General features: G+C 40.4%; 5 protein-coding genes across 7 annotated transcripts; 2 read left to right on the top strand and 3 right to left on the bottom strand.

Annotated features, from left to right (window-relative positions):
- Positions 1-28,306: 28,306 nt before the first annotated feature.
- LOC137261265 (tectonic-3-like) lies at positions 28,307-41,624 on the bottom strand. The gene is made up of 14 exons (XM_067798987.1): positions 41,366-41,624; positions 38,031-38,151; positions 37,128-37,234; positions 36,282-36,421; positions 35,811-35,913; positions 35,516-35,634; positions 35,240-35,321; positions 34,580-34,758; positions 34,009-34,134; positions 33,678-33,790; positions 33,263-33,406; positions 31,864-32,074; positions 30,870-31,010; positions 28,307-29,609 (listed from the first exon to the last, which is right to left on the bottom strand). The coding sequence occupies exons 1-14, from the start codon at positions 41,613-41,615 to the stop codon at positions 29,355-29,357; spliced, it is 2,091 nt and encodes a 696-aa protein (XP_067655088.1). The 5' UTR covers positions 41,616-41,624; the 3' UTR covers positions 28,307-29,354.
- A 170-nt stretch (positions 41,625-41,794) lies between these two features.
- On the top strand, positions 41,795-66,433 carry LOC137261710 (mediator of RNA polymerase II transcription subunit 25-like). Of its 3 annotated transcripts, none has more exons than XM_067799492.1 (6): positions 41,795-41,964; positions 44,015-44,149; positions 44,855-44,968; positions 49,591-49,791; positions 57,499-57,653; positions 60,043-66,433. In XM_067799492.1, the coding sequence occupies exons 2-6, from the start codon at positions 44,045-44,047 to the stop codon at positions 60,143-60,145; spliced, it is 678 nt and encodes a 225-aa protein (XP_067655593.1). In that variant the 5' UTR covers positions 41,795-41,964; positions 44,015-44,044; the 3' UTR covers positions 60,146-66,433. The 3 variants fall into 3 exon arrangements, with proteins under 3 accessions (XP_067655593.1, XP_067655592.1, XP_067655594.1); XM_067799491.1 differs by having other exon boundaries at positions 57,499-57,680; XM_067799493.1 differs by having other exon boundaries at positions 57,499-57,688; positions 60,043-60,117.
- Positions 66,434-67,523: 1,090 nt separating this feature from the next.
- Positions 67,524-80,688, bottom strand: LOC137261728 (2-hydroxyacyl-CoA lyase 2-like). The gene is made up of 16 exons (XM_067799512.1): positions 80,530-80,688; positions 79,123-79,176; positions 77,977-78,081; positions 77,541-77,619; positions 76,902-76,993; positions 75,589-75,727; positions 74,763-74,874; positions 73,916-74,016; positions 73,320-73,429; positions 72,902-73,025; positions 72,597-72,691; positions 71,964-72,118; positions 71,308-71,445; positions 70,478-70,652; positions 69,871-69,969; positions 67,524-69,680 (listed from the first exon to the last, which is right to left on the bottom strand). Exons 1-16 carry the CDS (start codon positions 80,668-80,670, stop codon positions 69,495-69,497), a joined length of 1,905 nt encoding a protein of 634 aa, XP_067655613.1. The 5' UTR covers positions 80,671-80,688; the 3' UTR covers positions 67,524-69,494.
- Positions 80,689-80,887: 199 nt separating this feature from the next.
- Positions 80,888-95,938, top strand: LOC137261691 (sodium-dependent glucose transporter 1A-like). The gene is made up of 4 exons (XM_067799471.1): positions 80,888-80,945; positions 86,515-86,664; positions 88,420-88,705; positions 89,366-95,938. Exons 2-4 carry the CDS (start codon positions 86,521-86,523, stop codon positions 91,327-91,329), a joined length of 2,394 nt encoding a protein of 797 aa, XP_067655572.1. The 5' UTR covers positions 80,888-80,945; positions 86,515-86,520; the 3' UTR covers positions 91,330-95,938.
- A 6,269-nt stretch (positions 95,939-102,207) lies between these two features.
- LOC137261587 (kinesin-like protein KIF3B) lies at positions 102,208-139,756 on the bottom strand. Its single transcript, XM_067799361.1, has 23 exons — positions 139,673-139,756; positions 137,403-137,476; positions 137,205-137,290; positions 136,296-136,403; positions 134,785-134,909; positions 132,750-132,874; positions 131,606-131,689; positions 115,383-115,462; positions 114,595-114,664; positions 114,016-114,108; positions 113,505-113,637; positions 112,751-112,838; positions 112,223-112,318; positions 111,671-111,887; positions 111,157-111,249; positions 110,648-110,752; positions 110,206-110,325; positions 107,522-107,640; positions 107,131-107,244; positions 106,577-106,682; positions 105,729-105,868; positions 105,514-105,573; positions 102,208-105,272 (listed from the first exon to the last, which is right to left on the bottom strand). The coding sequence occupies exons 2-23, from the start codon at positions 137,403-137,405 to the stop codon at positions 105,200-105,202; spliced, it is 2,238 nt and encodes a 745-aa protein (XP_067655462.1). The 5' UTR covers positions 137,406-137,476; positions 139,673-139,756; the 3' UTR covers positions 102,208-105,199.
- Between the last annotated feature and the right edge of the window lie 4,423 nt (positions 139,757-144,179).

Raw genomic sequence — 144,179 nt, 5'->3', positions numbered from 1 at the left:
ATCAACCGTGTATTGACAGGTTAAATACACTTGAATAACCCTGTGTATTCATAGATGGATTATACACTTCATGATCTATGTATTCACAGGAGAATTACACTTGAATGATGATGTATATCCACAGGCATGTACCCTTGATATACAGAATATTCACAGTTGACATGGAAACCTGTGATGTATTGAGGATGAAATGTTCTGTTTTGACAGGCATACTACAAGAAGTAGCCAATTTGTAGATTTTATATTCAAGATCAGTCATTTGCATCTGAAGAGGTTGAGGAGTACCTGTATTGAAATGTGATATGTTCTATAGCCATGAGCGTCTCAGTCGCTTTCTGATTAATAAATGGGAGTCCAAGATACCAAAAACTGTTTGAAGGATGGTCATTTTTTACATGCCGTGTTAGAACTAGGGCTGGCTATTGATACATGTTTAGGAGATTGATTATCATTAACTTAATATGAACTGACTATTGGTAAATATCAGAGACGTAAATTTGAGGGGGAAAAGGCTAAATGAAAGTGGGGAGTGGTGACACAAAAAAGGCCTTTATGAACATGTTTTAAAACTAAAATTTAACTTTATGTATTGTGGTTGGATTAAAAGTTTTATTCCTTTACAATATTTAATAGAAGGCATAAGTGATGATTTTTGTATCAATATCACTGACAATATTTACCATTCATGATATTTAGGATTATCAATCTCTTTAGCCAGCCTTAGTGAGAACTTGTATCAGCTGTTTGGTTAAAAGGTGTCCGACAATGTGTTTGTACCAATGTTTTCATCTTTGTATTCATGTCATCATTCAGGAACTACCGAGTTGTGTGCTTTTATTCAACGTAGTATTTACTCATATATTCTAACCCGGGTCCTTTGTTTCGGTGAAGAAAGGTTCTCTGATTATCAAGGCATTGTGGCATCACTGTGTAATGAATGATCTTTGACCTATTTGCAGCTGTGTCCATTTCATATCAACAGTATTTTCACAATTAAAATAAGAATTAGATTCACATGTCATTATCATGACATTTTCATGTCAGTTCATCAGGAATGTCTTAAACATCATGACTTAGATGATCTCTTCAGTATCCATAGCCTTGTGGTTTGAATGTCTGTACGGACAGTGGAATGTGCATGGTCCCCTTACAAGCGGGAAATCTGTACAACATATGCAAGAAAAGACATGAAGCAGGTGCTCATTTCCTCCATGAAGTTATGGTGCCCAGTACGTCTACTTCATATGTTTAATACTGTAGGTCACCACATGTGTGGAAGCTCTTGCTATCCTTCTTGACCAAAATGTCGGCCCAGTACATACACCCGTGCTAGAGTCTCAGAAAAACTTTGATACAGCAAGATAATACATGTACTATGGCACAATGCCCTCTGATGTGGGAGGTTTTCAAGCTGGAAGATATAGACTTGCTTCATTTAGAGCTATACTATTACAATAAGCCCAGCATGACATTGGAAATAATATAGCTCTGGGACTGAGACATGTTCAGTTCATTGTGAAAATGTTAGTTGTTCCAAGTGAGTGAGTGAATTTTGTTTTACGCCACACTCAGCAATATTCCTGGCGATTAACAGGATCAGGTGGTCAGGCTCACTGACTTGGTTGACACATGTCATCAGTTCCCAATTGTGCAGATCGATGCTCATGTTGTTGATCAGTGGATTGTCTGGTCCATACTTGATAATTGACAGACCACTGCCATATAGCTGTGGCGTAAAACTAAACTCACTCACTCGCTCAAAAGAATTTTAGGAAGACATTTATTGTTGCCTATGTGGATTCCATGTTAGTATAGGTCCTATTTGTTTTGTGAAGATTTATGTATAAGGTGTACAGCTCCATGATTTGGTTGAGTGAATGTGATTGTAACAAGATGGAGTCATTTATTGCTCATGATATCAATCATTTTGTCCAGACTGGTTATCTTGTCCATATTACTGGAATATTGCTGTTAAAGAAGAAATGCATTCTTTCATAAGGTAGAAATACATTTATTGTTGAGTGTACAAGTAGGTAAATTGAAAAAACATGTGGCATGGTTTCATATGTTTTTTGTTTGCTGTTACTACTAACATTCTGTTTAAAGAGTTAATGTAAATGCAGAAATTGAGATAATTCTCTCAGTATAACTACATTTAATTAGTCTCATTTCTCTTTCCGTCCGATTAACTGAGTTATGGCAATAATCCGAGTGTTCTTGTGTGTGTAATCATCATTATCATCATGGTTTGGGAGCTTCTTTCCGTAGTATCTGTAGATAGATTACACAACGCCTTTTCTTAGCTACTACTTACTTTGCTCATTTTGTCCAGAAATTAAGTTTATTTTGGCCTTTTGTATCCATTGATATTTTTGAAAGTTTGTCTATCTCCATTTCAGCCTGCGGGTTGTCTCAATTCAGTTTCAGTCCATGGTTGGGAATTTCTCAGATGGTGGATTTAATTAAACTTAGATTTAGTCTTTGCAATTGCAAGCTTTTTAATTATAAGTGTTTTAATATGTTGTATGATTGACCAGTTTGGAGTATTCAGGCATATCTGTTGAGAGTCTGTATGAGAGATTCAAACAAGTCAAGATAATTGCCTTAAGGAACCAAAGGACAGAACATCTGCTTTGTACTGTTTATAATTTTGTACTTTAATCTTGTGTGTTTGTGTTCCAGTTGTCATAGTTCCTGAGGAAGTCGTGATATTCTTGTGATTTGGGTACTAAATAACATGATCATTTAGGTGATTTGTGATAGGTATGAAAGGTTAATCAGTCACCCTAGTGTTTAATATTTTTATATATTCTTAAAAGTGTTGTTATGCTTTTTGGAACCGACAGTTGAAGATTCTTGGGGGACTGGGAATCAAGGTTTTAATGATGTCTTTATCTCAGGGTTTTGCCTTTGGGGATCACCATTTGACCAAGGGACATCTTTGGGGATGATTAAAGGTCACATCATAGGACATGTAACAATTTTCCAAGAGAATCCATCGAACCCTTGGTCGTTCAGACTGATAGCTTAACACGTGTCCCAGACCATAATTTTCAGGAAAGACAATCAAGTTGTTTATCTCTTCCTTTCACAGAAAACATTTGTAAGTTTTGAAACTGTAACCCCAACATTTCCGTCTTTTACAACATCCCCATACCCCCAGAATTTTTAATGTCAGTCCCTACTGAATAATTGCACTGCTGTGTGTTATGGGTTGACATCAGTATTTTCATTTGTCTCAGTGCTTTTACTTGTTGGGAGTTCATTATGTTGGGTCCTACGGTCTGATATGCACCAACTGCAGCTTCCTGTATATTTAACTGAAGCTATCTGAAGATTGCATGACCTTGAAAAATGGTTTGCAGTGTGAAATTGGAAAACAGTTTTGTGATAATGCGGTACAATGTGCTGTGAACGTGTTAGTGACATCTCATGGGTGATCTGGATTTATATGATAGAGGGTTAGTAACATTATTTATTAATCTCCCGTGGAAGATACTGCAGTGTAATATTTTTACAGCAATATTACACTAGTGTAATGCCGCTAGACGTATGACGTCATCATGATTCACAGTTATGATGTCACAATACTAATGCCGCTGTCATAATGGTCCTAGACCTTGTTAGACACGGGAAAGCTGAGTCCTCATACTATAGGCAGTGAAGTCACAGTTTCTAGTAATTTATGTTGGAGAATAATAAACAGAATACAAAACTCACTTCCATGAAATACCATTTTTGTTAAACTCATGAAAGATTTAGTATCAACCTCGCTTTCGTTCGTTTGATACCAAATCATCAACTCATGTAATAAAAATTGGTATTACATGGAAGGTTGAATAGTATCCTCTGTATAAATGTGGAACACAAGCCTACTGACATCAGGTATTCAAGAAAAAATGCCTCCCTCTGCAAACCTTCAGCCAAGTGGGTGAACGGGTTTTCTGATGGTTAAGGGTCATCATGCTGAAGACCCGGGTTCGATTCCCCACATGGGCACATGGGGGAGCTCATTTCTGGTGTCCCGTGCAGTGATATTGCTAAAAGTAGTGTAAAACTCAAGTCAGTTAGTCAGTCATCCCTTCTGGATCCTCATCCCATCCCTGACACTGCAGATACAGGGGAGAAGGGTAATAATGGATACATGTGATAGGTGAATATGTATACTGGTGCAACATATTTTATATTTGGGATAGCACTTTCTTTGTGAAGTACAGTATTGGTGGAATAGATTGAAGAATGTGCATGCTGGCGATTAGGTATCTCAGTCTGATAGTGTGTTTTTGAATCTTGGATGGGATTCAACCCAAATAGTACTTTACTGAGAAAGTCTAATCCCATATTTAAAATACATTTCATTTTACCGCCATCTAAAAGGCATTGTGTATTCCCATATATTGGTGAACGTGTGTAGATTAGATCTCCCAGACAAATTGTTGATTTGTATTTGGTTTTGAAACAGTCATGCTGTTGTCAATATGGGGACCAATGAAATACCTGCAGTAAGGATACATATTGACTTTCTTGAGTTGCAGAGATAAGTTTTGCAGTTATGAAGATTGGAATTAATGTTGGGCAGTTTTATGCTGTCAGATTCAGCACTTTGGTTCATGATAGATAGATACTGTTAATTAACTATCATTATAGAATCTTACTGGATAAGGGATACAGGATTGGAATACATAGGTTTTGGTGTTGTGTAATTAATTAGGTTTGAAATAGGAAGGCACATACCTACCAGCAGATTTGAATCATCTATCATCCTGATAATGTTTCAAGGCTTGTGATTGCCATGTGGTTTGGGGTTTTACGGATGTGGTAGAATAGCTGAGACATGCATTACGACCCATATCAAACTGACTTGCTGTAACATATCTGAAATACTGTTCAAAATGGCATGAAACTAAACTCAGTGACTCAGCCCTTTTAGTAAGCATTTAGTGAAAATATGGACAAATTCTGCTCCAAAGTACCACACTAAACAACTCAGTAACAGTTTAACTATATATACTGGACAAAATAAGTTAGGGATATTGGTATTTTTATTATTTATATTTTATCAGTGTGCCAATGAGTAGATGGATCATTATTCAGAATTTACGTATATCCTGAACAATTTTTTCTCCAGTATAATGTGTTCAGACAAGAGTATAAAAACAGGAAGAATCATTTTAGTGCAAAAGGTGACTATATGGCATGACTGACAAACAATATAAGCATCAGAATTCATGGCAAATGAATTTTAATCTTATTAAAAAAATGAACAAGTCTGTCAGACAAGGATATCATTCATATTTATTCAGGTTATTTTATCAGTTATTTTATATGTTAAAGTACTTTGTTAAAACAGTTGCCTCCATTAACTTTACTTGAGAGCATGTGTCATGATCAGAGCACAGCTGAAGGCCCGGGAACTCCTTCCAGGAAGCAACCTGTACTAAGGTTAACTTTAACTCCCATTCTTTCACATTGCACTTGGGTTGCATCAGTGACTTACAATCACCTTAGTGCTTTCTGAAAGCAGGTCAGGTCAGGTTGGTCACTCATGTCATGTGTGGATCAGTCCTTTTCTGATGTTGCTCTCCTTCCAGTCCTCTTTGTCCAAGACTTTTGCTCAACCTGCATGTATGTCAATATTTGCACAGATGACTTCTCTTTAACAGAAAATACATGACAGTATTATACTGAAAAGAAACAGTTGCCGTAGCAACTGCAGTCACCAACTCTTGCAACTCAGCTTTTATATCCAAAGATTAAACTACCACTAGTCCTTTATGATTTTCAAGGTTAATACAATTGACGACAATTGAAAAGTTGTACTTAAGCTGCCAACTGTTTAAAATTAAGGATGAATACTTGATTATAGAAAATATTAGAAAATTGGCTTTGGTTTTGAGAAATAAAAAATTCAAAACTGAACTATATGGGACTATTAGCACAGATGTAGAGGTTGACAATGTGGCGCTGTGGAACTCTGTAGCATTACCTGAAACAACAGGATACCTGTGTGGAGCTGTGGTAGTTGATCCACCAAGATTGACTTCCATTCAACTTTTACTGTTTCTTTGTTCTTCAACATGTATATTTTGCTGCTGGGTTAAGTTATGGTTTATATTTATTGATGTACATTTGATTATTTTCAGGCATTGGTTCTTGAGCAATTTCAATGAATAAACCCATCCTTCACAGACTATGTTGTGTCATAAATTTGTTTGTTTATTGCCTGGGGCCATTCTCAGCAATATTCCTGCAATATTGTAGTGATCTGAAAATAATCAAGTCTGGGTCAGACAATCCAGTGATCATCATAAGCATTGATATACACAATAGCGACATAATGACATGCATCAACCAGGTCACCAAGTCAGATTACCCAATCACATTAAGTCACCGCTTATGACAAGCATGGATCTTCAGAGGTCTTGCAGTGCGTGAGGGAGCTGCATATTTATTGCATCTGAATTCTTTCATGAGTGATGACATCACAAACAATTCACACTTCAAGATATCTCATGGTAAGTAACAGGCCTTAGCCGTGGAAACATGTTCTATGTTCAAAATGGAAATGGATCATGGGGAATATTATTGTGTCCACTGAGCTCTTTGCTTACCTGTCAGTTGTTACTGACCATGCTTGTCTATTCAGTCAATGAACTTTGCAGAAAGAGACAGAAGCTTACTATACCTCTCTCAACACTTCAACTTTTGAGGTCTATGTCAATATGTAGCGTTAAAAAGACAAGAAGAGGCCGCCGACGTGGAAGAAAAATTTTAAAAGATCATGTAAACATTTCCCCGACCTTAAAGACTACAAGAACGAGGTTTGGAGTGCTAAACGCCAGATCCGTGAACACTAACTCAGCTTCAAATGATAAGGCCAGTTGATATAAACTTGATATCCTCATTTTAACAGAAACATGGTTGAGGGGTGACTCCCCCGACCAAGTAACGGTAGATAGCATAACAACACATGGATTCAAACTCCTACTGCTAGGGCCCTAAGGAGTGGTGACGGTGTTGCTGTTCTTTACAAGGACTCTTTGAAATTCTCTAAACAAGATCCTCCACAAGCATTCCTATCTTTTGAAAGTCGTATCGTTTGACTTGAGAACCACAGGCACTCCTGGTTTGTGCAATATATAGGCCTCCCGGTAGAACGTGTCATGATGGTAAAGACTTCCTTATTGATTTTGCTTGTTTGTTGGAATTCCTTAATAGTGTCCCTGGTAAACTGCTGATGTTAGGTGACTTCAACACACATGTTGATAATGTTCATCTCCCAGATACAGAAATGTTTTTGTGGATGGACTCGTTCAGCATGTCTCTGTTCCAACACATGTTCGAGGACATACTCTGGATCTCATCATCACAAGAGACGAGGAAATCAAGTTAATGATCACCGGCATTGATCAGACAGTTCAATCCGACCACGTTGCTATCCTGGCTAGAGCAAGCTTTTCTGTACCCACAAGATCAAGACAGGGACTGTCATTCCGGAATTGGGACTGTATCAGCCTTTCTGTTTTGAGGTCAACTCTTCCCACAACACTTGAAGGATATTCTGAACTAAGTGCTGAAGCATGTGCCTTTCGTTATGACAGTCAAGTCCAGTCATTGTTGACCTTCCTCCAATGTCCAATATCCAAACCTTGGTACAATGACAAAATCAGGGCTGGAAACCAGTATTGACGACAGTTGGAGAGGCTGGTGAGATCTGATCTACTTAGTTTTCAAAGATGGCAGGCATCATGCCCAGCGCAATGCTGTCAATGCCCTTGTAGACAAGGCGAAGAAAACCTTCTACAGTGATGCAGTCGATAAATCCAATGGCCAAAGGGATCTTTATCGACTGTGTGACAGACTTTTGTTTAAAAAGCGTTCAAAGCCTCTACCAAACTTTGACTCTAAACCTGAAATGGTGAATTCATTCTCCTGGTATTTCACTGAAAAGATTGAAATTCTCCGTTTTAATCTGGAAAGTGGAACTGTGAGACCTGTTGCTACCATCCCCACTAGTGGCATTCCTGATAATCATCCATCATTGTCCTCATTTTCATAGATTCAAGAGAATGGAATCAGGAAACTTATCTCACTGTGTCCAAACAAATCTTGCTGTCTAGACCTGTTACCGACATGGCTCATCAAGGATTGTTTGGATGAGGTTGTTGCTGTGATGACTCACATTGTAAATCAATCCTTTCTTGAGTCTTCAGTTCCTGCAGATGCAGATTTTAAGAAAGCTTTTGTGTCACCTGTGCTTAAGAAACCACAACTGGCGGCAGAGGTTATGAAAAACTATAGACCTGCATTCAATCTGTCATTTGCATCCACGTTACTTGAACGAGTTGTTGCTTCACAGCTAAACAGCCATCTGAAGACTACCGGTCAATTGGGAGTGCTACAGTCCGCTTAGAGAAAAGGACATAGCACTGAGACTGCTCTCGTTCGTTTTCAGAACGATCTTCTACCGGCTGTTGACAAAGATGGTGCAGCAGTACTCATACTCCTTGATCTTTCCTCTGCCTTTGATACCATTGATCAGAGAACACTGCTTCTGGAGAAGAGATTTGGAGTTACTGGGGATGAGCTACTCTGGCTAAATTCGTGTCTGTCAAAGCGATTCCAGGCTGTGTATGTGGATGGGTGTAGCTCTGAAATGACAGAGCTCAAGTATGGTGTTCCGCAAGGTTCGGTACTGGGACCTATACAACATAAAATTATGTCATATTTGGGATTTCACTTTCTCAGTAAGTGGGACCTATACTTTTCATTATGTACACTTCTCCACTTGGAGACATTGCTAGAGCACAAATTTTTGCTTTCATCTATACGGAGATGATACACAGCTGTATCTATCATTCAAACCAAGGGATAAAACCTCAACAAATACTACTTTCTCCAGGACTGAAGAGAGCACAGGAGACATCAAGACTTTGATGACCATCAATTTCGTAAAGTCGAATGAAGAAAAGACTGAGATGCTTGTGATTACATCAAAAGCCACAAGACCAAAGTTGACATTTCCCATTCTTAAGTTGTCATTTTGTGCCATTCGAACCTAGCCAGCAGGCAAGAAATCTTGGTGTCATATTTGACTCCACACTCAGTGTTGAATGTCATGTAAACCAGGTCGTCAAGAAGGCTTATATGAACATCCGAAACATCAATCAGATACGAAGATTTATCAACAACAAACAACAGCTTTGCTCATTCAAGCCTGTGTAATCTCTCATCTGGATTATTGCAACTCCCTTCTTCTCGGGCTGCCAAGACCTCTTATCTTCAGAAAGTACAGAATTCTGCCGGAAAACTGATCAAAAGAACCAAATGATCAGAACATAATCCTGAAAGATCTCCACTGGCTCAAAGTAGAGGGCAGAATCAAGTTTAAAGTTCTGACTCTGACATTCCTTGCCATCCGCCACGATGCTCCCCCTTATATTTCTGAACTTATTCAAGAATACAAACCCGAGAGAACTCTACGTTCCCGTAACCAGTGTCTTTTGAAGCTTCCATCAGCTCGTACATCATTTGGCGAGAGAAGTTTTGAAATCTCAGCCCCCAGTTATGGCACTCCCTCCCACTTGAAATAAGAAGTGCCTCTGACTTTGAATCATTCAAAGCGCTACTGAAAACTCACTTGTTTAAAGTCTGCTGCTGCAGACTATGAACTGCTGTAAGAGTTTGAAGATATGAAGAGGCGATCTTGTAGGCTGATTGGTAGGCAAGACACAAGACTCTGAATTGTTTTCTTTCCTGATTTTATGTGTTCTCTAAGCGGATTCTTAGCAACTACCTTTGCAGCTGTTTCCTGCACTCTCTGCAATCTGTGCAGCTGTTCAATGCTTAGAAATGGCATAGAGGCTTCTGCTGCAATAGTCCGGAGAGGACATCAGTGATGAGTGTGTGTGGTATTTCTAGTTAGAACAGTCGTAAAGTGGAAATGCCACCTTCTGCATACTGACGAGTCAATGTAGATTTCAAGATCTTTGGAATTCTTACGAACTGCAACAGTTGATGCAGCATGTATGTAGTGTCTCGGGGGAGTAGAAATTACAGTTACCTCAGTTTTGTTTGCACTATGTTTTTGCACGCTTTTTGTCATCCATGATTTGAGACAAGCAATATCCGTTATCCCATTATTCCGATCCACTTTTAAAAATGCATGGTCAAACAACAACAACAACAACAACAAAACAAAACACAAACTAACTAAAACACTTAGACTGTTCAGGTCATAATTGTTGATGAAATCTGCACTTAGAAGTTGCAAGGTTTCAAGAAAGCTGGTATAAATCCTAAAATATTCGAGCCATTTTGCTCGTTGCTAAGACAATTCTACTAAGGCCACCTTTCCAATGCGTGAGAAAATGAATATTTTAGAATGTTTTGGAGAAAACAAACTTTTGCAGTTAGAATTTGGGTTTCGACATTAAGAAGAAATAATCTGACTGGAAAATGTAGTTTTGTAAACGGGCGTGCTCTAAAAAACACGAAGATCTGTAGAGACTTCGATCGTAGAGGAACAGAGGACGACCACACACCTCTAACACAGATTCAAGACTTCAGTGACCACTTCTCAGCCATTCCAGGACGTCGGTCATAAAATCAAATGAGTCGACGAAACAATGATGGTTATGGTGCAGGACGTCTTTTACAGATTTTACATTTGTCGTACCTCAATGTGTCTACCGACGTCTTGAGAAACAACACTACTCAATTCAGTTCAATTCTTTATTGTATGAATGGCAATAGGCCCATATACAATAAAGGAGACATCTTAACAATGGTATATATGATCAACTGTCTAACTAATCAATTCTTTTCTTAACAAAAAGAACATTTCTTAACATTGTAAATAAACAGGGTTATATTGTGTTGTTTTGCCGGTTCTTTGCAGGAAAGTAGGGAAGACAGTAGCTGAGCATTCATTTGAGACAGTTGTGGCAGATACTTGTTTCGTTGAATTTCATACACATGACAAATTAACATAAAAGGAATTCGTCTTCAACAAAATGGACATAATCTTTGGGTTTTGTCCACAGACACATATCTTCCACGGCTAATTAATAAATCAATAAGACCTAATATAAAAAGCATTGATGCATTGAGAACATTTCTGTAGCGAAGGTGAGCAAGACAACGCTCTGACTCAAGCAACGACTTAAATTGACGATATGAATCATATCTTGAACTTTCATTCATAGCTGAATGTCATACCTGCTTAAACATATCAATAGCAAATTATCTTTAATGAGCAAATACAACCAAAACCATATGTAAATAGTAAGGTGCGAATATGAGATATCCAGTTATTCTTGCCAAGACAATCAAGGTGAAGAAGTAGATTGAACGATTTTTAGGTAAACGATATTCAGGCATATCATTATTTTACACCAATATTTTAAACATCGACAATAAGATGTTATGTACAATGGGAACCTCCCACATTCAACACAGACCATAGCATTTGACGTTGACAAGCCAACATTCAGAAATTTTTTACAGACAAGCAAATGAATGTTTTCGATGGTATAATACTCTTTCAAACCCCATATTTCAGATACATACAGTAACATCGGTTGTTTCTGAGCGTCCAATTGTTTGAAGTAAATAGTCGGTGCAATAACACCGAGCAGAGGAACAACAGAGTGAAGTTGTAAAAGAGCAGGTTGAGTACAGACGTATTCAGTTTCAGCGTATGGGTAAACAATATGCCAAGGTATTTATGATCATTCACATAAAGAAAACAACATTTTTCTCTGTGTGACGCAGGACCACTACTGGATACAGCAATGTTTTATCTAGATTCACACTCAACTGCCATTTATCTGCATATTTAACTCAACTGCCATTTATCTGCATACGCTGAAAGTACACACATGAATAATTATTTAAGCAGCACCAAAAATAATTGTCGCTTGTAACAAAAAGGGATCAAAACAGAGAAGTCAACCAGTGACATCTAAATACACATGCAGTTAGCATGACTCCAATGCATGCTTTTCATGCTAAAGTTCTGTCATGGTACAAGCGACTGAGGGATATAAAAAGGTGAAATGAAGCATTCTCATTGCTTTCTTATCGACGCATCAATAAGTGAACAGTGCTGAAATTGAACTTTTTTGGACATACCGGGGCGTAGGCTTTCTAAAAATACCATATGGCAGATTATTGGTACGCATGAAGCTGGTTTATCCTCTCGCAGCATTGGGTCCAAACTGAATGTCAATCACACTGTCATTAGTCGCCTTGTAAGGAAACATGCGGCTACAGGTTACGTCAAGGATGGTGATGACCGTGCCCTAGTTCGCCTAATGAGACGCAGGCCCATGACCAATGCAAAGATCTCAGAGAACAATGGAGAGTGGGTGTTCCTCTTTCAACCAGTACCATCCGAAGGAGGCTCAGGTCCGTTGGACTCCGTGGACGTCGTCCCCTCCAATCAGACGTCTCTTACTCACTGATAGACACAAGGCTGAACGTTTGGCGTGGTGTTGCAAAACCACAATCTGAGGACATGGCGCAGGATCCATTGGTCCGATGAAAGCCGTTTTCTTCTTCGTGTTACTGATGGCCGCTGGCCAGTTTGGAGTAGGAGTAATGAGGCTTATCAACAGAAGAAGATCCATGTAGCTGAACCCTTTGGCGGTGGCTCTGTAATTGTGTGGGGGTGTATCTCCTATGACTGTAAACTGAATCTTATCACCATTCAAGGGACACTCAGTGGTCAGACATACCAACAGGAAGTACTGGAAACTGCTGTTGGGCCGCATTTTGATAACCACCTCCTCGCCAGTCGGACAGTATTTATGGACGATAATGCTGGGCCCAGAGCTGTTATCGCATATTTGCAGAACAATACAATTGACAGCTTACTTTGGCCTGTGAGAAACCCTGATCTCAACCCACTTGAGCATTCATGAGACCATTTAGGGCGTCAAGTTCAAGTAAGGGATCCAGCTGTTCAAAATCTTCAGGAATCTTACTTGTCAGATCGTACACAGTCAGTCAGGTTTGGTGAGACACTATCAGAGACGCACAACGTTGAGTATGGGGTCCCACAGGGATCTGCTCTGGGCCCACTGCTATTCAGTTTATATATCCTCCCTGTTGGTCAGATCATCAGGACCTGTTCACTGTATTACCATCTTTACGCTGACGACAATTAACTGTTCCCCTCAACTGCCCCTGCCGCTGTAGGAAATGCCATCAAAACAGTTGAATCCTGCCTTGCAGATATCCGGTAGTGGACGAGTTCTAACTTCCTGAAACTCAACGTTGAAAAAACAGAGTTCCTAATACTGGGCACTCGTCATCAGCTTGCAAAACTGAATCCAAAGCCTACTATCAATGTTGGAGCATGTTCTGTCAGTGACACCCCTAAAGGCCAGAAACCTAGGACTTATTTTCCAGTCAACCATGACGATGGAAGACAATGTCAGCTCTGTCTGCAGAAGCTGCTATTTTCATATACACAATATTGGAAAAAATCAGATACCTTATGACTTTGGCCACCATCAAACTTATCATTAGCCGCCTTGACTACTGTAACTCTCCTCTTGTCAACCTCCCTAAAAAGATTCTATCACGTCTACAAAGAGTACTTCTTACAAAGAAAACTTCTGCCGCAAGATTGATTACACGTAAACGACGCACTGACGACATCACTCCAGGCCTGGAATCCCTCCATTAGTTGCCTGTCCAACAGCGTATCTGCTATAAATTCCTGTTTCTGACTCACCGAGCCCTCTACAGGGATAACAGCCGTCAATACCTCAAAGAGTTCATCAACATTTACAAGCCACCTAGACGTCTACGGTCCCTCTGAACAGTTCCTCCTGTCACAGCCAGCATCCACGAGCAAAACGGGTGGTAGAGCATTCTCCACTGTTGCACCTCAGTAATGGAACACTTTGCTATCAGAACTCAAAGCCATTAAATGTGAATCCACTTTTTTTAAGAATGGTCAAAACCCTTCTGTTCAGAACTGCTTACAATATTTAATCATTTTCCCATTCACTCTATTGTCGCCCACATAACATAGTGAGCAACTAGACAGATGGATACCTGGCGCTATTCAAGTGCATTATTATTATTATATTATTATTATTTACAGATAAGAAATGAAATGCAGCAGAGAGGTTTCGGGTGATCCTGGCACAGTCAGGCTGGTCAAGCTCATCATCAGCTCAGGGCCCTCGCCCCCTCTACACGCAGCCCAGACAGCGAATGGAACTTCTCCCAGGAAACACTGCCTAGTCGAACCCACCAAGAACTTTTCGGAGAATATGGAGGCTCCCCAACACTGCAGCCTTCTGCATTACCCAGATTGTCAGAAGGGCTGTGCTCCCGGTGGAGAACACGGGCACTCTCCTCATCTGCGCCAAGAGATCAGGAGGTACCAAACCAAGGGCACCGAGAACAATGGGGAGCCTGACGACAGTGTACTTAGGATTCAAGCGAGACATTTCAAAGGTGAGGTCCGCATATTTATCATGCTTTTCCTGAATCTTGCCAATCACATTGCTGTCAAAAGGGACAGAAAATTCAATGACATAAATAATTTCATTAGTTTTATCAAAAAAGACAAGATCAGGTTTGTTGGCTGGAATTCGTCTCAGGCTGGCGATTGGCCTATTCCAGAGAAGTTTGAAAGCATCATTTTCCAGGACGCCCTGGATATGTTCAGGGTCGTACCATGGATGGACCTCGGGGTCAAAGCCACAGGCATGGCGGAGACGATAGTAAAAGCAGCGAGCCATGCCATCATGTCTTTTAAGATATGCTGTTTGTGCCAAGGAAGGGCATCCACTGACAAGGTGTTGGACAGTCTCTGTAAATTCATTGCAAAGATGACATTTCATATTGATATTTTCTTTAAGAATAACATTCTGGCGATTGCGAGTGGGAAGTGACTGGTCCTGAGCAGCAAAAAGGAAGCCCTCAGTTTCACATTTGAGACCAGCCGACTTCATCCAGGCGAAGGAGTCGGTTGGATTGCTGTTCTGTTCCACACACTGCATGTACACTCGGTGCAATGGCTTCTCAGACAGCTTCTCCACAAAGGACCGACTCTGAGCAGACTTGGTGAAGGACTTCACCTGGTTTACTCCCATCGCTGTACCGTCCAGCAGTACATCGTCATGAGCAAAATCAACTTCAAATTTCAGATTGTGTCCAACAACCTTGGCACGCTTAAAATAGTTGTGGAATTCCTTGCTTTCATCATGAGTCTTCACGTGCATCACCAGAGGATCATCCGATAAATAAATATGTGCAAAAGTGCACAATAGAATTCTATCATGAAGAGTCTCCACATTAATCAAACCCCGACCTCCAGAATTGATTGGCATGTATAAACGATTAAGAGAGGAACGAGGGTGGTGTGCTCTGTTATCAGACATGATCCTTCTGGTCAGGCGGTCAAGACCCTGGATGTCTTGTTTTGTCCAATCAACTACTCCAAAGGAATAGGAGAGGACTGGCACAGCAAAAGTATTGGTGGCTTTGACCTTGTGTCGAGCATTTAGCTCAGAGCTCCAGATTTTCTTTAAACGAGATTTATACTCGGCCCGAAGTTTATCTTGATTCTGGGCATTCTGGAGTTTGTCTCGAACTTGCATTCCAAGATAGGTGTAGGCCTGATCTTCCACGAGATGCTCAATAACTCCTACCCCTTGTAACTTGACCGGTCCATCATTAGTTACCTTGCCACGTTTCAAGTGAAGAGTATATATTACATTTGTCGAGCCCAAACGTCATGCCAATATCATTAGAGAAGGACTCGACAAGGAGAGCCTGTTCTTTCAAATTGGTCTCTCCTTTGGCAAGGAGCTCGATGTCATCCATGTAGAGAAGATGAGTAAGAGGTGTTGGGGAGGTCCGGGATGGTACCCTTCCTCCCTGTTGAGCAGAAAACTCAATGGATTTAGAGACAGACAAAGAAGCAAAGGACTGAAAGAGTCCCCCTGAAATATTCCCCTTCTGATTGGAATAGATTCCGAAGTCTGCACCTGCCCTTGCGAGTACATCTCAAGTTGAGTCGACCAGCAACTCATTAAAGACTTGAGTAAATCAAGCAGTCGTTCAGGGAGGTCAATACACTGAAGAGATTTCAGAATCCATTCGTGAGGGACAGAGTCATATGCCTTTTTGTAGTCTATCCAGCACATGGAGAGGTTGCGGTGGTATGTTTTAGCCTCTTCCAAAATCATTTTCTGTACAAGAAGTTGATCCTTGCACCCCCAACATCCCTTTCTCGCCCCCTTCTGCTCTCTGTAAATTATCTCATTGGAAGAGCAGTAAGATGACACGAGGTTTGTCAAACACCCTGTGAACAATTTGTATTGAGTATTTAGGCATGTGATAGGGCGGAAGGTTTTGGGATCGGTCAAGTCTCCTTTTTTGGGAAGGAGTATTGTGCGACCTTTGCAGAACCACGGAGGAACATCACCTGTATCCACAAGAGAATTGAAACAGTGAAGGAGTGGTGCTTGGACACAGGGAAACAGTTTCTAATACCGGTTTCGAATGCCATCAGGCCCTGGAGCTGTATTAGATTTGGACATCTTTATAACAGTCTTCAGGCAATCTTGTGAGATGTAACAGACAAACGACCTAGTTACTTTCTCATGCAGTGCATGGCCATAATCACTGACCCATGGTGCCTCCAGGTTACAGTCGCCGGGTACAGACCACAACTGTTTCCAGAACCTTTCATTGGCAGACATGGGAGGCCTTTTATCATGCTCATCAACACCACTTGTCTCGAGTTGCCTGTAAAATTGCTTTTCATTATTTCTAAAGAGTTTATTTTGTTTGATAAATTTGTTTCTCTTTTCCCATTTTTTCTTTCTTTCAGTCCAAATTTTTATTTTTGCCTTAAGGGAATCGACAATTTGGAGAAGTACCTTTTCTTTTGTTGTCTTGTACTGTAATTTTATTTTTCTCCAAATTGCCTTTTGTCGTTTAGACATGGGATTCCCTGATGATCTTAATTTCAGGCACAGCTCTATCCAGGAAATATATTTCCTAGTTTCTGTTAATTTGACTTGAAACCGGTTTTTTCTTGGTTTATTGTTTTTAGTATCAGAGGACCTTTCTTTGGAAACTGTGTGAAGTTCCTCCAAGGTTCGAGCGGCAGCATAGACACAAGAATTTACTTCATGTAATGAACAGTCCGCAGGAAGTTTTGAAGAGATAATTTCATAAAGTAAATCAATTTCATTTTGGGGAAAAGACACGTTTACTTGTTTAATTGGCCTCCCTTTCTCTAAAGGTAAATCACAAATTTCCTCATAAATATAAGTAAACAAAATGTACACAGGAGTTTCGGTAAGGTCTGCAACTGAAGAAGAGGAAGAGTAAGGGTCCAAAATTTCGGGGCCAATTGGCTCTTTCTCGGAAGAGTTTCCACAAAGAAGAGGAAAGAGGTTGACGCGGACGTCCATGAGAAGTTTGGGGTCTGCTGCCACTTGAGCATTTTGCTCTTGCAAAGGTTCCTGACGGGCACCAGTTGTGGGTTGAACTGGCTCACGGGGCATAAGATGTTTTAGCCGCCGGAGTTGATCTCGGAGATTTTGCTCCGTCAGGTAAGCATACATGGGCATGGCATTGTCCCAATGCAGCTTCCGCGACTTGCCATTGATGCGTGGATTATCAGGCCATCCTGTCGCTGTCGCACACTCTAGTAGTGTGGATTTGAGATGGTTTGACCAAGATATTCTTGGTCGGGTTCTGTGCCTTCCCCTGGGGCAAGTCCCATCTCCAGTATGGTTTGTGTCATTACCGGAGGAAGGCTGATTGGGCTGCGGAAGTGAAAGATTGAATTCTTCTTGTCTTGCTGTAACCCAGTAAGAAAACCAGCTTCGGGGGGGTCAGCCCTAACTGGATGATGTACGTTCAGTTCAGGGAATAAAATTCCCCTATCTAGGCCCACCACGGAGAGGCGTACATTATTATTATTATTAAATAATAAAATGAAAAAGTTCGATTACCTCGGGAGAAAGTTGGATGGCATGTTTACCAGACTTCATGATATCTAAATATAACTACTTAATGATAAAAGAGAAAAGTAGAGGACTTAAAACACATCCTTGACGCAAAAAACACTGCCACAACGGACACATGATTTTACATTGGAGTACATCGATCTTATGATACCATACACTTTACCCCTCAAACCCCTATTTCTTAAACATTTCCACATTCTACCGCTTTCCACATTCAACTTCCGCTTGCTAAATATCTTTCAATAATAGCATACAATGTAAACATATGGTCAAATGTTGAGTAGTCCTTTCTAAATCTTTTGAGATTCCGGTACTAAATCTCTCATATTCGATCATTGTGTTAACCTACTGTTGATTATAGATGTAAACGTTTTACCAAGAATGCTTGGTATACTCAAGCCTCTGTCATGGGGAGGAATCGCTTTGGGTTTGTTCTGTGATAAGTTGGAGTGGAATACGTGCACGTCAGAGAACCACTTCAGTTCTTGTTCGGGCAGTCTGACAGGTATGGTCTACAGAGAACATATTCTCGGACCAGTCGCAGGTCTGTTTCACTCAACGGCATGGACCAGATTGACATTCCTCCTTTCACGGCTAGATCTGCTGTGGATTTTCACCAACACCACAGTGTTAAAGGACTGTCTTGGCCGGCAAAATCATCTGATCTTCCCCAACACATCATGTGTGGGATGAAATGAGCGACGCCACCACGACTTCCACCACTTTGACTTTGTGTGCTGGCGATTAGATGCCTGACTGAGGGTGTGTTTTCGAATCCCGGATGGGACTCGACTCAAAACGTACTAGAATTTCTACTTTATTAAGAAAGTGTAATTCAAAATGTGACATATGTTACATTTGACCACTTTCTAAATGACATTGTGTAATCATGCCTTCTCACTTTATAAATATCTGTGACATAGCTGGGGTATTGTTGAATGCTGCGTAAAGTAACATCTTACTAATTTTACTGTAAAACATTATCAAATACTTTTCATGATGACATGTCACTGGAGGTGACTAACGGAATCGTGTGGTCATAGCATAGCTGAAACGTCATCGAATCCCAATCACATGATCAATGCTTATGTTACCAATCACTGGATTGTCGGTCTAGTCCAGACTCGATTATATACAAACCACAACCATATAGGGTGTAAACTGATGAATGCGGGACTAAACAAACGAACAAACAAGAATCAGCTAGTTACTGAAAAGTAAGAACATACATGTATATTCCTGAATTAAATTATTAGAACTTTGTTTTGACATGTTCTTTCTTAACAGTGTTTAAAGGGAAATAATCACGTAATGGTGAGCTGGAACGAAATTACATTGGCGTGTTCTTAATAAGACCAATGTATAAGCTGACCTTGTTATTAGGAGGTGTTATAAGTAACAACGAAACAAATTTATGTACACGCCTGGTGCTTTACAATAAACCCTAAATGTTAAATATCTGGAAAGTCGTGTACTTTTTTGTCAGTTTACATAAATTTCCGTTAACCCTTACAGATCTGTTCTTTATCATATGCGTCTATGCTGAGCTGGTGCTAAAAACGGCTTAAAACAATTTGCAAAGAATAGACTGAATCACGAACCCCGGATATAACAGAGAAACAGCGACAACCAGTCGACCTGACACCTGATGTGTTCAATGTCGCCAACGCTCGTATTTACCAGTCCCCAAACTGTTTAACTTCTGTGCGGGACTGGCTAATGTATTTACATTTGGAGAAAGACATTTATTCCACTGAACAGGGCAGTTCCACAAATCTATGCCCTCTCTGTGTAATGGGGAAAGAATGTGTTTGTATGCTCCATCTGTTGGCGCTGTTAAAGAACAGGGATGCCTCTGGAGAAACAATGAAGTGTTTGTTGATGAAAGTTTAATGCAGAATGTATGATTTACTGTTTTGAGAGCGGATGTGATGTTTGTTTCTTGTTTCCTTTTAAATTTGAGGCTGTGCAGAACTGCTTCATTGAGATCTTACAGAACTGCTTCATTGAGGTCTTACACCTTTGAAAGTCACAATGAGCTTAATTTACTGATATACAGCAAAACACTTATGAGACTGACATACTCCAGCGAAGAGTCGACAACAGACAGGGACACCTAATATTGTGGGGTTTTTTCAACACTGAGATCAGCGATATTCCGGCTATATTACAGCGTAATGTAAATAATCGAGTCTGGAGCCAATCCACTGATTGACATCATGAGCATCTATGGAATTGCGATACGATGTCATGTATCAACCAAGTAAACAACGCTTGTTATGATATGCATGGGTTGCTGAAAACCCACTCAATCCCGAAACAGACGCCGGGTTAATGAGTGAATGAGCGAGTATGTTTAGCACCTTTTAAACAATTAGGGCAGGTGGCCAAAGTGAGTTAGTTTGATTTCAAGCGGTTCGGCGGCAGATCAGCAATGCTACAGTAGGACACGCCATTTGGTTTTCAGCCGAGGTGATAAACATCGTATTCAAAAATATGAATTAGTCAATTTATTCCATAAACTGTGATGGCAGAACAGAGGTAGTAATGAGTGGGTCACTATGGCGATGTTCTTATGTCGTTTTTGTAAACAGTATGGCATAAAATACCAGAGTGAGTTAGTGAGTGAGTGAGTGAGAGAGGGGATCTTTGTGCCGTTTTAGCAGACTTGGGAGCTTTTACTCGCAGTGGAAAGAGTTTTGAAGGTACTTGCGATCAATTTTTCTCTGTATCATATTACTTCAATATACAACAATCAGATTCACTTTATGATGAAAGGAGGCCCGAAGGCAAAGGCATTATGACCTCTTGAATTGTAAGGAACCGAATGGGGTCCTTGGTGTGACTAGTGAATGATACAGTATGATCAGAAATTATTGAGAATTTTAGGAATATAATTAATTGAATATCTAGTATACCCTTGACTGGCTATGAAGAACTTGGTTTCATTCACGACAGTCAACTCCGTTAATCATTTTTATAAAGAGTTATCCCCTCTGTTTACTTGCTTGCAGATGACATTTTCAGTGATCCTCAGTATGGATAATTCAGAGAAGAGGAGGTTGATTTTAGAGTATTAGAACAAGGACATCAGATCAGGTAAAGTGATTTCTAGTAGAACAGGAATCCCTTTGTCCACTGCCATTGCAAATGATGTGGCAGTGATCATGGAGGTGCAGGTAGGCCCAGAAAATTGACTGTTGGTGACAGGAGACGGCTTGGTGTTCTTGTTTGTAAAAACAAGGAGTTTCGAGAACTTAAGGCTGAGCTGATACGTCGAGGAATGTCATTACCGATCATGAAACCTGAACAAAAGGAGCGGAAACTAAACTGCTGCTTACAACATAGAAACTTTTACTGGGACAAAGTTATTTTGTCAGATGAAAGTTCTGTGTGGCTGTTTCACACTGGAATTCTGGACCAAACGATCTGGAAAACCTTAGTATCAGTGCTGTGCTGCACAGCACTGTACTGTACTGTACTCTGTTGTGCTGTATTGTGCTGTATTATGTGTGTTGTAGTGCGCTGTACACACTTTACTGAGCCGTGCTGTAGTGCAGCATGCTGTACTGTACCGTACTTTACTGTGTGACCAGTGAAGGTCCTGGGGTAGAATAGGTCTTCAGCAACCCATGCTTGCCATAAAAGGTGACTATGCTTGTCGTAAGAGGCTACTAACGGGACCGAGTTCCCAATTGCGCAGATCGATGCTCATGTTGTTGATCACTGGGTTGTCTGGTTGAGACTCGATTATTTACAGACCGCCGCTATATAGCTGAAATATTGCTGAGTGTGGCGTAAAACTAAACTCACTCACTCACTCACTTTACTGTGTTGTGCTATACTGTACTGTGTTGTAGAGTATTCTACTGCACTATATCGCGCTGAGTGTGTTCTGTGCTGTGCTGTCTCTGCTGTGCTGTACTGTACTTTGCTGTGCTGTGTAACGCTGAGTGAAGTACGTCATCCATGCCATGTCTTACCCTTTGGATGAAAGAGCGGGTTTGATGGTCATGATCAGTGCCGTGCCATGGAGCGTTGGTCATTATATCTGTCAGTAGTATGTCTGCTTCGTTACATCTAGGCAGCCTTGATACCGCTGGTATGTTGCCTGGAGCAGTCTTCAACAAAACTAACAAAATGTAATTAGTGGAGATTGTTCTCGACATCTTCACCTCGGTGATATATATGCTAGTCGCTATTCCAGGTTGATAAATCTTAAATTCGGTACGTACCATATGTACTTTACACATACGATAGATGAAAGATAGTACTTCTCAAGTACAACGGACAAACGCTGAAATGTTTCGCGGTATCAGACACAGTTCAATGACAAACACTCACATCTGAGGGATTCCTGGCGTACGAGCACCTCACCACATACAGAAACAGGGGTGGCAAAAAGAACGTTCTGGTGAGACAGACTAATTCCTGAAAAGCTTTCGATCATTTGTAGAGAGTCTAGCTTGTTTTGTACTGCAGGTAAATAGACTGTAGATCTGTTATGCGTATTTCGGTTTGGATTGTCGACCTAAGTTAAATGCCCTTTCGTATCTTCAGACAGAGCGACTGGCTTACTTAATGCATGTGCAACCATCCTTAATCTCTATGTAAATTTGCATGTGTGACAGTAAGTCCAAGTCACCCTGTGGGATAAACTCGGTGATTGGGACGCTATGATTACTTAATATCATGCCATTGCAATATATGAAGACAAGTCCACCTTTCCTAGTCGTTGGAAGTGCGTGGGCAAATTTGAACTGTTGTTGCTTGGATGTATAATATTATCAAAATGTGCCATCAAGTACCAGAGACGATCTATCGCTATTACCATTAGAATCCATTGTTGCGGTCTGGGGACCCAGTCGTGCGCCGTTATTGGATGTACACATTTGCATCGCATGACTGACATCTATAATCAGGAGTTCGAATCCCTTATTGGGTCTGACAATGATGATACACGTACAGTTCCAAGTGACATTAACCAAATACACTCGATCTGCTGTAATTATCTGCGTTCATTGTAATAATTAATTTTCTAATGCTTGGCAGAAGAAAGTATGCATTTGAAAATTAAATGTGGCGAAAAAAATATAAACTCGGTATACCGATATATGATCACTGACGTAATCATTGAACACATTTACAGGCTGAACAGTCAGTGAAACACTGCGCACTCACCGTCTACACATAGCTATGAAACACATATTAAACACATACCTACAGTACAGAAAAACACCTTTGTTTATTTCTAGCGTTGGTTCATAGGTCAGAATTGGTCGGCCCCAACAGATGGATCGGTAGGTGTTAATTTATTAGTCAGAGATACATGCACATACATGTATATGTGTTTTCAATACTGTATGCGGCAAATCAGTGATGAGTGTACGCTCAAAAGGTGGAACTGAATATGGCCTACATGTTTCAAATATGAGTGTTCTGGGATCTGCAACGGAAAATATGTTAATAAAGTTGATCAGTTCGTTGATGGGTCACATGTCGTCAGGTCCGTTTGCTGTACGATGAAGAACTGATTAAACAAAGTGAGACCAACTCCACCTACACACTCAGATGCCGGTGTTAAAGCCAGGAAGAGGTTCACCTCAAACTGTGTTCAAAGAGTTTGTGCCTGTATCTGATAAATATGCTGGTCCTTTTAAAGACAGAGGAAGAGGAATAAGCTAAGAACATGTGATTAAACAATGAGGATTGAGTAATCGGCAGGATGACCTGAGTTATCTACTATCCCATCACACCAGACTCGTTCTCAGTACGTTCCTGAAAAATGTTCGGATCCGGCTAGAAATGTGTGGCACCTGTTTACAGTCTGTTATAAAACTTTATGGACCGGCTTCGTCGGACATGGGTGCGCCAGAAGGTTGATCATAGTCCGTAATTCCTTGTGCGTAATAGCAATCGCGTCCTGTGCCCAGATTTTCGAAGCTCTCTTAGCGCCAAGATAGTCGGAAGCTAATGCTAGTGTAATGCACTTAAGACTATCTTCACAGTTAGGAGAGATTCGAACATCTAGGAACATGACGCGATTGCTTTTAGGTAATAAGTACACTAACGTGAGAGCATCTGTCAGAATTAGTAAATTTCAGATGAGTGACGTATGTGATACGTATGCCGGAGTCAGGCAAGGTTACATTCTATCACCGGTTCTTTTCTTGTTCTACGTCGAAGAACGTGTTAAGAAAGTGTTATCAAATGATACGAGGGGTGTATTTATTAACGAACATATCAGAGATCTTGCAGTGTTGCTATTTGCAGATGATGTGGTGATCCTCGCTGATTCTGTTGTCCAGGTACAATGTAAGATAGATACTTTAAATGAATATTGTCTGAAATGGGCCTTGAGATGAATATGAGCAAAACTAAAGTAATGGTTTTTAAAAATGGAGGTAAAATTTCCAACAGTGAAAAGTGGTTCCTTAAAGGCCAAATATTGGTGGTGTTATCATATTAAAAATATCTAGGCATCTTATTTTCTTGTAGAAATATATTTTCCAGAGCCTGTGAAACATTATCTATGCAAGCTGAACAAGCCCTACATGTCATAAGGAAATTCATATGTAAATACGAAGAACTAACGATCCACACACGTTTTATACTGTTTAGTGGGAAAATGCAACCAATTCTGCTGTACCGTTCAGAAATATGGGGCACTAGGATAAATAAGAATATTGAAAAGGTACATTCAAAGTTCTGTAAGATTTTGGTACGTGTTGGTTGCAGAACCGCGAACAAGGTTATTTTAGCTGAATGTGGACGTTTGCCACTATTTATCAATGCACGCTGTTGAGTTATATCATACTGCCTAAGATTGATGAGACAACCAATTTCACGATATTCACTATGTAGTTATGAAATGCTTGAAACATTAGATGATACAGGAGACACTAACTGGGTTTCCTTCGTCAGAACTATTCTGTTTAGTCATGGTTCGCTCAAAATGTAAGGAATGCAGAATATTTCATCGAAGTATTCAAGCAGAGATGCATAGACATTTATCAACAAGGTACAATGAAACAACTTCATCAACATCTGCCAACTTTTATACACAATATAAATATTGTATTAATACAGAAATTTACTTTTCAAAGATTAAATCACCACAACTTATGCGTGCGCTCACTAAATTTAGATGAAATGCCTACAATTTTAAAGTCCAAGCGGTACGATTTGCCCAAACTGTAAATGCAATAGATATCCAGTGTCCATTCTGTAATCATTCGCAAGAGGATGAACACCATGTACTACGTATATGCCCGCAATACTCAGAAGTTAGTGAAAAATATCTGCCTAATTTTTTCTATAATCAGCCATCGAGACAAACAAAATTTTGCATGCTCCGCACAGAAGATAATGACGTATTATTTAAAGTAGCGCTTGTGTTGTAAGTTAAGAGAATACAAATGAGTGTCTATGGATTTATCATGTCACTATAACATACGTACTTACAGGCAGCGCATAAATGCATTGTTAGGATCTTTACAGTTGTACTATTGGCTTTAGGGCCACATACACAAATAAATACTAGTAATCTGTCTGTCTGATTCGAAAATCTATGTCCAAGACCGAATTCTGTAAGTATCCAGCACGTTCTCAGGTGTTCGCCTGCCAGGTTCCTTACCCAACAACTGCTTGCTTTTTTCCTCCTTTTTCTCTCTACCAGCTTGCTCTGCTTCCAATAACAATGGCAGGAAACAAGCATTCAGCATGTTGACAACTGCAAACTTGTTCATGTTTCACAGGTAGAAACTCGTCTCAAATGCCGAACGTGTTACACACGTATGTATACGAGGCACATAAAGAAACTGTGCATACAAAAAGTTAAAATCTGAATTTATCAAACCTGTGTAGACCCATAAGGACTGAGATATTAGTGACATCAATCCAACATGCATGCACGTGCCACGTTCAGTGACGTCAGTGATTTCGTCCTTGAGACGTGCCAAACGTTGTTGCATGTGCATTCTGAGAAAGAGAAACAGACCAAATGAATGCCTTTCCAATACTGTCACTTTGGAAGCCTCAATCCCTGCCCTTGCGATCGTTCAAAAGATCGTTCAAAAGACTATTGAAACGCATAGCATGACAAGGTTAACGTCTGCACAACGTCATGAGGCCATTGGGGTGGTCCGTGGGAGAACGTCTCAACGACAAGTGGCTGCACATTTCCACTGCCACCTGAGCACAATTTCTGGTGAGACGCTACCAGTACACAAATGACGTCATCGATCGGCCACGTTCTAGACGTCCACATGTATCAACGCCAAGATAGGACAGATGGATAAGGGTGACCCATCTTCGCCACAGGTTTCCGACTGCAGTGATGACTGCACGGACCAGCCTAGGGCTTCGCCATAATCACACTAACACAGTTCCAAAACGTTTACGTTGTCACGGGATGAGACCACGACGTCCCGCCATACGCCCTATCCTGACACAACGTCATCGACATGCTCCCCGAATGTGGAGTCGATATCATGCCCGCAGACTCTTGTTTCTGTTGAGAAATGTTTTTACAGATGGGTCCATTGCCCATAGTGATGGACGTCCAAGTCAATATACGCGTGGGAGAACGTTATGCACAGGCCTAGCTGTATATGTGTCTTGGAGAGGAATCGCTTTGGTGGTGTTTCCGTGATGATTTGGGGTAGAATAACAGCACGCCAAATAACTCCTTTGGTTATTGTTCAGGGCAACTTGACTGGTGTGGGCCACGGGGATCCGATTCTTCGACCTGTGGCAATTCCTTTTCTGTAACGTCATGACCCTGGGTTAACATTCCAACAGGACAATGCCCGCCCTCATACGGCAACGGTTGCTATGGATTTCCTGCAACACCACAACATTGACTTACTGCCTTGGTCTGCAAATTCACCGGGTTTCTCCCCGATAGAGCATGTTTGGGACGTGATGGATCGACATCTACGTCGTTTTCGGCATCCGCCAGACAACGTCCTTGACCTTGCAACAGAACTTGAGAGAATCTGACGTGGCATCCCACAAGCCTTCCTTTCATGGTCGTTTGACCCCTGTCCCGCTTGCAGATTTGTGATGTCATTGTGACTGCGTTTTCAATTGAAATTCTCCCGACTTGTTATGGTCCCATGATCCCTCCATTAAAGTTTATATGTACCTTTGAAATAGTTATGTTACTTATCAACTGGGCTAATACGTTGACAATGCACAGTTTATGCACACGATAAAGCACGCGGTGTTGATGTAGTAAGAACTGCGTGAGTACTACAAGAACGTACTTACAATGAGTAGAACATGAGAACCCACTGCAAACTGACCGAACTGTGTATAAACGTACTATGAACGTCTTCAGAATAATTCACGTTTTGAAAAACGTTTTTGCACAGAATAGCATCTTACTAAAGACTGTATTCCGGGTCTGTCTGTAAACGGGATGGACGTGGTGGAAACTCACAAAGATCACACGGCTGGTTAGATGTATGACGTGCCAGCCCTCACCAAAACCTACCTGCCCCACAAAATATCCTCATGTACATGTCTAAATTTTTAACCTGACCATTGGGCAGGTGAATTTGAGAATCTGGAGACGTTCAAACAACCTGCCCTAACAGTCAGACAGGCAGGTATTTCCAACGCTGGTGGCAACAGTATTAACGTGCTGCAAATGATGCCCGACTGCAATACGTCCGTCCCCAGTAAGCCTGCAGTACGACAATTCCATTCGTTGTCTGGTATTACATACTTTGTCACTCTGTCCCATTTTATAAGGGGTAGAAAAGGCGACTATGCTTGTCGTAAGAGGCGACTAACGGGATCGGGTGGTCAGGCTCGCTGACTTGGTTGAAACATGTCATCGGTTCCCAAATACGCAGACCGATGCTCATGTTGATGTTCACTGGATTGTCTGGTTGAAACTCGATTATTTACAGACCACCGCCATATAGCTGGGAATGTTGCTGAGTGTGCCGTAAAACTAAACTCACTGATAATAAGGGGTAGAAGGTTGGATGTCTTCAGCGTTCTGCAACAACTTTCCATCCCTAGCCAGTCCATAACATTCTTGAACAGACTGTAAACAGGGGCCACTACATCCCCACACTGTCGCAAAACGGTACGAGCCTGATCCCCAGGTACTGAGAACCAGTTTGGTGTGATGGGGGTATTACAACTCCTGTTCTCAATCACTGCTCCGTCGGTTGAGATGATTTCTTTCTGTCTCCTGTGATACCAGAGGAACACCACAGACTGGAGGACGCCACTACATGGAGTGTAGGTACAAAATAACGAGAAAATACAACACATTAAAAGTAATAACATGATTTATTCAGTGATTACTTACATGTAAACATTTGGAGTTTGACACAATGCTGCTACAGACACTTGTCAAACAAAAGACAAGATACAGCCCCAGAAGCGTATTAGTTTAAAAGTTTCTAAATATCTCTGAACATATTACTCCAAAGAGTAGCATAACTCCTTTCTGTGTACAATCTCCATTACTATGTATGATCTCTTGAAATACCCAGGAAACCCATTTTTTACTGAGATCATTCATAATTTATATGAATCATTTTCTGTTTCAGATAAATGGATTGTGTACGTAAGGCTGCAATATCTAAATTAGACCTACGCAAAACTTGTTTAAGGCAGACTAAAGATGACAGTACTGGTAGTTTTTAACAAACATTCCAGCATACCCTAACATCTTAAAGATCCTCTATAGTTCTCAAACCCACACAGTTTCTGTGTAAGTCCGCTCATTGTAATTCTCAGAGCAAAATGAATGGACGGAATTATGGCATGAAAAAGTGAAAAATATATACAACTTTTCTATGAAACAAATGATAGTATATAACATTCATACGTTATATAATAAAATACATATACAAGTAAAAATATATATTTTACAACTGGAATGGAAGGATTTCTGATATCTATGATTATGCTTGAAAGTGATGACTCACAAATGCAAAACAATATATTACACAGGCAGTGATATCATCACAATTTCATTTGTAATTAAGTAAGAATGACTAAACTGTCGTTCTACAATCATTAAATACTACTCAACTCCCAATAAGGACACTGTTCTTGCTCACACAGACACAAAAGTAGGGAGATAAAAACGTATATAATTGTTTACTTTCTCTACTCATAGAATCTTTACTATAAATGTTTTTAACTTTTCATTTCTTCATTCTAAGAGAGCGACCCATGCTAATAAACATTAACATATCATGGATTTCCTTTGGTTTTTTCTTTAAACATTACATGCTAAATATGAAATCATGAGAGCATTAAACAATATTACCAGTGTTCAATTTCATACATCCTTAAGATTCACAAATGTTACAATTCTATGTATAACCACCCAACTAATACACTAACAAAACAGTAGGCTAGCAATGTAACATCCCCTCCATGGTTTGCTGATGAGCTGTCCAGGAACGGGTAGAAGAAGTCGTACGGCACTTTGGCCAGGAAGACAGGTCTCTCCGCCTCATAGGGGATGGCAGGCTGAGAGACATCAATGAACGAGACGGAACTAGAGATCTCAATCTTCTGGGTGAGTGTGGACCCTGGTTGACAGTAAGGTCCTTCACACTGAAAGGCAAATACAAGTCAGACTACAGAGACAGATATGTTATGTTTTGTGCACCACTACTCACACAGTGGAATGTTAGACAGCCCAGAACAATAATAAAAAACAGCCTCTGTGCCTCATTTGAACTGATGAGACTGTTTCCGATTTCCCAAGATCACTGTATTCTGTCCATTTTTATGTGTCCATATTGGAGTATATGTTTGCATCTGCATTTTTTAATATGAATGGACAATTATCACTAACCTCAAGTTTCAAGTCAGTAAGTGTTACCATGACTTGTTTTGACAATGCCAGTTACACTGTGATAGAAATGAGCAAGTTAAGAAATAGCAACACATCAGCATTATTCTTACGCTAACCATAATTTGATTTGAACATATTTAATAGACTGTCACAGATTTACTGTGAAAAAATCAGCCAACAATACAAAAAGAAAATTCAGGTTACTGGAGGACCACAAATACCAGCTAGGCCACCCTACTAGAGACCATTAGGACTTATCCCTCTGGACTTGAGCTGATGGTCACTGTCAGCACTTTTAACCTAATTTGAAAACACATTATTCAATGACTTAAAGAATAGTAGGACTAGGGTTGTGACGATACGCCCATGCCACGATACGATATGTATCACGATACTGGTAGTCGGATACATACGATACGATACGTATCACGATATTTTGTCCTCGTATACAGAAAAATAAAGTACTGGAAATAATGTGCCGTTATGTTATCATTTCAGGGAAGGTATTCTTCTCCCAAGAAAAATAAAACATGTCATCATGCAAGACATTTTATTAAAAATGTCAGTAAAGTAGTGTTTTCCCAAAAAAAATGGAACAGCAGGGATCAACATTGGCACAACTGGCATTTTTGCACAGACAAAATAAATTTGTGAAAATTATCTCAGTCGGAGCATGTCCATGGCAATATTTTCCACGAAAATCTAAATAGAAGAGGAGACGGTGTTTTTGTAGATTGCTAAGTATGTAAGTATCGTGTTGAATCGATACACGACAATCGTATCGATGTATCGTATCGTGCAGCTCTTGAATCGCGATAACTTGCATATCGATTGATCGTCACAACTCTAAGTAGGACCATTAAGAATTTCTAATGAAAGTATTTTTGAACACTGCATAAAGCAAAGGAAGCTAAATGATGGCTTTTCATCCACTACCCCTCATTACAAACAAATGCCCCTTGCATTATGTCATTGTCAGTAGTGTGTGCAGATGACAAAGGAAACTCAGGACTCACCCTAAAGAAGACACTCTGAGGGGCGTCGTACAGGAAGGAGATGCCGATGATTTTAGGTTGTGGGTTGACGAGGGAGCCGACATAGGCATACAACACCTGAATGTGCATCCCTAGAGAGAGGAAGCAGCTGGAGCCAGTAGCCTGAGTAGAATCAGTCACACATCAGTAGAAGAAACAAACTAGCTTCTTTACTCATGAAGATCCATATAGAATTGGTCTTCAACAATCCATGCCTGTCATAAGAGGCAGCTAACATGATTGGCTCATTTGGTTGACACCTGCCATTTTAATCCAATAAGAACATTTTTTAAGATGTTGATCACTTGATTTTCTTGTCCAGAATCAATTATTTACAGATGGCTGGGATTGGACCTCAACAGAAACTGTGTTACAGGAATATTTTTGTTGTTTTTAGTAAAGGCCCCAGTAAGCAATATATCAGCTACAGGATGCTAGTTTACTGGCAAACAAGGATAAGTTGAGCACCGACCTGACAATTGACCCATATCAGCATGTACGAGTGACGCCCACTGGCGCCTGCAATTGTGTGAGTCCTGGCTGTCTATGATCAAGTGCAGTGCAGTTGGTGAAGTGTATGGCCTGTCTCAGCAACGGTGTGTGGAGCTGCGCGCTGAATCAGTTTCATTGTCATGCACTGCACATGCACTAGCCTACACTTGCTGTCCCTTTCACAAACCAAATGGGTTTGCTCACTGTTGTACACCGCCTACTTCTTGTAAACGCATTTTCTCTGCCTGTCCAACTTATCCTTGTTTGCCAGTAGAAATAATAACAGGAGGAACCAACAATACACACATTGATATTATAAGCCATGCATCAACCAAGTGACAATGCCACATTTATTTAGTTTCCTCCAATGATCAACATAGGTTGGGAAATATTCTTAATTCACATCACTGAATCTCTACAGGATTCCAAGAATACATAAAAATCCCTAGACGTCTGAGGAGTCCCTGAGATGAAAGCAACTTACAGCACTGAGAGTAGGTCGGTTCTGAACCAATATGGGGGTCCAGTCACCCACTTTCTTGACATCTGAGTTGCCAAAGATGGCCACGTAACGATCAGTAGCTGGGTAGGCGTCTGTACCAGGGTTGTACACTGGTGCCATGCTGCCCTCCAGGGCGTTGATGATGGCTTGCTGTATCATCTCACAGTTGTTAGTCACATTCTCCATGGAAATCCTGGAACAAAGCACAGGTCAGAGGCTGCAAACAGAACACAAGACAAACTAATAGGCTTGTATCTTACATTTCTTCTTAACGAAATGGCCTTGTTTGATGTCAGGACATTACTACAGCTGCAACATATGTCATATTTGGGATTTTACTTTCTTAGTAAAGTACAAATTCTAGTACTTTTTTCAGTTGAGTCCCATCCGGGATTCGAACCCGCACCCTCAGAGTCAGATATGACATATGTTGCATTTGACCACTTTCTAAATGGCATCGTGTAACCATAGCTTTCGGCCGTGGGAGCCGTGCCAATTTACACTCATCAGAGGGGTACACAAAGTACGCAGTCTAGACTACCAGTTGTCCGACTTTCATTTTTGTGGAAGTCGCGGTGGCTGAGCGGGCTAGGCGGCTGACTTTGTGTGCTGGAGATTAGGTGCCTGACTCTGAGGGTGCGGGTTCGAATCCCGGATGGGACTCAACCGAAAAAAGTACTAGAATTTGTACTTTACTAAGAAAGTAAAATCCCAAATATGACATATGTTGCATTTGACCACTTTCTAAATGGCATCATGTAACCATAGCTTTCGGCCGTGGGAGCCGTGCCAATTTACACTCATCAGAGGGGTACACAAAGTACGCAGTCTAGACTACCAGTTGTCCGACTTTCATTTTTGTGGAAGTCGCGGTGGCTGAGCGGGCTAGGCGGCTGACTTTGTGTGCTGGAGATTAGGTGCCTGACTCTGAGGGTGCGGGTTCGAATCCCGGATGGGACTCAACCGAAAAAAGTACTAGAATTTGTACTTTACTAAGAAAGTAAAATCCCAAATATGACATATGTTGCATTTGACCACTTTCTAAATGGCATCGTGTAATCATTACTACAGCTGTTTATTGGTCACAATATGTTGAAGTTTTCACTGAAATTCTCAGGGAAAACCCAAAACTTGGAAAAGGTTAATGGTTTATCAAACCAAAATCAAATGCAAGAACTATCCCCAATACTGATGATTCATACATTTGTTGCATACTTGAAAAGAAATAAAGTGCAAAGGTTGCTGAGATTTAGGCAATGGTAATCAATGTTCCACAATATTTAACAAAACCGACAACTTATAAGGGAAGCTTTGTCTCTACTCCTTAACTGAATCCATGAATTTCTGAATTAAAGATGTGTATTCATGAAGAATGACTGACTGTATGAAGCATCCTGAACGTGCATCATCCTTGAACCGCACGGAGACCCTGTCCCGACTGTTGTCTGTGATACAGTTGCCGTTTGCTGATGCTCGCACCAAGGTCAGCCACTCGTCACGATTCGAGTTCAGAAGAATCTCCTGTCTAGATCGGTCAAGGTAGGTAACTGCAATGTGATTGACTGAAGGTGCATCTTCCTCATTAAAATCAGATCACATACTCACATACAATATGTCTGAAGATATGAGGCACAAAGAATATATTGTACAGTTCCAAATGCAAATAAAGAGGCAAAAAACATCTACAGCTGTTGTTAAAATCTGTATTTCTACCCTTAAGGAACTGCAAGCATATTCTAACTTCACGTTACAATATATAAAGATACACAATGCATTTCAGAACCAGACAAGGATACACCACATTTCCCTCTGTGTCAAGAGTCTCATTCAGCACTCCAGCCATGAGTGGCGCCCCCTGGACATAGCCTGGATTTCCACTCCGAACAAAGGGGGGATCTGCTTCACTCAGCTGACAAGAAAAGGAAGACGCATATCAACAATCCCAGTCGGAGATATGAAGTTATGAAATCATCATCATCATCATCATCATCATCATCATCATCATCATCAAAGCCTATTCAAAACAGGAGTTTCCACTAGTACTTTGATGGAGCAAGCAAGCATTCTTGGTCATACTATTGGTACACCCTCTGTTCTGCCTCACAAATCATGGCACTGTTTACCTACCCCTCTGAAGGAGCTTGAGAAGCGCTGCGTGAAGTACTGGTTTGCAGCAGGAATACTGGCCAAAGTCAGCTGAGCGAAGACAGAAACAATGCCCGATGTTCCGTTATGGATGATCCGATAACTGACCTGGAAAAAGCAATATACTGTTAATCCAAAACTGCAGGAATCACTGTAGTCTGTCGTACAGACCCTGAAGTGTATATATATCCAAGAAAGCCCACACCAGTCTAGAAAATGTGGCAAGTCTAGATTTCCTTAGCTTCTGAAAATGAAGAACGTCTCAGGGCTCCATTTCATTATATTATTTTTTTCACTATGAACGTTTTTTCAGTAAAATATGTTCATTTCAGAGACTAGCTGTTAGTCTAGGATCACTGCAAACTCTTTGGGCACAAGGTGTGAAAAGGAAAAGGAACATTTTTGCCTACAGAAATATGAGAATCTCAGTTACACTACAGTGTAGGTCATGAAAGCCTTTTCAGCACATTAAAATACTTTCATACTTGCTACTCCATGTTTAAACAACTATTTGGTGATAAGATATCACTGTATAAGGTATGTAAGAACAAACCCCAGCTACAGCATTGTTACACTGCAATCCTACTGCATCCCAGGCAGGAACAGGCGGAGTGGTGACCCCACAAGGGGAGATGACTCCATCAGGCCCCTCACACAGGACAGGGTCCAGCTCGACTGCCACAGTGTGGGTGTTGTTGTACACATCAGTCACTCCAGTCAGGTCCACAGCAGCTGGAAGCAGAACCATCTGTGAGGCGAGGTGAGGTGTAGCATGGTGTGGTGAGGTAAAGTGTTGACAGGCATGGAGGGGTAAGGTGGGGTTAGGTGAGGTGAAGAAAAGTGTTGACAGGCATGGTGAGGTGAGGTAAATTGTTGAGCAGCAGGGTGAGGTGAGGGGAGGTGAGGTGAGGTGAGGATGTTAAAGATGTGTGTGTGTGTGAGTGCGTGCATGCGAGTGTGTCTGCTTGTGTGTGTCTGTACTGTGCTTTTCAGAGTATGATGACAAGCAGTCAACCCGGAGTTGGCCACCGGGTCTGACCACTGTCTTGATAATTATACAGCAGACACAAAGCACATCTTGAAGAAAATCAGGTTTAAATAAACATCTGATTGGCTAACTAAGCAATTTATTTGGTGCATTTGTTTTCATAAAGCAAAAAATGCATGGGCCATGACAACATTAACCAAGACATTTGTCAAGAAACTCACATACCCGTGTTAAGAGATTGCAGATATATTGTGTCATTCCGGAGGGAATCATTCACTGGGGTGTACCGCTGGAACAAAGCTGGTGTCTGAAAGGCAAGACATTAGGATGCTAAAGTTGGTCGGTCATCAAGAAGGCATGATGCCCAGTGTTCAGCAAGTTCACAAAACCTGAAGAGTATTCACACCAGTGATAGAGGGTTGTAGTGTTTAGGAAAACCTCTGCAGTATTGATGATGCTACAGTTACCATGATAACTGATATAATAAATACAGTTACGTACTGTGACCACCCTGAATCCCTCATAGTAGGTGTTAGCATTCAGTGCCAAGACACTTGTGCATTCTGTCACCAGGTTGGAAAGGAGACGCACACAGTCATGAGTTTCATCTAGCAGGTAGGCTGAAACACAACACAGTCATTTGACTTCTAAACAGTATCTCCACACACAAATGAATACAATACTCAATCACAAAACAACTACCTTCATTGGTTAATGACAAATTAATGTCAAAATACTGTACCTATATAACTGAAGTCCTACAAACACATGGAGTTATCTCCCCTGTGGAACTCACCCATCGGGTTACCATCAGCACAGAATGTTGATGACAGTGACTTTGGTAGTCCTAGCTTCCCTTGCGCCTGGGTTGGGAACACTGTGTATATTGAATCCCCAGACTGGAACAAAAAGATGTCATTCAAATTTGATTTTTTGGCTTTAAATATGGGGTCAAAGTGTTCTTCAAATCCTAAAAGGAAGCATTAAATGCTTGCATGTAGGGGATAGGGGTTCTGAAGCATCCTTCCCTTCATCATGTGTTCATCCTCGGACATCAAGGATGTTAAACATTCCCATTGAAAACACCCTTGATTTTTGTTTACATAACTGCTCTTGATCTGTGGGCTTATATCTAGTACAATGTTATTTTGGAAAAATTACTGTCGATGATTTCTCTTCCGGTTAAACAAGCCAGGCGTTCATGTAATAAGGTCTTTCATGATTTTTCACTATGGTATTCAAGTTTCTGGGAGTGTCCCAGTGTTACCTGGTAGTAGTCTGGGTAAGATGTTGGAACAGCTGATGCCTCAGGCTGGAATGTGAAACTTCCGTAGTCAGCCACATACTTGTTGAAGGTGGCATCAGTGCTGACCAGGGAGGGGTTATTGTAGAAGTTTCTCTGTGCCCCTACAAACACCAATAACATCTTGCACTCCAGTGTAACACATATCTGGGATTATGCTTTAGGAGTAAACTTCAGATTTCAGCACTTTGGGGGACTGAGTCCCATTCGGAATTTGAAACCACACTCTTAGAGTTAGTAAATCACCAGGGCCCGTATTTTTTAAACGTTCTTCATCCTAAAATTTCTTAACTTTGATAGTAGCAAATGTGTAGGAATGGGTTTAAGGAGTTTGTAGGTGACGGACATTTTGAGAATAGAGAGCCTGCATACAAGGTTAGAGATCTAACCCACTAAGCCACCGTTTCTTAAACAAAATGCTACAACAAAAATAATATTGCTACAACAGCGAACTGCAATCCTTTGTGCACTTATGTTGATTCAGAGGTTTGGGTTAAGGCAACAATGCACATTTTCGCGTAACAGATTAGAGAGGGAGGAAAACATGACGTTAACGTGTAAAAACATATTTGGGAAGAAAATCATGAGACTGATGATGATACTGAGAAATGAGAATGAGAGTGAATCTTTAGTTCAAACCACAATCAGAGGTTCCAGGCACGACATAGGCAAGAAGTTGTCGTTGACAGTGAGAAAGAGGTCCTCCTATGTTTCATCAACTTCTATTAACATTAATAGGATGGCAATCAGGCAGTACAAACAAACCTTATGGAAATTGACTGAACTAAACTAAAATGAACTGATACTTACGATTATCAATATAAATGCAGAAGAGGTTGTCCGAGGTCACATTTGAGAAATAAGGAGAGTTTTCAAGAAGTATCACTTGTTCTTGAAGACACAATCGGTCGTCGACACTTGAAGGATAGTAATTGATTTTAATAAGCAATGCTCATCATATGACTGTACAAATGCATAGACTAATGCTTGCTTCAGAAAATGTTCAAAATGTTTGATGGTTTATAAACAGGAGGGTTAAACACATATTGCAAGGATAAACAACAGTGAGAATGGGAGTGACTGAGTTTAGTCTCACGCTGCACTCAGCAGAATTTGGGATATGACAGAATTTTTTAAATCTCTGTAATACAATTTCAATGATAATTTCTTTGCTCAGTTCATATAAAATGGATATTGACCAAAACTAATGAGATTATAAAGAAAATATAAATATTATCAAGGAGAGTTAAAGATGAACAAATGAGCAAGCAAGTGTAAGCTCTGGTAAGTGAACATGGTGAATTCAAGGCAACTTCACAAAAAGGCAGATCTCTACCTGTTTACATTCAAATAAAACTGTAATATGTTCATCATGATTTTCTATGAAACAAGATAGGCAATTATGATAAATAAGACACTGATCATCATCTGTCACTTTAAGTGCGAAATTAACACAGACAATTATGAAGATCAGTGTATGAAATAGTGTCTGCCCGGCGGCCCGCTGCTTGCTAGTTACATGGCAGGCTCACAACTTTATTTTAAAGCCAGCCCTGTGGACCAATATATTTTCCAAGAGTATAAGTTTGACCATTATGATGACTACGGGAAAGATCATCATCACATATCACAGTCCTGTCTAGACGATGAAAAATTTCACTGCTTTCCTTGGAACACTCTCAGATAACATAATGAGTAAAGTGATTCTATTACCTGTATGAAAATGGTAGACATTGGCTGAAAGAAAGCCTATCATCGGCCGAGCAGTCTGTGTCACAACAGCAGTTCACATCACAGGCATTGCCGGTAAGGTCACAAGGACATGTCCCAATATCTGAAAGATCAAGAACTGATGATAACATGGCCCCATCTATTGGATGACTTGGGCTAGCGACCAGTTATCACTGTGTACCAGTTATCGCCAACACCTGGCTGTAGTGTTTGCAAAGACAGTTTGATTTTAACTATCTCTTTAGTGATGAGTCATTGTGTGAAAGACTAGGAAATTACAAATCAAGGTGTCTTCTCAAGCGCTACAACCAGGTGTTGGCAATAACTGGTACGCAGCGATAACTGATCGCTAGCCAGTAGTATTTCACACATTGACACATCACAAAAGTGAGAAGCTATGAGAATTAATATCACTGTAAGTATTTTACAATGTAGACACTGCAAATGTGAATCCCCTAGGAAGACCAGACACAAACATATCATAGGGATGTCACGTGACCATTCATGTGTTGACATGTTATTTCATAAATAATGAGAATTGAATGAAAATCATCCTGGCTATGTTGTGAATCAGTGACATTACAGTTAAGTCCATAAAAAGTGTAAATTATATTTTGTCTAAATATGGCCATAATGTCAACACTCAATTACTAAACTTTTAATTGACCTAATTTTCCATCTCTGTTTTAAGGACACTACAGATACCATGCAGACGATACTCACAAAATATAACCAGCAAGCGACATGTCAGTTTTCACCTTTTAATATAATTTATTCCCTAAGAAAAGAAGCATTACTAGAATTGCAAACAATTATTCAAAAAGTCAATTTTGATAAGTTCAAATGCATGGCAACATCTCCATATTCCCATCAGCTTATATCAGCGTCCATCAACATTCTCAGTGAGAGTGAGTTTTGTTCTTTTAAGTTTCATTTTTTTCAAAAAACAAATTCCATATATGAAATTTCTTCAGTTTGTCAAGGTATGAAACACACTAATTTTATTAACAAATGTGAATGACATGAAAAAGTCAGAAATGTCAATAACCGGTCTTGTTTGTTGTTCAACTTGTTGGCAAGACATACTTATACACTACCACTCTTCCTGTTGTCAGTATTTCAGAGAAACAGCAAACAAGTAGGAAACATCCTTGAATAGCTATCATCAAGATAAGATAGGATTCATTATGTTAAGAAACAATGGAACAAATCATCTAAAAAAATGCTAAAAGTGACAAGTGGTCGCTTGCCAGTACAGTCTGTGCTCAATGTTAAACATTTTGATCTGGGGGATGAGACATCTGTGGTTTGAATCCTCAATGCGTTATTGTTAAATCATTTGCAGTAAAATTACTTCTGATTATTCCATCATGTACACACGCACACTTGTCTATTCCGTAATATATAGGGCTGTCTCCTATTCTCGCGGGTTTCCTATTCTCGCGGTAAACATATTTTCTGCCAAGGTCGCTGATGCATGATACTTAGCGGTTGTTTACATCATTGACCAGGAACTAGGAAGTGGCCCAAGTCTGTGAATTATCAAAATTTTGCAGTGTAACGAATATTCGTAAGTTTTAACCAACCTGGAAAAATTGTAACTTTACCCCGCCCTTCCCGATAAGATTCCCCTTCCTTACACCTAATAACGTTACTTTCTCGTACCGCGAGGCTAAAACGTCACCACAGCAAAACGGCACCTGGCGAAAACGTCACCCTTTGGACAGAACGGAACCTTCCCTTGGCGAAAACGGCTACAAATGTTATGGCGAAAACGTCACCATATACAATTTTAAAAAGGATGAACATTGATATGATGACTTTATTGTATTGTGAACTTTGGATAAACATTTAGTGTTTCGTAAATAGACTTTGTGAAATAAAAACAGATATATTAGGTAAGTAGACGTTATTGGATTGTGAACTTTGGATTGATATAAATATAAATAAATAATATATTAGGAATATATCAGGTAAGTATGCCCATCAATATATATCACTAACACTCACCAAGCTGCTTGCATGATGTTTAGATAATAGATGCGTCTACTCTGCCGACAATGATTGGAAAGTGCTTCTCGTACCCAAGCTGCGTGTAGTATGTTTAGATAATAAATGCGTCTACTCTGCCGACAATGTTTGGAAAGTGCTTCTCATACCCAAGCTGCGTGTAGTATGTTTAGATAATAAATGCGTCTACTCTGCCGACAATGATTGGAAATTAAAAACATCGCACCCTTCAAACTGTATTTAAAGCACAGACATGTACCCGATACACATCATTCATCACAATGTCTCACCACTGTGTTGTATGCGATAAGACTGTCCGAAGAAATCAACATGCTGTGTCTTGCGACCAGTGTGAGTTATGGACTCACAGAGTTTGTGGCACCGGTATATCAGTATCACGCTACCGTGAGATATGCGCAAATGAAGAAGATTTCCCCTTTGTATGTGTTCGGTGTGAAGGGAATTCCTTTGACAACATGCTGGACACCGCCAACTTCCATCTAAGTCTGGAATCAACTGCCGAGTCAAATCCCCCAGAAGAAGAAGCTATCCAGGCTCATCCAGGAGGGACGTCTAAAGGCCTATGTAAGAAAGACGTCATCGGCAAGGCAAGATGAGATTTTCTCCCTGTGGAACCATTTCAAGGATGGCGATCTTTCCTTGTCCCAACTCCTGACGAGATGTGCGGCCATTCATGGGCCCATCCATTGAGTTTAAATAACTCTTATCTCAACGGTCCTTTTCAGGACCACCAAACAACCCAAAAGAATGCTTGATAACTTGATAAATAAACATCTAAACATTACAAACAATTAAACAATAAAGTCAAAATAATAATAAAGTCAATACAACGATGTTTGATATATGGTGACGTTTTAGCCCTTTAATCAGTAGCCGTTTTCGCCAATTTGGTGCCGTTTTCACCAAGCGATTTTGGTGCCGTTCTGCTGTGGTGCCGTTTTAGCTATAACCCACCGCGAGAATAGGAGACTCCTCGAAAAGTCAGCGGCGGACGACCATGTTTTTAATCGAGCTCAAGTGAGATAATACACTTGATGGATCAAGCAGTTGATAAATGCAGATGTTAGAGGGGGGATCCCTTCATTTAAAAACAACAAGCATACATACGAAAAGAACTGTTTATATTATTTTTTCAGCTGATGTTCGTAAGTACCGCGAGAATAGGAGACGCACGTAAGGGACACCGGCAAATTGACATTGAGCCAGTGGGAGGTATGGGAAAAACACCAATCTAACAATAGGATAAGTATCAAAGGGGGGTTAAAATAAAACACATAGTGAACAACCTGTGTTTGCCGGTATTGGCGATGGTGGTTGTGTTGGCGCGGGTGTAGTGGTAGTTGTTGGGGCCTGCGTTGTTCCTGGTGGAGAGGTCGTCGGCGTTTCTGATGTACTTGAATCATTAGACGTTGTTGCACTGGTAGGTGTGCTCGACTGCGATGTAACAAATGATACAAAACAAATCCAAGAAATATAAACTACGACAAAACAATTCAACAGCAACGAGCACCTGCTCGCATTCGTGTGAGCCGCCATGATGTAAACAACAACGGGGAGAATCATGGGAAATACCTGCACAAATAATTTTTTCAATAAATTATACATTTTCTTTCACTATTAGAAGAATATGCAAAAACATTAACATGATGTGTATATAAGCATATTTTGTTCCAAAAATCCTCACCGGGCATGTTCGTTTCGCACATAACTTTGACGGAATTACTCGAATCTAACAAAACCGGAAAGCGGCAAACAAAGCCACCGGCGTGCGAAGTTTGAGCGTCTTGGTGTTTGGTGTGATATGTTCCGCATTGCATTTACTAGTTAAAAAGAAAATAAACTGGCTGGGACATTGAAGGACATACTTTTTACTTACTGTTGCTGGGTAGGTAACTGCGAAATTTAAGTGACTTGACATGCTTACATTGACGTCTGCTTTGATTTTCAAATATTAGACAAGGGTCAGCACAAAAACATTGCCCACAAAGCAGTAAATTTCTAAGTCAGCACATTTGACATTGACATTGACAATATGTTTGGTTAAGTTCACTTACTCCGACTGAATGATCAGATCTCGAATGGTTTCTTTGTTGTCGATAGGGTTTGGGATGGTACATATAGGCAAAATCATGGTTTGTGTTGAGTTAATTATTATTCATTACATGTTTTCCAGGAGATTCATGTCTAGAATGGATAAGCTTCTGAGTCCAAGTCCACAAGTAATAGTTTGAATGGAAAAAACGTTTTTAGAGGAAAGGTTTTTGTTAAGTTCATGTTATTCGTAAACAGCAGTGAGCATGCTGAAGATGATTTATTCTTGGTATTATAATACAAACAGTTCTCATCGTATGAATGCCTGTTGCTTTTAAATGAAGAGACTCCTCTAACATCTGCATGTATCAACTGCTTGATCCATTAGGTGCATTACCACTCTTGAGCTGAAAAAAAAACAAGGTAGTCCCCTACTGACTTAATGAGGTATCTCCTATTCTCGCAGCGTAATGAGGAAGAAACGTTAAAAAGTGTAAGGAAGAAGAATTCTGTCGTAAAGGGCGGGAAAAACCTGCAAATATTTGTTACATCGTAAAATTTTGATCATTCACAGACTTCGGCCACTTCAATTGATTTGATGTGAACAACTGCTTAGTATCGCGCATCAGCAATCTCATCAGAAAACATGTTTACCACGAGAATATAGGGATGACCTTTAAATGTAATTTTGTGAAAGGCTAGAGTGCAGTTTACCGGGCGCGTTACCTGGGGACTGCTGAGTGCTTGCTAATGACCGCGCTGCTGTATCCTTAGCCCTTGGGCACCCCCTTCTAGATCGTGAGGGTTAGTGAATAAAGGTTAGGGTTGGCTTACCTCTGGTGCAAGTATGTCCATCTGAAAAAAAATCGGAAAAATTGCGCTCGGTAAAGTGCACTACTCCCTTGTGAAATATCATGATTCAATGCAGAGAAAATAAGTTTGTCCATATTTTCTATTCTTGCACTATTGGGTAAATGGCTAGTGCTTATCAAAGTGTTTTACCATGTCCATATTCTGGCACTACTTTCTGGTCCAAACAAGCAATTTTAACTGATATTAACATTGTCCAAACTGGCATGGATATGAGCAGTGCAATCAAAGATCCATAATCCAATACACTATTTAATCCTCTTGTCAATGTCATGATACTTAATCAGGAAGTAGTGATTCTGCAATGATTCAAACGCTCGTAGGATTATTCTTGACAAGTGTAAATGGCAGCCATGTTGGAAAATGATTGTCACTGTCAAATCTGTCATTCTGTCTAAACCGGCATTTTATTTCGGTCCTATGGGGTGCTGGTTTAGACAGATTCCACTATATTTTGCTCAGATTTGAAATTTCGGTAGTTAGGAGCTGTAGTGTATTGCCATTATAAGTATAGACAACTAGCTTCTGCCATGACATACAAAATAACTTTGAGCTATGACATGCTGAATGATGCATGATCTGATAAAATGCATAGCAGCAATGCTTTAGAATAAGAGCTTCTGAGTCAACCGGTGAAGGTCCGGGGTAGAATTGGCCTTCAGCAACCCATGCTTGCCAAAAAAGGTGCCTATGCTTGTTGTAAGAGGCGACTAATGGATCGGGTGGTCAGACTTGCTGACTGGGTTGACACATGTCACAGGTGCTCGTGCTGTTGATCACTGGATCATCTGGTCCAGACTTGATTATTTACAGACCTATACAGACCTTCCACATTGCTGGAATATTCTTCTGTGTGTGGTAACACTGCCTGTGGTGTTGTCTGGTTTCTGTTTTGTGTTTATTTCTTTCGATCGTTAGTTTTAATAGGGTAATCGAGGTGGGGCAGGAATATTGAAGGTGTCTTGTATGAATGGTGTTTCAATTTGTGTTTAATGTGTGAAGTATATCCTGTGAAATGTTTGTTTCATTTTCAGAATTGATTACTGATTGCTAATCCCAGAACAATGCCAGCATCAGACTTTGGCTGGTCCAATCGTGCTCAGGTGTTTCAAGTTTTTGGCAATAAACGCAAACATGAGTGGACTGAAGCAGGTGATGGAGAAATGCAGGTAATGTTTAAGAAATCTTGGGCTTATTTTTTATTCTTAACAAAATGAAGAAAGCAGCCAGTTTTGAGTACTGCTAATTTGTTCAGTTTTATGATATGTTGATGGATTTGAACAAAATTCTTTTTTATAGCATCCATTTAAATAATGCCAAATTTAATTGTAAATATTTAGGTTTCCTGTTTTTCAGTCCTGTTACCAGTGAAGTACAAGTTAGTCATGTCTTAAGACCTGTGAAGATATGTGTTAGAATTGGTCATCCGTAATCCATGCTTGTGGTATTGGTAAGAAGCGACTGATGTGATCGGGTGGTCAGGCTCGCTTGACACATGTCATCGTGTTGATGTCGGCACGACAATCCAATATGGCAGCCGCTGCTCCTTTACTCTATTGATATATACGACGTGCGTGTAGATCTATGGTCTATGTTTAACCTACAGTGCGATGTGGGTTTCCTGTGTTTGAACTGTCAATTTCAGCCAATGAGAATCACAGGCTGTTATAACAGCACATGTATTTCTAGGAAGATGGCTGTCTCCTTTACCATGTTTACATCTTTACGCTTAGTTGAAACATTTATTATGTACCAGTATGTCATGTTAATCTGCCATAGAAACAAATATCATCAGTTTGGCAAGAGTCGATGGAATTTAAATGAATCAAGCCAAGGTAACTCAAACACCAAAAAATGTGTATCTACTGCTTCAGATGGAGGCATCTTCTAAGCGACAATGTCCTGAACCAACAGAATGTGGAGATGCCATGAATGAAATGTTGGAGATCAATCATAACTCAATCCTACCCACAGACGCTCCTCAACAGGTAATATACAGGTTTTCTCACTTAACTGTAAGAAGTGACAATCTGACCTTATGAATTGTTTCTTTGTACCTACTGCAGTTCATGAACAGCTGACAGACCTTTTGAAATGACTTCTATATATTGTCTTCCTTTGACAGCAAAGAGAGGATGCAGGGACTTGCAGGGACTTGCTGTCACATGAAGACAAAACATTGTTACGTAGTAATGGGACTTAAAACAGGCAAAGATATTAATACCCATGTTTTACTGATAAACAAATTAATTTTGAATGAGCAAAGACAGAATGATTTCCCTGTACTTCTCTTCTGCTAATTGCAGGAGCTTGCAGTGTTTTAACTCTTCTTACAAACATATGAGTCCTGTGGCCACCGAGTTAGAAAGGTTCAACATTTTTTGTAGAAACTACTTGCCACAAGGCAATTGACTATAAAAAAGTAACTTTTCTTGACTAATTTTCCACTACTTTGATTTTTATGACGTAATCATGATGATGTAATTGTGAAAGAATAAATCAACATGGCATTTAATTTTAATGTTTAGTGAACTATTTGTTGAGAAGTGAAAAATAGCAAAGAAAGATAGCTCTGCTTTATTATCATTGTCAAATTTTATACCTGCATTTTTAGCAGGTATGAATTGAAATCCAAGCACATTTGCCATTTGAAACTGTAAGCAGAAACTTTCGAGCAGCCCGCTGACAAGTAAGATACGATCATTTGATTGCTCAAAATGTCTTGTCAGGGTCAGGGGTGCTGGGATTTTTTAACCCTTGAATTATTAGTTTTAGTGGTCACCACAGTCAATCTGAGGGTCCTCTGAAGTAACAGTACATTATGATAATGTCTTTAGAGCCTTTAATGACTTATGGGCTAATGTGTGAAATGATGCACCTGCTCTGAAAGGAAGAGGCAGACATCTTTCAAAATAGTGAGGATGTATGTTTTGGCTACAATAGTCACATAATGTAGCACCAAGCACCTTTCGAGAGAGCCATGGCCATTCTTTCAACCATTTTTTCTGAAAAACACTCTATTCGTTGTTTTTTTGGTTTTTTTTGGTTTTTTTTGAGGCAGGGGGACTGGGGTCAGTCTCGGGGTTTCGCTCGCCTTTCGATTCACATGTCTCCTTTACAGACGTATCGGTCTGGGGAGACATGGCTGACACTGTTGCTTTCTCAGTGTTATTTTGTGCGAAAAAAAGATTTTGTCTTGGGTCTTTCAGAACTTCTCCTGTTGACAGTCTCTACATCGAGGCAGATGAACCATCTCTTGCACAACGCTGAACAAAGTTAGCATTACAATATCTTAAAAAACTATACTTGTACGAATCTAACCCTGCACATAACTGTGTCTTCAATCCTCTCTATGAGGATCTGTACAACAAAAAGTGTTCTCTTATTCCGCCTCTAGGGCTCAGAATTAGCCATTTATATCTGCTGCTGGCATTGACCTGGAAAATATAGCTCCTTCACGACTTCTTTCTTCTCCTCCTTTGCAATTGGGGGCGGTGGGGTAGCCTAATGGTTAAAGCGTTCGCTCGTCACGCCGAAGACCCGGGTTCGATTCCCCATATGGGTGCAATGTGTGAAGCCCATTTTCTGGTGTCCCCCGCCGTGATATTGCTGGAATATTGCTAAAAAGCGGCGTAAAACTAAACTCACTCACTCACTCACTCCTTTGCAATTGGTTAGGCCACAAGTTGACCTAACATTAACTACTTTTTTTAAAAAAAAAAACAGAAATGAATGAATTACAATATAAACAAGAATGTAATCAATTAAAGAATAAATATAGCAATTACAAATCCTTATTTACAGATGGGTCCAAGGACGGCGGTGCAGTGGCATGTGCCACTGTCATTGGATCCAGAACAATATCTTCAAGATTAACTCGTAACAGCTCTATTTTCACAGCTGAAGCAACCGCATATTAACAACTCTTAAATATATTGAAAAACAACATAAACAGTATATAATCTTTTCAGACTCTCTTTCTTGCCTTCAGGCTATTAAAAATATTTCTTGTAAGCATCCACTTTTAATTGAAATTATTGAATTGTATAATGATTTTGCCACTGGCCAATACGACATCGTCTTTTGTTGGTTACCCAGCCATGTTGGGTGTAAATAAATTACATGCAATAAAACCCTACATTGGTTACACCTACTTGGGTTGTCAGTCCAGATTTGAAGAGGTCATTATGCGGCGATGTCGTATTGGCCACACCAGATATACACATGAATACCTGTTGAAATGTGAGGATCCTCCATTCTGCATCCCTTGTGATGAAAGAATCAAAGTCAAGCACATTTTGCTTGACTGTGTTGAATATTCCATCACAAGGGATAACTATTTTCAATCACGAGCTATGAAGGATCTTTTTAGTAATGTAAGTTCTCGTTTAATCATTGCATTTTTAAAAGAATTAGATTTGTTGAATGACTTGTAAATAATTAAATATTTTATTATTGGTAGTCTAGATTAGTAACTAAGATTCTTAGTGGCTGTACCCTCAAAGGGGGTTGAAGTATTGTAAAATTATTGTCCTCCTGAGAGGGTACGTAAGTCCCAAAACATTCTATGTAAATTTAGTATGGCCAAACTTTTAGTCGTAGTATCTTTGTTGTTTTAATAATGGCTAATTTTCAGTATACCCACCAATGGCTGAAGGGATGGTGTTAATCCAGCTAGGGTCCATGCAGGTAGCAAAGGTACTGTAAGTCCCCATGGACCCTATTATGGTGATCTACCTTTGGTTGTTGGCGGTCTCTAGCCCGTGTTTTATATCGTATTGTCCTCTTTAATTACAATATTTTAGCTTTCAATGCTTGTTTTATGTTCATATCTGTGATAGCCTAGTATTTTTAATGTCCTTCGATGACAGGTTTTTACGTTTTCAATTTATTGATTTTAAAACTGACATGAACTAAATTAAATTGTTCTCTTCACGATATGGCTGTAATATTGCCGATGTGACGATAAATTCTAACTCACTCACTCACTCATTGTGCAAAAAAGTCAGTTATTTTCATTGTTTGCGTGACATTATTCACGCCAAATTACCACAAACTGTTGTAAATAAGAATTTCATATTCATTTGTCGTATGCTACTTCAAGTGATAATATTGTCTGATTTTGAAAACGAAGCTAAACGTGTCTTAAAAAAAGATTGACGAAACTGTGTTTTGCAAGTGCTGTACACATGTATGCAGTATGTTTAGAGTTCATAGTCTAACGTTAATAGTTAATTAAGCAAATGATAACTTTGATAACTTAGTGATCAATTTTCATACTGATGTGAATGGAATATCGTTTCCCCATTGCCGATAGTGGTTTTAACCAAGGGAGGTTACTCTGTTACGTTTACATGTTGTCAGTCGAACTTGACTCTGTGGCGGATTCCGATTCAAAAAGTCATTCTTTCTCAATATAAAGCATTTTTTCGTATGTTTTTTGAAAGGTAGGAAGGTAGCAAATTACTGTGAGCCACAGTTTGTGCTGTGTTGTTTTTATGAGGGGCGATTTGATCATTATTAGCATGAATTGCGCAATCACACATCCTAGAATAGACACTGAGTCCGTGGTTTTAGATATACCTCAGGCAAAATCCAACTAGGAGATGAACATGTTATCTTTTTAATCTAAAACAGGACTCCATATAATGGCTGTATCAGCGTATGTACGAATAAAAAATATGCACGATATGGTTGGAAAAAAATCAGACAACATTGCAGATACGCACCACAGCAATGGTATACAGTCTTAGAATGATTTATGGACATATTTATCTGAAAAAAGTATTGCTTTATTGTTCATTGACCTGTTTACACAACGAAATGAAACACTAGACTACTTACACGAAACCAAATTCCATTCAGTACTCTTAACTTTTCCCAGTACTCTTATATTGAAAAAATAAAGCGTACATACTCCTCACATTGAAAAATTATCTGGAGCCTGGTAGAGCTGCGTTGTATGTTGATTAAATGATTCTAAACTGAATTCAGAAACAAAAGTGCAGTGCAATGCTCTGCTAGAGTTGGACACTCACTGAGGGTTTTAATCAGGACTAAACTCCAGGGGTTAAAGTCTCCCATTGCCTGATGACCAGGACAAGTCAGTTTTCATTTCAGGCAATCAAATAATGGTATCTTACTTGTCTGCATGGACTATTAGATAATTTCCACTTATGGGTTCAAACTGCAGATAAACTTGGATTTCGTTTTATATCTGCTCAGAATGTAACTATTACATTTCACAATGATAATAATTTGATTCTTTGAAATTTATAAGTCCTCGATAAATAGTCCAGTAAACGTTAATGTCAAACATTGTGTCATTAAATCAGGGCAAGTGGAAAATTAGCCAGGACAAGTTACTTTCTTGAAGTCACTTGCCCTGTGGCAAGTGGCTTTTAAAAAAACAAATTTCAACCCGTGAAATCAAGTATTTCCCAAATTCAAGTTGTAATCTGCTTTTTGAATACTGACTATTTAGCTCTTTTTTAATGTTTAAAGCACTGTTGGAAGCTCCTATCACCTCTGAAGTTTCAGGAAATAACTATTGTTATCAATTGTTGTGTTAGAGTTGGTAGTACATACGTGACGTCCTGTTGATCTTCAGGATGCAGTACTTACAGAATGTGCAACCTTGAGTCAGGAGCAAATACATCAGTTACAGCAGGCCCAACTTCAACAGATTCAGGAGCAACAACAACAACAAAATATGCAGCAACAACAGGAACATCTTCAGTCACAGCAGATGCAGGAGCAACATCTTCAGGCACAGCAGATGCAGCCAATGATCAACCCAGAAATACAGCAGGTAATTCTTTTTCAGAAGAAGTCCTCCTTGGGGTACATATATAGCATTAAAATGTCCATTTAAAAATGCCTACGACAGTTGTAACAATATTGAATAAATATTTTACAAAACAAAAACTCGTTTTTGTCTTGTGAGACCACCCCTACAGGGCCCCCACCCGGGCCCCTTAACAGCCAAGAGCAGGTAACTCTCGCCGTGTACCTCATACCTCACTTTTCATGCTGTCGTCTTTGAGGACAGTCGTCCATCAGCAAGCTCTCATACTTAGAGAACCTACGAATTGAAGAGAAATGAGTGAGAAAGCTACGAAAACCGTATGTATGGTTCCTTTTTAACGCACGGGCGGTATTAGGAATGCATATTTCACTCTTTTTCATTCATGAAATGTTGTAACTTTCCGTGGCTACCGTGGTCTTCAGTCATGTGGCTGACAAGATGGCGGGCGGCACGTACCTGGTGGTTATTTCTTCTGCCTATTCTTTTAGGTGGTTTTAAATACAAACCGGATATTTGTATGGTTTTTTACCTTTCTTTTCCATGGTAAAGAAATCCTTATATGCTATTGTATGTTTTCATAAATAGCTTTCTTATTATTTAACGGTTAAATATCGCCAGTGCGTATTATTGTTTCTGTTAAATACTCATGTGTTTGTTGGATTAACGGGCCTTGCTATTAATCATAGCACGGTTCGGTTTTTTCCAGTTCAAGGTGTGTGCTACTTGTAACGCAAAACTCCCCCCGAGGGATAAGCATATTCTGTGCCTGCATTGCTTGGCGGAGGAAGCTCACGACGAGCAAGGATGCGCCGTATGTCAGGACTTTTCCCCCAGGGCTCAAAAATCCCGTCATGCAGACTTGATCTTTTATAGATCTTTGATCCAGGCGGGGGGGGGATATTTGGGCTCAGGAGCCGCCTTCAAAAAAAGCTAAAAAAGATATTAAGAAGGCGTCTTCGGCGTCAGTCTCGGGGGGGGATACGGCAAAACCAGCGAAGGGTACTTCGGTTCCACCTCCAGCGGTGGCTTCTACCTCCGCAGCACCTCCCACTGAACCCTCGCAACCGTTAACATTTGATTTACTTTCGTCTTTGTTACAGCAGCAAATGGCGTCGGTGCATACCCTGATTTCGGATGCGATGTCCGGTCTCCGTCAGGAGATCGGCGTTCGTCCGGAGTCGGGTGTGTATCCGGCTTCGGCTTCCATGGGACTCCCCAGCCACGCCTCTGGCGCCGGTGTGGGGACTTCCATTAGGGGTGCGCAGGAACCGACTTTAGAGTCGGTTGCCAGCCACTCCGAGGTTGCCAGTGTTGGTCATGGGACCATGCCTATGTTGGGAGCGTTGCCGGCGATCCGCCACCCATACTCAGTCTCGGGCGTCGGGTCTATGGCGTCGGGCCGCTCGGCTCTGCTCGGGCCTCTCTCTCTTTCGGATGTTCCCTCGACCGATCCCCCGGAGCTATCCTTAGATGACAGATCTGAGGTGTCACTCATGGGGGATCGCGCCGAGGAGATAATGGAGGAGGGGGAGGACCGGGGTGGGCCGAGTGAGTTTTCGTTTTCGCTCGGCGCCTCGCTGAGGCAGGTACGGGAGCGTATTGCTTCTGTCCTGCCGCAGGTCGTGGTTGCTTCGGCGACACCTGACCCCGAGGAATTCCGACTGCCGGGTGAGGCTTTTGCCCCAGCCAAGGTGGTGGATTCTCGGTTGCGCATCCTCCCTTCTATTTTGTCAGAAGTGATTAACCCTCTTTTAACGGGAGCGCGGTCACGCTTCGATTTGCCGGAGCTAGACCGACGTTACCTGATGGGTGATCTTGACTTGTATAACCCTCCAGTGGTCGACGACTGTATCTATGCATCGGTCGCCCTGGGGGGTTCCTCTGGCAGCTCCTTAGCTTCGGCTAAGCAAGGACGCCGCCTGCCTCCGTTCACCTCTAACGTTACTGCCCTCAAATCGGCTTATAGGTCGTTTGAGGAGCAGTACCGAAATGCAGCTCAATGCCTTAAGGTCACAATACACGCCGCATATACTTCGGTATTGCAGCGTCGGCTTGTTGACAGCGGCGGTGTTGAGGAGGAGTGTGTTTCCCCTACGCTCGCTCAACAGCTTACGGAGGTGCAGTCACATCTGGCGCGGGACTCGATCAGGTCCTCGGCGTGTCAGATGATGTCTGCAGTTATGGGCCTCCGTAGACTGTGGCTGTCCGTGGCACGGTATTCGCCGGCCACTCAACAAGCGCTACTTTCACTGCCATTCCGGATGGGATCTACTCTCTTCCCGGGAGCGGCATCAGTAGTCCGGGAGGCCGCGGAGGCTGTGTCTACATTCAAGGAGTCTAAACCCTTGTTAGAACAGCCTCACACTTCTCGTGCGCGTCCCCCGGTGCTTTCCTCCGCTTATCCTTCGGCTCCGGCCAAGGACTCTGCTAAGTGGGCACAGCCCTTGCAGGCGCGGAAGGGTAAGGGTAAGGGTAGGGGCAAGGGCAAGGCTGCGGCGCCCCAGCATCCTTTTCCGAGGAAAGGGAAGTCGGCCCCGGCTTCCCAGTAAGTCATCCTCCGGAGCCCTTGCAAGTGATCCCGAATCAAGCAGTCGGAGCACTGCCGACGTCGGGCATTCATTGCCTTCTGCCAAACCTTCCTGTGGGTGGCCGCCTTTCCCACTTCCTGTCGGATTGGGAAAAGGTAACCTCCAACCCCTGGGTCCTATCCACACTCAGGGACGGCCACTTACCACTATGGAAGAGAGACCCGCCTCCCTTTTCCGGAATTCGGCGCACTCCTGTGCCGGTAGTTCCGGAGAAAGCCGAGGTTCTCCGCGCCGAGGTTCAGTCTTTACTGGACAAGGCGGCCATCGAGGTGGTTCCAGGGGGCCAGGAACAAGAGGGATTTTACTCCACTTATTTCCTGGTCACCAAAAAGGACGGAGGGTTCAGACCGATTCTCAATCTCAAACGGCTGAACACTATGCTGCAGGTACCGTCATTCAAGATGGAGACACTACGGTCAGTGATCTCATCTGTAGAAAGAGGCGACTGGCTTACGTCCATCGACCTCAAGGATGCGTACCTGCATGTTCCGATGCATCCCGAGTTCAGGAAGTACCTGAGGTTCTCCTTCGACGGGGTATGCTATCAGTTTCGGGTGCTTCCCTTCGGCATCGCTACGGCTCCGAGGGTATTCACCAAGCTTATGTTAATCCCAGCGCAAGTGGCCAGGTCACAGGGCAGGTGTTGTCACCCGTACCTGGACGATTGGCTTATACGAGCACTTGCCGCTCACTTGAGTCGAGACGCAACATTCGCCATAATGTGTATTCTCACCAGGTTGGGCTGGATTATCAATCTCAAGAAGTCAGACCTAGTTCCTACACAGGATCTGATCTTCTTAGGCGCACGGTTCGACACAGCGAGAGGCATAGTCTCCCTGTCGCCGGATCGGATCTCCAAAGTTCAGAGAGTTGTTATGCAATTCCTCGAGTCCCCCTCGGCTTCGGCTCGGGTTTGGCTCCAGTTGCTAGGCAACATGGCAGCGACGGTGGACGTTGTTTGGAGGGCGCGGTTGAGGATGCGACCCATTCAGTACGCCTTGGCGCGAATGTGGTCCCACGGCAGGAGTTACGAGATGATTCTCCTCACTCCGGAGTGGCTCCTTCCTCATTTACGGTGGTGGACAGTGGTAGGGAATCTATCCAGGGGTTACCCCTGGACGCTCCCTCACCAACCCTTTCAATTCAGACGGACGCTTCCCTCACAGGGTGGGGTGGCGTGCTGGGCGCCCATTCAGTTTCGGGCCTATGGTTACGGCACGAAACGCGCCTGCACATCAATGTGCTCGAATTGAGAGCTGTCCAACACTTTCGGGAGACGGTTCGAGGCTGTGTGGTACGTCTAGAGATGGACAACCAGACGGCAATGACCTATATCCTGAAACAGGGCGGTACGGTTTCTCCGTCCCTCCTAGAGGAGGCGTGGCACTTTCTACAGTGGTGCGACCGGTTCAATGTTCGGGTGTGTCCCGTGTATCTCCCCGGGGTGGACAATGTTCGAGCAGACGCGCTCTCTCGACGTGTCCTAGCTCCTCACGAGTGGATGTTGCATCGGGAGATATTCGGGATTATCTCCCGGTTGTTCGGATCGTTCCAGGTGGATCTGTTTGCCTCTGGGGGGACGAACCAGATTCCGGTGTTTTGTTCTCGGATACCGGATCCGAGAGCCATCGCTCAGGACGCTTTCCAGCTCGATTGGACGGACAGGGTATTGTGGGCGTTCCCACCTCTGCCGCTGATTCCCAGGGTCCTCTCGCAGCTTGCCACCCAACCAGCTCGACTGTTAGTGCTTCTTGCTCCTCTTTGGTCGTCTCAAAGCTGGTTTCCGGTAATGATGAGGTTTCTGGCATTGCCTCCTGTCCTTTTACCCTTTCGACCGGACTTACTATCCCAGAACGGAGCGCCGCACCCGAATCCCAGGATTCAGTGGGTGGCCTGGCCACTGTCAGGAATCGCCTCCAAGCGAGCGGAATTTCTGCACCAGTTGCAGACACAATTCTGGCTTCGCGGAGGGATTCGACAAACGTTCAATATGAGGATAGATGGGCCTGTTATGCGCGCTGGTGTGTCAACAGGGGGATTCTTGATCCCTTTTCTTCAACTCTAGTTGAAGTACTGGAATTTTTGCAGTCCCGGTTAGAGTCAGGCCTAGCCGCCTCTACTATCCGGGGCTATTCCACGGCCATTTCGGCATTCCATATTCCTGTTGACGGTGCTCTCTTGTGGCAGCACCCTCTTGTTCAGCGTTTTTTAGCGGGTGTGGATAGGATCCGTCCGACTGTCCGGCGGATTAGTCCCCCGTGGGACTTGTCAGTCGTTCTTGACTGGTTGTCCGGTCCTCTTTTTCACAAGCTATCGTCTCTTTCTCTCCAGCTGTTAACGTGGAGGGCTGCCTTTCTTGTGGCGGTAACGTCTGGCAGGCGGGTAGGTGACATTCATGCAATGTCAGCGGATCCTGCTTTGACCGTCTTTCACAAAGACAGGGTCAGTATTAGACTGCCGGATTCTTACCGTCCTAAGATCGCAGGCGCTTTTCATGTTACAGCGCCTATCGAGCTCCCTAAGCTCATGCAGCCTCCCTCGCCCGGTACCTCTCTTCGACGTGCTCACGTCTTAGATGTCCGTAAGACCCTTAGGGCTTATATCAAACGAACTGCTGATATCCGAAAAGATAACCAGTTGTTTTGTTGTTATGGCGGGGGAAGAGCTGGTCTGCCGGCGAACAAGCAAACCATATCTAGGTGGCTTGTCTCTGCCATTTGTATGGCATATACTCATAAAGGGTTACCTATCCCTAATGGGTTAAAGGCTCATTCTGTTAGGGCAGTGGCTACGTCACAGGCTTATGCCGCGGCTCTGCCCATTGAGGAGATCTGCTCTGTGGCTATTTGGAGCCGACCGAGCACGTTTATCCGTCACTACCAACTGGACAAACATTCACGGGAACGTGCTCGGTTTGGCCATACAGTTCTCACCAGTGGGCAGAGTCGTGATTCCCCTAGCTGAATGAGCGTCTGAGATCTCGACTTTGTTTATCATGAAATGTTCCTGGTGGTGGGTTTTCACGAAACATTTCTTGTTATATTGGTGACGGATATCCCCTGGTGGTGGTGTTTTTATATATATATATATATATAAAAACAACAAAAACACAAAGAGAAACTACCTCTAGACGGTTTTTTCACTATTAGCGTCGACATACGCTCATATTTACCCTTGCACTGTTATTCCCGGCACTACTTCGCTGGTTTGGGGGAATATTTACAGTGAATGGCATGAGGTGTGGTCATATGTCCATCACCTTTGCTGGGTTATTGTCGATTGGCTCTTTCGGCCCTATGTTGCCACGCCCCCGCCTGATTGACATCAGCGGCTTGGTGATTGGGTAAGTGTATTCTATCTCTCGCAGCTTCGGCAGTGTATGAGAGTGTGTGTAGGGTACACATCAGCAGACAGAATGCCGCTCCCGACTCACGTTCGTTGGGAGTCTGTCTTATGCTATATATGTACCCCAAGGAGGACTTCTTCTGAAAAAGAATTATACAAACCTGTAGAGGTTATGAATTCTTTGAAGAATGTCCTCCTTGGGGTACGGCCACCCGCCTCCCCACATTCTGTCTGACAATCTCAGCATGAAAAGTGAGGTATGAGGTACACGGCGAGAGTTACCTGCTCTTGGCTGTTAAGGGGCCCGGGTGGGGGCCCTGTAGGGGTGGTCTCACAAGACAAAAACGAGTTTTTGTTTTGTAAAATATTTATTCAATATTGTTACAACTGTCGTAGGCATTTTTAAATGGACATTTTAATGCTATATATGTACCCCAAGGAGGACATTCTTCAAAGAATTCATAACCTCTACAGGTTTGTATAAATTTATCTGATTGGTCAAAGCAATCAGCTGTACATGTCGTCAGCTCATACTTGTGTTAAGATGACTAAACGTAGATGAAACATCCTGTAGGTTGTGCTGGTTGATGATATTGAAAAGTCCACGAAATGTGGTTTCAGTGGTAGTGGTGTATTATACTGGCATTCCTCGGTAAATCTGTTACAGGTGCTAATGAAAAGAGTGTGAGGTGTTCATTTATGAGACCCGTGAAGGTCCTGGGGTAGAATAGGCCTTCAGCAAACCATGCTTGCCATACACGGCGACTATGCTTGTCGTAAGAGGTGACTAACAGGATCTGGTTTTCAGACTTGTTGACTTGGTTGACATGTCATTGGTTCCCATCGATGCTCATGTTGATGATCATTGGATTGTCTAGTCTAAACTCGATTATTTACAGACCGCCGCCATATAGCTGTAATATTGCTGAGTGTGGCGTAAAACTAAATTCACTCACTCATTTATGAGCTGATGTTTTAGTTGATAAACATGGGCTTCATCTAGGCCTCAGTGTCTCGGAGAACTCGGTGTCATGGCAGTATATGCCTCTGGTTGACTGGTGTTGAAAGAGTTAAGACTTAGTTGATTACATGTGGTTGTGTTAAGATGGCACAGACTGTTTCTAATGATTGGTTTGCCTGGTCCAGTCTTGTTTATATGCAGAATCTGCATGATATGTTTGGAATACTGTTATGTCTACAGCCTGTAGTTTACTTCTGTTATGTTTAGGTTAAGTGGTATGTTGGAAATTCAGTTTGGCTGTCTAGTATATAAAATAGACATGTTTCATACCCAAATGCCATTTGATTTTTCTTCTTTCTTGAATAAAAAACATGTATTGATATAGATTAGCTCAGAGGCTGATAGTTGTTGCAATACCTCAAATGTTACTGAAACAACGACCAGTAAACATACAAGGACCAATAAGGAGGAAGAGGGTGCGCTGCGAAGCTGTATTTTCTTCTCAAGTCATTGTGAAAGTATAATGTACATTTTTATTTTCTAAATTTAGGATAAACCTTCTAAAAGTCTCAATCTTGCATATTTTTACCCATTTCTACTGACAAGCGTTGAGTTTGGAATTCCGGATGAATTCCCTTATTGATTAACTTGGACATACACTTCTGAGGGATTCAACATTAGTCATCCATTTTCAAAATGAGGCCATCAAATTGTTGGTTTTGATTTGGGCTAAAAGCAGACCATGTAAACAGCAGGGTAACTTCCATTGTGAAAGTTGTGCAGAGATGCCCATGTTTCATTTCTCTTTTGCACCAGCAAGAGCAGCCTCAGCCGTTATCCCCCCAGTCCAACAATACAATGGTAATGGACCTTTGTGATGAGACATATTCCACCCCACAGTTGGACAGAGAAACACAATCAATGTACAGCAACATGGACTCCGACTTTGTGCCAAATCTACAGCAATATGGGTTAGCATTTTGTGGAGACAAGTGTTTGTAAGTTAGTGAGTGTCACATAACTACATGCTTGTCTTTCTGTTTTCTTGTCCAAGTTTTACATCAAGGCCTACTTGCACAAAACAATTTATGAATGTATTCATTTGTACTTCCGTATTTTAATGAAACATAAATAGGTATTTGTTTGCCAGCCATATCAAGCTGTGTTCCTAAATGGTTGCTTACGTGAGAAAAACATGAGATGCTGTTACCTGACTAATGTTGTTTTTAAACATTTGTTCCTATTCATGTTCTTTTATGAAATAAAAAACGATGAAGATCCGGGTTAGAACTGAAGTTCAATAACCCATTTTAGTTGTAAGAGGCGACTAAATGGGATAGGGTGGTCAGGCTCACTGACTTGTTTGACACATGTGGCATGTATCCCAATTGCTTAGGTCTATGCTCATGCTGCTGATCACTTTATTTTCTCGTCTGGATTTGATTATTTACAGACTGCTGCCATATAGCTGGAAATTGCTGTTTGCAGCATAAAACATAACTAACATGCACACACGCATGCACTCATTCACCCACTCACTCATTTTTATAAAGTGTGCCAGGCGTGATGGAAAGAGGGTGTGTGTCATGATCAGTTCCATTTTTAATATGATCAGTACAGCACACAATGTTGAAGACACCTGTGGACCCGTGAAGGTCCCGGGGTAGAATAGGGCTTCAGCAACCCATGCTTGCCATAAAAGGCGACTCAGCTTGTCGTAAGAGGCGACTAACGGGATCGGGTGGTCAGGCTCGCTGACTTGGTTGACACATGTCATCGGTTCCCAATTGCGCAGATCGATGCTCATGTTGTTGATCACTGGATTGTCTGGTCCAGACTCGATTATTTACAGACCGCCGCCATATAGCTGTAATATTGCTGAGTGCGGTGTAAAATTAAACTCACTCACTCACTCACTCACTCACTTGAAGACACCTGTAGACAGGAGTTGAGTTTAAGAAATCTGTACCTCCACTTTTGAAGATTTCAACCCTTGTGAAAATTGTGATCTAAAATGGAAATAAGCTTACAGTAGTTAGGATCAAGGTGAGGTGAAGCAATTGTATACATGATGATTGTAAAGCTAGTTGTAGGTACCATAGATTGATTGTTACTGAGAATTTTTTGTGCAAGTGGGCCCTCCATAGCTATGTAAATCAAAATGTTTGATAGAGTGGTCCCAAAATCATTTGCTTGTTATATGTTTTGAGTGGCATATTTAGAAGCTGGAAGTCAAAAAGAGTAAGTGTATATGGATGACAACTTCTTAAATGCTAGAACATGATGTTTCAATACAGGTTCTTGTATCGTTTTCAAGTGTACATGATACTGGGAGAGAACAGGTGATATATATACAACAGAAAACTTTTTATCAAGTGATGATAACAAAAGGAGGGTAAGAATGGATACAAGTATAAACATAGAAGCCAGTGGTACACAGAGCATAGTATGAATACAAGACATCAACCATCAAATCGGACCAGAAATCAGCCATGTCAGATCATACAGTGACACAACCCGATCACCAAATTAGCTGGACTGACTACACCATCCTCTCAAAGAACCAATCAGACTTTACCAAACGTAAAATAGCTATCAACATCAAATGATGCTGACCACTGATTAACAGAGACCAAGGCTACCCCATCCCCACGCTTACGATGAGCTCATCAAAACACTCTAGCCTCCTGTACAAACAGTCCACTCTGTGTACTGGCTTACTTAGTTATCATCACATTGTTATCTTGTATTGATACTATGCTCTGCGTACCAGTGGCTTCTATGTTTATCCTTGTATCCATTGTTATCCCCCTTTTTGTTATCCCCCTTGTGTGTGCGTGCTTGCTCGCGCATGTGTGTGTCACCTGTTCTCTCCCTCTATCATTTACACTTGTAAACCATACAGGAACCAGTATCGAAACGTCAGGTTCTAGTAATAAAGAAGTTGTCATCCATATACGCTTATTCTATGTTATATGTTACACTGTAGTATTGATAACTACCTGACCCTAGTTTAAAATAATGATATCTTAATAAATTTGAATAGTGATTAGTGACTGGTTTTGAAGGCTGGATACATGTAACATTTTACATTTGACCACCTTCTAAATAACACATATTCATATAATAACAATTCTTTGTGTTTTGCAAGGTAAATACGAGCTGCAGTAAACTGTTCATGAGTATCCTGAAATTATGTTCAAGATTGTGTAATCTTGTTTTGTACTTAATTTCATGTTGTTGTGACATTGTAGATTGCTTTTAATGTCATTACATACAAGTCAGTAACCTGCCACTGGTTCAGGTTGTGTTTTGTGGTAATCAGGCAATATGACTGACGCATGTTTCTGTTTTATACAGTGGTGGAGAATGGAACCCAGCATCTGGGAGAATCAGGTGCTACTGCAAGCAGTCTTGGGAAGGATTGATGGAAATGAGACCCTATGTGTCTGACTACTACTAAATACACCTCGCAAGTCAATTGTTGTACCTACAAAGTCACGCCAACTTTGTGTGTCTCACTTAAAACTGTCCACCAAGTGCATATATAGACCAGGTCACTATTTTCACTTGTTCTATTCCATTATTCCTGTCTGTGGGTCACAAAAAGTTAATACGTTTGTAGAGTAAGGGTTGTAAGTGGATCAGAAGTTTAACAGATTGCAACGTTACATTTTCAGGTAAATGTTAATAGTCTTTTTACCTGGTTTAACATGAAAAATATCTGGTCTCTCTGTCATAGTCTGTTGCTTTAGTTGTTAATCTTAAGAATGTACTTTACATATTGTGACATATTCTGAGGTTGAAAGTTTCCAATATTGGATGTTTCAACTGATACAAGTCAGTGATGTACAAACAGACAGTTGATATGTATTGAATCTCTGCTAAAGGCACAGTTCATTCATAAGAGAGCTGGCTTCATTATTGTGTCAGCCCATGACAGATACTTGGAGGCAAATGACTTTGAAGTTCTCCTTGAAACTGAAAATTTCGTGGAATGCCTGACAAATTACCAAGTTTCAAGTATAGAAAAATCAAGAGTTGACTATTTTGTCATAGAATCTCTTACTGAAACACCTTTTGGTTTCAACAAGTTATATTTAATGCGATATATTTTATAGTTGGTTAATTGTAGAATTTCAGACCATATGTTCTTTATTCCTCAACATACTTCACGTTTCTTCAAGAAAATCTCCTCCACATAATTGACATGTTTCTTCAAGAAATTCATATTCATGTAAATGTCCTGGTATACAAATTGAATCTTTCCAGTATACTAGTTCTTCCTTTGAATCTCCAAGCACCATTATATAATGAACAAGCTCATTGTTTTATTTTCCACTGACCAATAGGTCATGAATTGACCTGCATGTTTGCTATTTTTAGCTACAGTGTGATCATGTACAGTGTTATGGCTTTCATATCAATGTGTTAGTGCCTTACTTATTGACATAATCATAGATGCTTCTGAATAAGCCCTCTGAGCCTCAAGGGCTTGCATTTCAGTAAACCTACACTATCCTCTGGATTGGGTCCTGTAGAGCTCACAATATTAAATTATCTGCCATTGAATTTCATTGAATAATACTGACCAATCATATACTCATACAAAGGCAGTCTTTCAGGGTGGACTTGAGAGTGCCAGGTTTAATGAATATGGAAACATGTCTCCATTCTGAAGTATTTTAGAGGGCTTTGGCTTTGTGTGTCAGTTATTTTTCAGTGTTGAATTTCTTGAAAATTACTGTACTCCATGTGGATGCCTGCAATGGTGTTGATATTGCCAATCCAACAAACAGCTGGGTTGTAGCTTGCATTTGAGGGAATGGGACGGTGGGGTGGTTGAAATGTTAACTCGTCACACCAAAGACTGGTGTTTGTGATGGGGTTACACTGTGTGAAGCCCATTACTGGAATATTGTTATTGCGTGATAAAACTATCCTCTCTCATGGTAGCTTGCATTCTGTTTGGTCATTTAGATTGAGTAGCAAAGCACTTATGAAGTAAGGACAAATAATGATTCATTGTGAGAACCATGGGAATGGATCCAGGGATTTGTGTAAGTTTTCTGAAGTTGAAGCCCAGGAGTTAAAGGAGAATGGGAGTGTGTGCAATTGGGTGATTGCGTTTTACAAGGTTCAGATTTAAATGATTTTGTTGTACAATTTCAAATGCATTTCACTGTAGTCAACGAATATTTTCAAGGCCCTATTCCACAAGGAGGTCTGATTGCTAATACAGTCATCACTGCTTTAGTTTGAGATATATAGCAGTGGTAGTTTGATTGCATTTAGCAACAGGAAACAGATTCTATAGAGAATAGTATTTTAAAGTGTTTCCTTAAAAGAGTAGTCTCCAAATGGTTTCAACATAGTCATCAAGACTCCTTGCCACAAAGCGATCTTATGTTGAGGTGATCATGTCTCCAGGGCTATGGCACTAAAATTGTTTTGTTGAGTAGGGGCCATATGTACACTAATAGGAATGAAAGGTTAGCAATTTACCTTTAATAGTCATGAAAGTGATATGGTATAAAGGAAAGTATAATTTTTTATGTTTGTATGCAGTGTTTCTAGTGATAACAATAATTGCCATGAAAGTGGGCAGAACTGAATGTTGCCATTTGTCGCTGGTTTGTTTTGTTGTCTATATTGTTCATGTATTGTAGAATCCATTATTTATTGAAATCATTGTCACGTAACTTAAATGATATCATTTCACCAGTCATTGTTCACCCTGATCATAGAGTTGCATTTCACAATTATTTGTTCATCTTTACTGTTCAGCTGGTTGATAACAAGTATGTTTTCCAGTCTAAGTAAACTTAGTCTCAGTATTTTTCATTACACTCCACCACTGAGTCTAACAAACCCTAGTAGAAGTCGCGTCAGGTAACCTTTGAGCGACCTGTGACCATCCAATCAATAGTGAGATGGTTGAAAAGATTTAACCAATCAGACAACGGCTGCATGTTCGGGATCGATGGAACTTACAAAATATTCAGGTTACTGACACAGATCTCTCCACAAACAGAAATCTGCATATAACACAGTTATTTGACCTGCAGTATATATACGCTTTAGGGTTTCTGTTTACATGGTTACCATCAGCTAATATTTCCGCAAGATGACATCCTTGAATATTGTCCAAAACACTGTTTTCAGTGACTGTTTACTCAGCGTTGTCATGGTTGTAACATGCGCCGTGTGCATCACTCGGAAGGTATCGTACGCTAAATAGCATTCGGAATCATTCGGGTGCGAACCGTTTTGAGTTAAAATGCTTAAAAGGCATGTGTGAATGACCACTTTCGCGATTTGGTAAGCTGTGTTCTGATTGGTCAATCTCAAAGGTTACCTACGTGACCTCCCATAAGGTTTTGTTAGACTCAGTTGTGAAGTGTAACGAAAGGTACTCAGGGTAGTGTTTACTTAGACTGGTATGTTTTCTTGCCTTACTGATGCCTTACATACATACTGTGTATGCAGACACACATAGTATCCACACTGGGAGAGACCCCTCAGCTAAGTCATGTCAGTTATCCACTAGTACAGCAGACTCAAAAAGGACTGTATGATATTTGCCAGTGTGCTGGTGTAATGCAAAATGATACATATTGCAGTTGAAATTGGTGTTGTCAATACCATATCATTGATTCTAGTGCTCTAGTATGTAGAAAATAGGATATGCATCTACAATTAGTGTCACACTCTGTCAAACATTTTCGCTCCCAATATCACAATGTATATCACAATTTGTATAGAATTATATTTTGTCATGTACAGTTTTTGTCGTATGCACAGCTCTGGTCTCAGATATGTGAAATATTCTCAGTGAGAGTAATTATTCTTCATAAAAGATAATGTAACTGGTCTCATATTGATGGATGCTAATGTCAGGCCTACCAGACAAAACCAGTTCATAGCCAACTAGACTTGGAATATGCTCTCTCTTTAGCTAAATATGACCACAAAATTTATTAACAATGCACAATCCCTATAACATATGCATGGTAATGAGAACATGGGACAGTTTCAGTGGAGACTGCATGCACACACTCACTTGATTGGTTTCATGGAAAATGTGCTAGGTTCTTGTCAGTACAATTCAAAGATTATATGGATTATGTCTGGTTTGGACATTGTGTGGCTATTTAAAGATTGCACATATTCACTATTACTCTCTTTTAGCCCACTTTTAGGTCTATCTAGTAAACCTGAATGAGAGTCTGAATGAGATTTCTCACAGTAATTTTTAGCATGCACAGTGATGTTCTCTTTCATTTACTTCTTTTCTTCATTATATTCTTTTACAGTAAGGAATGAGTGATATGCTTGGTCCAGTTGGAGATCTACAATTTGTTGTTACTGTTGTATCACCCCTGAGAGCAAGATGATGTGAGCATGAAATCTGCTGATGTTCACGATTTCACTCTTATGCTTACCATGGTGCTAACTGCTTTAAATCAACAGAATTATATTAAACTCTCTAAGTGTTAGGTCCAAGAACAAGTGCTGTTAAAATGTCATTGAGAGACAGATAGATTTTCATAATCACAAGTATGAAGTAAGGTTGAATATAAGATTTTTGTACTTGGATAGCAATATGTGTGTCTGCGTTTGTCTGCTTGTACTGACCTGGGGCTCTTTTCACGAAGCAACCTTTACTAAGGTTAACCTTCACTCACATTTTTAAACATTACACTGATGTTATCTTAGTGACCTACAGTCACTTTAGTGCTTTGTGAATGAAAGTCCAGGATATGTCTTTTGTAGTGCTAGTCAACTGAGCTGCCATTGCACCCTTAAACATGGATATCTCCTTTATGTACAGATACCAAGCTGACCAGTGTTTTTTTACCTTTAATAAGCATCATCTTCATAAGTATTTTCATATGACACATAGATGGATCAAGCAGTGACCTGCCGGCTGCTCTCTTCCACAGAACAGGGCTATGTGTGTTGGAAGACAAAGGTTTATTTATGTTGGTGTTTAAATTTTGTTGGTATTCTTTTTTCAACCTAAGGCATACCATGGATTAATTTAAGTTGTGTAGAATGCCACTAGTATGGATGAGGCAACATGCAGATAGTACTTGTGTTTTTGAAATATTTTTATTTGCTTGACAAATTTTGAGATAACATGAATCTGTCACCTGTTGATAGAATGAATCTTTCGTTAATGTTTCTCTCTGCCATTATAACTGAATTCCTTCATTCTTGATGCATGTCTTCACACACAGTTATCTGAAATGTATGATTTCATTCATGCTTCAAACATTAATATACATGTATATAATAACTGGTATATTGATAAACTGTCACAAAGATCATAAAATAGACATAATGTCTTGTATTATGTTAAACGCAATAAGTCAGCTGAGCTGATCATCTATGCAAACATGGATCATGGACCGAGTTATCCATAATGGTGTTTTTCAAGAAGTTTATTGGTTCATATTTATTGCAAAAAAATGGTTCAAACGTTGGCTTTTAAACTAAATTCTTTCAGTGGAACTAGTCAAGATCTTGTTGAAGTGATGATTACTTTCTTTTTCAGTGATAATTTGCATGTCTGGTTTCCTTTTATACAGTGGGTTACTGTAGCGACTGTTCACAGATAGGGTACATATTCTTTATTGGCCATTTCCAAACCTCACAATCTAGTTTTTTCCACTAAAAACATAAATGACCACCCAATTCAGTCATTTGTTCATATTAGTAAAGTCCCATATTAGTCTCTTATGGGATAATTTATATGAAAAATAAGTCAGGAGCCCATGTGCTTTGTTTTCCAGGTGTATAATAAACAGTGTTAATACTGTAATTCAGCACTGAAAAAAATGCCTCCGAATTCCAGGGAATATTTGTTCTTTATTCAACCTTTGAAAAGTATAAATAATATTCAGTGTCTTTGATCAGTATTCCTTAGACACACTTAAAAATTTATTACAAGTCAAAGTGTTCATTATTAAACTAACAGAGTTATCCTCAGGTTCTTTGATCAAGATGATATATACTCTGCAGCATTTTGCCCACTGATGCAGAATTTACTAAATTTGTTTTGCCACATTGTTTTTTTACATGACAAAGACCATATTCATCGCCAAGAAACAGTTGATCTACACTGGTAATGTGTATGTATACAGATAGTCATGTCTTGAATTATAGTCGTGCTAGTGTGTATGTTTCAATAGCTTGTGTTACATGTTTTTAACACTTAAGAACATCCATTGTTTTTCTAGATTGTTGCAGAAACAAGTATAAAATATGTCAATAACTTCTGAAAGATAATGTCCTGAAAATAAGCCATCATTCAATTATTTTCTGTGTCTGTATGATGCCACACCCCTCTTTACATCCTGAGTGAGCACTGCTGTCTGAAAACCTTCCTCCAACAATATCCAGTGTGGGCAACAGTTGTGCTTACTTAGGAACAAAATGAGATCATCACACCTGAGCCCAATACAGGAAAATGATCGACGCACCACTTCACATCAGGCAGCAAAAAGTAGAACCTTGCTGTGAATGTTGAATTTTGTTACCCTGACAGTTTTTGGCATTTGTTAATTACATATCAGTTTCGTTGTTTCTTAATCACAAAATGCCAATAATGGCATCTTGGATTTGTCTGTTGTATCCCAAATATTTCAGTGTTATATTTATGTTATTTGGTATGGCAGACTTCCAGATGAACCCAACCTTTATTTTCACAGGTGTTTAGGTGTTTATTAAATACTTTTTAAGCAAATCTGACTTGGTTATATTTTCATGAATGATTATGGCTTTGCATTTTTTTACCTTAGTCCTTCATTACAATTACAGGGGATCTCCAAAATAGGTTTCTATGAAAGCAGGATCTCCAGCCTGATGAGTAAACACAAGTCTACCCCTGACCCATGAAACCCAGTGTTTCATTCATCCCAGATCATATTCACTGATGTAACTTGTAACATCTAGACTGACAAGTTTCCTCCCAAAGTCGAATTATTTTCAGATAACCAGTAGTCAGAAACGAGCTTCAAACCAGCTAGATATGACTTTCCTTGTACACCATTGCTAGGTTTCATGTATGTTGTATGTATGGGATAGTGTCAAAGTACCTAGTGAACAGGCTTTATGTACATTTGTCATGCTCTTGTAGTGATGGGGATCTTTCCTTACGATATCGAGCACAGGTCTACCTTATTAAGATTGTTTGCTGGGTAAGTTTGCAAAAGAACACAGAGCAATGGGGCAGACTAGTGGTTACAGGGTTGATTCCTTACTAAGGTAGATTCCTTATAAGCGTACATTGTGTAAAGCCCATTTCTGGTCTTGCCCAGTCATAGTAGCAAAACCCAACTGTGAAGAACACAATTTATCATTAGAACTAATTCTGCAGTTGTCTGACAAAACATGTAAATGTAATGAATAGGATGCTGTTGGATTATTTTGAGTTGTTCCAACCACTTTAGAGTTGCACCCCACATGATATTGCTGGAATAGTGTGAACAGCAACCTCAAACTAAACAAACCCAAACCAAACTCTCACCCATTCCCCTTTGCCTTCTTGGACAAAGTTGTGACTGAATCATCAGATTTGGTCATGATGTTAATCATGGACACGATACCTGTGAAGATCCAGGTTAGAACTGTTGTTCAGCAACACATGTTTGTAGTAAGATTAAATAAATGGGATTGGGTGCGTGGTCAGGTTTGCTGCCTCGTGTCATCGCATCACAACAGATGATGCTGATGCTGTTAATCACTAGATTGTCTGACCCACACTTCATTACTTACAGACCACCACATAGCTGGAATAATGCTGTGCAGCACTCAACAACAAAGTAGACACAAAATCTTCATACACTTTTTATTTCAGTGTTATTGTAGTCAGCTTTGTTTAATTATGTGAAAGAGAACATTCATGTATTGCATAGGAATGTTGACTGTTCTTTCTTCACAACTAATATAGCAAACATTCTGGCATGAAATGGTTTGTTCTGAAAAATGTACAAAAAAAAGTGGAGGAACTCTACCATTGCAAAGGCCGTGAGTTACAATACCCACTAGTTATAACAGTGGACGTTCTTAAACTTTTATGTAGGCAATACAAGCCACAATTATGGATGACAACTTCTTTAATTCTTTTAACACGACGTTTCAAGGCTAATTCTTGCCCCTTTGTCAGGTGGATAATGAACATAGGTAACGTTGCAGAATATATACAGGTATACATGAAGCCAGAGAGGTAAGATGTATATACAAGCACATAAATGTAATTAGGTATGTACAATCACAGAGGAGAGATGAAAGGAGGAAAGTTTTAACAGTACATAGTTGTTTACACAGCTGATAGATTGAGAGTCTATGAGTCCTTGTTGACACACCAGGCAGAGGGTAGGTACACGCCTTGATCTCTATTGATCTGAGGTTCTAATGTTCTGATATTGATTGCTTCCCAAAGCTTCCTTCTCCGCCAATCACTGATGTTGGAAGCCAGGATCTCTGTGTTTTTCCAGTTGATGGAGTGGTTTGGATAGTTGACGATGTGTTCAGAGAGGGACGATTTTAGATCTAATTTTCTTACTGAGGTTTTGTGCTCTTTGAGTCTGATGTTGAATGGTCTGCAGTTTTCACCTATGTAGCTGCTGCCGCAATCACAGTTTATCTTGTAGATGCAGCCTCTGGGGTTGGGGTTGGGGTCATGTATACCTGTATATATTCTGCAATGTTACCTATGTTCATTATCCACCTGACGAAGGGGCAAGAATTAGCCTTGAAACATCGTGTTAAAAGAATCAAAGAAGTTGTCATCCATAATAGTGTCTTGTATTACCTCACCAACTTCTAAATGCCTTTGAAGAATTTTTATGTAGGCAGTTTCTCTCAAATGCAAAAATATCAAAATATATATATATACATCAAACTTCATCACTATGTATAACTGACACATGACACAGCCATACTTACAAACACTCACAAAGAATCATTCAACAAAAACACACCACAGGAACTCTAGTATGATTATTTTAAGAAAATTCTGCTACATGGCTACATGCATATGACAGTAAAATGGCAATAATATCACAAAGGTTATTCACTTGATACATATCTTTGAAAGATCCAGGAAATCTGATGTAGGCTATCTTCGACTGATAAATGTCATGAGTGTGCCTCTTGAAATTTGTGGCACATCACAGCTTGTTGGGAGGAAAGTCTGTTAAGTGTCACATTGTGGGTGTTATATACTATATAAATGTAGCAAATAGTCAAGGTGATGGGTATCACCAAAATTAGTGCAACCCTGGAGTTGTGCATACGAGCATGAGTGTTTCATTGTAGTAATCTGTACTAATGCTAGTTTAATAGTCATGAGATACCATGAGCTATCAGGCCTAACACTGGTACCAAGACTACAGTGATTCAGAGCCAACCAGCCATTGTTTCATACCCTTCTTGTCAAGCTGGGTAACAACTTGAAACAACTTTTTTGGTACAACATGACCTACAGGCTGCACCTTAGACTTTAACTCCTCTTCCATGGACTGATAATACAGAGAACATAAGCCTGCTAGTCTGAAACAAGTGGAATTAAGGACAAAACATTTCCCACTGGATTGCGATTTTACTAATAGGTATATGAAAAATCCTTGGCTGATATTGTCATGGATTACTGAAACATAATTTGTTTCAACCAATTTTCATAAAGTTTGCATTTGGCAAAGTAAAAATATTGTGTGTAGAGGTTCTTCGTGTTTCCTTGGTTTTCAAGGATATGTAATCTAATACATAAGAATCATCTAAATGACAATGGTGATTTTTTAGCATTATACAGATATGCTGCCTTCTCGAAAGTTGGTCTTTCCAATGAGTGCATTGATGAGTACTGTGTTGCCGGCCCTGTAGTCTTTGAGGGCTCTCTCCAACTCCTCCTTCATGTTGTCTTCGTTTGTTCGGTCAAGACGATAGCCCTTCCCTCCGTAACCCTCGGCAACCGTCTCATAGTCGCAATGCTAAAACAGGAAATAATGCTACATCCTTCCAATTGCTCGCTAGTCTAATACAGGATATTAACTATTCCCCAATATACATTGGTAGAGGACTCTCTTATGGTTGTGCAGGAAATGCCTTCTTTTGTCTGTAACAGAGTGTAGTTTGAATTCCATTATTGGATGTTTATGACTGAGAAGCAATATTTCTTACCGCCAACTGACAGGCCACACTGCTCCCAAACATGGGCACTTGTTCCCTGGCAATCTGTGTCCAGCCAGCGTCATTCCCTACTATGGCCAACACAGGCACCTGCAGAATAAACATGGCACTGATGACCATCCTTCAACAACATGCACATGTTCATTTATCTGAATTCCACGAGCATACTGACATCAGTGTAACTGGACAATGCTAGTCTTATTGCAAAGCTAGAACATGGTGACATGCCTTAGAAAACTTCAAATATTTGAAGATTAGACCAAAGGAACATTGTTAACCTTGCAATCAGTCCTCAGTCTGATTCTGCTTGATGGTTACTGGCTTGATGGCTGAATCCTGCTCAACAATAAATAGGAATGCTGGCAGAATTCCAGAAGTCATCGCACATTGTCAGGTTTCTAAACACCATTTTCTGATTATTCTTCCCCACAAAATGATTTAATCCTGAACTAAATGGTGAATCCTACACTCATCGTAACAGAGCTGCATCTGTTTACAGAAGTGTTCCATAGAGATATTTCCCCTTGCTCTGCAGGTTCTGATGATTGTGGTTTTGTTTCCTCTATGTAGAGACAGGAACCTGTACACTAGTACACACCTTATGCCTTGTAAATGTATCGACCTCAGCAACACTGTATCCCAGAGTCCCGTCTCCATATATAATCCACACATCACTTTCAGGGCGACAAAGCTTGGCTCCCAGAGCAAACCCTCCACCAACTCCCAGAGTCCCGAATGCTCCGGGGTCAAGCCAGTGCAGTGGGCCACGGGGTCTGAAAGTTGAGGGGACACTTAAAAATTGTGTTTACTGCAAAATTCAGATAGAAGATATACAGATATGGCATTGTGAATACTTCATGGGGTTGGATAGATTTTTTCCTCATAAGTAGCCATAGTTCAACAGCAGGGTAAGACAGACACTCCACCAGAGCAGTTGTATAGGTATGGATTCAAGGGGAATGGCAACACAAGGCTATAGTACATATGTGTGAGGTACAGAAGATGATCATAGGGTAATTCCCACGTCCACAACAAAATGTGATGTTGCATGATACAGCCACCAAGCATTTCCACATACTGTTGGGGTATTATGACACATCAGGACAGCCAGGTCACATCTTGCATGTCAAACCCACCATATACTTGCAACAAGATTGTAAGCTTAGGGGTAGAGGTCAACAAAGTGTTATATTAAATAAAGAACATTAGGATTGTCAAACTGTGAGTAATGCAGTCTGATTAGACACATCAATAACAGAATACAAAGGATAATATATGATCAAGGAACAACATGCAATCTTACATGACACACATCCAAAACTGAGATCAGTCAACATCCAAAAAACCAAGACGCTGCCATGTAACAACCTCTTTTCAAACAAGTGACATATGTCACACATGTTCATTTGTTACAGTCAAGTTACCAACCTGAGGATGTAAGCTGCAGTGGCCACAAAGTCCCCGCCATCTGCTACCAAGATGGCGTCGTCAGAGAGGACCTCTTCCACTGTCATCAAGACCTTCAGAGGGTTGAGGTGGTTCTCTGGGATCTCTTCTGACTTCTTCCTGCCAGTACAAAACCACATTTGAATAAATGGTTCATGAGGCAGAGGTTTCTTCAGTTGAATACTTTATGTACAGCCTGTGATGTCAGTATACAAAAACGTTAATAAATACAAGGGTAATTCTCTTGAATTAATGAGTCACATGATCTCAGAATGACCTTCCTGAATAATAAATTGAACTGTTGTACAACCAATATGACATATCTGATTTTAAGCAGAACCTGAATAAACAGATCATATCCTTGGTGGCATAACGTCTCTTGAAATATATACGGGTACTTCATTTAACTCTGTAAAATGTAAACAGTGTAAAATGAGAGGTATATTATTCTGAGTTGATCACTGTCCAGTCAACAGAAATGAGTACATCTCAAAAGTCACATTTCACATTTGCAAAACTGCTATAGTACATTTTTCTTATACTTGCTCCTCACATCTGTTAATGGCAAATCTTCCTCTCTGAAAAAGCCATTCTCTATTCAAACAAACTAGAAATATGCCCATGAATCTCTCATTAACCTGTTGGCAATCTCCTTCTCTTCATCCCGATCTCTCAAAGTTTTCACCCAGTCAGGATCACACTTGTACCCCTTCATCCCTGCTGCCACATCCACCATGAAGGAGCCAATATCTCCCTGGACTGCTAGAGTCGGCTTCCAGAACATGTCTGAGTTCTATACCAAACAAGAAGACAGTCATTGTTGGATGTGTTCCCTTTCCAGAAGCTGACAATCAAGGGCATCATACTAAAACCTAACAGCAACTTCTATGGATTTGAAACTATGACACAACTGAGAGAAAAGACAACAATACCAAATTACAGCTACTTTGGTTGTGAAAGTTCAGATAGTAATACTTTCACACAGATAAACATGTATTTTAAGAGCAAGTTCAAAACATGACCACAATTCATAATGACAACACTTAAATAATGCTTCCCATAGCTGTTTCAAAATGGCTGCACTGGCAGCAATGTATAATCTCTTGAGCAACTAGAAGACACCTCCCTGGCAGAAAATGTCAAAGACATTGGTCTTGTAGTTTCTAAATGTTGTTAACAGATGCCACAACCAATATTGAAGCTACTGTAGTTGCTAGAGGATAATGACTTAACACAAACAACAGCAACCATGTACACAAATCCATGTTCACCTTATAGAGTTGATCCTTGCATCTATTCACAGCAATAATCTTTGAGCGGCGGCTAAGAACACGCCCATAGCCCAGCCGGAAATCACAGACAGCACCTTCAAATTTAGAAATCCTTGTTACTTTTGAATAGAAAATCATCCAGTTTATATGTTGTAGTTGAAGCAAGGATCACAGGAACTAAAAAGCAACATAAGTGAAGGAGATTACCCAAGTATAATTGTTTATTGGAACTCATTAACACCCAGTCTCATGACTGAGCTGGCCTCCTTGAACGGTGACAGTTTTGACGAACAGTATTTGCCTACCTGCCAGGACCACCACATCAGCCTCCTTGAGAGCATCTTTCCTGCGCTGACGGACCTGAATGTCGCTCGACTTTCCCAGCAGCCCTCGGGACATGCCACCCAGGAAACAAGGAATCCCTAAACTCTGGAAACATTTCCAATACGCATGATGAATCACATATGCTGAAAGACAGATCCTAACACACCCCTCATAAAAACATACACACTAACAAAAATGTACAAACTAAAGCATATGTTCCATACAAAAACATCCACATAATATCATAGTATAGGGTCTTCGTGATTATAGGCTAAAGAAAGCAATTATCCATCTAGCTGCTGTGCCTATGATGACCTTCTTGAACAACTTTGTTCTGTAACTTTTCTGCAGATGTGAGATAATAATGCTAAGCCCCAGAATCAGGATGCCACTCCTTACCTCCACAGCCTTCCTGAGGTCCTCCACCGGAGTTGGCGGCAACGTGGCCTGACTTCCCAGCAGAATCACAGGCTTCTTGGCTCGGGACAACATCTCAATACACTGTTGTACTGGAAAAATTACAGTCAGTTAATATATACCATAGAATAAGAGCTTGTGAGTTGGTTAGTGGATGTACCCATTTTCCTCAATAGCAAAATCACAAACATGCAATTTGGTTTTGAGAAATGGACAGGATACGAAATAAACAGGAAGTTTGATCAACAGTTCTAAAAACTAACTAAAAGACCCAGTCAGACACCGATTACTACTGATTCAGACAAACCTGGAAACAGTAAGTTAGGGGTTATGTTACTTTTAGCAACATTCAAGCAAAAGCACCAAAAATTGGGCACCAGAAATAGGTGCCACACATTGTACCCATATCCTAAGGTCTCAGAGCTTGACATATGACTGTGTATATTTGCAGCATCTTCAGATCTGTCATCAAGACCCTCAAACAGAAATATTAGGGGCAGACAAGGTGAGCGGTATCTGTGTGCATGTATGTGTGTTTACATGGCAAAGTTATATTTTGTTCAGAGACCACAACTTACCTTGGGATCTAGAAGCCATGGGCCTCTCCACTTTCAGAGGTGTAATGTCTCTTTCTTCAAATGCACCAGCAAACAGGTTATTGAGATGATTTTGTAAATACCTAAGAAGATGACACTGTTTCATACAAAGATGTTTACGATACAATGTCCAAACAAATCATGATGTACTGAAATCTTTCAAACAGGCTGCCAAGTAAATCAGTCATTAAAAGAAATATTAATCAAAAGACATTCTAAATTCAGCAATTGAAATCTCCATTACAAATACCAACAGGTCAGTGGATAATTATGAAAGAATTCTTTTTTCTTATTATACTTATTACTGTTTATTGTTGTAATTAAGAACATTACAGTAGCCTTACAGTAATCATTCAAGACCAGACAAAACAGTGGTTGATATCATGAGCAGTGTCATATCCTGCAGAAAATGGGTACCTGGTAGTCATGTGACTATAATGTGACTATTAACCTTCTAGTGCCTCACAGGGAGCTTGGGCTGTCCGGGATAACAATAATCAGATTGAAGTGCTTTCAGTATGCACCTCCGTGGAGCGAAATTCAACACTTTCAGGGATCGCAACAGGTGAAAGTGATTTCACCTGAAAATCAGCAGGGGGTCTGGGGACTGCAGTGCCCCAACAGGGTCCAGGATCGATTGATTTGCATTTTAATCCTCAGATTTCCGAGGATTCACGGAAAATTGCCATCATTATTACTGTCAAGGTATCCAATAAACCACACTGTTGAACCTAGTCATCTTGTAAGTCTTTTCACCTCATATAAGCATATGCTGCTAGGGATGCTAATAGACTTGGCAGCCTTATCAAACACAGACAAATGAACGCACCAGTTAATCACAGTCTGTACAAGTCCACCAGCCTTGTCCTTCATACCAATCTCTCTTTTCACCATGGCGTAGGGATACAAGGTGTCGATTGGGAACTCAATAAACACAGGCCCTGAAGGATATTTATAACAGTATCTAAGTTACATGTGTTCTTATACACGACTGGACATAAAGGTTCTTTTCGAAGTAGTTTTTTGTGGAAGAGAACCTGAAACTGTCATGCATAAAGTTGTTTTATGAATGCTGCTATGTAAACACGAGTCATCAGAAGATGACATACCGCCTTCGCCCCAACATATTTGAAAGGACAAATCATCTCACAGTTACTTGATGTTATTTTAGATTAAGTTTGAATCGCTTCTGTGGAAATCATGAAAAATGTAAATGCCATATATCTGTAAAAAGCAAAAGGTTTATCATTATTTCTACAAGTTGATTGAAAGACGATTTTGACCCTCAACTAAACGATCTTGACACAAATGTTGGATGATAGGAAGGACGTAAAGCTGCATAAAAGGGGGTAGGGGTGTGGTCAAACCAAGCCCTCTCAGTGGTCAGTGCTTGCTATTGTCAACCATCTGCGCGAAGATCGTTTTGCTGAGAGTTAAAATCGGCTTTCAATCGACTTGTAGAAATAACACTAAAGAACTGGTACTAGTGGTAGGTGTCATGAGTGGTGATCGATTGGCCAATCACCCATGATTATGTTTAGATGAAGTTTTAATCATTGCATTAAGGAAAGGAATGGTACTGTTAAATCATGAATATTTCATTTGGGATCAACCTCCAGACCAGAGGATCCTGTAATAAGGGAGACAACTCCTACCTGGCGTTCCGGACTGGGCCACCTGAAGGGCTGTCCGTATGGTGGGAACTATATCTCGGATCTTGGTTATTGTTGCACAATATTTACACAGAGGTTTAAACAGAGACATCTGGTCTATATCTTGTAGAGCTCCCCGACCCTGAAATTATTAACATACACAGGTTAAGTCTTAAACAAGGCAAAATGAAAGTGTAATGGTTGATTCCACATGTTCTAGGTAAAACTACATAATATTTCAAAAACATACATTAAAAACCACTACTGATCACACACACAAACATACAAAAATTCAATACATTCATTACAAGGATGAGCAAATTCATCACTTATACCTGCCATACTTGGAGTGGTTACAGCTGAAGTCACAAAACGTGCTTGAATATTTGAGTCATGATCTGTGCGTGTATGTGTGTATGACTGCTTAATTTCTCCAGCATCATTTAAAGAGCTAAGTCCTTGCAATACAATCCAACAGTTTTTTATGGACAGCCAACCACAACACCGAGTAATGTCTCGGAGATGACGGTCGCTGTTTTTAGCATTTTTATTACTAATTCTTAAGTAATTCAGTTTGATATTATTTAATTGTATAAAATTGTTTTGTTGATTTATACAGTTTTTATTATTTTGTTGTTATCTGCAGGTTTTATTATTTCATGATACACTGCATCAGAAGCCATGCTCAATTCAAAACATAATTCCTGGTAAACAACGAACACCGGTCTGTTTTCCAGATTTACAGAGCCTGTGTTGGTATGATTTTTTCATACAGAATTTTCACTCTATGTACAAATACCTAGCATTTGGAAATAAAGTGTTTAAGGAGTTGGATCAGTTAGAGACACAGAAATCAACACCACACACTGACAGGCTTAGGGGACAATCACCTATAGTGACATATACATAAAGTAGTTTCAGTCTGTTTGGGTTCCAATGAGAACAATGAATGATCATATAACTGGAAATAACTTGAAATAGCTATAACTGCACAAAACACAAAATAAGACACATGGTGCTGAATCCTCTATACCCATCAGGATCTGAAATCTGCAACTCTGTGATCAATCACAGAAACAGCACTGGCAGTTTCCTGACTAGTAGGGGACTGTGCTAACTTGCACCTGAAGTGTGTGTCAGTGTTGTTCCACCAGCCATTTGTCAACCTCAGTGTGAAGCGTGAAAGCAGAACAATGTTACATGATACTGATAGTTTCTGATAAAACTATTTCCGTGATCGATCACAAATGTCAACTTTCTAATCGTTCATCATTCTCATTTGAACCCAGACAGACTGTATATGTAAATAAGGGTACCTTTAGTAGAGTGGCTGCTGCACCACCTATGAGGAGAAGTGGTGACTCGGCCATTTGAGCATTTTTGACAGCAGTCACAGTATTGGTCAGGCCTGAAAAATGATGGAAATTGAGTGATTACTCAGAGAAGTGATTACCCAGACCAGTTATTACATACTGAGACATACAAACAAAACTGTTTGTGAAACTTCATGTCATTGAATGAGTTTGGTTTTACACTGCTTTTAGCAATATTCCAGCAATATCATGACTGGGGACACCAGAAGTGGGCTTCACATACTGCACATGTGGGGAATCGAACTTGGATCTTCAGTGTGACAACTGAACACTTTAACCACTAGCTTATTCCACTTCAATGTCAGGTAGTGGAGGGTGATTTAAGGGACTAGAACAGGGGACTACGGGGGTAGGTGGCAGAAAGATGGGAAAAAGAAAAGAGAGGGGAGGAGAGAGAGAGGGGGGTCGGGGGTTCATTCATTTTGTACATGACAAGCATGGGTGGTAACTTACTTTGTACATGAATTTTAGGGAGGGGAGGGGGCACTCACATTGTACATTCTTCTCAATAACAATCATCATCACTCCACTCTAACAATAAATTATGTATGGTCCCATAAATGTAGATTAAAATTGAAGTACCTGGTCCTGCTGTTACTGCTGCGACTCCCACTGCTCCTGACAAACGAGCCACAGCGTCAGCTGCAAACACAGCAGTCACCTGACCAATAAAAGCAATGGCATAATAAAATATCTCCTCAGAAGGCACTATGACCTGATAACTTTTACGATATTTTCCTTTATCATAAACATAAAATGCATTTATGTTTTTCAGCACCACCATCAACAATCATTGGTAACAGGTTATGCTGACAGTGTAAAAACAAGTTAGCAAGTCTGAACACTCACACCATAAAAAAAGCCTGTTACGATCAGAAGAAAGGAGTTTTTACCTTGAACAACGGTGGGTTAATGGTGTAGATCCCTTTTACAACTAGCAGTAGGGTGCTGTGGACCTTTACTACCCTCTACTACTTTACAGCTGCAATGGTATGATTGTAACATGTTTTATACAAACCTCATGTCTTGTATCCACAACCCGTATTCCTAGCCTTTCACAAGCCACCAGTATGGGTGAAATATGTCCACCAACCAATGTGAACACATACTTGACACCATGCTCCTGGGGTAAACAAATAAAACAAGATAAAATCATCAGGTTCCCAAACATGATACAGAGAGCATGTAACAGAGGAGGCATGAATAATCAACCATAAAAACACAAATCTTAACAGAACTGATATTTCACAACTGATGCAGGATAAAAATGTCCATAAGTCAATGTCATGTCATATTTTACTCCATACTGTAGAGAAAACAAACAGTGAGAACAGAAACAATTACAGTCATAGTAAGTCTTTTGGTAGGACACAACCTGGGGTTGGAGCTCTGCCCTCAATGAACAGATGTGTTATCCATAATCTACCAGGCTTCCTTTTTTCTGTACTTGATAAATGGAGATATAATCAATCTTCAGTTATACTGTGCCAGCAAATTGAATGCGAAACATGACAACCATTCCATTTGAGCACCATGATCCATATAATTGCATCTTGGTGGTGTTTGGTCATGTGCAAACAGCTCAGGTCACAACTCAGATTGAAGTTAAGCAACACTGAGCATGGACAGTCCTTGGATGGGTGACCATATTTTGCAGCTTCATTTCTAGGGTTGCTAGGACTTGTGTCCTGCCCCACAACGAAGCACATGTTGTACATTTGTCTCACCTCAGGCAGTGCGTTTGTTGTCTGCCTCCGTCCACCCTGGAGAAATGGGTACCTGATGAAACAGGTCAGGAGACTAATAACCTTCTAGTGCCTTACAGGCAGCTTGGGTTATTTGGGGTAATGATGTGCTAGCGCTTTGACCATGCATGAGTGTGTGGAAAAGCTCCAGTATAAATAGTCATTATTATTATCTTATGTCAAGAAGTGATTGCCTGGAGCCTATGTTCTTACCCAGAATCCCCATCATATCTATCCATGAGATCATAGATCATAGCCTGTGTCTTATTAATCTATACTTAAGTCACATTGTTAAGTACTTCATAGAGTAATATAGTGCAGTAACTGTAGGTGTAACAGTACCAACAGTGTAGCAATTGTAAATACATACATGGAGTATGATTGTAAGTTATTCCATGGTAGCATGATCGAGTAATTACCTTCAGAACATCTGCAACTATGTCTCCACCATTTCTCTTCGTTTGCGTATCAACCTAAAACACCATTATGATCATAATGAGACAAACAAAGCAGTTCAAAACAGTATCCTGATAAGCAAGACATGGCATAGTACAACTGAAAAGATAAAGAATAGCAGATATTTTCACAATGCTATTGTTAATCTGTGTTGTTGTAATAGTTGGTGGCGCAATGCAGGAGAGATGGATGCTGGCAGCGTTGCGAAGGAAAACCTTCTCCAGAAGCACAATTGTGAAAAACTAGTTGTTCCAAATCCAGTAACACCTTTAGCTTGAGGTCCTTGACGGAAGTTGTAGGTCATCATGAGGATGGCCAACAATAAGTAGCACAACTGTACAGGTGACTTTCTGTGAACAAGCGTTCACAGTACTTAGAAGAAACAGCAGAAGGAATGATCAGTCTGTTGGTGTCTGCAAGAGCAGTAAGGAAGGTAACACCTAGTGCAGGGGCCATACTGGTTTCAAATTAATGTTCAACTTGCTGTACACAGAGTGCGTAAAAAGAACTTTTGCACTGGCCATATGCTTTTCTGATTGATTAAACACACTCTAAAGAAAATGAAAATCCAAACAAATGTATAGTTTTATGTTGAATGCACCTTATCTCACTTCTTTTATGAACCAAAGACTGGGAGTAGTGAAATAGCTTCATTTATGTCAACAAGTTCTTGTATAAACATATCTCGCCACCGCCACACATCCCCCTCTCACAGCTAACAAATAAACCACATTTCTCATGCAGCTGCAACAAAATAGGACATCCATTATTTAAAAAGCATAGGCAAGTGGATGTATGTTGTCAGCCAGGAACAGTTGTCTTGCGTAAATAATTACTCATTTAATTATTTTATTTTGAGTGTATTTACACTATCGGTAAACATGCGACCACAGCAGAAGTTTGCCAGTGGATATTTTTACAAACCTTGTGCATGAGCACAGCAAGTTCAAAATTAATGTGAAACCAACAAACTGCATGATGTGTGTATCAAAACATCCTTATGACTGACACATGATACTGTCAACAGCAGGAAAGTTATAAAGGAGATCTGAAAAATAAAATGATAAAATAAAGAGTCGTTTGGGTGAGAAAAGTTTGGTAAGTGCTGTTTCAGTTTTACCAGCTTAAGAGAGCACGGATGTTTTACATGTTTTTTTCCTCCCATTTTTCTGTTTCGTAATAATGTCGGACCAAAGCAGACAACTTATGAATAATCATGTAATATAAAAGAATTCATTGCTGTATTCAAAAGGACATGACAACATGTCTCATGGAGAAAGATTGTGCCCCGGGTACAAAGTACACAATCTGAGTGTTTGCCCCATAAACAATTCAAGGAACGAGATGACATACATGGTAATGAGAAATACCTTGTGTAACAATTGGTAGAAAATGCCAAAACGTTTCAGCAAGAAGACAACACCAATTGTAGCTGCAGACAAGCTAACGGGAATTGCAAAAGTCGTAAAATTCTTCTGCAAGTCTCCGAAGTAGCGATCCCATGACGCCATGTTGAATGAAATGTCCTTGACACTGCGGTTCAAAGGTAATTATTTTGAAAATAAATACAAAAAAGGGTCGTTTTAAACTCATCATTAAAGTGGTGGTTCTGATACATTATTTAAAAGATATCTACATTTAATTCGGTTGATTTTATATCAGTTCAAAATTCAACATTAGTCCAGGAGCGAATAGATTAGGACCGGCGCCATTACTTCCGTTTGATGTGTCGCTGTAACTTGACAACTCAGAATATTAATACTGAGAATCTATTTCGACGATACAGGTAAACGCTGCGTTAGTGTCAAATTGATATTCGATTCATGATTACCTAAAGACACCGAGACCTACACAGACAGTAAAAATAATTAGGATTGTCACTAATATTTTCAGAAATGTGATAATTTTATTGATATGATATCAATCACTTCTCGGCTTATCCATTTTTAATCACTTATCCATTCTTATTATGTCATGTTAGGTTGATGGATATTAGGCTACCTGTCGCCCTCCTTGCGATAGGAGCGGGATTGAGTTCCTTCCGTTCCCCCATATTTTTTTCAGCAGATTAACAGAGGTGCCACTCAGTGCAGTGTCCACGAATAGTGTCTGACCCTCTGACAAATCTGGCAGATTTGGCAATGGTCAGACGGAAGTCCCCAACCTGTTGGCCCCAGTGTCTGACTGAATGTATTACAATGACTTTGTCTGAAGTTGTTATTTGTGGCATGTGACACTTATTCGCTGTTCATAAATTTATGTTTAAAATGTTTGTCATTGTATAATGTTAATAATTTCAATGCCAATTATGAGAAATGTAAAATCTGAAATGTGTGTTTAATTTTATTCTGTGGATCCTGTGAATTTTCAGTGGGTCAGACAGACATCTGAAACTTACAGGACCCAATGTCCTGTTGCTTTGGAACACCATGCGTAAACACTGTCAGTGGTTCATTCAGCCCTAGTCCAGCATATAACTAGACGACTTCGCACTATACCAAGATGTGCTCGACGTCTAGCTGGCGAGTGAATTTTCTTTGACACACTGTGCACTGTACAGAGATGTACAGTGGTTTTAGGAAAAAAATCCAGCTTATTGACTAGAACAGGTGCATGGATTTCTAAACCAAACACTCATTTTCAAAACAGCATACTTACATCCACTAAGATCCGTTCACTTTATTATATATCAGCCCTAATACAGAACCACCCCCGTTTTTCACCACTTGAGGGACGTTTTGATGGTTAACTAAAAAGTGGAATTGCACTAAAACGGTTAGCAATAAATTGACTGTGGTTGCTGGGAAACGAACTTAAGGTATTCTTTTATCATTTGTAGACATTTCTGGACCCCATATATCATTGCACCATTCACTGAACCCTTTAACTTACATTGATTACTCTAAAGTGAAAAGAATCACTGTAAGTAATTACAGTTCTACACCATTATCATAATGACAGTGTGCATGTAGTACACATAATGGGTCTTATGAGATGACAGTTTTCACTTTCATGCACTTTGTAAAGTTGACATATTTTCAAATTAGGATTTCTTCACTGATTCATTCAATGCTTCATTTCCTCTACGTTCTGCATTTCTACACCATACAATTTCTATCCTTCAGCAGCAAGGTGGCTCCAATACGCAAGTTACATGACGCCGAAAGAAGACATATTCAACAAATCGGTTATTGTATTTCCAAGATAACCAAAACTGTATGACACACGTTCTTGGGACTAGCTTATCGCTAGAGGGGAGGGACATTATAGACGTTAGGGCAGGACGAGGTCAACTGGAATAATACGTCTCTTCGTCGTACAAGTGACAGAAGTCTTCCTAAAATGTCGCATATTAAAAACTTGGCATTTTTCGAGTAACTTTCCGAAAATATGTGTCAAACGTGTAAATGGCACACATTGTAATAGATCACCAATAACACGCGTGTGTACCATCACCAATAACACCCATGTGTACCTTATGTATTAGAAGTGGGTGAGTGAGTGATAGAGTTCAGTTTTACTCCCCGGTGTTCAGCGATATTCCAGGACTATCGAGACGGGCGGCACCAGAAATGGACTTCACAAATTGGAATTCAACCCTGATTTTCACCACCGACTTAATCCCTAGGCTTCAAACGGTATAGGCACTTCAGTCTCTTTCAAGGTACATGTTGTAGCATGAGTCATGTGACACCATGATAATGTCATGTCTGACCCCCCCCCCCCCCCCCCCACCAAAAGAAAACCCCAAAAAAACATTTGGATAAGAAGAACACTATGCACACCTATCCAACACCACAACCATCTAGAAATGACATTGTAGGTCTCATGACATCTTAGAACCTGAAATGTACCATCCACAAACAATGATATACATGTACACTACTAACGGTACATTTCCCCTCTCGCCTACTGATGAGCGTCATAGTCCGTTTTCATGGATTCCGTTTTTTAAGCAACCTCTCATTTACATATCCACAATGACTGGGAGTCAAGGGGGGTATATATGTTTCAAGACCTGTCAGAAATAAAATGAGTGTATTTTGTTGGAGATAAGTGTTCCGCTTTTACGATGAATGTTTGTTTTAGCAAAACCTGCAAAAATATCAGTTGATAGGTTGAGTTTTCAGTCTTGATTTTGCCTTAAACCGTTCCACTCAAATGTCTTGCGGAAAGGTGGGTCAAAGAAAATGCACTCGCCGTATAAACTCGATGTGGGCCTTGGCTGGAATATGAGTTTATTCATATGAACTAATTCAACCCTAAATATTGTACTTAATCTGACTGGGCTTTTGGTTATTTTTGTGAGTCCTCTAGTATACTGACGTTTCCTATTTTCGTGATACTTACGGATATCTTCTGAATAATAATACAAACAGTTCTCATCGTATGAATGCCTGTTGCTTTTAAATGAAGAGACTACTCTAACATCTGCATGTATCAACTGCTTGATCCATTAGGTGTATTACCAATCTTGAGCTGAAAAAAAACCAAGGTAGTCCCCTACTGACTTAATGAGGTATCTCCTATTCTTGCAGCGTAATGAGGAAGAAACATTATGAAGTGTATGGTAGGAGAATCCTGTCGGAAAGGGCAAGAAAAAGTTTGATTTGTCCAAGATGGTAAAAACTCACCAGTATTCGTTACATTGCAAAGTTTTGATCATTCGCAGACTTGGCCACTTCCTAGTTACCGGTCAGCAAAGTAAACAACTGCTAAGGATCGTGCATTGGCAATCTCGGCAGAAAACATGTTTACCGCAAGAATAGGAAACCCACAAGAATAGGAGATAAACCTATAATTGTTGTTAAGTTTTGTTAATTTCTAGCATATATCAATTTGTAAACATTTTTTTGGATTGGGGAAAGGGAGGAACTACCCAGGAGCGGTAGGGTAGCCTAGTAGTTAAAGCATTCGCTTGTCACTTCGAACAGGTTTGATTTCCAATATGGCGCTGATATGTGAAGCTCATTTCTGATGTCCCCATCTTGATAATGCTGGAATATTTCTAAAAAATGGCGTAAACTACACTCACATGCCAAACGTTTGTGAACTGCATCAAAATGGCCACCAGTCTCCTAAGTCCAGCTGTAAATATTAATATCTTACCTTACAGAAGTCCAATAAAGTTAATACATGGTGATGTGACCTTTTGGTATTAAAATGTGTCGACAACAACATGGAAGAGACAAATAAAGCAAATGGATGTATACAATCAGCAATTTTTCTCAGACAGTTGTAAGTGCTTCCTTGAGGTCATCAGTGGTTCTCATGTTTACATTTTTTTTTTCATGGTGGTCTTCAGGACAAACCACACATTTTCATTTGGATTCAAATCTGGACTTTCTGGAGGCTGTATTAATGGGGCAATTTCATTTGTTTGCTTCCAGGCTTCTGTAGCAGCAGACAGTGAATTGTGGCATTGTCATTCCATGAATATCCATTGTTTATTGGTGAAGTGTTTGGTTTATCACTGGCCACAAACACCTGTCAAGTATGTCAATATACTTCTGACTGTTTATAATGCCTGCCACAAACTCTGAAACACCGGTCCCATAGTAGGTTATGCAGCCCCACACCATTATCTTTAAAGTGTGGCCAGGTTTGTAAGTAATCAAGGCACTGTCCAAGCTACTTCACTGGCCCTTTTCTCCACTCTTTGATTTTTCCATCTGGTTTGATATCTTCTGTCATTTCATCACTGAATATTATTTTTTTACAGTGGTGATTAACATTCCAGTGTAAATTTCCTTTACAGTATTGGAGACGCTTTTTCCGATTTACCTCACGAATTCCTAGTTTCTCACAAACAATTTTCTGATCATGGTCCAAATGGTGTAATTCACGCTGAATGTATTCGTTTGAAGCAGATGCAGGTACTGAAGTGTTATTTTGCACTTGTCCTGTCAGACGAACTGTTACACCTTCCTTTCTTAACAAGCCTTGATAATGTCGAAAGCAGACGACAAAAATCATGTTTGCATGCTTAGTTTTAGTGCAATACATTTCCAACTAGCTCAACACAGGAGGTTTGAAATATTGAAACATCACATTATTGCGGCCAAGTTGAGAAAATTGACAAACTTTTGGCATGTGAGTGCAGCAATCTCACACTCCTTGCTATAGTCAAACAACCGGATGCAGTTATAGGACAAATTGGCAATGAGTAATGATTCACTGCTTGTTCATGGATGTCGGGTGTCTATTTGTTCCTCAGCAGTTAAACCTGGCTTTCGTTGTCTCCAACTGTATTTCTCTGCACCACTTCCTTCCCTTAATTAAGGATATGGTTGATGACCAGTCTTCGCCACATACCAGTTATTGGCAACTCCTGGCTGTGGTGCTTGTGCAGACGGCTTGATTTTACCTCTTGTAACCTATCGCTTTTGTGATGTGTCTATGTGTGAAATAGTATGGAAGTCAAGCTGTCTTCGCAGGTGTCAAAGCCAGGTGTTGGTGATAAATGGTACGCGGCAGTAACTGGCTGCTAGCCAATACCCATCTCACCTCGTAATGGGTGTTTATCAGAGTAATTTGATGGGGTTTTTTTTGTTGTTTTTTATAAAATCTTGTTCACTCACTTCAGATAGGTATACACATTAATTACACATTGGCAAAAGAGGGTTACAAATTTTAAAAGTAGTAATAATTTGATGTTAGTTGTTTCAAATTTCAGAGGGAGAAAATGGTAACTAGTGCTTGGCACTTCAGTGCCTATTGAGGTGCATCATGTTTATTTTCTGATCTACGTTAACAAGATAGGGTTTGAAAAGTATGCCTCAGATGAGTGTAATTCTGAAACTGTGTCGACAAAGACTTTACCTTTAGGTCTATTACAATGCTGATGATTCTAGTAAACAAGTATGAATGAAACATTATTTCAAACCTTGCATGCTGCCACTGTCGGTGGCTGAGAGGGATACAAGTATGCTTGGATCATTACTTTACTGTTAGATGGGTTGAAAAAATGCTTCCAAACCACACTAGCTCATTCTGTCAGTCTGTGGCTTCTGTTGAAACATATGGCATGTATGCTGTCATGCTAGCAAAGTGACTTGGTCCACTATATGGGAATCGAAACCATGTGGGATGATTTGGTAGGTGGCTTAATGTGCGACATGACAGAATGAGAATGACATTTGACTACACACTGATCCATTAACTGGGTTAATAGTGTAGAAGTGATATGGATATACTATACGAATAGAAATATACGATGAATATACTATACGAATAGAAATATACGATGATGATGATGATGATGATCATGATGATCATGATGATAATGATGATGATGATGGTTGTCATTGTTATTGTTGAGGATAAACAACATTCCATCTATTGTTCTGTTGCAGGGAACTATGATGAGGGAGAGGGATGATGAGGAGACTCTGTTTGACCAGGAGACTCTCCTCAGTACAGGATCGGTCAAGTTTGCAGGGAGGTCAGATTGGTGCCGCAAGTTCACCAAAACCATTGTTCTATCTGGGGCCTTCTTTGCTTTGGTATGTTATGGAATTCAGGATCATATTATAAATCATATTTAGTTTTCAAATCCATTTTCAGTTTTTACCTGAGCAATAGGGAGTATTCTGTTCATGTCAGCTGTTAAATTTGGGTTTTTTTGTCACCTGCAATGAGGAACAAGGGCCTAAGTATTCATCAGCAGTCTGTGTGTCCCGATTCTTGTTAATGTGACATTTCATGGACTATTGTACCCAATGTCTTCAAATGTGCTGACTGCCTATATTTGGGGACTACACAGACCAGTTGATTTTGGTGACCTTGACCTTATCTTCAATGTCACCCCTTCTCTTTGACCGTTCTTCAAACTCTTGATAATATGATATCTCATGCACTGTTATACCCAATGTCTTCAACTTTGAGGACAGCCAACATTTGGGGTTATGCAGACACCAGTTAATTTTAGTGATCTTGACTTTATTTTCAAGGCCATCATGACTCTTGACTGCTTTGCAAACTCTTGTTAACATGACATCTCATGCACTGTTATACCCAATGTTATACTTCAGATTTGGTGACAGCCCACAATGGGAGATTACCCAGACACCAGTTGATTTTTGTAAGCTTGACCTTATTTTCAAGGTCACCTCGACTTCTTGACCACTCTTCAAAGTCTTTGTTAATATGATCTCTCATGAACTGTTGAACCCAATGTCTTCAACTTTGATGACATTGGGGGATGCCACAGACACCAGTTGAATTTGTTGACCTTGACCTTATTTCCAAGCATCTAATATTTACTCAGACCATGTAAAGACTGCTTTTCCTTGGCATAGCTACCATATAAAAACACCCCTTTGCGTACACATGAATTTTGCTATTAAGCATGTTAAAATGGACATGCCTTCAATACTGTTTAAATATAAAGCTTTGCAACCTATTAGACTTACACGAAAGAAAAAAAGACTTGCTATGTGCTGATAAGCTAGATGATCAGATAATTAAGAAATTCAAGACTTCTTCCCTGACAGACAGGCACAGTAACAGATTTCTACAGTGAAGATAATTGCAACTACTGCAGCAAGAAGATAAAATATCAATCCAATCATTCCATGCAATTTCTTTTCATATTTTAAGAAAAAAGGTCTGTAGGATCATTTTGTCAAAACATTTCACTCGCTTTTCATTATTTTTATTTGAGAACTAGTTAAGTAAGGAAAAATTAAAGTTTTTATGTAATGCCATTGTCATTGAGTGCATATGTTTTGATTTTTGGCTGGTTGGGAAAAATATTATGGTTTAATTATTTGTCTGTGTTTTTCAGTGACAGTGTCATATCTTTCAGCAGCCTTATATCATTCAGGTGTCATCTCTCTTTCAACAGGTTTATATCTTTCAAGAGTCATATACATGTATTTCAACCGTTATATCTTTGAAGATTATTTTGTCTCCACCTTGCCCTGTTGTAAGGCCAAGTGAATCTGAGCAGATTCTTAGTGATGGAGTTCCTGCTATCAAGACCCACCCTGATTACTCGGGCACAGGCATAGATACACTCTATCAATGTCTGTTTTGTTCCTACCTGAGTTGCCTCATGAATTTCTGTGGAGTGTTTACAATACTATTCTTTCCAGTTCAACCAACTTTATATTTACAGGTTATTTATTGTTCAGTCAGTTGTAGAATTGTATTCCTCTAAAACTGACTGACATTAAAAATGTAAATTCTAGGAACGAGAATACAGTAGCTTGAAGTCATTGATATTGTTATTCATATAGCCTGTTTCGCTTCTCCAGGGTCTTTGTATAGCAATACCTGGTCCAACTCTCCTTGACCTTGGTGCAAGGGTCAATACCGACACAGAACACATTTCACTCATCTTCACTGCCCGATCACTGGGTTACCTTATTGGGTCAGTCATTGGAGGCTTCCTGTTTGACCACTTTGACCAGCAGATCCTGCTCTTCTACTCACTATTCCTGACGGCAATTGCAACAGCAGTGGCTCCATGGTGTGTCTCGCTGTCAGCACTGGCTATCATGATCTCGTTCCAAGGTATCTCCATGGGTGTGCTTGACACAGGTGAGTCAGTGAATTCCCCATATATCAAATAGACCCGTGAAGATCCGGTTTGGGTTGAATTGGTCTTCAGTAAGCCATGCTTGTTGTAAGAGGCAGTTAATGGGATCTGGTGGTAAGGCTCATTGACTTGGTCCACATATGTCATCGTGTCCAAGTTGTGATGAACGTTTATCATGATGTTGATCACTGGATTGTCTGTTTCAGGCTTGATTAGTTACAGCCTTTTGCCATATAGCTGGAATATTGCTCAGTGTGGCATTAAACAACAAAACAACAAACCATATCTTTTATCCAGGGCTGCTTCTGAAACCATAGACCAGGAGTACATCTTTCATCAGAAATAAAGTGGAAAATAGAGTTATTTCAGACATTGCCAAAGCTGGAGGCTTTTCCGTCACAATTACATACTCCTTTTCATTTGCTTTCTGTAAAATAAAGTCTAGTAAAAAAGAAAATACTGACTGTTGTGTCAACATGTTTAATGTTCTGTCTTGCAAGGATGTGCTTGTAAATATTACTTGCCATGCTTACAGACTGGTCTAAAAGTAGAGGGTCTTATTATACGGTAGAGCACTTATACTGTGATATGGCATTGAATATGAAATAAACCCACATATCTGAAAGTATATTGTCTCATAAATCTGACTGCACTGGTTTCAGGTGGCAATGTCTTCTGTATCAAGATTTGGGGGAGAAAGAGTGGACCCTACATGCAGGTTGTACACTTCGCATTTGGCATGGGAGCTTTTGTGGCACCACTTCTTGCACGACCATTTCTCATCAATCAGGACCTTTTGGCAGAAACTAACCGGACAATTCCTAACAATGGACTGTCCTTGTTAACTAACCTGCACCATGCATCACTACTCCGTGCAGACCTGGAGAATCCACATGATAGATATCTACGAGATCTGCCTCCCAGTTTGAATGTATCAGAATCAATGCAGAGTTCGACAATGATGACACCAAATTCTGAAACATTGGTTTTCAACACTTCTTTATCACCTACAACCACCCAAGCGACAGTGAAGCCCAAAAAACCTAAAGTTATTGATTCGGTGGCATTTAAGAAAGACAATGCTGATGGTGATATCCTGAAGAATGTTAATAATAAAGATAGTGTTATTGTTGATGATGCTAATCCTCCGCCTGCAAAATCTGGCACAACTGTCACTCCGGTATCTGACACCCCTCAGAATAATGTCAGTCTTTCCTCTAATATGTCAGCTAATGGTACAGGTGGAGGTCAAAATGAAACTGATATTCCGGGGTCACCGACAGGTAGCCCAACAGTCTCTCCATCGTTAGTCCCGACAGTGATCTCAAATGAAAACGGGACACTATCTGATACTGCAACAAAAACCACCACCTCAACGACTACGACATCAGTGCCTACTACTTCTACTGCCACCACGACTACAAGTTCTACCAGTACTACAACTACCACCACAACTACCACCACAACTACAACTACCACTACTACTACCCCCACTACTACAACTACTCCACCTGTTACAGCTTCAAAAAGCCCAACACCAAATCCAGAAAGTAATCCTGCTAAATCGAATCCTCTTACCACTACACACACTGCAGAGACTACAAATACAAATGAGACACAAGCAGAACCTACTGAAACTATGACAACAGACCAACCAAAGAAACCCTTGACATTTGGCAGCAAAGTTGGGTCTGCCTTGAAGTCATTGGTCAACATGTCAAAGATTCAGTTTGCGTACTTGATCATTGGAGTCCTCCTGGTTTTGATTGCAATCATGTTCCTTATTCTCTACTGCCAGGATCGGAACCATCCGTCTGTGTTCACACGTGATGAAGAACAAGATGGTACTTATGGGAAGGAATCACGAGGTTACAGACTTACGATGCTCCTACTTCTCTTCATCTTCTTCTTCATCTACGTTGGCATGGAGGTCACATTCGGAGGTCTCTTGTCCACATTTTCATATGAAAAAATGCATTGGAACAAGCCAAAGAGTGCTGTGTTGACTTCCATTTTCTGGGGCTCCTTAGCTGCTGGTAGAGGATTTGCCATCTTCATTGCACGATATTTCAAACCACCATGTATGCTTGTAACGAACCTGGTCTTTTTGTTAATTGGTTCTGTAATCTTATGTTTTGGCATTGGACATGTCCCTTACAATCTGTGGATCGGAACTCTGATACTTGGATTCGGAATGTCCTCTGTTTTCCCAACCGGAGTCTCCTGGGCTGATCAGTACTTCCCTCTAACTGGGAAATCTACGGCAGTGTTTGTTGTTGGCTCTGCTCTTGGAGAAATGCTGATCCCAGTTTTAACAGGGTTGTTGTATGAGAAGAAGGAAAAGATGATGCTGATGTACATGATGCTAGTGTTGGGTGTCATGCTCAGTGCCATCTACATCGTCATGCAGTGTTTCGCAACAAGGCGACGCAAGTTTTCTGCAACTGCTCGCAATGGTTTTGTGCCTTTGCAAGATGATGAAAATATTTCCATGGACACACTTGAGGAGCAGAACTTTGAGGGATCTGGACTCCTTGAGACGTCACGACACCGTCCTGCTCGAAAACATCCCAAGCCTGCAAACATGGAACTGGAGTACAGTCGACTTGTTGATATTGATGACTGATCTGTTAGTCATATTGCCATAATATGGAAGTGATATGAACCTGTAGATATAGATATATTACAGATTTATGAACATGTGAGAATGAAGCTTTGAACACAATCATGTCCTGTGGAAAAGTGTCATGTAGTAACTACTTACCAAGGACAGTGGGGCTGCCTGGCAGTTAAAGTATTCACTCATCATGCTGAGGACCCATGGTTTGAGTCCCCACATGAGCACAATGTGTGAATCCCATTTCTGGTGTCCCCTGCTGTGATATTGCTGCAAAATTGCTAAAAGTGGCATAAAACTAACTCACTGAGTTACCGGTGGTAGTTTTGCAGAATAGTTTGTCAGAAACAAAAGAGTTGTACGAAAACATCAGTCATTCAGAGATTATGTTTTCCTTCTCAAACCAGAACAAAATATTTTTTGGTTTTGCTGTTTCCTTTCCTGGTATATTGCCAAAAGTTATGACAATTGCAGAAATTGCAAATATTGCTTCATCATGAGACTTTTCTGGGAACTTACAGATAAAAATCTTGTCACAGATGCATGAAATACTGTGAATATTAGAAGGCAAATTTAACTTAACTGGTCATTGTTTACTACGAAACTATTTTTCTCTCTAAAAAAAGTTTAGTGTAGACTTATTTGTAAGCATAAAATATATAATCTGGTTGTGAACAGATATTGAAATTGAAAAAAAGAATGAAATTTTCGCTTCTGATCAATTTTTGAAGACTCAGTTCCAAGTCATTAGTTCCCAGAATATGAGACAAGATTTTGGCAAGTTAATTTCAAATACCTTGTACATGTTAGCATTTTGTTACTTCCATTGTTCACATATACTGTTACGATTTTCCATAACAGGACCTCAGGATTAGTGCATGTGAACCCTTGTGTGAGCATCATTTATTGAAACCATTTGTTTGAATGGAAATGGAAGAATGTTCTATGTCTTTATTTTTGCTGTTGCCATGGTTACAATTACAAGTATCAAATGACTGTAATCTCAAACATGTTTTACCATTCATCATATGTTTAAGCAAATTTGACACCATGATATTATGTTTGTGTCAGTGTGTATTTTGGTAGCAGAATGTACTTATTGATGATACTGTCATGATAATCTACCCACCGATTATTGGGATAAATTAGTGCTGTTATTTTGCTTGTTAAACGTAGTGTGCATACCAGAGTTTGACAAGTTTTACATCAAAGCAATTGTTTATATAATTTTGAACTTAGGGTTGATGGTGGTTTCCGTGTCAATTTTCCATGTCCATGCTGGAGGTATTAAACATTTTAGGCCTTATACGCATAATCACTTTTTGAAAACTTAGGTTGGAAATTCAGTTTTTCAGATTCATCTTGTATTTCATTAATAGAATAGCTCCAATCTCAATGCAGTATTGTAAACTAAAGAATTGTTTTAAGGACAACCTGCATAAAATAAACTTTGGTACAGTCTGGAGCTAGATCTGTAACTTGAATCTGATCTTGAACTACCCCCATGTAGGTAGCAGAATGATATGAAATACTTTGAGGTTAAGCTGATCCTGATAATCAGTGATGAGAGATGAAGATCTGTATGTTTGGCCTGAATGTTGTTGATTATTATTGTATGTATTTTTGTAATACTTGCAAAATATACAGGCAAAGGATAATTGGGAATTATTGCATTCTTCTAAAGTGCAGTGAGAAATGCTTAAATGCTGATGAAGTTGTCATTGACATGTCCACGTTTGATGCAGCTGGAAGACACAGTATCTTCATACTTTGGGTTTGAACTGTAACTGAATGTCATGTGACTACCTAGCATCGATTTGAATAAGATAAAGTCATACTCAATCAAAATAATGTACTCTAATATCTTCCTATCACAATCAAAATGGACAATTAAATTTAAACCTTGTCTATCAACTTGATTTAGATATAACCACCATAGTATAAAAAGTACACATTTTGTTATTTACATTTGAAACTGACGCGTTTGTTCATTTTTGAGATTCTGATGTCTGATGAGCTCATCTGAATGATTTTAGAAGAATATTTTGCTCCTTAGCAAGTTCAACAGATATGAACAGTTTGTCAGAAGTTTAAATGTTTGTTAGATTGTCTTAATCAAATTTTGAGCTTCATAACCTTTTGAGAAGATTGTTAAACTGTTCAGTATTACATAGTGCCATTTTGATGAAAGACAGTGTCTGTATGTATATTGCTTGTGCCATGTCATTTACGATGTTTTTCATCTCAAGTGGATTTCTAAACTTTGCTCTTGCTCAGAAATGAAACAAAGTGTTTCATGTCAGCCCATTTGTCTTGTGAATGTGTCATCACTCTCTACTTTATCTTGTCATGAGAGCTAACCAAACCATAGGTCCTTGAGATTACCTGTAAAAATATTCTGAAAGGGGTACTAAAGTTCTCTATCTTTTGTTGTTTTTCCTCTGTTTATCACTGTGATTCTTTAAGATCTCTCAAACTCTACATGCTTTCACATAACACAATATTTCTCCATGGAGTTGTGCATTCTGTCAGAAAAGTTTCTTATTTTTTCTTTTGAACTTTACTGCGTGGTCATTCTGAACAGGTTGGTATTTTCTCAGCGGTATTTTCAGTCAAAAATATTTTGTTGTTGATTTACCTTCATCCTCACTGCTAGATATTTCAATATCAATGAAGCAGGGTTCATTCTTTTATGATGGATACTTAGGGCCCATTTAAATATAATACATTGTATGTTCATTTTGGGTCAGATTGAAATCACTGGACCCCGAACATGGTATCTAACAGAATTTACCCATAAGTGATGACAGATGCTGATTCCTCTTCTGAAGTCAATCAGTAACCAGTAGGTCAAGGGTATTAGTCATAGCTGAGATATTGTACCCTGGAATACTGAGGATGATCCCTTCAGAGATTACACATTGAGATGACAAACAACAGGGAGTGAATTAGTCATAGTCTGCCATAATATTGTTTATGATTTTACCAAGATTTTTGTGCTCAGTTCATTAATGGACTGTATGTATTGTACTTGTACTCATTGTGCTTGTTGTACTCATTGTACTTATTGTACTCATCCCATATCTGTGATGTTTTTCTTATGAAAGATATTTTCATATTAAGATTGCTATTTTCACCAACATATTCTATTGAAGATGTTCACTATTTTGTGTAGTCACACCTTGTGATTGTACAGAAATGTATCTTAAAGTATAGAAATATATATGATGCATGCATAATATGTACAGTAATACGATTTTTTTATGTAGCTTTCATTGATATGAATGTGTGAGATTAGACAGCTGTCAGTACTTAAGGGTTTGTATAAAGTTGGGTTCCTCCCACTCAATCTGAATACATGCAACGGATTACAGCAGTTGCTGTTTTTAACAAGGAAATCAGATCACAAGAGGAAACTAGTGCTTAGTCCAGTCATGAAGATATGACCAACTCGTAGTGGAAGGCGGTGGGGTAGCCTAGTGGTTAACACGTTCACTTGTCATGCCAAAGGTCCGGGCTTGATTCTACATGGGTACAAATACTACAATGTATGAAGCCCATTTTTGGTATCCTTTACTGTGATCTTGCTGGAGTGTAGCTGTAAGTGACATGAAAACTAAACTCACTCACTCACCCTTGCAGTTGGTGCTACAATGTTATGATCATCCACATTAATCTTTTTTCCTTTAAGATTTGATGCTAGGGTTCGTTTGTACACAGTTCCATTCATTATGATATTAGCAGCCATATGTATTCACAGGTGATGGAGGACTATACAAACCCATGATGTACTGACATGATCCCATCACACAATCCCTTCAGTTGTTGACACTAGGGTGTGATGAGATGTAGTTGTGTCATAGCGAAAGTAACTTCATCAACGCTTTTACCAGTGAAAAGTTAAAAATGTACACCTGGAAAAAAATCAAGCACCATTTACTTTTTATCACCAGACAATGCCGGAATTTGTTATTATTTATGTATTTCTAACATCATGGACTGCTGTTCCTCCATGGCAGTCTTGATTTAGCTACTGCTGCTGTTGCTGTGGCTGAGGCTGTAGCTGCGGCTGTGGCTACTCCTGTCAGATAGCATCATCTGATGTGACCCAGTGCTTGCGACAAATTTGTGATCTGTATGCTGTATTCATGTACTGACTACCGAAGGAATCGATGATATATTAACCATATCTACATTTTATACCCCTACCATGTGTTGATTCCAAAAGATGCAAAGGATATGGAATCTTGAAAATGAAAAATTAGTGGTGCTTTTCTTTTTTCCAGTGAGGGAGTGAGTTAAAATTTTATGTCACATTGGCAATGTTGCCATAGTGTAATTATGCTTACTGATGTGAAGTGAATAATTGTATCTCTTTGGATTGTGTTCAGGACATACTCAACTTTATTTTGTCTTGATGTGTTTTTTTTTGGTATTAGTATATTTTCAATTACTATAAAAGAGCATTATGACTCTTATTTATTTGTTTAGGGATGTGATGAGTTTTGTGTTGGCGTCTGTGTTTTTATGAACCCATTTGCTTGAATTTCCAATGCTCACCAGAATGGTGCAATCTAAGTATTCTGGGAAAAATATTTTGCATTGGAAAACCTTTTTCGCAGCCAATCATCAAAGATCTGTATATATCTAAATTACATATTAAATGTATTGTAAGTCTGTACTTTCATAAAACAGGTTAATTAAAAATGAAATCTTTAAAATAGGGAAGCACAAATTTGAAATTGACATTTCCTGGGACCACGTACATAAAACTTTTTGTTGGCCTTGGGAGACAGTTGTTTTGTGTGGGTTGTTTATGAGCTGCTAGTGTAAATAATTACAATCAAAACATTAAAACTTTTAAACTGATGATCTGTTGAACTCCATGGAAACATTGGTTGAACATTTGTTTTAAAATGTTGGAGATAAATTGATACAGGAGGGTTGAATGTGATATTAGAAGAAAGGGAAACATGAATATAATATCAGAGGGTAGGGAACGTAGATGTAATATATTAATTGAGGAACATGAAAATGTAATCTAATTAAATGTGGGGAATATGTGAATTTTAATATGACAGGTGAGGAACATGAATAATATGAAAGGTATGGGAAATTGTGTTTGAAATATTTTAAGGTGGGGTACATGTACATACCATGAGAGGGTGGGGAACATGTGGATGTAAAATGTTGAGGTGAGGAACATGTCAGTGTAACATCACAGGGTACCGAATGTGAATGTAATATTAGAGTATGGGGAACGCGTGAAAGGAGTGTTAGAGTATGAGAAACGTGAATGTAGTATTAAAATATAGGTACATATGAGTGTAATACCACAGGGTACAGAATGTGAATGCAATATTAGAGTATGAGGAACATGTGACTGTAATATTAGAGTATAGGGGGCATATGAATGCAGTATTCGAGTATGGGGAGCATGTGACTGAAATATTGGAGTATGGGGAAGATGTAAATGTAATATTAGAGTATGGAGAACATGTGAATATAATATTAGAGGATGAAACACATGGATGTAATATTAGAGTAAGGGGTACATGTACATGTAATATTAGAATATGGGGAACAAGTGAATGTAATATTAGAGGATGAAACATGTGAATGTAATATTAGAATATGGGAATATGGGGAACAAGTGAATGTAATATGAGGAAGTGGAGAACATGTGAATGTGGTATGAAGAAGTTGAGAACATGTGAATGTAATATTAGAGTATGGGGAACATGAGACTCTAATATTAAAGTATGGGGAGCATGTGAGTGTAATATCAGAGAATGGGAAACATGTGAATGTGATATGACCATGAGAAGATGGAGAACATGTGGATGTATTTTAAGTGTTGGGGCACCTTGTAAGCTAAGGGAATGGGGAACATGTGGATGTATTTAAGAGTAAGGGGAACATGTGGATGTAAGAATAGGGTGTGTGCAAATTTGAATATGATATTAGAAGGTGAAACATGTAACGTGACTGGAAAACATTAATACTATATTAGCAGATTGAGGACTGTTAAATATATTCACAGGTAACAAGTCTTGACAAGTGACCTTGAAATGATCATTGTTTATCTGTACATACACAGATGGTGATCTCTGTGATTGTTTTTATGATCATCAAACAAATTTTGCATTTTTAGACAAAACAGTGCCATTGTTCTACATGAAACTAAATTCAAAAGATGTAAAGGTAATTTGGCTTAATGTTGATACTCTTACTTTATATTCAAGAACATTAATGATAGGTTTAACAAATGTTGAAATATCACTGACAGTGCTGCTTACTTATGTCATGTTGTAGTGAATCGTTTGCTGGATTTGCTTACCAACAGGTGGTGAGGTACCATAGTGGTTAAAGTGTTACCTCATCACGCCGAGGACCAGGGTTCAGTTCCCCACATGGTTACAATGTGTGAAGCCCATTAATGGCGTTCCCTACCGTGATATTGTTGAAATAGTGCTAAAAGCGACATTAAACCATACTTACTCTTAGCTTGCCAGCATTTTTTAAAATCCCACAAATAATGTCATGTTCAGAAGAGTAGAGTGGCTTTGTTTGGTAAGTGTTTCCGACTTGTTAAACAAGTTCAGTCACAGTAGTTTTATCTGGAATTTATCAGTGTATCTGGAATTGAAATCCATGTGATACTTTTAACATAGTCAGTGTATCCACCGATGGAATATTATATAGGAGTAATATTGCAATCTTTTCCTCTGATTTCATTATTTCTAAACATTTTAAAATCCAGATCACAGAAATAGTTTTTAACACATTTGGTTTACAAATGCAGGTAGAGACTTATGCTTGACAGTGGATCTCATTGAATATCATGTTATAGAGATTAAATGTGAATATTAAATTTGTGTATATTAACATATATCCTATTATAGTATACCTCATTTTGTATCCATTACCTAGGAATCAAATTTATATAAATAGTTACCATAGAAACATCCACCCACCAATGAACAAACGCTGTTGCTATGCTACCACCCATTGAAGAGCATGAAACAAAATACATTGTGATCAGAATGGAGACTGTAAACTTGTTACAAGCAGAAGTTTAGACATGCCATCATCTAACATAAGATGAGTACACATAGTTTGAAACTTGTGTCGATTTTCTCTCAGATTGTGATTTGAATTTTTAACAATTTGAACTTTTTTTTTTTTGTTATGGATAGATAGCTTCATTATTGCAGCTGGGTCGACGGGGTTGACTAGTAGTTAAGCGTTCGCTCATCACACCGAAGACTGGGTTCGATTCCCCACATAGGTACAGTGTGTGAAACCCATTTCTGGTGTCTCCTGCCCCTGCACGACGCGGCAGGAATATTGCTAAAAGCGGCGTAGATCCATACTCACTCACTCCTTATTGCAGTGGATGCGACGTTTTTGTGATTTGAAGTTAAGACATTGAAACATCATTTAGGCATTAACAATGGACAGTGCTACTTTTTCAAATGTTTTTTGTTAATGTGGCCAATATTCAGGGATTGGTCATTTGTTATAGGTCAGGTGTCCACACAAAATGTTATATATAGGGAAGATGCATCCACAAAGTTTGTTGTAGTCTTTGAACCAATCCTACCACTGAAATTTAATAACTTTGACATACATGACAAGAAACTTTGATTAGTAAGCTGTAAAAAAGTGCTCACAAGAAAGTGCCAATATGCATGTATTGATTTATGTACTTACACATATCATTGTAGTCACATAGTTCACTAGTTTTACGAGATGTATTATCCACCAGTTATTGGTTGCCATGTTTTACGTATGAATGAGGAAAGTGTTATTTTTCAGCCTGCTTTGTACAAAATGTAAAGCAACTTGAAGTAAACAATATGTTGACAATGAATTGTTTGTGCTTTGTGATTTATCAAAGTGCCATGTAAGCAGGGTTGCCTTTTTGTCGACGTTTAAAGACACTACATCATGGCACAGTTCTCTATAACTAAATCATGCACATCCCTCAGGGAAGTTACCATTAAATTTATACCCCCCTCCCGCAGTTACAAATCTAGACAGCAATATTAAGATTGAAAAGTTTGAATGAAACTGACAACACCACATGTGACAGTGTTTGATGTATCGCGGTTAAAAAGTCCCATCGCCTGACGCCCGGGACAAGTCAGTTTTCATTTCAGGCAATCAAATAATGGCATCTTACTTGTGCATGGACTACTAGATAATTTCCACTAATGGTTTCAAACTGCAAATAAACTTGGATTTCATTTCGTATCTGCTCATATTGTGGCCATTACATTTCGCAATAATAATAATTTAGAGCCATTGTTCTTTGAAAGTTATCACTCTTCTATAAATAGACTTTCTTTAAGTCCCTTGTCCTGTGACAAGTGGTTTTTAATACAAATTTTGAACCCCTGTGTATGGAGCAGTTGTTTACATTCCGTATATATAGCAGGTGTTATCTGTTTGGAAACTGTTCACCTCGAAGTTTCAGTTATTGATTTCAGGCAAGTTGAAAGGGATAATAAGTGTTTTGTTAAATCAATAGGAACCTAAAACAGTGTTCGAAATAACTACTTGCCACCAGCTAAATGCTATATGACCTTTGCTCAGGTCTCTCAGAAGCTGCTGAACCTAGCCTGCCTGGCTGGTGAAAATTTAGGAAGTGCCAATTTTAGTGACAACATCATCTTTAAAAACATAAACAAATAGTCAAATACACGTTCTTTACAACTGACTACCTAAATCGTAAGCAGTAACATCATTGGTCAGTTCTCAATTGACGTATAAATTGGCGTTATACAGTATGGTTCAAAATTATTGAGAATAGCTAAAGCATTTCATATTATTAAACGAGAACAAATCAGATAAAATTGAATGTATTGTGAAAGTGAACTGACCTTTTCATGTTGTGTAGGTAACAATTTAATATTTTATCAAGTCTCCTTGAGCTTCACGGCACAGTCTAAGACGGGTAGGCATACTTCCTATCAGAGAGGTTAGTGTCTCGTGAGTTATGCTGTCCCAGTATCGGACCACTTCTCTCTTCATGTCTTCAATTTTTGTCAACCCCTTTTGATTCACACATTCCTTCATCATCCCCCAAATGTTCTCAATGGGATTTAAGTCAGGACTATATGCAGGAAATGGTAATGCAGTCACATTTTTCTCCTGAAACCACTGCTTGGCATGTTTTGCGGTGTGTTTAGGATCATTATCTTGCTGCAAAATCCAGTCATTTCCATAAAACACATGTGCACTTGGAAGGAGAAAATTATCTAATATGTTAGTGTAGCGTTGACTTGTCAGATTTCCCTTAAACACACACAGCGGGGTCGTTCCTAATAAGGATATCCCTCCCCATACATGAAACTTTGGGCTGTATTTAGGTCGTCGATACAACGGTGCTGACGCAGACTTTGTCCATATTTTCACATTATTGGGGTATACCCATATTGAGCTTTCATCAGTAAAAATCACATTTTCCCAAAGTTTTCATGTGCAAAACACCACTCAACACGCCTGTCTTTATGTTCTTGTTTCATGAGAGGAGAAGGAATTCCAGTCTTTTTCTCCCATCCAAGATCAATCAAATTTCTTCTAACTGTAGATTTTGATACAACTGTTGATCCCCTTCCTATCATTTCATACCTTATGTTGGAGATGCTTGCCCTTTGCTTTTTAGACGCTAAAATTCCCAGCCGGACGCGATCTGAGAAGTCCAGTTTTCTGGGTCTCCCTGCTCCTTTCTGGTGCCCAAAATCCTTTCCCTCTTTAAATTTCTTCCTAATCCTATACGCAGTAGAAAGAGGAGTTCCTGTTCTCTCTGCCAATGTATTTACATCATCAATTCCTTGATTACACAACTCAAAAATCAACCTTCTTTTATCTTCAGCAGACATTGTTGACAGTGCTGAGGAAAATGACGTCTGCTACAAATTCAGGGGAGGTAACTCTAATTGTACTATACTCAGTAGGCCAAGATGAGTTACCTCCCTTATATCATTACTTAGTTTTAAGTATCAGTGAATCATTTGAGGTGTTAGGATAGCTCAAAGTAAGAAGAAAAATTCTCAATAATTATGAACCAGACTATATAAAGCGTTGGTTCATATATGGTACAACATTCCCCAAACTTTTTTCAAAAACTTGGTGTCATGTATGCATCATTGTCAAATCAATGCCAGTAATGAGCACATACAACAATGAATCTGTGAACTGACTTTTGACATGTCTCATAAAGGCCATTCTTTGATGCCCATTGTCGAACAACACATATTACCCTGATACAATGATATCATCCTCTCTACAGTTAAGAAGTAATTACAGAAAACAAATAATGCACAGATACTTATAGTAGTTACTTATGCCAGTAGTATACAGTGGTTGTGACTGATCTTAGCAGTTTTTCTCACAATAGTCACTTGTAAGGTATGTTTGCCATTTCCACAAACGTACAAAATTTGTCTCCAGATGCCAAGGCCACAAGATGGATCAGGTGGTTTCATGACTTAGTGTACTAGTATGTCAATGTACTGCCATAGCATAGACGGTTCATCACAATCACTGGATTGTCTGAACCAGACCAAGGGGTTGGTTGGGTAGCCGAGTGGTTAAGTGTTTGGTTGTAACGGCGAAGACCCAGGTTCAATTCATCACATGTGTACAATGTGTGCAGCCCATTTCGGGTGTTCCCTGCAGTGATATTAGCTGAAATATTGCTAAAAGTGGCATAAATCTAAACTCACTCACCGAACCAGATCTGATGTTGGCATGATACAGGTTGAATACTGTCAAACGTAGCACAAACAAACATTAATTGACAGTTTCACACATTTCTTATTCCAAGCATCATAGACATTAAATGGAAGCGCTGCAGAAAGGATCAAAAGACCGTCACAGTGTTCATATTGTTTTATTTTCACAGTAGACTGAGATATGAAGCTCACATAAAAGGCGTTCCTCAAATTTTCACATGTGGACGTTAAACTATCTTGTTACAAATTTAGTCATAAATAATATATAAATAGTAACCTTGGTAACACATGAAAAGTGTAAACATATAATAATGCAGTAAACATATGGACGGAATAATCAAACCGAGATGTAACAGTACAAGAAATGCAAAAGCATCTAAACAAAACTTAAATGAGCAAAGGTAAGATCTATTTCATCTCTACAAGAAATAATATTTAAGTGCAACAAAAATCTCAAATTCTTAAATAATAAATGGGTTTCTTTGGATGTAGAATATATCCACCTGTAACATTTTTTCAGCGATTTTCCAGAAGTTCATGTTGGTAATGAAGTTATTAATAAAATTCCACCCAATTCATCTGAGTAAAAATTTTCTCAATATTTTGATTCAACTTGTGAAATATATCTTTTCTTTGCAAATTAATTCACTCAAAAATATAACATGACAAAAAATAACACACACCAATACGCTATGAAATACATAATAGCAGCAATACATCCAAGTCTACTGATATTCAAGAATGCAAATAATACTTAGTCACTGTTAACTCCAACCATCAAGGTAACAACATTATGACGGTGCAGGAATATGCTATGAAAACAAACACGTTGGGAAGTCTTAACTGTACATTAACCACAAGAAAAGTGAGCTTCTGTCTGGTGGTTTAAGAAACACAATATATGTGCTTTCGTGTTTTAGAATATTAAAGAAATCCTGATTAAGAAAATTTTATTACTTACAGTGTGAATAGTGCAAGTAAAAATACAATGATTACTTGCTGATCACATAACACCTGATATAGCACTGTGAAATGAACATGTGTCAATAAAAGTGTCAATAACAGAATGTATTTCATGTGTCTAGATCAACAACAGAATGTAACAATGTTATCCTTACATGTGACAATCACAGAATGTACGTGTGTCTATCAAGTTTTCAATAATCGAATGTTATTCATACAAGTGTCAATCAAAATATGAACAGATTGTAATCCACACGTTATCTACAACATACTGTTATTCAGCATGACAGTTATCCTGAATGTATCAACACATTAACATTTAATAAATACCCAATTATTACACATATATTACTGAAATGGTTTAACCTTACATATCTTCACCTTCCACAGAATTAAATACATATACACAGCATTGACAACAAGTGTGTAGGACAAATAAATATACTAAAATAAGAAACTCTCGAGTGATGGTAAACAAGCTTGAAAAATAAAACATTTTGCATACAAATGGAATGACTAATGACAAATTAATTAGGTTGAGCGACACAATTATCTAATTTTGTGAAAGATTTGATTTGAACACACACAACTGCCTCAACGAACAAAACTGGCGACAACCTTTAAACAGTGTGTAGAAAGAGAGCAAGAATATGAAACACAAATTCACACTGAAGCATTGATTACAATGCTTACTTATTGGAACAAACTTACAGTTTATACTTACAGTTTATGCTTACTGTGAAGAAACATTTGTTACAGATTTAATGTGCTTAACACGGACAATCATTGTACGTCAAATATCCACATAATTTACATTGCTGACAAGATACTCCTGAGCTAATATGTACACGTAGCCATGACAACAAGTGTAGGCAACTCTGGATATTACCAAATCCATGAGATTGTGAAGTTCATGTCATATATGATTCTCACAATATAATCCCCATTTACCATAGGACCATCTGTTGCTGTGACCTACATAACTATGTTTTATCCAAGGTTGACTGCAGATGCATTGTATCAATAAATATTTAGCTTCAGCAACACTGAAAGTAGGACATTTTGAGAACATGTTACAGAATCACTAACCTTTGCACTAACTTCAACTGAGGTAGACTCACATTATGCTAATGTTACACCTGCAATGTTTAGGCAAATGGACATGCTAATGAACAGATCAACAAAGATGACAGTCTTAGCACTTCACTAATTTGACAGATGAAAACTCAAACGCTGTGAAAAATCATATAGTCATATCACACTGGTTGCATACAGTCTATTCAGCCAAAATGTAACATCAGTCATTGAAAAAAAACATGACCTGCTGATCAAATTTATGTTATAAAATTCTTTGTCAGGACATCTACAAACAAAATTATGTCAAATTAGTTTAAACAGAATAATTCTAATCACAGAAATGCAACACAGAAAACTTGACTGTACCTAAAACATGAAAATAACCCCATGATTTTGTAGTAGTTTCTGATTGATGCTTCACAAACCGCTGATATGAGGGTAACTAGATACCATGTCTAAGGCTCTCCCACCAAAAATGCATAAGCTATTGATCCTTTACACATGATCAAGACAAGATCTACCATGAAATAAAGTTTGTTTCTTGCAATGTCTGGAACTATTCGAATGTTGCTCTGCTTTTATACCCAGACAATCGGTGCCACTGGGAGGATTCATCCTCTCCCCATTCTCACTTTTAAGTCGTATTCCTCAATGTCCCACCCCCTGAATTTTACCAGGTTTTCAAAAGAACTCAAAACATCAAACAGTTTGATCAAAGGACAAGACCAAACTGCATGATTACATACAGAATTCAAGTATGTCATCAATTACAAATCTACCACGAAGGCAAAAAGCATTACCAAGTAATGTTTTTGAACCAATATCTTCAGAAGCTAGGCTGATAGAAATGCTTGGGTAAAGACCACGCTGTCTTACGCTGATGAATCACATGGCTGACTTGCAGAGAAGAAGGAGTAGACAGTGTACAGCCCACTCAAAGACTAGAATAGGGAGTTCGCATCTTGCCAGACATCAATATATACTCTGACACTACTTCTGAAAGTGGTACAGAGTGAAATTCTCAGAAACAGAATTGGAAATATGTCAGCTGGAATTGTAGAAAGAGCAGTTATGGTTTGCCTGCACTGAAGTCATCATTTTGGAACCAGGCCTCTGGAAGTTGGATATTTCGGGTCACTGATCCCAAGCTTCTTAGCTGTACGTGGTCTGAAACAAAACACATATGTGTAAGATTGGAGAGTGCTCTTTTGTTTTCAGTCATTCTGCATGACGCTCTGACCATCCATGAATTAGTTACATCATTCATCCCATATATAATAAAACATGGACTAATTCTTGCAATAAATCTGATTGAAGAAAATGTCAGTAATATGAAACAAAAGAACATCATTACTCCTCATTATGACAGAATCATGAAGAGTACCAAAAATGTTCAGCAGCACCTCACCTTGCAGTAGTCTTTTCTCTCCTCTTGCCTGACTTGGGACGTGAACTGAAGATACTTGGACTGGAGGAGAAAAAGGTGAAATTAGTAACACCTTTGTCAGCATTAATAGCTTGCATTCCTTTAATCAACACAGCATCATCCTGCTGCTTTGGCCTAACATATATTTGAATACATCTGCAGTCTGATTTTCCAGCCCATGTGTTATTAGCACTGACCTTCCGTCTATGTCCAGGTCATCCTCGTCCTGCAGGGCGGCATCCAAGGCAGCCTGGACGCGTGGGGCCACCGCTGGGCCTTCGTAGTCACGGGTCGTCCTGTTGGGCATGTCCATCTCAATCTCCAGAATATTTTCTCCCTGAAACAAATTCTGGGGTTTAATACTGAACATGGCCATGTGTGAAGGAGAGGAGGTATGATGGACAGACTGTGCTTAATTTAGCACACAGTCTAGGTGGTCTACAATTCACGCCAAGGAGGAAATCCAGCACTGGTTCACATCTTGAACATTTACCAATTTGGTGGTGCTGACAAACTTAAAAATATGGTCAGATAAAATCTGGGATTAATATTTTGATCCATGATATTTTCACATCAGTGAGCTCAGTTTTACGGTGCTTATAGCAATATTCCAGCAATATCACGAGGGGCACCAGAATCAAACCTGGGTCTTTGGCATGATGAGCGGACACCTTAACTACTTGACTACCCCACCATCCATTGTCATGGGATATGTATGGACACAACTCTGTGTGACAACAATGGTGCCTATCATGACTAGGACATGGGTGTTCCCTGACATGTCAAGGAGATATTTAAACTTGACCAATTCTGCTTATTTAGAACCTCTTTGTAGATGCATGAGATCAGGTACTCATGTGGGAATGATATGCTACAAACATTTTGTGGGTTTGTGCAGAGATGTGGAGTATATGCTCCATTCATTTCTGAAACTGGTAGGATTTGATGAGTCAGCGATATCAAAGGTAGATAATCCTTGTATGCTATATGGAAGCAAAAGAACTTGAACAGATATACAGTAATTAATAGCGCACAAGTTGGTTACCTTGAATCGAGGGTTGCCTTTCATTGCGGCAGAAACTTTGGCAAAGTCTGAAATTGGTCGCCTGTTGCCGAGAGCAGAGACTGGACGTTTTGCCATTGACTGGGTACTGCGGGAGAAAAACAAACATAAAGACATAACTCAGTACCTGCTTCAATACAAAGAAGTTCCGAGTCTTAGCTAAATTTGCAATATTCAATGCTGAGTCTAAATCTACTCATCACCAGCAATTTTTTCATGATGCAAATAGACAGGAATAAATGACAAGAAGAAAAATACATCACATTCATTTATGTGTGTATTTTATTAATCAAATTACAGACAGTATTTGTTTTGAGCATTAAATCAGTGAGTGAAAGCAGTTTTGTGGTGTATTGGCTTTATAGAATTGACTATTATTTCACTGACAACATGACCAGTGCAGAGGAAAAGGCTTTACAAGCTGTTGAACATTTTGAACAAATTAACACAATGTCAAAGGGTGCTTAGTTCTGAGCAGTTGTGCCAGAAAACAAACCCCTTGGGTTAACCATCAGGAGTAAGTGAAGTGCACCTACTTCTTGTTGGTGATGGGTTTCAAATGCCATGAGTCATCATCCTCATCGAAGTAAGCTCTGTTGAGAACCTTGTTCTTCTCCTCGTGTGGGATGAAGTTCTCAATGATCAGCAGTCTGTAACATGGCAAATCACAGAATTCAATGACACAGACGTTTCATATGAACGCAAGTGTGCTTTTGTTAATGATGCATTTGCAATACTCCAGCCATTTGGCTGTGGCCTGCAAATAATGCAATATAGGCCAGACAATCCAGTGACAGAGTTATTCCAGGAATGCCATCAGTCCATATTGCATCAAATTCTATTCCCATAGTCCAGACGTAATCTTGAGGACTTATGAAGTCCAGCAAGTTCAAATTTTAGGAACTTAAAAAACTTGCTAAATCTTACTTGAGTTTGAGTTCTCTGGTGAGTTCCATCTGTGTCTGTTCCAGTTCCTGGCGTTCCTTGACATGTTCTTCTTGCATGTCTTGGATCTCCTGCTTGGTTTGCTGCAGCTTGCTGAACAACTGTAGGAACACAAGAACTGACGTTAATGTGCTAGATGTAAGTGAGGGAGATTAGTTATACTGCTTTTAGCAATATTCCAGCAATATCATGATAGTGGACACCAGAAATGGGCTTCACACACTGTGCCCATGTGTGGAATCAAACCCAGGTCTTGGCTAACACCTTAACCACTAGGCTACCCAACTGCCTATGTTAGATATAAAGAATGAAAGGGTTTACAATGATACCAAACTGTGATTTGTCAGCACTTCCCAGCATTTCCCTTGTGTGATGGAAGTCAGCGCTATACAAATACTTTTATTATCATCATTATTTTATTTTTTTTACAGATTGAGATAGAAATGCAGCAGAGAGGGTTTGGGTGATCCTGGCACAGTCAGGCTGGTCAAGCTCATCATCAGCTCAGGGCCCTCACCCCCTCTACACGCAGCCCAGACAGCGAATGGGACTTCTCCCAGGAAACACTGCCTAGTCGAACCCACCAAGAACTTTCCGGAGAATATGGAGGCTCCCCAACACTGCAGCCTTCTGCATTACCCAGATTGTCAGAAGGGCTGTGCTCCCGGTGGAGAACCCGGGCACTCTCCTCATCTGCGCCAAGAGATCAGGAGGTACCAAACCAAGGGCACCGAGAACAATGGGGAGCCTGACGACAGTGTACTTGGGATGCAAGCGAGACATTTCAAAGGCGAGGTCCGCATATTTATCATGCTTTTCCTGAATCTTGCCAATCACATTGCTGTCAAAAGGGACAGAAAATTCTATGATATAAATAATTTCATTGGCTTTATCAACAAGGACAAGATCAGGTTTGTTGGCTGGAATTCGTCTCAGGCTGTATATTGGCCTATTCCAGAGAAGTTTAAAAGCATCATTTTCCAGGACGCCCTGGACATGTTCAGGGTCGTACCATGGATGGACCTCAGAGTCAAAGCCACAGGCATGGCGGAGACGATAATAAAAGCAGCGAGCCATGCCATCATGTCTTTTAAGATATGCTGTTTGTGCCAAGGAAGGGCATCCACTGACAAGGTGTTGGACAGTCTCTGTAAATTCATTGCAAAGACGACATTTCATATTGATATTTTCTTGAAGAATCACATTCTGGCGATTGCGAGTGGGAAGTGACTGGTCCTGAGCAGCAAAAAGGAAGCCCTCAGTTTCACATTTGAGACCAGCCGACTTCATCCAGGCGAAGGAGTCGGTTGGATTGCTGTTCTGTTCCATACACTGCATATACACACGATGCAATGGCTTCTCAGACAGAAGGACCGACTCTGGGCAGACTTGGTGAAAGACTTCACCTGGTTTACTCCCATCACTGTACCGTCCAGCAGTACATCGCCATCAACAAAATCAACTTCAAATTTCAAATTGTGTCCAACAACCTTGGCACGCTTAAAGTAGCTGTGGAATTCCTTGCTTTCATCATGAATCTTGACGTGCATCACCAGAGGATCATCTGACAAATAAATATGTGCAAAAGTACACAATAACATTCTGTCATGAAGAGCTTCCACATTAATCAAACCCCGACCTCCAGAATTGATTGGCATATATAAACGATTAAGAGAGGAACGAGGGTGGTGTGCTCTGTTATCAGACATGATCCTTCTGGTCAGGCGGTCAAGATTCTGGATGTCTTGTTTTGTCCAATCAACTACTCCAAAGGAATAGGAGAGGACTGGCACAGCAAAGGTATTGGTGGCTTTGACTTTGTTTCGAGCATTTAGCTCTGAACTCCAGATTTTCTTTAAACGAGATTTATACTCGGCCCGAAGTTTATCTTGAATCTGGGCATTCTGGAGCGTGTCTCGAACTTGCATTCCAAGATAGGTGTAGGCCTGATCTTCCACAAGATGCTCAATAACTCCTCCCCCTTGTAACTTGACCGATCCATCAATAGTTACCTTGCCACGTTTCAGATGAAGAGTATTACATTTGTCGAGTCCAAATGTCATGCCAATATCATTAGAGAAGGACTCGACAAGGAGAACCTGTTCTTTCAAATTGGTCTCTCCTTTGGCAAGGAGCTCGATGTCATCCATATAGAGGAGATGAGTAAGAGGTGTTGGGGATCTGTGCTGAGGAGGTCCGGGATGGTAACCTTCCTTCCTATTGAGCAGGAAACTCAAAGGATTCAGAGACAGACAAAAAAGCAAAGGACTGAAGGAGTCCCCCTGGAAAATTCCCCTTCTGATTGGAATAGATTCCGAAGTCTGCACCTCTCCTTGCGAGTACATCTCAAGTTGAGTCGACCAGCAGCTCATTAAAGACTTGAGTAAATCAAGTAGTCGCTCAGGGAGGTCAATACACTGAAGAGACTTCAGAATCCATTCGTGAGGGACAGAGTCATATGCCTTTTTGTAGTCTATCCAGCACATGGAGAGGTTGCGGTGGTATGTTTTTATTATTATTATTATTATTATTATTATTGTTATTATTATTATTATTATGTGTTATATAGGCAGAGTGCTGGTGATTGAATCTGCAGTGTCGGTGTGACCTAACTATTGCTCAACAATTAGTCAGTGTGACATAAACACTAGCAATCGAATCCTGACCTTCTTCAGCTTCTTCGTCTTGACATCAACCTCCTGCTGCAGGGAGGCATAAGTGCCCTTGATCTCCTCGGCCGACTCCTCTTTCTCTTCCAACTTCTGCTGGATCTCACGTTCCACTTTCTGTGAAAGATCCAAACAGAGGTTTCAATTTTCTTGCTTATTTGTTTACAACCACATTTAACTATGTAATAGCTATATAACTGTAAATAAATATTCCAGTCTGACTAAGCCCAGATGTCAAAGCCATGTTGTGATAGTGCTGTGCTTGTTGTGTCCTTAAAGGTTCTAATCTCCAAATCACCCTGATATATTGTTCTAGGTTTACTATCAACATGACCATACCCCAAAGTTGAAATGTTCAAGGCCTGCTTTACTTGGAGCTTTAATGTTTAGTGGATGATGCGTCACCTCAAACTTCTTCCAGCTGATACCAAAGACTGACCTTTCTGTCCGCTATCTCCTGTCTCCTCTGCTCCAGGGCTCTCTGCTGCTCGTTGGTGTGGTCAACAATGTTCTTCCCTCCCATCAATAGCTTGCTCTCCATAGCCTGAGGCATAAATGTTTAGCCATAATTTGACATGCAGAGTTAAAAACTCCCAAAACAAACTGAAAATGAAACCTTAGTTTGATAAACCCGTAGAAATCACAAAACATGATGACAACTGGGTTTCTTTCATCTCTGCAATGTATAGTTGAAACCCGACCTTGAGATGGTTTTGAAAAAAGAATGTGATAAATTTCATTTAAATTTGAGAAAAAGTTGAATATAGCTTGATATTCTGTTACCTATACTTGTATCAACGTAAGCAGCTGAATATAGTCATTGCTATTTCCAAAAGAGTATTTAGAATGAGGTAGGAAATCAAATTTTATGAAAAAAGGTTGACTTCAGGAAGTCTTCATGTGGAAGCCTGGCCAAGGCATGGTCTCTGTGACTACACGCAGCCTCACCTTGATCTTCCCAGCAAGGGCATCAGTTTGATCCTTCTCCTGTTTCAACATCTCCTCTTTCGCCCTCATCTCTTGCAGTATTCTCTCTTTCTCCTTCAAGAAAACATCATGAATCACATCTCAGTGCATGCCCCTGGCCAACTTCTAGACCAATATACAAGTAATCAAGTGCCCTGAACAAAGTGAAATTTTGTGAAATTTTACAGAAACTATTGAGGCCTAATTTTCACATAGTTATTCCACATTTGTGCACTGTTTAGCCAGTAGGTAAAAACAACCTGCCTTACTTGTCCAGCTACCTCTTTGTATGCTGTGTTTCAGCAAATTGAGAGCACTGAGTGTGCTGAAAAAATACTGCACTTGCCATTATTAGGTAGACCAGTGTATTAATTGTGTGCAACAATCCACATGATGGGGCAGCAACATTCCAAATCAATGATCAAATTAGGTTTGTTCTTACAACCAGCAATAAAATGCCGAGGACTTATCAAACCCCTTGATACTCAACACATACCTCTGCCATGATGCTCTGATCATTGAGGATAGCCTTCTTCTCCAGCTCCAGTTTCTCCTGTTGTGCATTCATATATGACTCTACATCATCCTCCCCATCACCTCCATCCTCATCTTCATCATCACTCCCTTCTACTATTTCACCATTTCTGTCTCTTTTCACTTTCCTCCTCTTTCTCTTCTTTGGTCCTCCCTTAGAGTCCAGTTGGTTCTTCAATCTGAAGTAGAGTTACACCTTGTGTCATATTACTTTTTTTTATTAGTCAAAGAGTTTCGCTGTAAAACAGAGCACAAACGACTGATAAGCCAATGGGTACAATGTGTCAACTTTATCTAATCCACCTCTGGTCTCACATACCAATACTTTTCAAGAATGCTGGAGACAGTGGCATAAAACCATAGTCAATCTTTTAGTATGTTGGATAGACAGTACGACACACTGACAACTTCAGCCTACCTCTGCTGCTTCTACCTATATACCTGATAATCAGTGACTGACTGAACGCAGGAGTCACAAGCACGAATAACCTCATTTGTCCACCTCAGAACCTACCTGGCAATCTCCTCCTGAAACTCCCTTAGTAGAGCATCCTTCGGGTCTTCGTTGATCTTGGGGATATTCTTAATATTCTTTGCTCTGTTGGCATACCTTTATAAAAACAAAAAAATGTTAATCAAACAGACAGTACATGCATGTGCACAAACTGTATCCGTGATTCAATAATATCTGAAGAAGAAAATAATTCATGCAAAATTTCATCATTTCAGGGCTACTTCTTGTCTTTGTAATATTTTGTCAGAACTGTCACTGTGGTTACATGATATCTCAAAGGCACACAATAGGATCTACAAGCCAGTTAATGATCATTACCAGCATGACCCTCCATGATCAGAACACTGTATGACACTGTGATTGCATGTTGCCCTAAGGAAAGAAGTGTTAGATCAGCAGGACATAGTATGCTGTTGCAGAACACTTTCTCCTGACTTTCTCTGAAACATTTCTAGTACATCGTCTTATCATGGCCAGCTGATAATCAGGATTACATTAGTGACATATTCACACGTTTATACTACACACCTGAGGGTAGTGATAGATTCATCATAGTTGTAGCTGGCTGGACCGATGTTGGCCACCATCACTGTGCGTGCATTGCCTCCGAGGGAATCTGAAATGATGGCAGACGATTGTATCGCTGTTATAGTCCTTTTGCCTTTTGCCAGTTTACTGGTTAAATTCTTGGAGAGCACATTAAGCGCTCTCCATTCCAAATGCACATACATTTGACAGCTCTTCACTTTCAGGATGGTTAAGTGAGTAAACATTGTTTTCTACTAGTCCAGGACAGCGGCTAGTAAAAATCAGGTCTGGTTCAGAATGAATGAAACAGGAGCAGCTATTAATGAAATGCCACAAACATGAAAACCACATATTTTCTTCTGTGTTTTAATCCTACCAGGAAAAATGCTGGTTTTTGGTTAAAAAATATTTTCTTTAAGTATATTTACTACTGTCGAAGGAATTAAAAAAATGACATTTTAGTGCTTGTAGGACCTCTATGAAAAAGAATCTGGTGCACACTCGAGGAAGTGTGTGCGTGCGTGTGTGTGTCTGTGTGCTTGTGTGTGTCTGTGTGCTTGTGTGTGTCTGTGTGCACATGCACACAACCTTTAAGCTCACACTTCATTTTCCCCCAATTTTTTAAGAGTTTCAATGGTCATGTAATAAAGTTTTGAGACAAAAGGTATCACAACCTAGAAGCATCATCAAATCATTAACTATAGCTGCACCTTTGACAGCTGTGCCTCCTAATGTTCATGGTATCTCTACCTACCCTGCAAAAGTCTGGTGAGCTTGGAATCTCTGTAGGGGATATGAGAACACTTCCCATCAACCAAAGCCGAGATGACATTACCCAGGGCGGAAAGGGACAGGTTGATTTTGGTAGCCTCCTTCAGCCGATCACCCTGACAAAATAACAGACAATAGTTCAACATCTTCATCAAGCTGTGAGCATACATCTGTTTCACAACAATGTAGCATTAATTGGATGTCAACATGTGACCATCTGCAGACCAGGGCAACAATAGGAAGCAACACTTCACTATGTGATAACAAGTCTCTTGTCAGTCAACTCTATACTCGGGTATATTTCAGTTATACAATAGCAGTCTGTGTTGACAAGACAATCATGTGGCTGAAGGTATGAGCACCAACCCACAGGATATGATGACAATCAACCTTGTGTTCAAGGCTAATACCTCATCAAGTAAAATGACAAGGTAGAGGACCAGTTCTAACCCAGGATCCCTACAGACACCACAAAGACTACAACATATACTGACCGTTGCTCCAGTCTTGGCCTGACGCTCGCTGCCAGCTAAATCCACCATGTTCAACTTGCCAACACGGATATGGTTCTCGCCATCTACTCCCAACTGAAATCAAACAATGTAGAATTCTTTACATCTTCGTACTTTAAACACATAATTGTGCATGAGCATATATGTATATATCTTTTCAGAACCAGCAGAAAGTTACGAGCAAAAATGTGATATGTAAGCATGGACAAAAGGTTAATTATCAGTTAATTATAGCACAAAGATCAGAGATGATTTGTTTGTTATTCAAGCAAAACCTCATATGTAAATATTAAAACAATTTGCAATTGAACTCTAAAGGGTGCAGACACTTCATAATGATTCAGATGTTGCATACGTGTCAAGTTGCTACAGATATCAAAGGGAGAAACAGTTTACTGTCCAGGGAGTTGACCATGCAGGTAGCAACGTATATGTTACATACATCAGTTGTAACACAAACAAAACCTACAAGATGATCCAATACTGAAGTACACATCAACACAAAACCTACATGTGTTCAGACTAACAATAAAAAGACAATCTGATTCAGTTGTGTCATACCTCGCTGCATTCAACAGTGACGATAAAGATGGCGTGAGATCGGGAACTGTGCTCATTCATATTGGTTGCGCTGAAATCACAAATATCATTTATCCATCAAAACTATTCCGTGCATCCAAGGTGCATAATGTATGTCATATGTCTCTAACGCTTTCAAAAATAGATCTGACCTGTCGTTTGGTTGGCTGGATTGTTGTTTATTGCCACACTCAGCTGTATTCAAAGGGGAATGTTTAGAAGTGACATATTTAGAAGTTGAAAGTAAGATAGAACAAGAATATATGGATAAATTCTTTAATTCAAGAGCACAACGTTTCAATACAGGTTCTTGTATCGTTTTCAAGAACCAGTTGACCACACGATCCAATTAGTCGCCTTTTATGAGAAGCATGGATTACTGAACACCAATTCAAACCCACTTCTTCACGAGTGTCTGACCTGTCAGAAATTTTGTAATGCAACCAAAGCAGTTAGCAAAATTCTAGCACTATGATGGAAACCTGTTAAAACAAACATTCTCTTGATAGATATCATGAGCAAATGATCAGCATTTTTTCTTGGTTAGAGCCACATTCAGTAATACTCCAGGTAGACAATGTCAGCCCACAGAAACAATCAACAGGACCATTTTTGAAGATTCATCCTCAAGCAAGTTCAGTAATTGATGAGACTGCCTCAAGAAGGAGAGTAAATATCTCATTTTACAGATCTCGTATGGTTTCCAATACTCATCATATATGACTTAGTGAAAAACAGAAAAAAATAAGGCAAAGAACATCAAATCTCACCCAACAGATCTATTCTGGTTTCCAACATTCATCACATGTTCAATTTCCTTAACACTCTTCGTGACAAAGGAAGATAAATCCTGAAACAGACAGCAAAACCTGCACAGTTCAGCAAGAAAGACTGTTCTGTATATGGGAAACCAAAGCTCCAGATACAGGAGATTTTCAATACAGGAGTAGTAGAAAAATGTCAGAGTACATTTAGAGAGCTGAATAGAATTTTATGGTGTATCAGTAAGCTTGTGTTTCGTTTCGTATATGCACCTGGACATCACTATTCATGTATACAGGTAACAATAAAACATTACTTTCTTCAGATAAATATGTCTGTAAATAATTTTGAAACTGTACACCATTACTGTGGTGCATATCTGGTACACTTTCTAAATTATTTCCTACGGTATCGTGCATATCTTTCAAACGTGAAAACACAGCATAATGGTCCTGACACTGTGATTTACTCCAAATTCCAAACTTATTACCTTTGGCTTTGAATCTGTGATAAAGTTGTTTTGTTGATTCATATCGACTTTTTCAAATATTCTTATTTTTGTATTTAGATAATATATATTCAAAGTAGTATAGGGAATGATAGTTCTGGACCACTTTCAAGAAATGTCTCTACAAAGCCTTATTTAGTAAATAAGGCTTTGGTTGGGCCATTAGCTCTTGCTACTATTACCCCTACTACAAAAATGTTGGCGGTAATTACTGTGCCTTGGTAGGAGGTAACACTGTGCCGTACGGTACGATCAATAATTCTTCTCTTACAAACCCCCTACCCGGCCCATCCCTCAAGTAGTACAAGTTAGGTTCGTCGGCTTTCATATCCACTTTATCTATGTTGTAAGTTTTGACTGACCATATAGGATCGGTGGCTCGCTTACGGCTATCGCCCTCGTGTTCCCCCGGCTGGTATAGATACCTCACTAGGGCCCTGTCTGGTATCTGTTTCTCCTTCCCACGCAATGGAGCGGCCGACTCTGCAACTATTGATTTTAGTTTGATAGCGTCTGCCGGTTTCTTACCGGTGAGACGGGTGACTTCATGGTTGATTGCCGACACCACCTTGGGTAACCTCGTGACCCATTCAGTTGATCGTTTTCCAGGGGTGGCCATCTCCCTAGCATACTGATGGCCGAACAAGCGCTCAGCCAAAGTCCTATTAAACCTCTCAACTATGGCTTGGCTGTGATGGGCTCCAGCCGTGCCACGCCTGACCTTTGTATCGTGTTTGGCTAGCAGTTGTGACACGGCACCCATGAACTCCCGTCCGGGGTCAACTTGCAGCTCTGTTGGCCACGTCAGCGGGCTGCGTTTGTATATGCGTTCGAATCCTCTGGCTACCTGGGCCGAATCTTTCGTGGTCAAGGGTTCGGCTTCCTTGTAACGACTGGCTATATCAACTACGGTTAAGGCATACTTGTACCTCTTGTCGTGGGGTAGGAACAGTAGGTCTGCCTGGTGAACGCTATTAGGTATGTTAATACCGAACCTCCTTCTAGGCACGTAGCGTGGTGCCGGCAAATAGATCTGCCACAGGGCTTGTTTTTCAAGCCACGCTTTGGCTTCCTCCGGGGGTACTCGCGCTATTTTAGCTAGCTTATCTACTGCGCTAGCTCCTTTCCAGTACCCACGCGGGCTGTAGTAAATAGCCTCAAATTTTTTCATGTCCATACGCGTATGTGTTTATACCATCAATAGCTATCCAACGTTTCGTGTCCATAGGCGACAGGGACGTCTTGTTTATAGTCAGTCCGTATATCTTATGTCCATCACTTCTAAGTGTGTTCATTTTATGTCTAAAGGTACGGGTCTTGAACAGGGCTTCCTTGAATCTGGCGTGTTTGATGTGTTGTTTCACCACATACTTCTTAACCCCCTTAGCCTTCCGGATCTCACTATTGTCGGCTTTCAGTATGGAGTACATCTTAGGTCTCAAACCTATGTACTCGGCTATGGGCGTGCCAGCACACTCGTCCTTCATCTTACCTAGGACCTTTTTATTTACAGTACTGTGTATGGCATGGGTCTTAGGGTAATCGCTGGTGTCGTATAAATCGAGGTGTTTTTTCATGTCCTCGTACACGTCCTCGGTTCGAATCTCCATCAGCAGGGAATCCGTGTCAGTGTACAGCACTTCACACCTGTCGCCGTACTGTTTCTTGAGCTCGTTGTAGTAAAAGTCGTACATCAGGTGTTTGGATAAATCGAGGATGCTCATCCCCACGTAAACAGGCCGGTTGAATTTTATGTGACTTTTCTTCATGTGTAGGGCAACCAGGTTGTCTGTGAATATCTTACTACGGTTGAATGCCGGACTGGCTATCAATCTCCTGAGCTTGTCTTCCTCACTCGACCGAACCAGCTTCACGGTCACGCGTTTCCTCAGGTTCTCCATAGTCTTACCAAACACCGAGTTGTTCATGAGCTTGTAGAGATTTTTCTCAAAATCACTGGTGGCTTTTTTTCGTAGGTCTGTGTTCATTCTGATGTAGGGCTCCATCCATGGACTCTGGTCGAACATGAGCACCCTGTGTATTTTGGTCAGCCTCATACCCAACGACAGGTACAGCTGTAGGTTGCGATAGTGAACGATGTACTTGGTCTTATTCATTAAGTTAGGCACGAGTTTTTCAACGTCTGTCACACGCCCACCTGACAAGTTATGTTGGTACTCAGACATCCAGTCTGGGTTAACCCTCATACGTTCGGGGGCCAGGGGGTAGCTGTTGTGTGATGTGTGTAATTCCTTGGGATACTCTAAGTCAACCTCGAGGATATAACCTTTGTTCGAATCTGGTGCAACCTCCATAACATCAACGTGGGGTACCCATTCGAATCCCCCTGTAGGTAGATACTGACTCATGGCCCAGCCGTACAGGTTGTTTGCGTCGAGGTAGAGAATGTGATTGGTTGGTTTGTTAGGATCGTAACCTTTCACGTATTGATTATTTGCTTTCGCGTATCGTTTGGATGCCATGGAAATCCCACCTCGCAAGCCTTTCTCAATGAATAGGTGCATGTCGTAATCTGTGAGCAATTCCAAATTAACTCCGGTCTTTTTAAGCAAGGCGTCCCACGACAGACCTGGGCTGGTGTAATACCATGCGGGGTCGAGTTTATACTGCTTTAAACAAGTCCGCCTGAACGTTTCAAACACGTCGGCTAACAGCAGTACATCTGTCCTCAAGTACAGGTCGTGATAATCACCCAGGTTCTTACAACCCAGTTTATTCCATACGTTAGTCGCGTGCGAGTAATCATCTCGTGAGACGGACGCCTCATTCAGCTTGCTATAAAAGCAGTCAATAGGGGGTAGTCTGGTCTCGGTGAACTTGGCCCAACTATCTATGTACTCATAGGGGTACACACCCTTCCTCATAAGCAGGGGTCTAGTCTCGGCGTCTGTGTATCGATCGGTGATAGGGAAGGTATTGTTGGCCTTGACCAGACTGTCGAGTGACGACAGGAGGAACTGAAACGAGTCAATGAACCTAAGTCCGTTTAAGCTGAAGGAGATGTATCTCTCCATGTTGTTGGGGATGCACGTTATATTACCATCGATTTTCGCGATGGCCTGCATGATCAAGTGTGAGTCGTACCCTCTCAAGTTGTGAAAGACAACGGGGATGTTTATTGTCTTAGGGTTGATTTTAAGCTTGAGGTTGCACGCGTTGTGAGCGGCGCCTCTATACTTACCAGTTATGTGGCAGTGATCTCTCACCGAATCACCGTTAAGTGGTGAGTCGCACACGTGACAGTTAGTGCTACTAGCGTGAGCTAGCCTGTCGGCTCGGGTCATACGCATGGGAGCGATTCTATACAATGCATTCCTAATAATTTTTTCTTCCTCCTGCAAACACTTTAGAAACCTTTCAGCCGCGTCAGGGCCCCTATACACTACCGGAGCTTTCGTTTCCCCGTCACAACGGACGACAATGTATCCAAACGAACAGGCTTTATGCTCTTGTGTCTTGTGGGTGAAGCTACCCCCACTAGGGGGTGTGGGGGAATCCCCACCCACAACTAAGGCTTCGAAGTCGGCGTATATAATATAAGGTACAGACATTTGGTTCTTGTGGTTACTGAATTTTAGGATATTTTCACCTTCCTTAGGCATGTCGACTCGTATGGCCGTCTGCCCCACACCTTGGCAATCATCCCGGTGGGATTCTAATAAATCAGCTCGACTGAAACCGTGTAGGCATCGTACACAAAAGTGTTTTTCCCCAACGTGTTTCGACTGGTCGTGCAACAACCGGCTGAGATGTTTTATCCACGTGTAGTGATACTTTTCACCTCGCTGGATCATGAATATATTGATAACTTGGCAATCCTTCACCGTGCTGACCCTGTGTACTATTGTTGTGTTACCTTCATACCCAAAGACATTTATAGCCAGATTATTCTGTTTTTCTACTTTAGTGATCTGGGATATGGGGGTGGGTTCATCTATACCATCCCAGTTGAGCCCATCGTCTTGGGGATAGCTAGAAAGTCTATCTGAATGAGTGCCAGCTGGAAATAAGGCTGACCTGATAGCTAACCTCAGGCAATCGTTTCCTCTATTCTTAACGTTTACTATGGCATGTTTGTTCCTATAGTAGGGAGGCAAGGCTAGGTATGACCCGCCTCTGAACGGCACGTAGTTAGCTATGTCTAGATAGACATTATCGATTTTATCTACAGCCCACCCGGACCCCAAGTGTGTATAGCGTTCTAGGTATTCTCGTATCTGCTGAAAACTTGTATCGATTGATGCGTCAATGGTCTCTGCATGTGTGACGACCTCTTGTTGACCTCGGAAGTAAGGCTGAACATACTCAGTGGTACTCCCAACCTGCTTATCGAGCGACATTTTCACTGTGATCTGAAACTTGATACTTCCTAGATTATTTAGTTCCTGGTTGACCTTATCAGCTATCAGGGGCTTGATATCTGTAATGTCTATGTTTCTATCAACGTGCATGCGCCAACTTCCCAAATAGTTGCCTACGGCGTGCTTAGTGCGCACGAACTGTAGGTCAATAGCTCTATTCTGTCGTAATAATTCTACAAGCTGTGGTTTTCTCATACGGGAATACCCGCCTAAACCCAAATCGTGTGCCTCGGCTTTCAGTTGTTTTACAGTGGGACGTGCTACGGGGGCATGTGATAACAATGCGGTTAACCCGGCTCTCCCCAGGTTTGAATAACCCGTGTGTCCAAGCTGTTTTGCTTGAGCTTTTAATTGTTTTACCGTAGGAGGGGCTTCTAAACCTAGTAATCTCAACAATGCTGACTTCCGCATTCGAGAATACCCGATAACACCTCTCTGTTTTGCGACCCGCTTGAGCTCGCTTACAGTAGACATCGTGTTTACACCTAAGAGAACCAATGTCTAATTGGTTCACAGTAAGGGGAGGTAACCCTTTCACGCACTGGAGTCTATCTTGAGCAGTCGCCTACGTTCTTTTATGTAGCCTTTTTTATTCTTGTAGATGAGTTGATGTCTGACTACGTTCGCTCCGTGAGCTTTACATAGACAGTAGTGCCCTTTAACCCCGATACCACACACAGAACACGTGTAATTAGGACTTCCCATATGGAAACAACAGAACCCCTGATTCCTGCATTTCCTACCACAGGCCTCGGTCTTCCCCATAAGTATGTATTCGCATCGGTATGGAGCGGGTCTCATGTTTACTTATATAGGTGTTTTAGTTTAATTGCTTCGCAACCAACGCAGTAGCTGCTATACCCAACACTATGAAGCCCAGTTCACGATTCATTTGTCCCTTGGATGGTGTGTAGTACTGAGCGAGTGTGGGTTTATTGAGCGGTTCCAATCGTTTACCAGTTAGTAGATAGTATTCTTTTATTGCTTCATCGATATCGTTGAATGTTTGAACGGCATGGTTTTCACGCTGTAGTTGTTCGTTAATAAAATCGATCCTCTGGAGACGTTTTTTAGCGTACTCAGCCTGTGCTCTTTGTAATTTCTCAGTAGCGAGATCGTGCCGCTTCCTTTCTTCCTGTATTTCAGCCGCGTGATCATCTCGTAGTTTCGAGAAGAGGAAATTACTCCCGGAAAATGCCAGGGCATTCACTAACGCCCCACCGACCATCATAGCTATCGTGGCCATCCCTATATTTATTTCATTATATTATCAGGTATTATTCCTTGTTTTACTAGGATGTCTTTTGTGGCCATCGCCATACCAAGGTTCATTATAAGCATACCCATATCCTGCAGGTTGAAATCTAGCTTGATAGTTGGTTGTTTAAGCACCATTTTAGTCAACCGAGCGTACCCTACGGCTAGACTGGCGACCACTGTGGCGTGGTATGCGTCGTTGACGAACGTTTTCCCCTCAGACATTATATATATATGATATAAAATATTAAAATTATAACATGATATGCGGGTCAATAGTGGGGCCTGCCGGCGGCGTGGGGGGCTCACTGTTGGGTGGTGGCTCACTGTGGGAGGGTACCCCCACGTATAACCACGAGATAGCCAAGGCAGCAGTTACACCTACAGCCAACAACAGTCGGGTTGGGTTGGCCACTTTATGTTGGTTACACCACCGTTTTTTACCGGCAGCTACTCTCTTAGGATTCTTCTGCCTGGTTACTGTTTGTGAAGGGGTCACTTCCCTCACTGTTGGGGGTGTGGGGGGTATCACCTCGGGAGGGGTTTCCCTCACTGGTTCCTGTGTCACTTCCGTCACCTCGGACATCTATACTATTATTATTATTCTTTCTCTCAAATTGACAATGTTTTGCCGTGATAATCGCCGCCGTCACTGGAGCCAACAACATACCATATTTGTGGTACAGCCCGCAGCTGATAGAGCTCACGGCGTGTTCGATAAAAGGGTCTTTCTCGAGGTCCTCCCACAGGTAAAGTCGGCGCTCTGGTGGAATGGGAAAGAAGTATGATACAATACCGGTGTATATCTGGGTCATAGCCGATCCTATTGTCTTTGTCATTTCTGCTCCGAGCCGGGACTCGTATCTAGCGTACAGCTTATCGATTTCTTCGGCTGGCATTTTGTTAATTTTATCCGGAGTGTAGTCTCCAAAGTAATGTTTGGCTTTGCCGCCAACAGCCAACGCCACCAGTTTCTCTCGCTTGTCATCAGTGGGGCCTGCGGGCGGCGTGGGGGAACCCTCCAACGACAATTGTTCGAGCAATTCCTCACACTCCATCTTATAATATAGCAAGTAAGATTTAGTTTTAACTATATAATACCCGATGCAGACAAAACACAGAGAAATGAAGGTTAAGTTGCACACGACAAACACTTCAAATATCATAGCTTTGCTTAGCTTTTGCTTAGCTTTGCTTAGCTTTAGCTTAGCTTTGCTTAGCTTTAGCATACTCTATATGCTACTGGTTGGTCGGTTTTTAGAACGAGCTTAGCGTGTTTAGTTTCAGCGAGCTGTTTCTTCACCCGTTCCCGTTCTAATTTGCTCATCACATCGTTCTCTCTCAAACACTCCTCGAACGAATCCCTGTCCTTGCAGTGAAATAAGGCTACCCATCGCGTCTGCTCCCTGAGGTCTTTCAACACCGAGTTGAACTTCTGCGTTAGCACCCAGACGCTGTGATTTGCATGCCGGCCGGAGAAGGCCAGGTACGATAGCATGTCTCTCTTTTTTGTTATCTCGCGATTAGCGCTGCAGTCGTCCAGTATGAACAGCGTCGGTTCCCCTTTAAATTTCTCGTGAAGAGCTTTCAACCAGTCCTGCATGCGTGTCCCAGGGTCGATTTTGTGTACGTCCGGGTCCGTCATCACCCAAGGTCGCGCGTACGTTTTATTCATGCTCAGAGTAGGGCACATGATAACGATGTTATCGAACACATCCTTGTAGTAACCCTCCAACATATCCAACACGAAAACGGTCTTCCCACAGCCAGTCTGCCCGCATATGATAGCGCAGTGTGGGTCAGTGGGTAGTTGTGGGTACCCCCGGGGGGTGTGGGGGTCTCCCCCACTAGTAGATGGCTTGCACGAATCTCCCATTGTCTATATTAAGTTGCGCGTCCATAATAACGTACAGATATAATTTCAACTTACCAGCGGTTTGAGCCTTCTTAGTAATCTGGATGGTTATCCCTTCGCTGCCGTTATCTATACGACGCCCGCTGCCGTGCAGTTTATCATCATCCGTGGATCGCATGTCCAACCATAGGGCATACTTGGTGGTCAGGTATTCACCGATCTGCACGGAGCCGAGGTCCAGGTCCTTTGTTATGTAGTCCCCCACTGGTAGCTTTTTTATCTCATCCCACTGCTGGTGTGGTCTCATACCATGACTGAACAGCTGGTTGGGCACGCCCTCGATGGTCACTTCCACCTTTTCAATCTCGGGGTTGAAAAACTTCTCGCTGTCCCTCCGGAATGGATCGTAATCCTCCACGGGGACGACCAGGATACCTTTCATCGATCGCGCCGGCACGTTCAGGTTGATATTCCACACAGTGTCGCTCTTATCTCGCACGACTGATCTATGCCTCAGTACGCGATCGTACAGGATGGCCATCTTCCCAGAGTACTGGCTTCGAACCTGCCTGGCCAGCTCCGGGCTAGTGACCATGTCGAACTCAAGAGAGATGTTGTCTATGGCATAACTAGCCTCATCACCGTTCGGCGTACGCACTACTTTACTATAGTCGTTAAACGTGAGCTCGTATTCGAGCCTATCACCCAGCGCGGCCTGGTAAAACGGCGCGTGTCCCGTGAGCAACTCGAAGTCGAGCGGCACGCAGAATCGATTTCCGTATGCTAGAGCGATGGCCTTTTCACCGTCCGATAGCTTGTCTTGCTGGTCTGTCGTGAAGACGTATCCTATGCGCGCCCGGGTTGATTTGCTGATGCCCTGGTACACATCATTGACTCGTTCTCCCTCGCTTTTCCAGAGATCCTTGTAGCAGTGAAACACGTCGCTGTCGTCGATGCTCAGCACCTCGTTACCGCTGATCTTGACGGTCGTTTTCTTGATGATAGCTCGACCCACGTTCCGCACTAGCTCGCGTTTGTTGTTGTCGGAGGTCAACGTGATATTGAACGCCAGTCGAACAGTGCCTGGTACAATGAGGTCATTCTCACCAAGGTTTGGAAATCTAACCAGCAGAGTTTGATTCTGGTCTATCTTGCTGGGATTGTTGGTGATGGTCACCGACTGGCGCACGGCTCTGGCACCTAATGGCTCTCTCAATTTTCTGAAAGGATCTAATTTTCTGCCGTACATTGTTATATAAAAGAAATATATTTTTAATACTAATGGATGAAGATATAGATATGACGGAGATGCCGGGCGCTAGTGCCCAGGCATTCGATGAGCAGGAGACCTCATTTACTAGTTCACCATTGAACCAAGAACTTTTGGAAACAACGGTAAATGATTATTACGAAAGTTTAAGAAGAGATAAAAACTACGTTGAACCACAGGGTCGATACCATAAGAATTTTTTTATTGATACAAAGGGTGTTCTACGCCTTAAGTCTGACCCAGGGGTTGACCTCTTTAACAAGAGCAATAAAAAACCACTGGCCTTGTCAACTCTAGCCAGCCGCCATGGTGTCGAATTTATCCGTACAAATCTAAACATGAATGATTACGGTGGTGCAATACCTAAGGTCGTTAAAGAAGATCTGCAAGCTACCAGATCCCACCTCACCATTAGAGATGAAATGACACCACAGCGTGCTACAGAAGCCTCGGACAGCATAGAAAAACTGTTGAGCACCTACTGGGACAAACCGTTACCGGGGTTTGACTTTCCGGTAAGGGAACTGCGCGGCTTAGACGAAGCCGTGAAACGCGTGCGTGGAGAACTCGTGAACAACATGGGGAAACTGAACGAAATCGACGAGCACATCGCTAGGGAAAAAACCAAACTCAACGAAACTGAAAACGATGATATGAAGCGTCGTATCAATGAACGACTACGCGATTTAGAAGACGAGAGACGTACACGATTGGAATCCGCTTCCGCGAATCGTGAACAGCTTCGATCCCAGATCAGTCGTATTCGGGAAACAATCGATAGAATACTAAATGAGGATACAACTTTAGCCAACAGGATTCGGATATTGTTCCGGGAGCAAGGGATCACCATCGCCAGCATTCTAACTGCATTGGGTTTCATCATATCAACCCTGGTGGTGTCACTGACAGGGGGAACACCTGTGGGGCCTGCCGGCGGCGGGGGAACTCCAAGTGGCGGTGGTGTTAAAGACTGGATAAAAAAACTCGGGGAAGGCCTAGCTAAACTGGCTGGTAAAGCCGCCGAAGCCCTTCCCGGCATCCTGGGTAGCATCGTCTCGTGGTTGTTGAGCGCTCTGGCTAAAACTGCCACGTGGCTCAGTCAAAACATGTGGGCAGCCATCGTCGCCGTGGCGGGTCTGGTGTACGTAGCGGCTAAGAAATCTTTAACCAAATAAGTCCCAAAGTTACCCCACCAACCACTAGGGCTGTTTTATTATCAATATGCTGCTGATAGGGGGGTACCCCCACATGCACATGAGGGTGTGTGGGGGACACATGAACTTTAGGCTCCGGGGGTGGCGCCACTATACCCTTTTCACGTGGTGGGATGTGTGGGATATAGGTGGTGTTAATATCGGGGTTGATACCCAATTTTTGATCCTTCATGGCTATGACTATTTTGTTGTTATAACCCACCACTTTTTTTACTCTCAGTTGCATATCACTCGGAGCCATGTACAACCCCACGCCGAACACGTAGTTGACTTTCGATCTGGCGTGTTCTAACACGTTTTGGTAACGGTTGATGGCCCGCGGGAGATCAACTGGAGAATTGATAGCATCCTCAACGTTGGCAACGAACTGTTTCTGAGCGCCGAAAGCAGTTCCCTTACCGATGATGTTGGAACGCGTCATCGACTGAGCACCCAACAGCGCCCACACGTACGTTCGAATCGAGTCGTTCAACCTGACTACCCCGGCACGAGTGAATCCTTTCGACGTGTCCAGCATGAACATTTTCCACCCGTCTGCGTTTGACTGCTCCTGCTCCACTTTTTGGATTATGAAAGCAACACCACCTTTAAAGTCCATACGATCATCCCTCCATTCATTACTCGACAAAGCCAAGTCCTGCCGAAGTATACCTCGTCTCACTAAATCATCACTGGCATCTTTCACTGGTTGTGGTCCATATTTGGCAGGTTTAGGAACAAGCTCCTTTAATACATGGAAAAAATTTTCCGTACTACCTATTTTTCGTTTCATAAAGTTTGTTAGTAAATATTTGTTAAATGCTTTTGCCGCGAACCCATCACTGTAAGGAATACCCAACCCGTGGTTCGGCCCCGGCAAACGCCAATCCGTCTTCGGGTTTATTTCGAATTCATTGCAAATACGTTCGTAGGCCCGTCTATCATACGGGTTGTTTGTTGCGTCCCACGCTTTGTCCCGTGGGAGGGGGGCGCTGATCTCTTTAAGGATACGTCTGACCTGGTAGTACACGTGGAACTTGAACACAGACTGACTCAGCGGTCCACGCCGAGTGTCGGTCAATGTCACACCACACCCCGTTGTAGCGCACCACACGGCAAAGTTTAATTGATTCTGCCAGAACTGCATAGGGTTGTTGAACCAAGCGTGGACTGCCTCAATGTTAGTCACCGAAAGCTTATACTTATCGAACACATCTAAAAGCTGGGCATTGAAATACAACTCAGGAGCAACCACGATCTTCATGGGGGAGAAATCTACGTCCAGTTTAGGGTAAAACACACCAGGGGAATACATTTTAAAACTATTATATAATAAATATATATGTAATATGTACATAACACTTCCAGGAATAACGAGCGGTGAGGCCGTTCAGCTGACGCACGCGATCGATAACACGTCAGGTCAACTCGAAGTCGCACTCTGCGATATCACCTACCTACCGCAATGGACTAACATTAATATCAGCAACAATAAGCTGTTCGTCAGTGGAACTCGCAGTCAGATAACTGACGGCTACTACAGCGTGTGCTCTCTAAACGACGAGGTCTTCAAACCCCTGGGAGCCGAACTCAAGATGAACGACTCAAACGGTACAGTGGTGTTAATCAACAACGGAAGAACCTCCTTGAGGCTCGGACGACCATTAGCGAGGATACTCGGTATGTCTCCTGACGAGATAAAACCAACAACAACCGTCACAGGCACGAAGTTACCCGATCTAGTACCGTACCGAGAGCTGTACATTCATCTCGATCAGGTGAGCACAACGTACAACATTCAAGGAGGTCACCCTTCCACTATACTGAGAGCAGTGCCTGTGAAAACTGAGAAATTCAACGACGGTAGAACCGAGTCGTTTTCACCACGGCAGTATAAGAGATTAACCCAGGGCAACATACCTGAGCTGACAATATCGGTGTTAGATATAAATCATAATCCTGTAAATATAGGATACCTCAGCTTAACACTTCATGTAACATGACCAGCGCACAAGGGCCCGGAGTGAAAAAATGCGTCAATATCGGGATCTCTGACCTCGGAGACACGCGCGGTTTCGACGCTCCCGGAGTAGATGGTAAATCGTACGCCTTGCAACTGAAAAACAACATTTACAAACGCGTTGAAATCCCCTCCGGTGGAACCCTAAGTGATATAGTAGATACCACAAGAGCAACAGTCAACACTAAGTACACCCTTGTCAACACCGGTGATAATAATTGGGTAATATACCCATCGTTCGGAGGTAAACTGTTCGACTTAGACGATGTTGAGAGCACTACCGTCGTCAAAAACAAACCATATATGCTCGTCTTCACCGAAGATGACAAGTGGGTGTTGTTACCCGATAACAACTGGTTTATCAATATTAGACTCGTCTCCCCCTACGTGTTCACTGATAACAAAGACAACCACCTAAACAAAGTCGTGAACAATGGAATTCTGCTCGTGGCTTACGTACCAACTCAGAGACGTAGTATAGTCGTCAGCCCAGTCAACACTATAGCAGCCCACATGCTATCGAGTAAACCAACCATACAAAACGTGAAATTACAGTTGGTGTCTGAATTCGAAGGCGTGGTCAAGATACTAGAGAGTCTGCCGGCAAACTCAACATTGATCATCAAAGTCTACCTAGGGGAACCATCGGTGAATGATATCGAGATCGTGAAGGGGATCAAACTCGGGTGGGTGAAACAACACCAGTTTCAAGTTTGCAACGTTTACGTGCGGGTGGGTGTCGACTCCAAGACCAGTCTGCAGGGGGTCAACGTGATCGTGGGAAACAAATCAATAATTGATCACTAATCAATATCTTCCTGCCTGACAACATACACTTCATGGGTATGAAGTTAACCCCTGAATTATTATCAGAAAACCAGTTGGAAATTATATCGTAATAGTATAATAATGACCAGTCATCACCCCAACACTACACTTAACGACCTAGGAGATACGGAGGGATTCGATGAGCCTGGTGAGGAAGATGAATTATACATCCTGCACTTCAAAGACAACGTGTACAGACGGGTGTCGTTATCAGATTTAAAAGAGCCCAAATGGCTGCTCAACTTAACACTCACCTCACCTTATATCACATTAAATAATGGGTTTGTCTCTAAGATTAGGAACAACGGTATCTGGGTCGGGGATTTCATTCCGGAGGTATTAATATCCATAAGAACTAACGGAAAAAATAGGTTAAGGTCTGTATTAAAAAATAAATTAACATTTAGCAATAATCCTTATGGTAAAGATCTTGTTGATAGAATATACTCCTCTTTCACACTCATCATAGAAGTCTTCTTTAACCAGGAAAACATCGCAATAGTACACCAAATTTTACCCGGGGTGTCAATACGCTGGCATGCCGTACACACAAACGAATATTGTTGTATTGTTATACAACGGGATACCCCCACGGGTCCTATAAACCACTTGACAAGCCTCCGTAAGGGAGTTTATATTACAACAGAAAAGTCTATTAGCCTCTTACCTATTACCATAACTGATGGTCTAGAACTTGTAGACTTCAAATTCATTGATAGATTTTTAACTGAAACCCAATTAAAATATCTTTCAAAATATACATTATAGGATGGGTCTGTACCCAGTCGTAGAGGAAGTAGCAAAGACGCTGGAAACCGTAGATGGGTTCCGCTTGAGGCAGTTATGTGATGTGAAACGTCAACTAGAACAAGACCGTGACACGCGGAAAGCACTATGTAAAAAGTACAATAGAGCTTTCAATATCGTGGACGGGGCTGACACTACCCTTATGGTAACCAGCATGGGACTAGGGGCGGCAGGCGTTGGGTTGTTAGCTACCATCGTGGCTGCACCTATAGTGCTAGGTATTGAAATAACGGCTGGGGTGACAGGGTTGGTAGGGTTGGCGCTTAAGTTAGTATCACGCAGACTTAATCGTAAGGCATTGAAACACGACGAGATCAGGGTTCTGGCCGAAGCAAAGCTCAACACAGTGAGTGAGCGAATTTCCACGGCACTCTCTGACAGTAAGATCTCAGAAGAGGAGTTTCGTTCAATCCTATCTGAACTCAAAAAATATAACGGAATGAAACAAGATATTCGGTCCAAGTCTCGTAAGTCTGCTATCAGCGAGGACGAGAAAAAAAAGTACATAGAACAGGGGATACAAAAAGCCCAGCAAGCCTTTATTATGAACACCAAAGAGATCGTAGGCGGTTCACGTTAAACTGTTTCATCGATATAAACATAACATAGGGGGGGAACACGAGGGCGATAGCCGTAAGCGAGCCACCGATCCTATATGGTCAGTCAAAACTTACAACATAGATAAAGTGGATATGAAAGCCGACGAACCTAACTTGTACTACTTGAGGGATGGGCCGGGTAGGGGGTTTGTAAGAGAAGAATTATTGATCGTACCGTACGGCACAGTGTTACCTCCTACCAAGGCACAGTAATTACCGCCAACTTTTTTGTAGTAGGGGTAATAGTAGCAAGAGCTAATGGCCCAACCAAAGCCTTATTTACTAAATAAGGCTTTGTAGAGACATTTCTTGAAAGTGGTCCAGAACTATCATTCCCTATACTACTTTCAAAGGTGGGAATTTCACTGTCATTTACTGCTGACTTGGGCTTCAATATCAACCTCTAGGCAGGTAATGGTGAAACTCTGCTTCACAATTTTATGTTTATTGTGGTACAGTCGTGTCCCGTTTGTGCGAACACTTGTGTTTTTATTGAAATGGTCTGGATAAGCGAATTTTCGGATATCTGAACCACAGGCCATATGTACAAAGAAATGTACAAAGAAACGTACAATGAAACATAGTAGGCTTTAGACATTATCTTTATTGATTACACATAAACAAGTACCAGTGCATACATAAAATATCTCATAACCATGTCTTCTTATGGGTCCTCATTTGATTCGATAATATCCACTTGACGAAAGCAGTTAGCAACTGTCTTTTTGCTCAGAGCTGTCCAGACTTGCTTGATCATCTGAATTAATTAATTATAGATGACCCACAAATTGACAGGCGTCAAAATGAACTCAGTGTCACCTTGCTACTCAGAGTTAGTTTATCTTCTCATACTTCAAAGACTGCTGACTTCTTTCATGTTACAGTATGTGAGGCCCTCGGTAATCGCGTTTTGTATGTGAAAATGACCGTACGGTTACGGAAACCAGATTTCCGGGTAACTGAGTAATTTTACAACTTTGTGAATTCGGAAGGAGAGTTTTCCGGATATCTGAGGTTTGGATAAACAGGGCACGGTTGTATCTGAGTTAATGGAGGGCTGCTATATCTTCAGGTAAACAAGTATCATTTAGAGTGAAAGGTTTCAGAGAAACATAAGATACATTTTAATAAGATACATAAAATCATCATGACATGTTAATTGTTTAGCTGATCTACCTCACTGCACAAGAAGAGTGAGTGAGTGGCATTAGTTTTATGCCACACTCTGCAATATTTCTGCTATATGGCAGTGGTTTGTAAATAATCGAGTCTGGACCAGACATTCCTGTGATCAATGAACATTGATCTGCACAAATGTTAACCAATGTCGTGTCTACCAAGTCAGTGAGCCTGACCACCCAATCCCTTTGGTCGCCTCTTACGACAAGCATAGTCATCTTTTATGGCAAGCATGGGTTGCTGAAGACCTATTCTACCCTTGATCTCCACAGGTCCACAAGAAGAAGGCCTCAAAATTGTTCATCTTTAGATACATGGACTGTTTTCACTCACCTTAACATATACGCCAGTATCAGGCCTCTCCTTGAGATCCAGGCGTTTAGACTGATCCTTGGACAACAAGTCCCGTACCTCCTCCTGCACAAACAAGTTTCAGTTTCAGTCAGAGACTGGTCTATGCAGTTACCTGCACAATACCACTGCATGTTAGTGCCTGTATATCACAATTTGCCCTTCAAACGATGCATATTGCAAAGTTTACCTCAGAACTGGTATATTGGATATATCAATATATGGCAATACCTATTGGAATATGGCTACCAGGATTGCAATATATTGCAATACAATTTATTTGCCAATATAGAGCCCTACTGTACCATGCCTACAGTGAGTGAGTGAGTGAGTGAGTGAGTGAGTGAGTGAGTGAGTGAGTGAGTGAGTGAGTGAGTGAGTGAGTGAGTGAGTGAGTGAGTGAGTGAGTGAGTGAGTGAGTTTATTAGTATACTGCTTTTAGTACTATTCCAGCAATACCATGGCAGGGGACACCAGAAAATGGACTTCGCACACTGTACCCATGTGGGGAATCGAACTACACCTACAGAGATAGGTCAGTACATCACATGTAACAGGGGGCAACATTGTTTGTTTGGTTTCAAACTGAGAAATTACCATGCCATACCATGCCAGGGTTTGAATTTGTTAATGTATTGTTTCAGTTATGTCCCTTTGCGAACATATCCTGCTGAATATCTGTCTGTGGACAAATAGGACCTATTTGCACACCTCAACTTCTAAAATGCCACTCAAACAAGTTGTCTGTGGACAGGTACCATTTAAGCCAATATTTTCAATATAGCTGAGATAGATGACATCACTTCAAAAATGAAGCTCGAAAAGTGAATTTACGCCAGTAGAGTGATAGAGGTTGCCCAATGCCATATCAGCAATTTTGCAGCTATTCATGGAAGAAAGGACTCATATTATAATGATAATACAGAAAAAATGGATGAGATTATTCTCAAGCCAAATAGACAAAGGAGAAGCCCAGTTAGGAACAAATTTCAAGCAACACATTTAATACATAAAAATTTAAGTACATGTATCTTATTCTGAAAAACACAAACTGAAAAGAAACACCACTTTGAATTCCCAGTAAATTTCCAGTGATGTTTTATTGGCATCTTAAACTGATACATACCTGATATATTTCTAAATATGACGCTCGAACAAGGTACTGTTGATTCTGTGAGCGGGAAATATGCTGGAATATGTGTTCAAAAGAGTTGGGGATCACACCTCTTAACTCTGGATCATTCTTGACACCTGGTTAAAACAAACAACCTTTAGTGAGTGAGTGGGTGAGTGGGTGAGTCAGGTTTTACACCACTTTTTAGCACTATCCCAGCAATGTCACTACAGAAAAGACCAGAAATAGGCTTCACACATTGTACTCCTGTGGGGAATTGAATTTGGATCTTCTGTGTGACAAGCAGATGCCTTAAACATTTGGCTACACCCCCGCATCAACAACATTAAGGGACTGACTCAGTGAAAAAACATACAAATATTAGACACAGTTCAATTATCTCAAGAAAAGTCACCTAAAAGAGAAGCCTATAGATCTTGAGGATAAAGTGAGTGACTCAGCTAGGTTTAACTCCACTCATTTAGGTTTTAGACCAGGTTTAACAGGTATCACAGGTATATCAATGATTACCTCCCACTTGATCATGGTTGATAGACACCCATTTGACAGACACGGAACTTGGAGGTTAATGAAGGTAATGCCTACTGGCATAATGGAACAGTCTTGTGAACAGGGTAGGGTCAGACTAAAATGGATTTGTTACTGAGAACCTTGATTGTTTGTAAACTGAATTTTGTAGCAATAAAATGAAGATATGTTTTAGCTATCAGTTACTAATGAATAACAGGTTTGTCACTTAGAGGTTTGATTGTGCTTACTGACTGAAACATATCTTATTCATTCAAGAAAATGATAAGGTACGAGTTATCCAACAGAGACATTCCTCTCCCAATAGTAGGATCCTCCGTACAACAGAAGTTACCAAGGAAAACGATTGTTTGAGAGATTTAATAATAATTTGATGTTCAGTAAATGAGAGACCTGCCATGTAAGATAAGATTAATATCAATCAGTCTTCTAATTTAACAAGACTTTCTAAAGATTTTATTGATTTATTTCTTTGGATAGTAGACAACGGACATTCCAGGGAGTAAGGAAAAACATTCTCACATCTATGGCCACCTGGCATGATAAGTCATTTGTCATGTTTCTTCTAAATATAATAAATACATATATTACAATTAAGTGATCTTGTCATATATCTTAATCTTGTGTGCAAAATATTGTACTTCCTTATTCCACACGAAGACTATTTAGGTGCATGTTTCTTGGACAAGACGTGGACAAACGATACTTAAGGAAATATTATAATTCCACTTTTAAACTGCTGATAGAATAAATGATGATGCTGAGTACCACAGGCAATCCTGACTAGAACTAGCGCTGTTCCGTTACATAGGGGTCTTAATTTCTGAAATATTCCAATAATTTTAGGTGTCTTTTTGACAATGTTCATAATATGATGATGCCAACTCCGTTAGACCAAAAGGTTATACCGGTACTGAAATGTTTATGAAACTTGCCACTTTTGTATTGCAGCAATCAAAATTCAAATTAACATCTTTTCGGCCATCTTTCAAACTAGACAATATAGCTTTAGTTTTTTTAGTGTTATTACTTGGACTATTCCATTATAATGTGAACAGGTAACAGGTAGTAGCCAATCTGTTCACTGAACTGTAGATGTTGTTGATTTAAGGCGTCTGCGAACTGCCGGTGTGTGCAATGGGAGGACACCATATCAACGTCGGAGGAAAGTCTGAAGTTGCCATGGTTTCAAACATATACAATATGGAGTAAGACCCAGAATTGATATGGAACTGACAAGTCAAGAAACAAACACGGGACTAACTTGTACTCTAACTCACAATCACTGGTTTCTAGCATGCCCAAGGGATGCAACAGTCAGGCACCTGTGGCACCTTAGACAACTGTGTCCCACTGAAGGGGGCAAATCAGGTGACTTTACATTCCCTGTGCCCACTGTGACATCTGACAGGGAATTGGCTGTATTATAGTATGTCAGAAAAGCAGAAAAGGACAAACATTACATTTAACAAAATCTTAGCAAGTTGTTCGGCCCTACCTTGCATTGTGAATGTTTTCCCTGTTCCGGTTTGTCCATAGGCAAAGATTGTACCATTGAACCCCTGCAGGACTGATTCTACCAGGTCATGGAACGTCTCATCGTACAGATCTCTCTGCTTGGAACTGTAATCAACACAAAGATGGGGGGAGTCAGGTAAGGCTTCATGGTGCTTTGTGTGAGTGAATCTGCTTTTTCACTACTTTTAGCAATATTCAGGCTTTACACACTGAACCCATTTTAAAAAATGAACCCTGGTCTTCCGCGTTACAAGTCTGCTTTGACCATTAGACTATCATACCCCCCCATGATGCTTTGAACAACATTTCTATTATGATAAAGGGTCTCCAGAGTGACGAGCAAATACTTTAGCACTAGGCTACCCCATCACCCCTGAAATGCAAAGAACTAGCATCAAGGCATATATTTTCAGGGAAGTGGTTCCAGTCATTTTTTACAGTGCAAAGACCCTTTCACTTTCAGTGATAACAAATACATTATACTACATTTTTTTATGTTTCAAGCCTCCAAGCTTATCCTGCAATATTCAATAGTAGATTTACTGCTTGTATTTTGACAGAAAGAACAAAGCTGTAAGAAGTCCAGCTGAAAAAGAAGTTGTTCCAGCTGGTTGCGGGCTTAAAACATGGCACCCATTAAGGGAATCAAACCCAGTGCTTCAGTGTAAGAAGCCAACTCTTCAACCAATGGGCTACCCAACCATCAACTGGTTCTAAGGCAGACCTCCTAAAAGCGTAACTTGACTGGAAGTGATCACATTATGCATTTTCACATTACTCTGGGGTTCAAAAATGCCATCGCTCGGTGCCCAGGACAAGTCAGTTTTCATTTCAGGCAATTAAATAATGTTATCCTACTTGTCCATGGTCTACTACTTAATTTCTGATTACAGTTTCAAACTGCAAATGATTTAATTTCATTTCATATCTGTTCAAATTGTAGCTATTAAATTTCACAATGATAATAAAGTAGAGATATCTTTCTTTGCTATTTATCACTTCTCAATACACTGTCCACTGTACATTAACATCAAACACCATATTGATTTATTCTTTCATTATTACATCATCATGATTATGTCATAAAAATCAGGGCGAGTGGAATTTGAACTCCTGATTACACCTTGATGGGGAGGAAAGTCTTAGATGGGCGATCATTCAAACAAAGGAATGTAAGGTAACTGAATGCTTCTAAATCAAGCTGTATGAGACTGGCAGAGTAATGCTGGACAAGCCCTAAAATGGACATAAAACTTCTAAATATTGCAGCTCTAGTTCTTAGCTGCAGCTCTTATGGCATAAACGTTTATGTTGCTATTGAATAAAAAGAAAAATGATACAACAAGTACATGATACATTAGTTTAACAGTAAGTTGAGTGTTCCTCTGTGAAGGAAAGAACAGTCCAAAACATGGAGGATGGTGGAAACATAATGCATGTGTAGCCAATTTACAGTCCTTTCGGATATTGTTACAGCAAACCGAGACTTACTTCCAGTCATAAACGGAATCAAATGTGAAGGTTTTAGGAGGCTCCGTAGATGGCCCTTTGGCACTGCTGATGTCTATCACACCTCTGTTCACATCCATATTTACCACCCTGAAAACACAAAGTAACACCGTAACTGCATCACATCACTGAGGTGTATAAATAGTGTTTGGACAAATATGTTAGTGCACTTCAAATGCCAAAAATCATAATGTTACTTTTAAACTGAGGTGGTACAACTGTTAAATGAAACATGTATTTTCATATTTGTTATAGGATGAAATGGTGCAAAGCCACACAACCAGGGTTTGCACTACACTACTATCATGAATATGACAGGGTTAATTGATTTTCTGTTGTCTGAACAAGACGAATGGAAATCAGTTTTCCAAAATACTTTGTGATGATGATTATTATATGAAGCCAGTGATATATACTTTGCACCAGCAGACTGAATGGTAACTGTCTTGGTAATGAAAATGTGAACATATTTAATGTCTACAAGGAATTGTCCATAAAACCGACAATTCTTGAATTTATATCATAAATCTGAGCATGCACAATGAACGTAACAATTTTTCTGAACAACGCTTAACAGTCAAGATGGATCAAAACCCATTTATTCTTGTCACATTAATATTCAAACTAGGATTTAGTTTTATTTTTAACATAGATGTTGTGACCTAAAATTGAACATGGATTATTGCGAAATTGACTATTTTAGAATGAAATCAGGAACTAATACATTGGAGCAATGTCTTGCATCATAATGCATCACCATGTTTGTTAAAAGTTACGAAAATGGATGCCAATTTAAAAAGTAGTTAAAAAAAGTTGGACGTTTGTTCAACCACCTTTGTTAACTCGCACCAAATATAAGGTCAGTTAAACATGGTGATTGAAGACACTGACCTTTCAAAACCACTGGCCGTTTCTTTTTCATTCATTGGCCGACATCTCACCACCACCTTCACACATTCACCTTTATTTGACTTGCTCTGAAAACAAAATGATAGTCAATCTCAATGTGAACATCACTGTCAATATCTATGATCATGTGAAATGTTATTTCCTTTTGTGTCAAGTATACAAAAAAAATCACACAAGTACCATTTTGTCTGTTTGATGAATTTGTCTTCCAAATGATCCTTAACACACACCAATCAGCAGCATTTTCATTAGTTCTGAAAAGACAAATAAACATGGTTATATAAACCAGTGGTTGGTTTACTTTGTTACAAACATTATCATTATAATATCAATGTCATCAACATTATTAAGGCATGAGGACGAATTAACTGCCTTGGTACCCCTCTCACCTGCTCAAGGTCTAAATAATTTGGTACAACATATCCAATTGAAACACTGTCACAAGAATCCTACCTTATTAGTTACAAGCTTAGAATGAGTGAGTGAGTTTAGTTTTGCGCCACACTCAGCAATATTCCAGCTATATGGCAGGGATCTGCAAATAACTGAGTCAGGACCAGACAATCCAGTGATCAACCGCATGAGCATCGAATTGTGCAGTTGGGAACTGATGCCATGTGTCAACCAAGTCAGTGAGGCTGACCATCTGATCCTGATAGTTGCCTCCTACAACAAGCATAGTCACTTTTATGGCAAGCATGGGTTGCAGAAGGCCTCTTCTACCCTGGACCTTCAAGGGTTAGTATCAAGAAATGAAAATATAAACACTGTCATGCAATTCCTTAAGTTGACACATTACAAAGGAATTTCTATAAATAAAAAACAAATTGTAAATTGCAAATAAACACCCATAATGACTCGTACCAGAAGTTCCTTTACTGTGTAGCTTAGACATATTCCAGTTGGTATATCTCACTTTGACAATACAACAAATAGTTCCATGTTAAAACAGTTAAAACATCTGATCTGTAAATATTCATCTGTAAAGAATAACAAACATAGGGACAGGTATGACTTGGGCTGTACAGTATTACTGCTACACCAGTATATCGCAATATGCTTTGAAAACATATGCATTGCAATTTTTTTCCAAGAACCAATAAATTTCAAAATGAACATATGAATTTTACGTGATAATCTTTATGGTTTCCGTGAAAATCTACTCATATTTTCATTCACAAAAGTTGTCTTCCTTTGTTATTCAATGATGAAACTGCATACTGTAATTTGTTTAAATAGGAAAATAGCATCCATGACTATGCAACCTAATTTTGATTGCTGTTATCAGAACCATAAAATATACGCTTAGGGGCTTGTTACGTAACGACAAAGAGTCAGGATTTTCCAAGATTTATTGCAATGTTCCGTGTCTGAGACACTGCAAAGATGTCGTCTGCTCTTCACATGTGGTTAGGCACTGCGCATGAGGTTGTCATTGGGAGTAATCATTGCGCTTTACTGTAACAGGACTTATAATGTAGAAAATAGGACTGGCATGCGTAATTAGTGCCACTCACTGTCAAATACGCAAGGTCCCAATATATCGCAATAACAATACTATAATATATGGCTAACTATATTGCAATATACTGCAATACAATTTTGTAACCAACACACAGCCCTTGGCATCACTGATGAAATGAAAACAATGGGCAATTACAGTTGTACCTATACATGTATTTTTTTCAAATGTCTATGTAAGTTTGTAACTTACATCATTAAATCATCTATTAAAAACTGATATATTTTCAACATTTTACATGACACATACCACAAACAGCTTATGTGAAATCAGTTACATTATGATACATCCAAGTTTACTATGTGTTTTAGAAAGCAACTGCATTTCATCAGCAGGAATATTGTGTTCTGTGAAACACTGTATCACACATGACATTTTGTGGAATTCTAAGATGAGTCACGACTGAGAATAGAAGAATTTCTGGACCTTGACCAAATTTACACACATTCCAATACTGATACTGGATTTTGTTTTAAAGTTTACCTCCATTGTGTATCACCTAATCTGATGCGAGACACAGCCTGGATGTATTTGGATTTCACCATAATAATCACAATGAATACTTTCCACAAGTTTCATGTTTACATGAAATAACAGAACAAAACTATTACATCATAGCAAAGGATAAAATACAATAAGTAAATTCTCTGATTTGAGATTACTCAGTAGTTGTTTGCGTAAACGCCAAAATACACAATATAATATACACCTGATTTGAGACACAATCTTTTACCATTCATCTGCTGAAGCAGTTTTCTACTAAACTAGAAAGGTGTTCAGCACGGTCTCAATTCCAACGCTTGCTAATAATACCATTCGAATATTCATTCATAATGAGACTTATTAAAATTTCAATGTACATATTCACAGGCTAATGTATGGGATGATTTGAAAAAATGAACACGAAAGAATTCGACTCGTTAATTACCATGCCGACTGTCAAAACATCACCGTCGCTGATTCTTGTCAAATCCATGCAGACCAAACACAAGTATTTGGCATGCGCTCTCACAACTTCCTGTTTAGGCAAGGGACATAACTCTATTCCCTATTGTTTATATTTTTGAATACGTAAAGCGTTCGTAAAATATTCCAAACGCAGACAAAAATAAGGTGCCTTCGACATGCCTTCTTTTCTTGACCAAATCTCGTCCTCTTGTGATTTTCCTTTACGACGACTTCATCAGTAACATTGAGAAAGGTCTCCAGCAACTTGCCCCAGGAGGTAGGATTGATTACTTACGCCATCTGATCAACCAGTATCCATCCAACCCAGTCAAGAGGACCATCTCTACCACGCTCCAGGACAATCCCAAACTCACCAAGCAAGAAACCGCCCCCGTTAGAATTACCATCCCTTATATTGGCAAGACCTCCCATCGAGTCAGCATACTCCTAAAACATCAAGCAGGCATCTACACCATCTTCTCTGGCTCTCCAACCCTCGGGACCATCCTCCAAGCCAATGGCCGTAACCTACCCTCCAGCACGCAGCCCCCAAAAGGAGCGATTTACAAGATCAACTGTGAATGTGGCAATTCATATGTAGGTGAAACTTCCCGCCTCGTTGCCACCCGCATAAAAGAACACAAATCCTCTACAGCCAAGGCAGACAGCAAATCAGCCATCTCAGACCATCAACAAAAATACCCCACTCACCGAATCAAGTTTGGCGAATTCGAAGTCCTGTCAACTAAAACCGACACTTCACAAAAAGGAAACTATTGGAAGCCATCGAAATCCGCCGCCACAAACCTTTGATCAACAGAGACCAAGGATACTACATACCATTGGCCTATGAAGAGCTAATCAAATCATAGACTATCTAAGCATTATGTCTGTTTGTTGTTACTACTTAATCCCACTCGTCTTGGCTTCATCACTAGTGCCCTTTGTTGTCTTAGTTCCCTACTGGCCTCTTCTTCTTATGCACCACTTGTTTACTCTATCACACACTGTTGTCAATGTTAATCCACTGTTAGTCAGAACATACCATGTATATAAGCTTCTCACTATTTGGTTGTATTCACACTTAGGTTGAAAACGATGTACGAATCTATACTCATGCCAATAAAGGTTGTCATCCCCTTTAAGTTTATTTATAGGACTGGAAAATGTACAAAAAAATAGAAGAAATGATAGAAAAGCAAAGATTTAATACTCGCATTAAATTCTCATCATCATAAATACATGGCCATGCAACACAAGTCAATCATGTGCCTCTACCAGGAATTTATTTTTACGTTAAATGAAGAATACGTATAGAGTAGCTAATTACCAAGACGTTATGTCAACAGTTTGGGGAAATGTGGGCTTTACAAAATGAAACGTGTACTGTCAAGACACTGATAGAAAAAGAGTCTGATCATTCAAAAACATTTGTGTAATGTCAGTAACGGGTTGCTCCCCCTTGTGCGTCAATAAGGGCGATAATCCGGGTTGGCATGCTGTTAATGAGTTTGTTGACATCTTGTAGGGCCACATCGTTCCAAATTCTCACCAATGATGTCTCCAAATCGTCTATATTTGATGGAGGAGGGTCCATTTTCCTTACCTGACGGTCCATACGGTCGCACGTGTGCTCGATGGGATTCATGTCTGGGCTTTTGGCAGGCCAGGGTAGTCTGTTCACACCTTCCGTCGCCAGGAAATCATCAATTGCTCGAGCACGATGAGGACGAGCATTATCGTCTTGTAGCAAACACTTTTTGCCATAAACACGGCGAGCATGGGGCAGGCAAGTGTGTTCAAGGACATGTCGGTAGGTTCGCTGATTGACGTTCTCCTGGAGAACCACTAACTCAGTTTTACCATTATTGTGAATGCCACCCCACACAAGTACAGATCCACCACCACCCTGAATGAAACCCTCAGCACAGTCATCCCTGAACCTTTCTCCTTTTAGTCGACGTACTCGCACCCGTCCGTCGATCCTGTTTAGCAAGAAACGTGATTCGTCCGTAAAGATGACGTGACGCCAATGCTGCAGTCTGGCCCATTGAACACGTAACCGCTTGTGTTCTGCAGTCAGGAATGGTCGACGCAGAGGTCTTCTAGCTCTGTAGCCTCTTTCAAGCAGTCTGTTGTTCACAGTTTGACGGCTAATTCGGACGTTAATAAGGTGACCCCATCTGTCCCTCAGTGACGTTGAAGACAAACGGCGGTTGCGACGTACCAAACAGAAGAGTACACGGTCATCACGTTGCATAGTTTTCCGAGGGAGACCTGTGGATTTCCTTGGAGTTACTGACTGTTGTGTTCGATGAAGTTTCTTTATTTTCTGAACAGTTCTTTTGCTTACGTTAAGTTGCAGACTGATCATACGATTTGTAGCACCTGCTCGACTCATTCCAATGCTTTGATTCCGTATGTCAGTGGACGTTGGCTTCGGCATTTTAAGGACATAAAGTTTCAACGCCAAAAGGCACAGGCAGAGGATTTATGGTCTGACAACAGCATAGTTCATTTTCGGTGCGGTTCGTGTGTATCGAAGCACGCACGGGTATCGCTGTATAAAAAGCACGTGCTTTACATGCTACTGAGTTGACAAGTTGTATTTGAGTGAATGTTTGAGCTTACATGCATGTGAAAAAAAATTGGAACAATTTGTACCATCTCCTGAGCAGTTTTCGACTTTTTGCTGGGGGGTGACAACCATTATTGGCATGAGTATACATCGAAACGTCGCTCAACGTAATAAACAAGAAGTTGTAATCCATAAAGCTGTATGTTTCATTTTTGACTCGCAAACGTCTAGAATGCCCATCAAACAGGTTTCATTTGGGATGTCTCAAAGACAACCGAAAGATTTTTTGAGGCAAGGTACATCAGTCAGGCTCAACTGAGGGGGGCGTATCAAAATCTCCACTCTTGAAAGTTGACATACTTTGCTGTTATGCAAAAAAAATTATTGTAGAAATTATCATGTTGATGTTTGCTGATGACAGCTCTTCGATTTAGTCAACTGTTATTGGTTGACAGAGAAAACTTAATGCCCTTGATAATTATTGTAGAAAGTGGGGACTTGAGGTGAAGTTAGATAAGTCAAATGTCATTGTTTTTAGAAATGGGGGTTACCTAAAATCAGTCGAGAATGGTTTTATAGAGGATCTGAAATACAGACTGTAACTTACAATAAATACCTTGGATTATATTTTTGTAGACTATGTTGTTCCAAAGCCTGTGAAGCCTTAGCCCTACAAGCAAAACAGCAATGTTTTGCAAAAATATCCAACTAACTCCTTCAGTAGTGTCTTAAAGATTGTTTATTACTAAATTGTGTCTATTCTTTTGCATGGGTCCGAGATTTGCGGCTTTACGAAAAGAGGTGCAGTTGAGAGAGTACAAGGAAACTTCTTTAAGAGATTTATAGGTATCAGTAAGACAGTATCCAATAATGCCATCCTCGGCGAGACAGGCAGATACCCGCCCTGTGTTAGATATCATACTGTGCATGATAGTGTATCATGCACTGGTGTTGACTATTATGTATGAAATCTAAATAATATCCAAAGGCCTGTTTTGAGATGCTTAAGGTGGACGATGGAGATGGGAAAACGAATTTGGTGTCGACAGTTATTGATTTGGTACACCGGATTTTTATATGTTTGGATCGTGCAGAATTGTTACCATATTGACATGTTTACTCAGCAGTTTCAACAACGTTGTAAAGATTTTCCGTTTCAAGACTGCCATTTTAAGATTAGTTATTCAAACTTCCTGTGTGAATACACGGAGTTGAAATCATTGTGAACTCCTGAGAAATCCTTACCATCACTTGCTGACAAACACGGTTTGAAATAGTTCTATGTAAATTTTGTTGTTTTTCACATAAGTTAAAAATATTCAACAGCATCGGTTTAATGAAGCTGTCGAGAGAAGAATGTTAGCATGCACTAAGTGCCAACTTCAGCAAATTGAGGATGAGCACCATTTTCTGCTTAATTGCCCCTATTATTCTGAAAACCACATGAAGATTATTCCATCCTGCTATCACGTTAACCCATCACATGCTAATATTATCGGTTGTTGACTTCATTTGACGAGGAACATACATACAAGAAACCGGGGCTTTTCAGGCCATTCGGGAATGCGACAACAAGTTACAATCCCATGGTTAGAACGCTGTATTAGTACAGTACTGGACCGTACTAATCCTTACACCTTAAGCTATAGTCTGTAGTAGAATTGTATGCCAGCACTTGACAATAGTATGCTCTGTGCGCTGCTCAGACAAGGTGATTGTTAGAGAAATGACTTTTGAAAGAGATAGTTCCTTAGATTATTTTCGAAGGAAGGCACAGTTTCAAACATTTTGTGGGATGCAAATAAGGTTGAGGCAGTGTAGGCAAAGGTTCTTCTACCAGATGTGACTGTCCTATACTTCGAGAGATGAGATGAGAAATTTGTCTTGCACTGAAAGAGTCAATGCAAAG

This window comes from Haliotis asinina, chromosome 14, assembly GCF_037392515.1.
Source record: "Haliotis asinina isolate JCU_RB_2024 chromosome 14, JCU_Hal_asi_v2, whole genome shotgun sequence".
In the NCBI taxonomy this organism is placed as follows: Eukaryota; Metazoa; Mollusca; class Gastropoda; order Lepetellida; family Haliotidae; genus Haliotis; species Haliotis asinina.
This window is presented reverse-complemented; position numbering and strand designations above follow the sequence as displayed.

Bases quoted from the DNA above. Each gene is read 5' to 3' on its own strand.
- LOC137261728 (XM_067799512.1), bottom strand. From the start codon at position 80,670: ATGGCGTCATGGGATCGCTACTTCGGAGACTTGCAGAAGAATTTTACG. The intron at 72,119-72,596 runs GTGAACATGGAT...TGTTTGGTATAG, and splicing joins GCAAGGATCAACTCTATAAG to AACTCAGACATGTTCTGGAA. The intron at 69,970-70,477 runs GTGTGTACTAGT...TTTATTCTGCAG, and splicing joins ATACATTTACAAGGCATAAG to GTGCCTGTGTTGGCCATAGT.
- LOC137261691 (XM_067799471.1), top strand. From the start codon at position 86,521: ATGATGAGGGAGAGGGATGATGAGGAGACTCTGTTTGACCAGGAGACT. The intron at 86,665-88,419 runs GTATGTTATGGA...TCGCTTCTCCAG, and splicing joins CTGGGGCCTTCTTTGCTTTG to GGTCTTTGTATAGCAATACC. The intron at 88,706-89,365 runs GTGAGTCAGTGA...CACTGGTTTCAG, and splicing joins CATGGGTGTGCTTGACACAG to GTGGCAATGTCTTCTGTATC.
- LOC137261710 (XM_067799491.1), top strand. From the start codon at position 44,045: ATGCCAGCATCAGACTTTGGCTGGTCCAATCGTGCTCAGGTGTTTCAA. The intron at 44,969-49,590 runs GTAATATACAGG...GTTGATCTTCAG, and splicing joins CCACAGACGCTCCTCAACAG to GATGCAGTACTTACAGAATG. The intron at 57,681-60,042 runs GTAAGTTAGTGA...TGTTTTATACAG, and splicing joins TTTTGTGGAGACAAGTGTTT to TGGTGGAGAATGGAACCCAG.
- LOC137261587 (XM_067799361.1), bottom strand. The intron at 110,753-111,156 runs GTGAGGCTGCGT...TTTATGCCTCAG, and splicing joins CCCTTGCTGGGAAGATCAAG to GCTATGGAGAGCAAGCTATT. The intron at 107,641-110,205 runs GTCAGGATTCGA...GTGTTCCTACAG, and splicing joins AGACGAAGAAGCTGAAGAAG to TTGTTCAGCAAGCTGCAGCA.
- LOC137261265 (XM_067798987.1), bottom strand. From the start codon at position 41,615: ATGGCGGCTCACACGAATGCGAGCAGGTGCTCGTTGCTGTTGAATTGT. The intron at 34,759-35,239 runs GTATGTGAGTTT...TTCTGCTTCCAG, and splicing joins TCTGCAATCTCTTAACACGG to CTGCTGTGGACCTGACTGGA. The intron at 31,011-31,863 runs GTAAGTTGCTTT...GATTCTACTCAG, and splicing joins ACCGACCTACTCTCAGTGCT to GCTACTGGCTCCAGCTGCTT.